General features: G+C 51.2%; 15 protein-coding genes and 2 pseudogenes across 16 annotated transcripts in view; 9 read left to right on the forward strand and 8 right to left on the reverse strand.

Moving 5' to 3' along the window:
* The window catches only part of LOC104364787 (olfactory receptor 52B2), a 2,629-nt gene extending 2,279 nt beyond the window's left edge, over positions 1–350 (reverse strand). Inside the window, exon 1 of the mRNA XM_009971474.3 lies at positions 248–350. The gene's annotated coding sequence lies outside the window, so the exon portion shown is untranslated. The remainder of the gene's footprint in view (positions 1–247) is intronic.
* Positions 351–5,367: 5,017 nt separating this feature from the next.
* Positions 5,368–6,258, reverse strand: LOC104363842 (annotated as a pseudogene).
* Positions 6,259–21,280: 15,022 nt separating this feature from the next.
* Positions 21,281–22,863, forward strand: LOC116963253 (hemoglobin subunit rho). The gene is made up of 3 exons (XM_032999373.2): positions 21,281–21,406; positions 21,525–21,747; positions 22,681–22,863. The coding sequence occupies exons 1-3, from the start codon at positions 21,315–21,317 to the stop codon at positions 22,807–22,809; spliced, it is 444 nt and encodes a 147-aa protein (XP_032855264.1). The 5' UTR covers positions 21,281–21,314; the 3' UTR covers positions 22,810–22,863.
* A 5,700-nt stretch (positions 22,864–28,563) lies between these two features.
* On the forward strand, positions 28,564–30,010 carry LOC116963252 (hemoglobin subunit beta-like). The gene is made up of 3 exons (XM_042793487.1): positions 28,564–28,706; positions 28,809–29,031; positions 29,780–30,010. The coding sequence occupies exons 1-3, from the start codon at positions 28,615–28,617 to the stop codon at positions 29,906–29,908; spliced, it is 444 nt and encodes a 147-aa protein (XP_042649421.1). The 5' UTR covers positions 28,564–28,614; the 3' UTR covers positions 29,909–30,010.
* Positions 30,011–31,911: 1,901 nt separating this feature from the next.
* LOC116963251 (hemoglobin subunit epsilon) lies at positions 31,912–38,229 on the forward strand. Of its 2 annotated transcripts, XM_042793488.1 has the most exons (4): positions 31,912–31,938; positions 36,083–36,171; positions 36,274–36,496; positions 38,086–38,229. In XM_042793488.1, exons 1-4 carry the CDS (start codon positions 31,936–31,938, stop codon positions 38,212–38,214), a joined length of 444 nt encoding a protein of 147 aa, XP_042649422.1. In that variant the 5' UTR covers positions 31,912–31,935; the 3' UTR covers positions 38,215–38,229. The 2 variants fall into 2 exon arrangements, with proteins under 2 accessions (XP_042649422.1, XP_042649423.1); XM_042793489.1 differs by lacking the exon at positions 31,912–31,938 and having other exon boundaries at positions 36,080–36,171.
* LOC104359698 (hemoglobin subunit beta) lies at positions 31,916–33,526 on the forward strand. Its single transcript, XM_032999371.2, has 3 exons — positions 31,916–32,027; positions 32,130–32,352; positions 33,281–33,526. Exons 1-3 carry the CDS (start codon positions 31,936–31,938, stop codon positions 33,407–33,409), a joined length of 444 nt encoding a protein of 147 aa, XP_032855262.1. The 5' UTR covers positions 31,916–31,935; the 3' UTR covers positions 33,410–33,526.
* An 8,203-nt stretch (positions 38,230–46,432) lies between the features above and the next one.
* LOC116963254 (olfactory receptor 51E2-like) lies at positions 46,433–96,271 on the forward strand. The gene is made up of 2 exons (XM_032999375.2): positions 46,433–47,019; positions 95,905–96,271. Exons 1-2 carry the CDS (start codon positions 46,433–46,435, stop codon positions 96,269–96,271), a joined length of 954 nt encoding a protein of 317 aa, XP_032855266.1.
* On the reverse strand, positions 50,373–51,262 carry LOC104359700 (olfactory receptor 51G2-like). Its single transcript, XM_032999383.2, has one exon. The coding sequence runs from the start codon at positions 51,231–51,233 to the stop codon at positions 50,373–50,375; it is 861 nt and encodes a 286-aa protein (XP_032855274.2). The 5' UTR covers positions 51,234–51,262.
* LOC104362592 (olfactory receptor 52R1) lies at positions 56,315–57,349 on the reverse strand. Its single transcript, XM_042792083.1, is given in 1 exon segment — positions 56,315–57,349. A coding segment is annotated over 1 exon segment (1,035 nt).
* On the reverse strand, positions 62,519–64,118 carry LOC104362593 (olfactory receptor 51E2). The gene has a single exon (XM_032999382.2). It carries the CDS (start codon positions 63,994–63,996, stop codon positions 63,040–63,042), a length of 957 nt encoding a protein of 318 aa, XP_032855273.2. The 5' UTR covers positions 63,997–64,118; the 3' UTR covers positions 62,519–63,039.
* On the reverse strand, positions 69,550–71,191 carry LOC104369435 (olfactory receptor 51G2). Its single transcript, XM_009976941.3, has one exon. It carries the CDS (start codon positions 71,178–71,180, stop codon positions 70,206–70,208), a length of 975 nt encoding a protein of 324 aa, XP_009975243.3. The 5' UTR covers positions 71,181–71,191; the 3' UTR covers positions 69,550–70,205.
* Positions 87,038–87,994, reverse strand: LOC104364251 (olfactory receptor 51E1-like). The gene has a single exon (XM_009970850.3). It carries the CDS (start codon positions 87,992–87,994, stop codon positions 87,038–87,040), a length of 957 nt encoding a protein of 318 aa, XP_009969152.2.
* Positions 96,272–99,235: 2,964 nt separating the features above from the next.
* LOC104361106 lies at positions 99,236–100,164 on the reverse strand (annotated as a pseudogene).
* Positions 100,165–103,823: 3,659 nt separating this feature from the next.
* On the forward strand, positions 103,824–108,119 carry LOC104361108 (olfactory receptor 52K2-like). Its single transcript, XM_032999384.1, has 2 exons — positions 103,824–103,853; positions 106,740–108,119. Exon 2 carries the CDS (start codon positions 106,757–106,759, stop codon positions 107,705–107,707), a length of 951 nt encoding a protein of 316 aa, XP_032855275.1. The 5' UTR covers positions 103,824–103,853; positions 106,740–106,756; the 3' UTR covers positions 107,708–108,119.
* A 5,666-nt stretch (positions 108,120–113,785) lies between these two features.
* On the forward strand, positions 113,786–114,799 carry LOC104361109 (olfactory receptor 52K2). Its single transcript, XM_009967176.2, has one exon. The coding sequence runs from the start codon at positions 113,786–113,788 to the stop codon at positions 114,797–114,799; it is 1,014 nt and encodes a 337-aa protein (XP_009965478.2).
* A 7,885-nt stretch (positions 114,800–122,684) lies between these two features.
* On the forward strand, positions 122,685–123,632 carry LOC104368672 (olfactory receptor 52I2-like). Its single transcript, XM_032999388.2, has one exon. The coding sequence runs from the start codon at positions 122,685–122,687 to the stop codon at positions 123,630–123,632; it is 948 nt and encodes a 315-aa protein (XP_032855279.2).
* A 6,360-nt stretch (positions 123,633–129,992) lies between these two features.
* LOC104356336 (olfactory receptor 52K2) lies at positions 129,993–130,988 on the forward strand. The gene has a single exon (XM_009976054.3). It carries the CDS (start codon positions 129,993–129,995, stop codon positions 130,986–130,988), a length of 996 nt encoding a protein of 331 aa, XP_009974356.2.
* The last annotated feature ends 7,008 nt before the right edge of the window (positions 130,989–137,996 follow it).

Below are 137,996 nucleotides of genomic sequence, written 5' to 3' on the forward strand. Positions count from 1 at the left end.
TGGTGATGACAGCAGAAGGCTTTGCTGATAGTCTTGCTGCTTTGAATGAACATCCCGGTCCCCTTATTGGGAATTATACATGAAAGGCAGCATGAGGCTACCAGCTTTTTAGAGCCTGGCTGTGATCTCATGCATGAAATGCTGATTCTGGGAAACTCCGCTTCAGCTAGCAGACTCTTCAGGTCAGAGAAGGACCCTGGAGCAGCATTTACACAACAAAACTTGCCTGGAAAATGGTGTTTCTCACCTCAGAGCCTAAAGCTGTAGCCTCGGAGAGGTCCGGGGGGTGTTCACCCAACTGTAGAATTCTACCTTCTAGTTCGAATCAGGCACCTCAGCCACAGAAACCTGCCGAATGACAGCTCGTGCAAACAACTCACCGTCTCCCGTGACAGCCAAGAGTGGGGATGGCTGCCCCTGGACCCGAGGGGACACCTGCAGAGCGGGGCAGGGAGGTGGTGGCATTTGTACACTCCCCCTGAGTGCCCATGGGGCTCACGTGCAGCGGGGAGCGGCAGAGCTCTGGTCTGTGCTGCTTGGACAAAAGTGACGGAAAGTATACAAAATGAGCGGGGCTTGGAGTGGGGATGCGAGCTGCCTGGCGAGAGGTTACGGCACAGGACAGAGCGCACGAAGCCAGCGGAGTCGCAGCGGGATGGGGGGGTGAGGTGGGATGGCTGAAGACACGCGGGTGGGCGATGCTGACCTCCTCCAGCCAACCCTACGGAGGGGACACGGGGTCTGGGGCGAGGGCTGCCTCTAGCCGGGCTCTGCCTGCCTCCACGGGCCGTCAGACGCTGCTGCTTCACACGCCGGGGCCATTCGTCCAGAAATCGTGTCTGCTCTCCGAGCAGCTCGCATCGCCGCTCCTGCTCTGCACGCTCAGCACCGGCTTGTACCCCGCGGGGACTCTCCTTGGGGGCACGAAAAGAAAAGCCAATATTAGCAAAGAGTGGGAGCGGGCAACAAGTGGGTGAGCAGAAGGAGGTTGGGGGGAAATGGAAACTAATAAAAGTATGAAGGAAGTCTAGCATGTACCTTAAATTAAGCACTAAATCGAGATGTAATTGCTGAAATAAAACCAGACAGATGTACTTTAGCCAGATATTTTCTTTTTCAGCCAGATATTTTCTTTTCCCTTTATTCTTCCTTTCTTTCTTTTTCCTTTTCTCAGGAAAATTGTGACCTGGCATCTTGGGAATCAGCATTTCAAGATCATATTTTCAAGCTCCCGCAATTGGGATATTTGCAAAAAGTCATTGTCACCAGCTGTCGGCACGTGCATGCCTTACGGCTGCCCAGCCCCAGCACTGGTACTGTTGCACATAACCCCTGGCTCAGCTTGACTCTAGTGTAAGAACTCATGGTTCTAATTAAATAAGATCCTCAAGCCTCAGTGACCCACTTGAGGTATCTGTGGCATAGGCAGTCTAATGCTTTCTAATGCCTGAAAATCAATCTTATATTGGTAAAGCTGGAGTTATCTTTGTCCCACACCTACTTTGGGTATCCTTCCCTGTGGGTGAGTCAGTGGCACATAGCTCTCACAGGGTTTCAGGGTGAGGAACCAGTATCACCTCATTCCTCTCTCTCACCCTGCACGCAGGGGCCAGGACCTGGAGCAGTCCCAAAGATGTCAGATTTTGTCACTGCCCAGCAGCTTTCAGGGGTTCCTCCCCCCTGTCCCATGCCGGTGGCGAGCTACCGCTCAGGTCAGAAAAGCAGGAGTGGGTATTGAGTTCCTTAGTTTTGGGGTTTTCAACGTAAAAGTCTCAAAATGAGAGCAGAGCCACCTTTTGAATGCAGCAGCCATATTCAGGGGGTGTGGTGTGCCGGTCTCTGGGCATGTGCATCCCTTCTCTGACAGAGGCTTAATCGAGTTTCCTCTGCAAAACGCCTTCAGTAAGGCACTCAGTGAGGACCCTCCCATGAAGCCTTTACTTCTGGACTGTCTCCCTGCTTCAGAAAAAGGAGGAAAATGAGAAAAGGGAGAAGAAAAGGAGACACAACCTTTCCGTGAAGGTCCTGACATGGGACACAGAACCTATGGGGTGCGTCTGGCATTGGGCAGCCCGTGGGACCCCATGGATTTGCTTTCTCATCTGTGGTCTCCAAAGTGGAGATATGGGCCCCCCTCCTTGTTTACATGAGGAGCACCCCACCCCCACCCCCCCACCCGTGGGCTGAGGCTGTCGGGATGTGGGGGCGGCAGGACCGGGAGCATCCCGCATTCCGCACCCTGCATCCCGCATCCCGCACCCCGCATCCTGCACCCCGCATCCCGCACCCCACATCCCGCACCCCGCATCCCGCACCCCTCACCCCGCATCTCGAAACCCGAACCCCTTATCTCGCACCCCTCACTCCGCATCGCGCCCCCCGCCCGGCCCCCAGCAGAGGGAAGCATCGAGCCGCGCTGCGCCCGCCCGCAGGCTCCGGGGGGGCTCGGCCCGAGCTGCGGCACGACCTTCCCGGCTGGCAGGACCCCCCCCCCCCCGGCTGGACCCCCCCCGGGTGGCAGGACCCCCCCGCCGGCCGGCAGGACCCCCCCGCCCCCGGCTGGCAGGACTCCCCCCGGCTGGCAGGACACCCCCCCCCCCGGCTGGCTGGACCCCCCCCAGCTGGCAGGACACCCCCCCCCCGGCTGGCTGGACCCCCCCCAGCTGGCAGGACCCCCCCCCCCCCGGCTGGCAGGACTCCCACCCCCACCCCCCACGGCTGGCAGGACCCCCCCCCCGGCTGGCAGGACACACACCCCCCCCGCCCCGGCTGGCAGGAGCCCCTCCCGGCTGGCTGGACCCCCCCCAGCTGGCAGGACCCCCCCCCCCCCGGCTGGCAGGAGCCCCTCCCGGCTGGCTGGACCCCCCCCAGCTGGCAGGACCCCCCCCCCCGTCTGGCAGGACCCCCCCCCCCCGGCTGGCAGGACCCCCCCCGGCTGGCAGGACTCCCACCCCCCCCGGCTGGCAGGACACCCCCCACCCCGGCTGGCGGGACTCCCCCCCGGCTGGCAGGACACCCCCCCACCCCGCGGCTGGCTGGACCCCCCGGGGAAGGGGAGTGGGGGGTTCGCGGGATCCTGGCGTCACGCCGCCCACGCCCCGGCTCCGGCCGCGCCGCCGCCTCCGCGCTCCCACTTCGCGCTGGGAATGGCTGGGGGCCGGCGGGGGTGTAAACCCGAGGCAAGCGTGCAGGGCTGCTGCTCAGCCGGGGCGGTGTTCTGCTGTCAGAGCACTGCTCTCCTCTCAAATTCCCTTGCTGCTTTCTGAGCTTGCAGAAACCTTGGCCATCCCCAGCGCGCTGCAGAGCTCTTCCCCCGGGGAGAGGGTCCGTGGGCAGCTCCGAGGCTGAGGACAGCGGGTGTCACCCCCGAGCAAGGCTCTGCCGAGCAGCTCTCGGGCAAAGGTGGGCTGATCTCTCACCAGAACAACCCAAAACTTTGATACTGGAAGAAGCAGAATTACTGGTCTCCAGAGTCTTTAGCTGGGACTTGTAATTTCAATATACATGAGAGGATACATATATGTGTCTTCATGGGTTATATAAATATATGCCAAGGGGTCTGAACCTGGAAAGGCCGGGGGAATGCACTGGTCCACTTAAAATATTTATATTTGCCAGTAACGGTGCTTGCACGGACACGCTGATCCTCCTTCTACAGTGCTGGGCGCACAGTCCACAACAAACACTGGCAGAAAACATGAAAACAGTTCTTAAATGTTTAAACCGTTTTCGAACATCCTCCCTTGGGTAAGCAGTTTGGACAGTGCCTGCACCTCTGGGCCAGCTGGACGAGAAGAGCTCCTTGTGAACCAGTACTACCCCATCGGCTCAAGTGGGAAGAAATCAATCTTCTAAGTCTAAATGAGCCAGTCTGAGGAGGCGTTGTGCTGCAGTGCCTTGTGGAAACTCCAGCATACTAATTAGTGCATGCTAATTCAGGAATGACAGTTATTTCAAGAAATCTGGTGCTGTATCCTAACCCAGGCAGAATGCTCCAGGTGAAACAAAGAAAAACCTAGGGAGGCAAGCACTTGTGTTCTAAAGAAACGACAATACTTTTGGTTGATGTCCGAGTCCAAAAGTCATTGCTTTACGTGGAGGGCTCCCCTTGCAGACCTGGGGGGCTGCTTCTCTTCCCAACCCCTGTTCGGGACGCCAGCCCAGCTGTGTCTGTGCAGAGTGAGCCTTGCCAGAGCTGTCATTCCCCCCTGCTCCTGCTCGTCCTCATCCTCCACCCCACGTACAATGGCCCGTGGCCGAACGGCCAGTGGCCAGCCTGGTTGCCCTGGGGCCACAGGCAGTCCCGGGTGGCCGAGAGGGTGGTCACAGAGCACAGTGCCTGCCCTGGCACCCACACGGACACCAGCAGTGCTCATGTAGCCATGACCAGCACGACCCAGTCCCCTTCCGCCTCGGTGGCTGGTCAGGACAGGACACGACCCTCGCCCCTGGGTTCGTGTCCGTGGGTCCCTCGAATCCTGGAGCAGCCCAGAATCCTGTCCAGATCCATGATCAGACCCTGCGCCCCGTTTGTCCACTCTCCAGCTCCAGCCTCGGGTCTTTCCAGGTTCTGGTCTCCTCCCATTCACCGGTTCGTCCAGCTTAATGTTTGTCACTAAATCCCACACATGTACCCCTGTACACGGACAATAAGGTCACTCAGGAAAGAGCCAGAAGGGAGTTTAATGAGCAGACGGGACAGGCTGCGATGATCAGGTGCGTGGCCCAGTGAGTGCATTGACCAACAACTTGTTAACACTCAATCAGTCCCCTTACCAGTCCCCCCTCCATTTTCCCATGCTGGTTCTTTCCTGATACACCTGGATCCCTCCTTTCCCTTGCCTTTGGTTCTTCTCTAAACATCCCATAATACATTTTGCACATTTCCACAAGCCCCTTAAATCATCCCATATAGTTTTACACAAGCCCCATCGAATATCCAGCTCTTTCCCAGGGGAACCATGTGAATTTTCTTTCCCCCTTCTCAGCAGTTCTCCTTGAACCTCTTTCCTCGTGGCTCCTCCAGCCACCCCTCAATCACTGACCTGAAGGCTGTGGTCTGTGTTATTGTCTCTGATATCTCCTGGCTTTTGGGGTTTGTGTATGTAGGTGGGGATTGTTATTTTTCCTGTCTTTCACCTCTGTTTGTATGCTGAAGAGCCATTAACCAGAAATCCTTCCAAACCATGGTTCTTACATTGCAGGTACCTATGTATCCTTTCCCTTCCATATATCTTTTACCTTCCTTGTATCCTTGCCACATATCCTTACACCAGCAGAAGTGTTTGGCACGTTCTGCTCTCCTGGCTGGTCTTCTTGGGGTCTGAACCTTGCATAAGGCAGTTGGCAGTGGCCATCATGTTGGCTTCACTGGCAAATGGCAACCCTGGACTTGCAGACCCCTCTTTGGCAGAGCACCCTCAGTATCCGTCTTCGGATACTTTTGGTTTTCATGCTGTAAATTATACGATTTAGGATGGGTGGGACGAGGAAGTGGAGGTTGGCTGTGAAGGCGTAGGCCTGGGGGGACATGTGTTTGCCAAAGTGGTGCATCATGGACAGGCAGATCATGGGGGATAAAGAAGAGCAGGACAGCACGGATGTGTGAGATGCAGGTGTTGAGGGCTTTGAGACGCTCCCTCCAAGTTGCAATGTTCAGGATGGTCCTCAGGATGAGAAGATAGGACAGGAGGACGAAGAGCAAGTCCAAACCTAGTGTGGAGAGTAGCACAAAAAGGCCGTAGGTGCTGTTAGCCCTTGTATCCGAGCCTGCATGGCTGATGACATCTGGGTGCAGACAGTAGGGATGGGAGAGCTCACTGCCCCTGGTGAAACACAGCTGGGTCAGCAGGATTGGGAGTGGGAGCTGGACAAGGGTGGCCCTCACAACGATTGCCACGCATAGCTTGGTGGTCACGGAGTTGGTGAGGATGGAGGGATATCGCAGGGGGTGGCAGATGGCCACATAGTGATCGAAGGCCATCGCCAGAATGACAGCAGACTCAATGGGAAGGTGTGAATGAAGAACATCTGGGCGAGGCAGGTGCCAAAGCTGATCTCCCTGGCCTTCAGCCACAGCATCCTCAGCATGGTTGGGAACGTGGACGTGGACAAGCCCAAGTCAGCCACAGCTAGCATAGCAAGGAGTAGGTACATGGGTGCGTGGAGGCTCCGCTCTGCCTTAATGATGGAAAGGACAGTCAAGTTCCCCAGCAGTGCCAGGAGGTACACAGAGCAGAGAGGAACAGCAGGCCACATCTGAGTGGTTTCCCATGCTGGAAAGCCACCCAAAGAGAATGATGGAGTCCTGGTCTGGCTGCTGTTGGTCCCGATTGGCATGAAACAAGGATGCGCCATCCCATCCCTGAATAGCTGCCCTGGAACGAAAGTCAGCAGGGTCACAAAGCACGCGTGGGCTGTAAGAAATAGGGGTAGATCGGGAGCCTTCCATCTGAGGCCTCGGACCAGAGTCATCATGGAGAGCAGCAAAGCCATGCTACAGCAGAGCATGGCAGGAGCTGTACTGAAACAGCCTGAGCTCGCCTGCCCCTGGGTGCACCCTGACACAACCCACACACAGACAGAAAACACGTCTATGTGTTGCATGCCCAGGGCAGGCAGGTCCTACTTCTGGCTGCTTGGTATAGCAGGGGAATGAGCAATTTAAAAAAAAAAAAAAAAAAAAAAAAAAAAAAAAAAAAAGTCCACGAGGGCTTGTGTAAATGCAAACTGAGAGAGAGAAGTGACGTTGCAATTAGGCTGTGGTGAGCTCTGATCCTGAATTTTGTGCTTTTGCTGGGAATATCCGGTGAAAGAAGAGGAGCTGGTAATGGATCAGATACTGGTCTTCTTGTGGCAGTACAGCAACTTTCTTGGGAACGGAGACCGGTAGATCCCGGCCCTTTTGCACCAACAAAACATAGGCCAGCTACAAACACACAGAGGGAAAAAGGTCTATTTGAGCTGAAGGAGAGCATTTACTCACAAAGCAACATGATGTTAAGCTGAAGGCTAGTGTTTACTCACAATTATACACAGGTAAATGTAAGCTGGAAATTACAAGGACGTTGTATAAAAGCAGGATGTCTCCGGACATCCCTCCCACTAGAAATACAGGGAGGTGAGATGGGACTGCTTTTACCGAAAGTTTCCTTTCTATAAGCTCATGCTGCCAGGAAGGATGGGGACAGGCCTCTAGGTCTGTCATCCCTAGAGTCCTCTCCCCACGCTATTTGGAGGCTTCTCTGCACACCTGATCGGTCCCCACGTCTGTCCCTGAAGGACCATCTACTGCAGGGGCTCCCCGGCTCCCCTGGGTGCTGGTTCGGGGGGAGCAAAGCCAGAGCACCCTCAGCACGTACCAGTGGGGGTCACTGAGGCTCCACAGCCCAGGCACAGTGAGCTCCACGTCAGCCTTCCAACCTCTTCTAGAGAAGTGTCCCCCCAAGCCTCTCCTGTAAGGACATCCCGTGGAAAGCAGTAGGGAGTGAAAGAGTGCACAAGAGGTTTTTTAAGAAGCTGCTCTGGAAATGACTGTTTTTGACATCTAAGTGAGATCTGTTGTGGAGGTTTATGTCACCTTATCTGGAATATCCACCTGTAAGTCTAGAAAAGTTTTTGAAACAACTTAAACAACTGTAGACCCATTACATTTAAGCACACCTAATCTATCTATCTGTTCAGAAAATTGCCATTCTTTCCTCCGGTTCACAAGGCTCCTAACACACAGCATGTCTCTTTGACCTTCCCAGGCTCAGCACGCAGGTTTCTGGCCCCACGCAGCACCCTTGGACAACTGCAAAGACAGAACAAGCCCCATAGATTGACCCGGGCTTGCACAAAGCTGCAGAATTTACTGCGTGGGAGTTTTCTTTAGTCCTCGGGAGAAGCGTATCAAAGATCATCCCCCACATTACATGGAGGGGAAGGAGGAGGAGTTACAGGAGAAAGTTATCATCAGACAAACATCTGACAGGCTCAGTTAAAGCAGCCATAATTCCCACCCTGAAGAGTACAGGAACTGTCAGAGGTCGGTTTTAATTGCCCTAAATTTCTGGTACGCCCCATCTCTTCCTCCAGAGCTCTGGCTGTGCTTTACACACCCTGTGCTAGATGGGTGCTGCATGAAGAATCGGGGGAACTCCCTTGTCTCATCCGCCTTTTACACAGCAAACCAGCAGCTCCCTGGTGCAACATTGCATGGGAGCAAGGGAGCATCTCTGGTTTAAGCAGGCAGAGCGTGAGCTGGGAGGGGGCTGGCAGAATGCAAGACCCTCCCGAATTTGAGATCGGGTCCCTGCTAAGCTCTCACATGCCACAGCCTGTCGGGAAGAGACCAAAAGGAGGGTGAATCCTGTCGGTTGCTTTTCTAGGTGATGACTCATTTTAACGGTTTGATGTGCTCCAGAAAATGACACTTTCCACAGCTGCATCTCAGGATTTCTCTGAGAACGGGCGTCCTCACGAAGCTGTGAGTGGAAAAGGGGCTGCACCCTGCTCTAGCGTGAAGGGTGGTTCTCTGAGCAGATGCCAGGCTGCATATTCCCCTTTGCAAGCAGGGAAATGTGAGAGCCGGGGGTCTCTGGGAGGTCTCCCATCCCCGTGCCAGCCCTCTGGAAAGGGGACAGAGCACAGCTCCCTGGAGCAGCACCCACCTCGGGTGGTTGAAACGAGCTGGCCCCTGGGAGGGTGACAGGGGTGTTTGCAGGGGCAAGTTTCACAGACCCCGTCCGCATCTGCGAGGAGTCGGGACCCAGCTGAGCCCCCGACAGCAGCACAGTGCAATCTGCCACGCAAAGAGCCCACTCACCTGCCCCACTCACGGCTTCCCCCGCTCCGCTGCGGGGGAGCAGCCCGTTCCCGACCCTCAGGGCTTGCAGCAGCAGAAGAGGATTTATAGAAGATCCCCAGTAATCCCCCCGGCGGGAGAGGGCTGGTATGGGAGCAGGAGGGCTCTTGGTTTCTCAGCTCAGAGCAGATGCATTAACCCCCCCCAGCACCAGGTCCACCCTGGCATGCAATGAAGTTCTGCAGCGACTGCAAGATGACGGCGGCAGGGGATGCACCCTGGAGACCCCTTCCAGAGATGTCTTCCTCCTCCTCTTCCTCCTTGCCTCCCTCTCCCCGCAGAGTCAGGCCTGGCATGGTTTGAGTAAAGGAGCTCCTGCTCTGTGTCAGGGTGATGGACAGATGAGTCCTAAAGGTTGTTCCCAGCCCCACTTCAGATCTGCGGATGTGGGAGGAAACCCTCAAACAGGTCCCTGGTCTCTGGTGCAGACCAGAGCTATGTGGCCTTGTGTCCTGTCCCCAAAAGTGGCCTTAGACAGATGCTAAGAGAAGAATGTAAGAACAGAGCAAGTGTGCTCAGTAATTCCTCAAGCACTTTCTCAGCCTCCAGCAGTTTCTGGTCTAGAGGATTCCTGAGACAGAATTGGTTCATATGTACATAATAGCCCAGGAGGGACTTTTTTCTTCCACTGTTCATTTGAATTTTAGTTTTGCTTACTGCAACACACAATGGCAAGAAGAGCCATCACTTCATGCTTGTTCTGAACACACTTCCTTGGAGGGTTTCTAATTCATGTACTGGAAGAGACGATGTACACTTGATTCCCGCCACCCATCTTAGAGCCATTCAAAGGTGGCTTGTGCTGATACAACCAAAATCAATGTCCATGATGTCACAGCTGCCTTCCTGACCAGTGCTGCATGCTATCTTCAACATCAGGTCATACATCAAGGCCAAGCTGGATGGGGCTTTGAGCAACCTGGTCCAGTGGAAGGTGTCCCTGCCTGTAGCATGGGGTTGGAACTAGATGGTCTTTAAGGTCCCTTCCAGCTCAAACCATTCGGTGATTCTGTGATCTTGGTTCTGCAAGATGTGCTGAGTTTGCCTTCCAGGAACACCTGTACCGAGCTCTTTAGTCCCTGTGGGACCCACATCTGCACGGTCCCACATCTGCATCTCTGCTCTCTTCCACCTTCAAGGTTTCTTCTTCTTCACCCACCTTTTCAGGACCACTGTCTGCCACCCTGTCCGTGTCCTGCTGGCCAGCCTGGAGCCCATAAGCCTTGCTGGGTATGTGGTGAAGACCAAAGTGATGTGGACATGAGTGTTTGGCTTCCTCTGTTAGAAGCAGCACAGCCTGGAGCCCAGCGCTGCTCTGGCACGTAAGGACAGATGAGCCTGGACTCAGCAGCTTCCAGCTGTCCCCAGAATGCCCCCCCCCCCGACCATCCCAGCTCCCTCCAGCTGCCCTGGGTCATTCCAAGCTCCTGCAATAACTCACCCAGCTTTTGCTTCTCCCGTGGGGGTGTTTTGGGGTGCGGAGCACTGTGAGCCCCTGAGTGGATTCGAGGGAGCCCTGTGAGGTGGGTGAGATGGTCCCCAGGGACGGGGCACGAGCACCCGCCTGGGTGACACGCTGAGTTCGGCCGCACCAGAAGAGCTGCTCCGGGACCCCCACCTCCATCCCCATCAGCTCTGCGTGGGTCTTCCCGGCGCAGACCTCTTGCTATGCCCTTTGTGTGTGCCAGCAGACAGTCTTGCAGTGTTGAAATTCTACTTCAGTTCGGAAAGTTGGCAGCACGTCTAGGTGTGATTTAAATCTCCTTTCAGCCCTCAGAAAAGTTCTTGTGAGAGGCAGAAGGTTCATGGGGGTCTTCCTAAATCTTGGATTTGATTTTACTGCAGCACTTGGTGCACTGATGGATGAAGTGTTTTGAAAACAACATAATAATAAAATAAATGCCATGGGAGGATTTCATCTGACTAGAGGAAATGATGAGAACAAAATGCTTTAATGGCCATTGTTTGTGCGAGGGGGAAATGGAATATTTAGTGCTGAACCTTGTAACTCAAGAGCCTCAGAGTGGATGAAGATGGTCAGGTTTCAGTATCTAAAGTTATATTTATTATTGTATTCTTTGGGGCCTGTCTTCCCCCACCGGTAAAATAGTAACGAAGAAATATGGTGCACAGGGATATGGTGAATGCATTTTTATTGCAGAGAGGAATTGCATTAGGGAAATGTTAACTTTAAAGACCTAACCCATTTGCGTTTGTGCAGTCATTTTGATGGAGGTTTGTTACGGCAGTCAGCGGCGGGGGACAAGCCAGGCGGGAGGCGGCAGCTCTGCTGTGGGGCACCAGCCCTGAGCTCCCCGAGCCCCCCACCACAGCGGGGCCCGCCTGGGACGTCGGCCCAGGAGTGCCCCAGGGGGCTTTAACTCCCAGAGTTTAACTGGGATAAGCAGCCCGTGTTCCCATTCTGGATCCCTGGGTTTAATTTCCACAGCTACACACAAAAACTGCAGCCTGCGTGGTCTGCCAGGAGGGGATTTTGCTCCCCGGAGCGCTGGCTTTTCATACCCCCCGGGGCACAGGTTACTCCAGGGAGCCAGGATTTCACCCCAGTGCCTGGAGCTTGCTCCCAGTTCCTCCAGTTGAGATTGCAGGGTTAGGTGCCTCTGCAGGTACCACCCCACCTGTGTCAGTGGATAAACTGGTCCCTGGGCTTTCCCAAAGCAGAGCGGAGCTGAGCCGGTGTTTGTAAACCTGGAGGTGACCTTAGAGCCTTCCCAGTCCAGACCAGCTTCAAAGGGCTTTGCTCTCTCTGTGCCCAAATATGCAAAGAGAAAGCCCCAGACTCTCCAATGCCTGTGCATGAGGCTAATTTCTATTAAAAAGGTGGATGTGAGAGTCCCTGAGTGCTGCTATAGGGTCAGAACAAAGGATGAAATGGGTACAGAGGAGGAAAAGGCAGAAACTAGGAGATTCACCCCCCAAGTCTGTCCTTGTGCATCTCCTCAGACCCAGAAGGTGTGGGAAGGGACCTGATCCCGGCCCAGAAAAGCCAGAAAATGCAGCAGCCGGATGCCTGGCGCTTGATGGAGACAAGGTGAGGCCTTCGTCCCGGGAGTCAGCTGCTGAGAAGGCGAAACTGGGTTTTGCTAAGAGCGATTTACCGAATTGGGGAGGGGGCTCGCCAGCGCAGCTTCGTGCTGTGCAGGCAACGGTGCAGAAAGGACATTTATCGGGGTGGGGAGACACTGTCCTCACCCTTTTGCTCAGCTGGTGGCCACGCACGCCTGCCTTGCTGTGCCCACGGTCCGTGTTTTTATCACCAAAGTCAGCTCAGGAGGTGGGTCCCCCCCCCAGCCGGACGCTCTGCTGTGTGCAGGGGCAGCAGCGAGCCCCTCGCCGGGGTCTCCGCTCCCATCCCGGCCTCCGCGGGGCATTTCTGACGATGCTTCGTCCCCACGAGAGGATGGACCCCACAGGCTGGAGTCTCGTAATGGGGGTGAGGGGCTTTCACACGCCTTGCTGGTGTGCAAATGAGCGTGCAAAGCACTGGGCAGCAGCCCTGCTGCCGCTCTGGCTTTGTGTTGGTAATACCTCTGGAAAAAAGCAGGGTAAATCAAGCCTTGGAGGAGCTGGGGTGCAGCTCGTCCCGTCCCCCCCCCCCCCCCCAGCCCTGCGCTGCGCTCCTCTGCCCCTCATCACACGGGAAACCAGACCTGGGCTGCGCTCCTGGGAGCGGCTCTGGATTAAGCCCCAGTTTAACAGAGGTCAGCACCAAACACAGCCTGGCTGGAAAATCGGCGCCCAAACTGGGGGAAGAGCTCCGGGCATCCAAATTCCAGCACCCTGGAAATCCCAGCCACAGATGGGAGCGTGGTCTGGAGGAAGCCCAGGTACCGCCGGGCTCCACCCTGCCCGGTGCTCACAGGATGGCAGCACAATGGGTGTGAGGCCGTGCCTCAGTTTCCCCTCTCGGCCCATGCTGCCCTGTTTGGCCTCGGCTCGCCGTGGGGTTTCGCCGACACTAGAGGGAGCAGGAACCCTCTCACGGCAGCGGGGTGTCCCCCGGGGCCCCGGGTTTGCCACCCTCTGAAATTGCACCTGCACAGGGCATGGGGTCTGCAGCTGTGGGGCCGGTGTGGGGCTGGGCTGGGCCCCCGCAGCCGCCGTGTGCTGGTCCCTGGGCAAAGCCACACACACGGCTGGCACAGTGGAGACAACCAGGGGGCAATGAGCTGCATCTGCCCCGGTGCCTCTTGCAGGGTGGCTTGGCCAGCCTTTGCTTTTCTGTCCCCCGCCCTTCCTTAAATCCATGTTTCCCTGCCTGAAAAAAAAAAAAAAAAAAAAAAAAAATTCAAGAAAATCTAAGTTTTCCTGCCTGGAAAAAGAGGGTTTGCTTCCATCTGCATCAGCCCAAAGGTCTGTTGGGCCTCTTCCCAGTGCTGCAGGCATGAACCGGCACAGGGGTTGCTACTGGGAGTGCTGCATTTCCAGCAGGAAGGAAAAGGCACTTCCCAGGGCAGCGATGGTGCCTCTCTAGCCCTGGCTGTGCCTTTTTGGAAGGGGCTCGTGCGAAACACCAGCTCCAGGGGTGACAGGAGATCCCAGGTGAATTTTGTGCTTTATGATACACGGGAGCTCAGCCTGGGCAGCTTCATGCTTCCGGGCGCAGACGTGCTGTGCTGTGGCTCACCCTAAACTGCATTCACCCAAAAACTCGCCGATCCCAGAGGAAGGGGCCAGTTGCACAGCACCCATGAGAGCTGCCCCGAGCACAGCGGGCCCCCTGCCCGCCCGGAGCCGTGCCCAGTGCGGCCCAGAGGGCATCACACAAACACCAAACTGGCCCCAGTTTCCAGCTGGAATGCTGACGAAAGCCTGGCTAAGGAGGATTCTATCCTCTGGTACCCCTGGGGAAAGAGGAGGGAATAGGACAGCAAACATCCCCCTTCCTCGACGGGGATCCTGCCCTGCCGTGAGCAGCCGCCCTGTTCGGTGCCTCAGTTTCCCCACGAGGAGCTCTGCCTGCCGGCCAGCGCATAAAGAAGCAGGGGAGCCCTCTGATCCCCTGAGAGCCTTCCTCTGGCAGCGGGGGGGCATGCTCCCCTCTGCTATGGAAATAGGGAAGGTTTCAAAAGCAGCCGGCACATTTCACCACCACCCCCCAGACTTGCGACAGGGCAGGGGGGAGAGGATGAAGAAGAGGGGATGGTTATCAGGACGTGTCCCACCATCCCTTTGGGAATATGAGTCACCTGAGCCTGCGATGGGCTCCGCCCCAGAGATGGAGGGCACTCATGAAAACCTCGCTGCCACACGGTGAGCAATCCAGGGCCACCCTCTCTTAGCAATAATAATTAAAAAAAAAAAAAAAAAAAAAAAAAAAAAAGCTAATTATTTTTCAGCTGGTTGCCACACTGCCTCAGCAGAAATATTTTCTGCAGCGTCAGAAGTCTGACACAGCATAAAGGGGAACGCTGCCCCTCGGCCAAGGGGTCCCTTATCTCTGCCCAGCCCAGCTCCTGTTTGTGCTGCCCCAGTTATCGCCCCGCCGCAGCCGGGCTGGGAGAGGCTGCCGTGACTCAGCACCCTGCCGCCGGTGCCCGGTGCCGGGGCAAACTCATCGCACTCGATTTACGATGGGAGAACCCGCCACAGAAATAGCTAAAACATCCCGCTGCAGAAAAGGGGCTCGAGTCCTGGGGGTGGGAGCGAGAGCCCCGTCTGGCCCTGCCAGGCGGGCGATGCCGGTGTCTGAGCTGCCTTTCTGCCTGGTGGGGGGCTGAAAAGGACCCTCAAAATAAAGTGTCCCTCTGGGCTGGCGTGAAACAGGGCCTGCGGGATGTTCCCTAAACCTCCTTCTCAGCTCAGATGCTGTTATTTGGGACTCCCTGGGAGAAAGGGGATCCGCCTGGGGCATGACGCTGGGACGACAGCTTGGCGTTGTGGAGGGCTGAGCAAAATTAGTAATGACCTCCGGGCCAGTCCCTGATTCACCCACGAGTCCTGAGACCACAGAGGTGCCGGGCTGAGCTGCTGAACGCCAGGGTCTCTGGCAGGGCAGCTGGAGAGAGGGGTTTGGGGCATCGCTCAGGGCAGGGGCTGCTCTGCCATGTGCAGGCACACGGTGCAGGCAGCCCTCAAACAGCTGCTCAGCGGCTGCGCGGGGCCGGCCCGGGGTGCCGGCACATCTTCAGAGCCGCTTCTGCCACGCGAATAAGCAGTGGGTGCCAGGTGGGAGTCAGGTCTCCCTTTCTGCCTTCCTAAACCCACATCCCAACACAGAAGGAGGCTTGGCTCTGTCCGTTGCCAGCATTAACTGCTTGAAAGGCATCAGGGGAGCGTAACCTGTACACAAAATGTGTTCCTGACCCAGCTGGTCCTAAGCCACAAACGGGAGGAGAAAAGCCCTTGTCTGAGCTCAGCAATGCGCTTCTTGGTCCCATAGGAGCCTGCCTTGCTCACAGGGACATCTTTCATTACCAAGTGCCCTGGGTCTGCAAGGTCTGGGACACAGCTCTCATGGTTCCCATCCAGTGCTGGGGGCTTTTCGGGGCGGGGGGGGGGCTCTGGTTAAGGAGCCTTCTGCAAAGCAATGGCAGGCAGAGCCAGCCAGCCCTGCAGCAGGGCTAGTGCTGGGAGGACTGGTTAGGTCCCTTGGAGCTAACCTGCTCCTTAGAAAAAAGGATGTCGGAGCCTTGTTCAGTGGAAAGAGAGGCCAATTGCCCTTCCTCTGAAGTCGCTGGGGTTTAAATGTGTGGAGGGTTACCTGCTCTCCACACTGTCCTTCTGCCCAGCACGAGTACAACCAAGCATCTTCCCGGAGCAGTGGGTTCCTCTGCTCTTGCTGCAGCAAGGCTCGGCTCAGTTTGCCCCAGTGCTGACCATTGCTGGGGGAAGATGCTGGGGGGGAGAGGAGAGCAGCCTTACCTTTGGGGTGTGAGAGTGGTCCCCAAGGCACGAGCCCCAGGGGCTGGGGGAAGGCGGCATCGGACGCCAAGCAGAGGAGGAGATTTGGAGCCACGTGCGCCCTGAGAGCACTGCAAAAGCCACAGGATTTGCAGAGGCAAGGGTTGCACACCTCTTGCCTAAGGTCCTGAGGATGGTCTCCAACCTGCCTGGCAGGGCTGGCCTCCCTCCTGCAGGGATTTCCCTCCCCAGCCTGTCACACAGCAGGTGAGCCCAGACCCTCTGTGCTCCGGGGGCTGATCCTGACCCCCTGTGCCAGCACCTCTTCGGCTCTGCAGCTCTCCCCTTCCTGGGCCTGTAAAGCACCCAGCGTCCAGCCCTGGGCGATGGGTCTTTCTGGCCACTTTCTGCTCTCCTGAATCAATGACTGTGAGTTTGAGCCCTGCATCAGCAGAGCTGCATTTGCAAAAATAAAGCTGAGTCCGGGGGAGTTCCCCGCTGGTTTGTCAAAGTGCAGAGATCCAGGAGGGCAAAGGCACTGGGAAAGCCCCCAGCTCCAGACAGAGTTTGTGCCTGCAGACCCTCAGGAACTCTGCAAACCCCCCGAGAGCGGGACTTTCGGATTAGCCACAGTTCAGCCGAACTGCCAGCCAGAGGGAGCGGAGCGGTGGCACTGCTGGATTTCCGTGTGTGAGCAGAGGGACGGGTGTCACCCGCAGGGCTGCCTCAATGCCCAAGGGCTTTTTGCATTGTAGTTTCCAAACCAGGGCACTATCGTTCATGGCACTGTGTTAGCCCCTGGTCTCATGGTCACTTAGTTCATCTGCATGCACAGGAGACCCCAGAAGGGACTTTTCTGTGGGTCTGATTCTCCATCCCTTTCTCTCTCCTCTGCTCACCGCCTGCTCTGGCAGTGCCCAGGAGCCCTGGGGAACACACATTTAGGGGTCCCGACATCGCTAGAGGAGCAGAGGGGAGGGTTCAGTGACCAAGAGGCAGCTCCCACCCTCCTGATCAGCTGCGTTGGTACACTTTGGGGTGAAGGCTGCCTTTGGGCACCAGGTAGTGATGGAGAGGATCCTGAAATCCTGTCTTGTAACACCTCTCACCTGCCCTAAGAGGAAAAATGACAGGAAAACTCAATTTACCCTGTAGATACCAGGGCTGCACACTGGTGTAACTAGCAGCAGCTGATGTGAGGATGGAGGTGTGAGAAATGCCTGTATGCCAGCAGGCAGCAGAGCCGGACCCCAGCCCTACAAAAGCTGCACCCCAATTTCTGCTAAAACCAGGGGCAGAAAACAGGCTGTCACATCTGGAGCATGGCCGGGTGCTGGCTTTTATCTCGGGTTGCAGCGAGGGTGGCGAGGAGCTATCTGGGTGTTGGCGGTGGTGGGCTGCCCGTGGGTGATAGTGGGGGGGGGAGCTGGGCACGACGAGGGCGGGGGGTCCCAGCCGGGCTGATAGCCTGGTCCCAGCATCGTGCTGCATCGCTGCGGCCGGGGATGCAAAGCAAAAAATTGGTGCTGCGGTGGTGGGGACTCATCACGCAGCTGGTCACAGCTGGAAAAAAAAAAAAAACCTCCCATCTCCTTCCCCCCCCCCCCCCGCTTTTCTCCTCTGCACCCCGGGAAGTGCTGCACCCCCCATGGCCCTCACCCGAGCTGTCCCCCCTGGGTGTCCCCCCCCAGCCTGGGCTCGTTTTGCAGCCCGGGGCAGAGGTGACAGGGGCCTGCGACCTTCTTGTGCCGAGCAGATGAAAACCCCAGCAAGGGTGAGGGCCGAGAGCAAACCGTCAGCTCGGTTATGGGCAGGAAAAACACTGCCTTGAAGGAGACCTCTTGGAGACAGCTCATCACAAATAAAAAAGCTGCTTTTGCTTATTTCTGGATTGCTTTTGACAAGGCTCTTGTGTTGAGGGATAACTCAGAAGCTGTTTAATTAAATCTTTAGCTTTTCCCTGAAGCTCTTCCTGGCTCTCATGCCTGACTTTGTGCTTCTCATCTCTTCACCTCACTCAGCTCTGAGCACCCCCCCCCCCCCCCAGCCTGGGCTGGCTTTAGGGCTGAGTATGTCCTGGTGAATCCCTTTACGGGGATATAGGGACAAGGATGTAGGAACATCTGCTGTGCCCTGGAGCTCCTCTGTGCCCTTCTGCTGCAGCCAGCCTCCAACCTCCAGGCAGTGTCACCTGAGACCCAAATTTCAGAACCAGGAGATTTCTTACAAAATTAAAGCAATACAGTAAAAGGCTCTAAGTCAATTAAAACAATTGCATGATAAGTCAGTCATTATGTGGCATGAAATTCAGGCCAGAGCAGTCAGAGCGAGGGGTGCTCTGCACCTCTTGGAGTTAGGCCTAAAGGGGACAAAGGGTTAAACCCGGATCCTGAAATTAGAGATCCCCGTTAGGGGCAGAGAGGCATTTGTTTAACCTGCAGTTATATTTTCCCTTAGTTTATTGCTATGGCAGAGAAAGGGTTTGAAATGTCTTTGTGTAGAAAGCAGAGTGCCTCGGGCAATGAGCCACAGCTAAATTAGATAACTCTCCTTGCGGTAATAACATCAGGCTCTGCCTGCTTGCTGTAAAACTCCAATCTGCTCCGTATCTCTCCGTACCTCTCCTGTTAGTGGTCTTTCCTATTTTCCCTTTCCATCCTAAGGAAAAAATGGCATTGTCAGAAATTCTTCTTGGCTGTCATGTTCCGGCTGGTAACCAGACAGTCCCAGTCAGGGCAAGCTGTTTAAGTTACGGTGATTCAGAGCAGCCTGCTGCTGCTCTGCACTTCCCTGAATTCGTCATGGACCAGATCCTGAGCGGGTTTACAGCAGCTGCTCTGCTGCTTTCCTTACGATCTGTGAGCGTTACCTAAGGCTTTGCTCTGGTCCTGAATTTGGGGCTCACCTGGACAGGAGCCTGAAGCCCCCTTTTGTCCCAAGCACCGTTTTCTGGAGCGACCGTTTACAGGGTACCTGCATCAGTGGGTGGTGGTGGGAAGTTAGCCCTGGCCTTCCAGTTAAATCAAGGCACCAGTGCTAGACTGGACACGGCTGGAAGGACCACGGGGTAGGAGTAGGCTGAAGCGCATGAATGTGCAGCCCAGAGTGGCCATAAAAAGTTCTTGCTATTATGGACTCTCCACATCCAGGGGCGTACAAGTCTCCGATATGACCCTAACCTGATTAGCTGGCTGATTCACCTGCTATTATTCCTTTTCTACACTGCCCATCCTATGGGATTTAAAGAGTTTAGAGAATTACTGTGGGTATACAAGAAGCCATTAAAAGGAATCAATACAGAAAAGCAGCACCAAATGAGCTGGAATGACTTCATCCTCGTTTCCTCCTCTCTTTCCTCTGCCTTCCCCCTTCTGCTTCCCCTTCCCCTCGGCTCTTTGTGACCATCGTTAACCAGCCTGTGAAGAACTGGTCCTGCTCCCACAACTGCACCAGCAAAACCAGACCCTGACTGGGTCAGAGTGTGGGACCAGGACCTGAGGTTTCTTACCACATGCCATGTCTCTGCCTGCTTTTCTGCAGAGTCTAGAAACCCAGCATTTATTAACCACATTTTTTTTTTTTTAATATTAATAGTGCAGTTAATACTCTCCTCCAAGCCTCTGTGTTTGATGTTTTCCTGCTTGTCCTGGCTTCACAGCCCTCCTGCTCTCTGCCACCCCTCCCTGAGCTTTTTTATGCTGCTGGTTCAAATGCAGAAGAAAAGCATCACTATCTTTTCTCTTTTTAAAGTTCAGTTTTGCAGAGCTGAAAATGAGACTCCTGTCACAGATGAGGCAAATGCATTGCTAATAATAGACCCAGATGTAGCTTGGATTTTTTTTTTTCAATGTGGGTCTGCTAGGAAATGCAGACTACAGGATGAGAGAAGTAATACATGAAGAGGCCATGCTAGGTCGTTTATTTTCATCCCCCAGCTGAGCATACAGCTGTCTTGGTCAGGTCTGGCTCAGTTGTATGGGCTGGCTGACTCACATGGTGGGAATGTCTGCCGGTGAATTTAGGATTGCACATATTAGATTTCACTCTTTGAGTCCTGCCTTACTGAAAATTGACAATTTCTAAAGTCTTCAGATCTCCTTAGGAGCCAAGGGCGTGTGACTGCCTGTCTGCTCTGTAGGTGAGGAACTAAAGCAGGCGCCGGCCAGCTGCACGATACATTTATCTGCACCGAGCAGCCTCCGCTCCACATTGTGTTATCAGACCGCTCTGGTCGCTTGCTTGCTGCTGTGGGCCTTGCCTAGGACTCAGAAATTAAAAAAAAAAAAAAAAAAATTGATAATGCCTCCTAGGACTGTGGCAAGGAGCTGAAATGTAACTACAGACGTGGCCCACGCCAACTGGATCATAGTGATGGGCTGGTGCCACTGCTCGGTGTGTCTCCGGTAAGACCAAAGGACCAGGATCGATTTGTAACTGGGATGGGCCAGTGGTCTGGATGAAACCTCCTACGGACAGACCCAAAGTCCACGGTCTTGTTAGGACACCCTATACCTCATGTGTCCCAGCTTTGCCTTTCTGAGCATGGGAGCACAGCTTCACCCGAAGGCTGAAAAACAGAAAAACACCTGTGGAGTTCAACAGGAAAATAACACCCAGAGTCAAACAAAAGCCTTCGGTCGGACCCCGAACTGGTGGGAATGGATTTGCTGGACTGGTTGTAACACGGTGGGTCCTGCTATCCTTGTGCAAGGCATTTGATGTCCTGGCAGGGAGAGGCCAGGGAAGTGCCTGCCTTCTGAGTACTGAACACACCTTAAGTGAGCAGAGCAGCCTGTCCCCTGTCACAGCCTGCCCCGCACCGCCGTCCCACGCAGGTACTCCTCGAAACCCGGGGCTCAAGGAGCTTGAGCCCTGTTTCATTAGTGCCAAGCACGGCTGCACAGCTGGGGGTCTCCAGCACACGGTTCAGGTGTGGAGAAACTGGGCTGACAGGCTGATGTTTTCCACGCTTTCGCCTGATGAAAGGTGCCTGTTAGGAAAATGGACAGGGGCTTCTCTGTGGGTCTGTGTGTCCAGAGCTGCAGAGCTGTGGCCAAGGGTAACAGCACTCAGCATCCCCAAGAGTGTGCTCCCGTGCAGAAGGGTCTGTGAAGTGCCTAAGTTCATAAATCAGGCCATCTATCCCATCAGAAAAATATCCCTCAAGTTTAGAGAGCCTCTGAATCCTTCAAAGGACTCAAAGGTTGGGTGCTGCTGGAATGAAGCTGTTGCAAAGCCCCTTGCACATGGGTCAGTGCCCGCCGCAGGCTGCGGGGCATGGGGTGGCCCATGCATGCCTGTGGTGAGTGGGCAGCCACGGTGGGAAGGAGAGGGAGATAAGGGGGGTATTGTGCCCTGAGCCTGCCTGTTAAGCAAGTCACAGGGCTTTTTTCCTCGAAGACCACACCTCGCTGCAAACTGACCACTCCATGGCCAGACCGACCCGCTGCTGGTGGGGACCCCCACGGCGGCCCCAGCCAATGACCCCACGGCGCAGGACGGGGAGGAGCTGCTGGCAGGAGGATAAAAGCCTCCGTGGGGGCTGCAGCTCAGCTACGGGGTCCGTGTCCTCCTGCGCCGCCGAGCAAAGCCGCCCGCCACCATGGTGCACTGGACAGCCGAAGAGAAGCAGCTCATCACCAGCGTCTGGGCCAAGGTCAACGTGGAGGAATGTGGTGCTGAGGCCCTGTCCAGGTAGGTCTGGCCCCGGGGCATCTGCTCGGCTGCACCCTGGACAGAGAAACCGTGGTGGTTGCATTTGGGAGCGTTAACGTTTCCGTGTATCTGCTTGCGTCCCTCTGTCCCTCCCCAGGCTGCTGATCGTCTACCCCTGGACCCAGAGGTTCTTTGATAACTTTGGGAACCTCTCCAGCCCCACCGCCATCATTGGCAACCCCAAGGTCCGTGCCCACGGCAAGAAGGTGCTCACCTCCTTCGGGGATGCCGTCAAGAACCTCGACAACCTCAAGGCGACCTACGCCAAGCTGTCCGAGCTGCACTGCGAGAAGCTGCACGTGGACCCCGAGAACTTCAGGGTGAGCTGCACTCGGGGCTTGACCCACTCTCCCTCCATCCTGCAGAGTATCTCAGTGCCTGGAGGGTTTCAAACAAACATAAAGAACATATATGTTAGTTACCAAACAGAAAGGGGCTGTCTTGGATGGAGATTGTGGGATAGGGGAAGGTTGGGCATTTGATAACGGCAGGGAAATGCCAGGCTTCAGGCTGTGTGGGGGGGTCTGGGGGCAAATACAGGGAGATGCTCTGAATGCCCAGAGGCTCGTGCAGGCATGGCTTGAGAGAAGTGGGAGAAGGATGCCAGGAGGCCGAGTGGGGCTGAGGGTGGAGAGCATGGAGGGAAGTCTCGCCGTGTCGGTGCCACGGGCAGCCTCTCCCTGGCACCTCCTGGCCCCAGGGCTGGGGACTACTTTGTCTCCCCTTTTCCCAAGGCTGGCAGACATGGGAGGACACTGATGGGAAGAGATGCAGACTGGGATTAGAGGACAGGTCTGAGCGTGGGGACAATGTGGGTGAAAGGAGGGAGTGGTTCGGGCTGGAAGTGACTGAGAGGGCTGGATGTGGCTGGTGGCCTCTGTTTCAGTCTCTGTTTAAGCCTGACTCTGGGGATGTAGCAGGTAGACCTCACACTGACCCTAGCCCTCTGCTCAAGTAGGCATGTGGTTTCACATCAGAAAAAGAAAAAAGACAGAAAATGTCTGGAAATAAAGTATAGAGGCTGGAAAAAGCAGCTGTGAGAAGAAGCAGAGACGGAGCAGGTGGATACTGGTGCATATGGTCAGCACAGGACTGTTTTCCTCCACAGAGAATTCAGCTAAAAGAGCATCCCTGGGTCGCAGCCTCCAGGACTCAGCGGAGATCTGGGTTCCTTCCCAGGTCCCTGGGTCCTGCACAGGGCGAGGGGGTGCTCAGCACCGTCCTGACCTGGTTTCCTTCCTTTTCTTTTCCAGCTCCTGGGAGACATCCTCATCATTGTGCTGGCCGCTCACTTCACCAAGGACTTCACCCCTGCCTGCCAGGCCACTTGGCAGAAGCTGATCAGCGTGGTGGCCCATGCTCTGGCCTACAAGTACCATTAAACCCCCTGGAGGAAGATGTGTCTGTAGCAGTCAATAAAAACCCCACATTTTCTGGACTTCTTGGTGTGCTCCTGTGTCTCTCTTGGTGTCTGTGGGGTGGGAGGGAGGGAACGGAAGGCGCAAAAGGGGGAAGAGGGGCTCTGGGCTGCTGGGAGCATCACGCTCCAGCAAGGCAGTTGGGCTGGCCAAAGGGGAGGCTGCTTTTCCCAGCTATTTGGGCTCTCTCCGAAAGGATCAGCCACTCACTGCTGCCCTTTCCTGCCTGCCCAGCGGGGCTGGTCCTGGACCTCCACGCACAAAGTGCTGCTGGGGTGCCCCTCGCTTACAGAACTCCAGTGGGACATCTGGGGATACCGGCCTCTAAACCAGCGATGGCACGTCCCAACCCACCCAGTACCTCTGAGCTGGTTGGAATTGCTGGGGGGGGGTGGGGGTGGAGGTTGATTTCTGACCTTTGCTGTGCGGAAGGCCGAGCTGCAGGGCAAGCAAGGGCTGCTCTGGCCTTAAACCTCTCAACCAGTGATGCATGCAAGCAGCTAAATCTGTAGAGGTTCACAGAAGCCAGCTTATATTAGGCAGAAATGTGGCCCTTCATATTTTACTACTGATGCATTTTTAAGAAGTTGTTCAAAACCATTTTCTGAAACAGCAATGAAAATACTCTTACCATTACTCTTGTGCATTTTGATCAGAATATGATATCTAAAAGACAATGTGTATGATCCCAAGAGGAGGGCATGAGGGCAGCTTTTAAACGGGACCAGTCAGAGCTTTTCTTTACTCAGCCTGGATAATGGAAGAATGTTTATTCACTGGAATGGAAGGATTCTGTATAAGCACATCAGTTTCAGCAATGCTCTTCCAGGAATAACTTAAAAGGCAGCAAGGACAGACATGTCGGTGTCTCAGGATGATGAAATCCTTGTTTTGCATGATTTAGGAATACATTTTCTGCTTTCCTCCTGCTAAAGCAAGGATTTGCACTTGTGACCCCTCTACCCTGCACAGACAGCGTGTCTCACAGGCAAAGGATCCAGCCCCGCTGGCAGTGCCAAGAACATCCTGGGCTGGGGGAAAAGAAAAAGGAAAAAAAAAAGCAGAAACCAGTCCAGCTTTCCTGCAGCACATCAGTCTCCTTTCAGTCAGCAAATGGGCATTTCAGCAGGATTTCAGGAGGTAAAACGTTCACAATGTCTTGTTCCAGTTAGCCCAAAAGTGCAGTTCAAAGCCTTGGAAGTTGCCACCAAACAGAAAAGATCTCCTGCTCTCGAGGCACGGGTGGACATAACATTAACACACTGGCTGTGGGTGCATCCAGCAGCACACACACCGTTCGCGTGTTTACACCTCTGGGTCCCAAACCAGCAAACACTTGCACAGTGGTTGTGGTCCTCAGCAAGATGTTTTCACCCCAGTGTCTGTGAATGCCTTAATCATTCTGTTCCTCCTTGCCCACCCCGTGCCATGGACACGTCCCAGGGGGGAATGTGGAGCATGTCCTGCTCCCCGACTGTGCGCTACAACCAGCACCTGGATGGTCCTGTCAGCCTTAATCTGCAATTAGAGGGCCAGGCGAGGGGCAGGGCGTGAAGCTGGGGGTGCAGGACCAGCGCGCCAGGCTTTCTGAGTGAGAGTTGCCCCTCTCTTGTGTGAAGCAAGAGCAAAGTTATGACCCCAACGGGGGGTTAGAGGCGAGCCCTGATGCAGGCTAGGTGACCACCGCGCAAGCCTGGTGTTGAAATGACACTGCCTAGTCCTAGCAGAGCTGCATCAGTAGCTCTGCCAGCTCTTTACAGAGGAAGAGGTGTCAGCAGTGCCTCCTCCCTTTGCAGCACGGGGAACGTGGCTCGACTGAGGCACCTCCAGCAGCTGGTGGGAAAGCAGGAATCAAACGTGCCTTTCCAGGCCACGCCACTCTCCTCTTTGGGGAGGAGAGCCCAGCCTCAGCAGCCCGGTGATGGGGTAAAAGCAGTGCTGGTGTTTTGCCATGAGGTAAAACGGCCACTGGGGCTTTTCTGCAGAGGCAGAATCAGAGGGTTCTGGGGCAGGGCTGGGAGCCACGAAGTGCCCAGGGGACAGCGAGCCACCAGCTTGGTCCTTAGCAGTTGGCTCGTGGTCTGGACCTGACTTCTTTGCCCTCTGTTACACCATCTCGGTGAGCCCCAGATGCTCCCCCCGTGTGCCCCGGGATCTCTGCTCGGTGCAAACAGCCCTTTGGAGCCCTGAGTCCCTTCAAAGTGGTTCCAGCCCTCCATGGCCTGACCGAGGCAGGGCTGGCTGACGCACATTCCCATTTCGCTGTCTGCTCCTTCCACTGCAGGGGGAAGGAGCGAGCTCCTGCCCTCAGCTGGGAGACCACGAAGTGGGATGAGCCCAGACAGGGCTGTTCAGCTGGGCAAGGAAGATCACAACAAACAAACTGGGAACAAAGACCCCCTTGAGACCTATTGGCTTAAGGCACAAGAAATGGCATGCTTTGGAGGAGAGAGAAGAGGCTGGCCTGGATCCAGAGCAGCACAGCCTGAGTACAGCTGACACTCCTGCTGATAAGGGCTCTGGTAAAGCTTGGCACAGGACACTGCCTGCTGCAATCAGAGTGACCAATAAATTCTGCTTGTTTCAGAAAGGCTGTCACTGCAGCTGCCTTTTGCCGCTGTCAGGATGGTTTATCTATAAAAAGGGAAGGTTCCCGTCCATGGAAGTGGGCATGGACCAGTGTGGGGCCAAGAGGTGAAGAATGACTTGGGGGATCTTCCACCCACACCAAAGGGAACAGACAGCTGGAAGGATGCTCGAGGGAAGAGTCCTGAGGACAATGAAAACCATCCCAGGCAGAGAGCAAAAGGGCCCCTGGGCTTCCTTCTGGGGATAAACATGCTGCAAGGTATTGCTGTGGGTGCACTAGGAGAAAGGAGATTTCCCTTTGACTCTGTGGACTGGAAAAAAAGCTACAGAAATTGCCTCTACTTGGCACGTTGTGATGAACGTTTCCCCCATGCCACCAAACAGCCCCCTCAACTGACAACCCCCGCGCTGGGAGCTCTGAGCATCCACAGGTTGCCACCCAGGCCTCTGCCCCCAAGCCATAAACAGGCGATTTTAAAATGTACTTAAAATGAACTCTTATTTTATAAAAAAGGATGAGATGGAGGGATCCCCTGGAGGGGCCCAAGCAGAGCAGAGGACCGGGACTGTCTGGGCTGTTGTGCCTTTTTTTTTTGCCAAGCGCGTCTCCGCTGCCTTGCAGCGTCTGGGGCTGCTCACAGCGAACGCTCGCGGTGTCCTGGCCGAGATCTCTCTCCCATCCTTGCAGGTGCCTTCGGGGCTGTAGCTGCTTGACTGTGAGCTGGGCCTCTGACGGTGTTATAGACCTCTGCCCGACGGTTGCAAACAGCCCCTGGGCCTGCCCAGCGTAGCAGGTTTCTTTAAAATGTCTTTGCAGCTGACTAATCTTAAAATTAAAAAGCCCTTGGAAACCTGTCACAGGGAATTTAATCTCATGCTTTTTCCTTCTGCCAGCTGATAACTGCCCTGTGGCACTAATGCAGTTGCTGGAGATGATGTGAAAAGCACTTTGAAGGACTCACCTGCCAGGACGGGACAATGTTCTCTGTCGGGGACACCGTGAGCTCGGGAGATGCTGCTGCCCACAGCAGTTGAGCAAGGAGGAGCCGCGTAGGCTGGGGAGGTTCGGGGCTGAGGGACAAGGACGGAAAGGTAAGGAGGAGCTCAGCCAGCCCCAGCAGTTCATCCTTTGCTCCTTCTCTTGGTTTAGCACCTCACTGCACGCCTGGGATGGGCATTTGAAACAGCCCCAGTGGGATGCTCTGGTGCCGAGGTCCCACAGAACTGGTGCCACCAGTTCACCAGTCCACTCTGCGAATGAAGAATCTCGGAGCTGCCTCCGCAGAGCAATTTGCCGATGTTACAGCCTCCTCGTTTCTCATGTCTATATTAACTGAGAACGAATATGCGTGAACCAATTTGCAGCCAGAGTAGAACTAGAGTTGCATTTACAGAATTTAGTTTAAGGTTAGGTCACCAGGCACAGCCAAAGACAGAACTCAGTACCTGACTGTATCACAGACTTCTTGCATGATTTTAAGTGCATCAGTCCATCCTGTAGTGCATCAGGACCCTGTTTGCAAAATTATACTAGTAAGAATACTTTTATTCTTTGACAGCCTCCCCTGTTAGTAGGAAACGCCATGGATTGAGACGCCATGCCAAGAAAAAGGGTGGAAAAAAGTCACAATTTTCAAAGATACAGTAACTGCAGGGAGTGATGGTATTGACCAGAGGTAAGGCTGGAAAAACTTATTGACAGTTTTATTTGGAGCAAGCAGATATGAGACAAGACAGTGCTCTCCAGATTTGTAAAGGCTGTTGCCAAGAAGAAGACAAGAGGACAGACTTCATCCTGCATGCAGTGAGACATCATCCCTGCCAGGCTGTTTCTTAAGGCTGAATTATTTTTTGTGGACAAGCAATCTGATCAAGACATCTCTACCACCAGTAGAAATGCTGCTTTGCCCAGACAGCTTATTTCTTTGGGGGTATGAGGTATGCTATATCAAAACAACTCTTTTTTTTCAGGTATAAGCAGTGTCTACAATCTAGAGTTTGTCAGTGCTAGTGCCTGATACAGCAAAACCATCAAACTTTTGCCAAGCAGACAAGGTTTTGTTGCATACTTCTGCTAGCAGTCTGAAAAAATAAGCATGGTTCCCTACTTGGTTCTGCCTTTTATTTGGTGTACAGCCCACTTCTGATTTGGTCAGGCTCAGAACTGTGCCCCAAAGCCACCCTGTTATTAGTCTAAGGGACAGTCATCAGCCCCATAGAGTAATGAGGCATTCAAAATCTAAAATAAAATGAATGCTGTGTTGTGCTCTGGAGGGCCAGCAGATAAAATTAATGTTGGCCTGGTTTTGCACAGTAGAGCCTGGTCCTAGGCTCCCGTTGGCATCAGGTGGGACTGACTGGTCCCACGGGTGACATGTCCGGCTTGTAATTCCTCATGGGACTAAGGCTGGAGTAACGCTGTGCTCTTTAGACCCCGTACCCAGAGTTGTGCCTTCGAGGTGGATCCACTTTCTCTGATGACAGGGAGCTGCACTAGAGATGGGAAATAGGAGAGCTTGGGCTCAGAACAGCGTGGACAACACCGACGGACGGTGATGATGGAGGACGACTCTGAAGCTCTTTGCTAGGACAGGCAAGAAAGGAGGCTTTTGCCTGGGGCCTAGATTTGGGAGTGATCGTTCAGTCCTTGTTTCCCAGGAAGCCTCTGGTCCTTTGAGCTGGGGCGGATGATGCCCAGAGCTGTTTGGGATGAACCCCAGGCGCTCAGGGCACCCATGCACCATTAAGAGTCTGAAAGCAGAGTCAAGGCGGGGACTGCAACATCTGTGAATGTCACTGCCTGTCTTCTTGGGTCTGCACAGCGTGTTCAGCCCCCCAGCCTCCAGCTGCCTCTGCAGTCCTGGAATCCCAGAGCTGGGGAGGAGCCGTGCAGGCAACTCCACCTGCGCTCGGGGCTGCACATACAAGTGCCTGAATGTGAGGTGATGCTTGTCCACTCAAAGGCAGAGGGGGGAAAGGGCCTCTTTTCCCCTTGGACAGCATCCAAAATTGCTATCTTTCCTTGTGCAGCCCAGCTCCCTCCCCAGCCCCAACCAATAGCTACGTGAACTGAGATTAGGACAAGCCGTTACTAGTGTATAAAAATCCCTGGGGCAGACTTTGACTCCACTTCCTCGTCATTGTTCAGGGAAGCCCCAGGCAAACCCTCCGCCCGCCACCATGGTGCACTGGACAGCCGAAGAGAAGCAGCTCATCACCAGCGTCTGGGCCAAGGTCAACGTGGCCGAGTGCGGCGCCGAGGCCCTGGCCAGGTAGGTCCAGCTCCGGGGCATCTGCTCGGCTGCACCCTGGACAGAGAAACCACTCCAATCACGGGAGCGCTAACGTGTCTGCGTCCCTCTGTCTCTCCCCAGGCTGCTGATTGTCTACCCCTGGACCCAGAGGTTCTTCGCTTCCTTCGGGAACCTCTCCAGCCCCACCGCCATCCTGGGCAACCCCATGGTCCGTGCCCACGGCAAGAAGGTGCTCACCTCCTTCGGGGATGCCGTCAAGAACCTGGACAACATCAAGAAATGTTTTGCTCAGCTCAGCAAACTCCACTGCGACAAGCTGCACGTGGACCCCGAGAACTTCAGGGTGAGCCATGCTCGGACTCCAGCCTCAGCTGGGCAGAGGTTTCTGTGCTCTGGAGGGGGATTTAGGGGTCTCTGGGGTGTCTGACAGTGAGACCTGGAGAGAAACCCTGAGGCTGCCTGAGCCTGGGAGCCTGCTGAGGGCAAGGGTGGTGGAGGGGAAGGGAAGAGGCATATTTGGGGAGAATAGAGAGGAGTTATGTGGCTGAGATCTGTGAAAGAAGGGACCCAGGTGGGTGAGGTGGATGGGGATGAAACACAGAGTCGAATATGTGCTGGTAGGAAGCAGCATTGGCTTGGAGCAGCCAGAGACCAGAAGGGAAGACACCGAGACAGGGTTTGAAGGGAAGAGCTGAGCTGGGCTGTGATGGAGTGGTTAAATCAGGAGAGCAAATAAACACAGGCACTTCAGCAGAAGGAGGGGATCTGAGCCAAGAGAAAACAAGGGTGGGTAGGGCTATGAAAGGAGAAGCTAAACCCAGTTGAAGGAGAGGGAGGACACTGCATAGCAGGCACGGGAAGGTGTCTGGGGAGGAGGATCCAGCACATCCAGGCATCCTGGTGAGTGCCAGAGAGGCAAGCTGGGCAAGGAGCCTGGTGCTCTGCGCGGGGGTGTGATAAATCCGTTCCTCGCTCTGCGATGAATTCCCCAATAACCGGCGTCCACACACAAACACCCGGGTGGAGCGATGGTGGGGAGGGAGGCGGGGGGGCAGCACCGGGCTGACGGCTTCTCCTCCCTCCATTGCCAGCTCCTGGGTGACATCCTCATCATCGTCCTGGCCGCCCACTTCAGCAAGGACTTCACCCCCGCCTGCCAGGCCGCCTGGCAGAAGATGGTCCGTGTGGTGGCCCACGCACTGGCCCACGAGTACCACTGAGCCTCCCGCCAGCGCTCGTGCCTGGAGATGCTCCCGGAGCAACATCCTCTGGTTCTGCTGGTCTCTAGCTGCCAAATAAACACCAACTGCTTCAGCCACGAAGAGGTGTCTGCCTCTGTGTGGGGACGGGGTGGGGGCTGCCCCGGGGTGATGGGGAACGGGGTGGGGGGTGCTCACACACGTGGGGCAACATGAGCCACGGTCTTGTCTATTAATTCATGCAAGTGAGACTCGTCTAAGCAGGAGAACCCAGGCGAACATTCAAGACAAAACCCAAATAAACACACTACAAAATACAAACAGAAATACTCCGGTGCTTTTTTGAGACATCAGGTAACATTGTTGGGTTTAATGTTTTAAGTCTTTCATAGATTAAGTGGAACAAAACTTTACACAAAACGTGCAGCGGGAGAAGTGGCAGTGAGATTAGGTCCATCATCTGTAACTTCCTTCATGGAAGGAGAAGTGCTTTTTTGGTTGTTTTCTGTCTGAATCATCATAATTCTCAGATGATTAAAGGCAAAATGTAATAGGCACAACTACCTACTATGGTAAAAAAATATGCCGAGAATGGTAATTTCATGTATAGGAAGGACAGAGCATCTGCTTTCTCTGGCCCCTACATCTAACTTTCCACAAGCAAAACAAAATTCCCCGAACAGTCCCCATGGCACGCAGAGGACCGTGGCCCTCACCAGCCTCCCGTCCTCCTTTCAGACTCGCAGCATCCCCACAGCACCGAGAGCAGCGCAGGGACATGCTCGGGGTTTCTGGGTGGTGAATTCCTCCCACCCCCTTATCAGGGAGGAGGCAGAGCGAATGGCTCCGGAGCAGATCCGCAGCAAACACCGCACGGTTCAGCGGGGGGTGGGGGGGGGGCTGGGGAACGGTGTCACCCCCAGGCCTGGCCCCAGCGCCCTTTGGCCAAGCCCTCTCCTGAAGCGAGCAGGCAGAGGAGAACCCGTGCAGCCATCAGAAACGGTGGCAGCCCGTAGCCCATGGCCAACGCAAACACGTCGCTCCATGGTCGCCCAGACCCCGCTGGACCAGCCGGCGTCATTCCTGTGCGCTGCCTGGGGATGGCCGCCACCAGCTCCATTCCCCAGCCCCCTCCTACATCCCACCCCACCGCCCCCAGCCCGCTCTGCTGGGAGCAGGAGTGGATGTGCAGCCCCAGGAGGCACAGCTGCCTCTCCCCCCACTCGGGAGGACCGCTGCACGGGCAGGAGCTGCCTGCTGCCGCGCATCCGCACAGGCGCCAGTGCACCCAGTCAGCCCCAGCTCCCGTGGGGCCCCTGCCAGCTAACACCCTGCAGGCAATTGGTGCGCCCCATGTTATAAAAATTCCCTTCCAGCCTCGCTTGACCTGTGCTAACAGGATCTTTGAGACAGGAGCTCACTCTGACTGCAAGCCCACGGTTTTCTTAGTGTTACCCTAAAGTCGGCAAAGCTGATAGGAAAGAACAAGGAGAACCCAAAGCCTGACGGGTCCTGCAAGAAGAGGACAAAGGGAAACCTCCTGCACACCGCTGGTGCATTCCAAGGGAGGACCCAACAGCCCCAAGCCTGAGTCTTCTGCCTCGCAGAGCCACGCAGCCCGCCGTGGTTTGCTCCATCCACGGGGCGCCAAGCCTTGCAGGCACCATCCCATGGGACTTGCGTGGTGCCACGCTCAGACTTTGCGCGGAGATAAACGTCGCCCGTCCTTAGGGAGGTGCAGAGCTGCAAATCAAAGACCAGCGGGAGGGCAGCCCGCCAGCCCGTCCCGGCGGTGGATCTGGGCATCTTGCCCTGGGGCCCCACCCTGATGCTGCGTCCCCACCCTTGGGGTGCCAGGGCTGTGGGCCCCCCCCCCCCCCCAGGGACCCAGCCAATGGAGGGGTGCACGGGAAAGAGGAGGAGCCCGGCGTAGTGTATAAAAGCGGGGAGAGGGAGACCCACTCGCCAGTGTGCGATCCCCTGGGGAGCAAGAGCCGAGACTTCCTCCGTACCTGCCGGCAGCCACCCGCCACCCTCCGCCCGCCACCATGGTGCACTGGACAGCCGAAGAGAAGCAGCTCATCACCAGCATCTGGAGCAAGGTCAATGTGGCCGAGTGCGGCGCCGAGGCCCTGGCCAGGTAGGTCCAGCTCCGGGGCATCTGCTCGGCTGCACCCTGGACAGAGAAACCACTCCAATCACGGGAGCGCTAACGTGTCTGCGTCCCTCTGTCTCTCCCCAGGCTGCTGATCGTCTACCCCTGGACCCAGAGGTTCTTCGCTTCCTTCGGGAACCTCTCCAGCCCCACCGCCATCCTTGGCAACCCCATGGTCCGTGCCCACGGCAAGAAGGTGCTCACCTCCTTTGGGGATGCCGTCAAGAACCTCGACAACATCAAGAACACCTTCGCCCAGCTGTCCGAGCTGCACTGCGACAAGCTGCACGTGGACCCCGAGAACTTCAGGGTGAGCTGTGTTCCTCCCACAGTGTCTCTGCGGGCAGTTTCTCCCCTAACCCCAAGCCTCACTGTGTGAGGGATTTACCCCAGACATGCCGGTGCTGGAGGAAGAGAGGCTGGTGGCTGGGGCAAGGGGGAGATGCAGAAGAGGGACAGGGAGGGGAGGGACCACCCTGCAGCTTGGTGAGAAAGCACTGAAGGGGCTGAGGGGTGATGGTTTCAGAGAGGCTGCTTGGAGGGTGCGAGCAAGGATGCCCAGGGAACGGGAAGGAGGCGAGGAGGTGATTTCAGTGTGGAAAGGGAGGGGGAGAGTAAAGAGAAAACAGTTGTTGGGCAGGAAGAGGTTTGAGCCAGGAAGAAACCAAAGGAGTAAGAGTGAAACTTGGCATGGAGGAGGAAGGAGAGATGAGCGAGGAGCAAGAGATGGCAGCTAGATGCCAAAAGCAAAAGAGGAATGAGACCTAGAGGGAGAGGAAACTTTGGCTCTCACATCCCTGCAGCTGAGAGTTCCCCAGTGGGGAAGAAACCCCGATGTTTGTCACCGTGGCTGGCAGAGATCCCCCCTGCATCAGCATGAGCTCCCTGCTCATGTCAGGGCGCTCCGCGGTGCTGAGTGCCGGCTCCCTGCCGCGCAGCAGATGCTCGGCTGTGTCTCCTGCTCGGGAGAAACTCCCAAACAAAGCCAGAAGGCAGAAAGAAAAATTTAATCAACAAAATTTCTGGATAATTTTCGTTTACTCTTCCTATAGCAGTAGCAGAACCTGAATCTTTAGAGTACGAGTAGAGAACACATAGGTACATCTTAAAAAAGACTCCAGAGAGATTTTTAAGCCTACAAAATGCCTGGAGGTTTCCCTGGGTCTAATGCAAGTGCTTATGTGGGGATCTGCAGGCTCCTGGGCGTTGCTAACCTGAGGGTGCTTTTGTCCCCTTAGCTCCTGGGTGACATCCTGATCATCGTCCTGGCTGCCCACTTCACCAAGGATTTCACTCCCGACTGCCAGGCTGCCTGGCAAAAGCTGGTCCGTGTGGTGGCCCACGCTCTGGCCCGCAAGTACCACTAAGGCGTCAGCAGAAAAGCCCCAGCAGCATCCTCCAGCTGCGTGTCGTGCCCTGGCTGACACGCTGCTCTGGAGCTGACAGCTTCTAACACCCAAATAAAGCTCATCTTGTGAAGTCTCCACTGAGTCTGTGTGTCCCTGAGAGGCTGGAGGGGTTGGGGGGGACAGGGACCTGGCGCACCCACGGACGGACTGGGGGTGTAAACTTGAGCAGGGTGGGCATTTGCCTCCCAGAAAATGCCACCTCCCCTTATTCTGTGGGGTTTTGGGGGGTTTGTGTGGGATTTGCCTCTGGAAATCATACTTACAGAGCATCGGGTAGATAGAGCCCTGCTCCCTCTGATCACACACTGGGAAGCTTGCGTTGAGGAACTAGTTGGTACTTTAGTGTGAAACCTGTGTGCTTTCTTGCAGGCAAGGGGAACTTGTAGGATTCATAGTTTTTAGGGAGGATAAACAAAGTGAAGACTTTAATCTGCCCGGGCTCATTCCTGGTATACAGCCTACAAGAAATTAGCTGACTCATACTGGCCAAGCAGCCAGCTGGGTGGGGACAGGTTTTAGATAAACATTTTGCTATCAAGACCTGTCCAGACTTTGTTTATGCACTTCTTCACCCTGTGCCGCCCATTCTGCAATTAAGGGGGGGGTCCCAATCCTGCTAATAGTGGTGACTAATTAATAATTTCCTGGATGTGAGTACCAGTCGGTGCTGTGTGCACGCAGAGCGTTTTGGGTGTTTAAGTGTCTGCAGAGCAAGACTCTCTAGCACAGAGTTTGCTCTTGGCCTGGGAAGCACCGTCTGCCCTGTCTGGTCTGAGCATGACACAGTAAAAGCAATGGTTAGCTGAAAAAACATGCTTTACTTTCTAAAGGAAAAAAAGAGACCATAGCTATATATCTCTGACACCCTGTTTTCACTGCATTCTACCCCTGTTTCATCCACATTTGTGGGGCATCCCACTCTGCCCCTGACTCACTGGAGTGTATTAAATGCCTTCTGTTACCCATAAAAGCCCCTTCTCACACACATTACTCAAAGGAAGAGGCATCTTGTTTCTGGTGTCAGGGGAGACATCGAGAAGGTGAGAAGATGATGAGTGGCAAATCCCAAAGAGGTTTCTTCCCTGCAGGGAGTCTGGGCAGGCACAGAGTTCAGTGTCTTGGTCAGGTGTCCAAAGTCACAAAAAACAAGTGATCTTTCACAGTTTTCATGACAGATATTCGTAGACTTTTGTATGAACATGATTGTTCATAGACTTCAGGCAGAAATGACTGAATTATTTGAACAAGGAGGTGTCCTCCTGCAAGCAAGGTGTCTGAGCGTAGCAATGGTCAGCTCTGTAGCTCTGCTGCAGCCTGGCAAACATCCCACCTCTTACCCAGTCACTGGTCCAACAAGACCCAGTGCCTCTTACCCAATCCAAATCCCATGGAAAACAACAGCAAGCCAGTGGATTGACCCAGGTGCCTTGGGATCAGGATCAGAGCCCCTGCACTTTCATCAGGGACAATGTTTCTTGGGGGTTTATGCAGAAAATAAAACAGGAGAGTCCCCGCTATGCAAGGGCTTTGCTCCTGGTGAGGGAGCATCAGCCCCAGTGTGCTCGGGGGTGTCCCAGGGGAGCAAATCACATGAAGCCCAAACATCTCCTCCTGCCAAAGGAGGCTGGGCACAGCCTGGCTGAATGTGGGGGGAAATGTGAAATATGGCAGCTTTGTCAGGGCCGGCTTGGAAGGGAAAGACCCTGGGCGGGGGGAGCCTGAGCTGAGCTTTTGCTGCTTTTTGAGCCCACAGCAGATCCTGCAGTGGCAAACCTTGCATTCAAAGCCCATTTCACCTGCCCTTTATGGATGTGGATGAAATCCACACCCATAAGCAGAAATGGGATGAAAAGGGTGTTCCTGTTTGATCCTTGCTCTCCGTCCAGCAGCACTGCATCTGGCTGGCCCTTTTACAGCTGAGGGGAGAACATCTGGGTGAACTTCCTGCTCCAAAAGGATCAAGTAAACCAAGCAGGTCGAGTCCTGTTACAGAAGGAGGACAGTAGGGTTAATGCAGATTTCAGCTGCAAAGCCTGAGCATCCTCTGAACAACTCCAGCATTGCCCACAGCTCCCAGTGGGGCACAGAGACTGGAGTCCTCCTGCAGCCTAGGTATCTGCAGGGTCTGCTGGTGGCAAACCCCTCGGGGTTGCTCTGCCACGAGCCACATTTTGGCAGGGGGGGATTCATCATTTTGCTGATAGAGGCTAAGGCAAGGCAGAGTACAGAATCTGGGAGAGACGATGTGCAAGGCTTCCACCCTGCTGAGTGTTAAACACCGCATTACACACGTCAAATCATGATGGAGCATTGCACAGCACTTGTGCAGCCCTTTCTCTGCAAAGGGGCCCACCTCCGGTAGGCGAAATGGAGAATTGCCTGCACAGAGGGGAAGGGATAAAGCTCTTGATGTCAGGATAACCAGAGGCCCCTTCTCAGCGTGCCACACCCTGGCCATTCCCTTCTGCTGCCCCCTTGGTGGGGACCCCCACGCCGGCCCCAGCCAATGACCCCGCGGCGCAGGACGGGGAGGAGCTGCTGGCAGGAGGATAAAAGCCTCCGTGGGGGCTGCAGCTCAGCTACGGGGTCCGTGTCCTCCTGCGCCGCCGAGCAAAGCCGCCTGCCACCATGGTGCACTGGACAGCCGAAGAGAAGCAGCTCATCACCAGCGTCTGGGCCAAGGTCAACGTGGAGGAATGCGGTGCCGAGGCCCTGGCCAGGTAGGTCCAGCTCCGGGGCATCTGCTCGGCTGCAACCTGGACAGAGAAACCACTCCAATCACGGGAGCGCTAACGTGTCTGCGTCCCTCTGTCTCTCCCCAGGCTGCTGATCGTCTACCCCTGGACCCAGAGGTTCTTCGCTTCCTTCGGGAACCTCTCCAGCCCCACCGCCATCCTGGGCAACCCCAAGGTCCGTGCCCACGGCAAGAAGGTGCTCACCTCCTTCGGGGAAGCCATCAAGAACCTCGACAACATTAAGTCAACCTACGCCAAGCTGTCCGAGCTGCACTGCGAGAAGCTGCACGTGGACCCCGAGAACTTCAGGGTGAGCTGTGTTTGCAGGCCCAGCCCCTTCCCTGTGCTGTGTGGGGAAAGTCACATTTTGCTTTGAAACTGAGGGTATTGCCTCCAACAACGCTGGCTAGGGGCACTTCCTTTGGCTGGTAGAGGCAGAGACTCTGGGTAGTACTCAGGCGAGATGATAGCTTGTGCAGGGTTGTTTGCAAGAGTATGGGTGACTTTCACACTAAAAAGTCTCATTTTTAGTACCAGCACAGCAATGGGGAGGTGGAGGTATTGGGAGATTGTCACTTGGAGGAGATGTAGTTGGGGACAAAAGAAACAAACGGGGGGGAAGGTGCAGCCTGGGCTGGAGGAGGCAGAGGCGCAGGGGAGCTAAGCGGAGCATTTAAGGAAATCGTAGGTCCTGTAGCAAGATAAGCAGCTAGTGTGCTCAAAAACCACAGGGCAGGTTTCTGCCTTGTCCAGCACAGGCTGCCTGCCTGGATGGGGCACTCCTGCCTTCTCCAGCACTTTAAATAAAAATGGATCAATTTCTTCATTTACTTCTAAACAGAAAAAGAAAAAAAAATAGGATTTTGCAAGGTGGGTCTCAGGCCAAATTGCTTTAGCATCTCAAATTTGGGGAGAAATAGTTTCAATATTCTCTCTTTCTTTCCTTCCTTCTTCCTTCCTTCCTTTCCTCCCTCCCTCCCTCCCTCCCTCCCTCCCTCCCTCCCTCCCTCCCTCCTTCCTTCCTTCCTTCCTTCCTTCCTTCCTTCCTTCCTTCCTTCCTTCCTTCCTTCCTTCCTTCCTTCCTTCCTTCCTTCCTTCCTTCCTTTCCTTCCTTTCCTTCCTTTCCTTCCTTTCCTTCCTTTCCTTCCTTTCCTTCCTTTCCTTCCTTTCCTTCCTTTCCTTCCTTTCCTTCCTTTCCTTCCTTTCCTTCCTTTCCTTCTTCCTTTCTCACCCTTTCCTTCTTCCTTTCACTCTTTCTTCTCTTTCTTTCTTTCTTTTCCTTTTCTTTCTTTCTTTCTTTCTTTCTCTCTTTCTTTCTCTCTTTCTTTCTTTCTCTCTCTTCTTTTTTTTTTTTTTTTTTTTTTTTTTTTTTTTTTATTTTAAAGAATTAAGTAAAACATTGTGTTCCTGAAACCCAGAGGTTTCTATGGAAAGACCAGGGAAAGGGGAATGAGCCAGTCCCCACTGTAACCAGCCCGAGGGCCACTCCGATGACACAGGGGGCTGAGGAGGAAGAGGAGGAGTGTGCAGCATGAAAGAGTCCTTTCAGGAGGGGAATTCAGGCTCAGGGACAAGTCAGGAGAAAGGAAATGCAGCCTGTGGGTTGTGTGGTGATGTCTGGGGGGGACAGGAGGGAGGGGGACGGGAAGGAAGTCTGCAGCAGGAAAAGCAGGGAGACGGAGAGCTTGCATAAAGGAAGAAGCTGTTTGGAGCTGAAGACATGCCAGGACAGGGTGAGGGTGGTGGAGTTGTGTGCAGCAAGAGCTCAGAGCTTTCTTCGGGAGGTTGTGAGTCCATCAGCTCAGCCTCAGCTCGGGGATGTCCAGTCCCTGCGCCGTGGTCTGTGCCACGACACGACGGTTCAAGCAGCACTTAACCCTGTCTGTTTTACTCCTCCAGCTCCTCGGAGACATCCTAATCATTGTCCTGGCTTCCCACTTTGCCAGGGATTTCACCCCCGCTTGCCAGTTTGCCTGGCAAAAGCTGGTCAGTGTCGTGGCTCACGCTCTGGCCCGCAAGTACCACTGAGCATCCCAGCCTGGCCGTGCGAGGAGGAGTCCCTGCTCCGCCACAAGCACCTCTGAGCACAGGGAGATGCTCTTTTGGTATTGACAGGCTGTAACTGCCGAATAAATGCCTCCCAGCACCATGTCTGCAGTGTCTGGCTGTCTCTGTGCTGGGGAAGGAGGGGGGCCAGGGGAGTTTGTGCTGCTGAATGCAATGCCCACCACGCGTGGGTGTATTTCTTGGTTGTAAGGGCTGCTGCAGCCAGAGTTTCCTCAACTCCCCAGTCCCATGTGCGCTCCCTGCCAGTGCATGCACAGGGGGCTGTGAGGAAAAGACCCGTGCAAAGGGCCCTGACACCTGGGAGTGTTTCAGAGCGGGTCACAGGAACAATAAGGGATTGAAAAGCACCCACATCTGCCCTCCCAGCCCTACACTGATGGGAAATAAGGCGAATCCATCACTATCCAGAGCACTGAGTTCCCAGCCAAGCCACTGCTGCACTCAGGGAGCTGGTACCTGCCCTGCCCTGCTCTAGGGCTCGGGGTGCACCACCTCCTTCCAGAGCAGCTGATACAGGAGAAAACCTTTGATCCCTGACTCTTGGGAGGTTCAGGAGATGTCCACTTCTTCCCAGCTGCCCTAAGAAGAGATACTGCTTCCCCAAGGGGGATTTATGCTGATAAATAGCACTCACAGTCCCAAAGACCCTCTCTCCCCACACTGAGGGAATTCAGTTCCTCAACCTGATCTGGCGAACAAAACCCACCATGCTAACTGGTATCTGACCTTTGCCTCCTTCTCCCATTCGAGGGCCTTCATGGTACATGGAGCGAGGCTGTGAGTCAGGTTTGGTTATTCATTCATCGGGACAAAGGTGACAAGTTCAGGATTATTTTAGCAATTTTATTATACAACACAGGAAAAAAAACATAGAAATGGTCAGGACTGTGTTCATTTTATGCTTAAATTTTGTTTTAAACCAAGACTGGAGACTCCTTGCACAAGGGGTCTGACAACCAGTGCAGTTTACAGCATCTGGTGCAGCAGAGTTTGGGCCGTGATAGAGAATTCTGGAGTTATGAGGGAGAACACAGCTGTTTTGGCTCATAATCTTTCAAAACATGCCTTCATCTCACCTGGGTTCAGCAGGCTTCTCCAATGCACCAAATCAACAGGTTTTTGTATAGAGAATAGAGCAGCTCCTGGAAAGGCTGTGTAGCCCATGTCCTGGCCCTGCCTTGAGCAGGGCATCAATCAAAGACCCCTGGAGTGCCCTTCCCACCCAAATTATCCCGTGGTTCTGCAGTCTCAGTTTGCAAGATGTTTGCTTACTCTTCTCACCTATGGCTTGTTTTGAAGGTATCCATAAAGAAATGAGCTGAAGGTGCCTTTATAAATCTTCTTTGTGTGGATGCTGTAAAAGGCAGGGCTCAAGAGGGGTGGGAGGAGGATGTAGATGGTGCCCATCACAGTGTGGAATATGGGGGTGTCTCTTTCCCAGATCCATGCAGGATGGGCTAGCCAAGTTCTGAGATGAAGACCGAGACCACACAACCTTCAGGCCCTTGTCCTTGGAGGCAATGCTGAGAGGTGTCACAAGGACCATGATGGAAGGCAACAAAATGGGGATCTGAATCCACGGTTGAAGGAAATGAGGACTGGGGCATAGATGCCGTTGACCATCATCGCTCTGGAGGGCAGGCAGGTCACTGTGGGATAGAGGCAAAGAGCATGGGACAAGGCGCTCCTCGGTCACCAGGCAGCCAGAGGAGATGGAAGATGGGGGTAAGGTCAGGACTAGGCTCCTCTGTGGGTGCACCAGCCCTATTTTGGCTGCCCTTTTGCCTGTTGGCATGGTCACAGAGCTCCATGGGGGGGCAGAGGGCCATCAGCCTGCCAAGGGGCATGGCAGAAAGCACCACTGACTCCAGGAAAGTGAGGGAGCAGATCAGAACGTGCTGAGACACACACAGGTACAGGGTAATCATCGTGAGCAAGGACTGCGGCATCCCTGGCACGGGGCAGAGACACAGCCCAAGGTCAGCGAGGACATGATACAGGGCTTGTGGAGGCTCTGGGCTGCTTTTCTAGCATACAGAATAATACAATTTCCAATGCTCGTAGTGACATGAGCAGAAAAAATTGAGGTGGAAATCTGGGGTAAGATGTCCTTCACGCTCGGGGAAGGTGGTTAGCAGAAAGTCTGTGGCCACGAGGCTGGTCCAGTGCTCATCCCCATGAGGTGCTCTTGGTGTCCTCTTACTTCTTAGGAATTGCAATCTGCACAGCCTGGGTTTGGCTCAGGTCTCGTTTATATATATGATAGAAAACTCCTGAATCCCTATGAATTGCATCATGTAGCCCAGAACTGATGGGAAGCTCACGCTAGCAGGTTGATGGATTTTCCTCCTCTTTCGCAGCAGTTTCTCTCAAACTCGAGACAGCACCACAAACCTTTGATGAATGAGCACACCATGTTGCTTTGGAAAGAAAGGAAGGGAATTTCCACGATAACAGCACAGACAAATGACTGAATAGATTTCATGAAAGGAGAATTGCTTCTTGTGAAACTTGGTAGGAAGAGGCATTAGGAAATGGTGTAAAATTGTATGAATCATAAAACAGTTTTGATCTGTGGTTGCCATACCTGCTCTTCCTCAGCCATTGGGAGACATCACTTTTCCTTCTGGAGCCTGCCCTCCAGCAGACCCTCTGTGAAAATGGAGCCCCCAGGTTTGCAAAAGGGGATGGAAGATAAAACTTCTTATTTATCTCATAGTAGACACTGTTTTCAGTTTTTACAGGTGTTAAGAAAAAGAATGAGTCAAATATCTGCACTAGGACAATTAATACAGTCTGTGCAATGGAAAGCGTGGTGGTACATTTTGTGCTTATGAGAGAAGCATTTGTGTTTCCTCGGCAGTAAAACCCTCCAGATAACTGCTGTGGCATATTGCCTGGAAATGGAACCTTAAAAACTCCTGCTTAAAAATATAATGAATTAATCAATCTCCAGAGCCTTTTAAGTAATTCTTATTCAAAGTTTAATGTCAGTCTAAGGAGCAGGCTAACTAGAGGACTATCAGGTAAAATTACTTTTATCTGTCCTGATCCTCACACTTACAAAAATAACAGGAGCAGAAAAAAAACCCCAGTTTTCTTCAATTCTTAGCATAAGCCAAAAATACTCTTTAACTGACTCTGTGCTGCCCCTCCTGGGGTTATATATAGTGTAAGGCATGATTTTATGCCTCTAGAGGGAATTCTCTGTTAGGAGCGTCAGCATAATAGGGCATTTCAGAAGACGGGTCTTATAGCTGGTGGGATTGGAATATAATCACAACAAAATTCAGCCATCCATGTGATATGTTTGTTGTGTTTTCCAACACTACTTGAAATGAGGATGAATGGTAATGTACTTGTTCTGATTTTGCAAAAGATTCTTTATTGCTTTTGAGAAGAAAATAAACATGTTGTTTTCTCCAAGAAACAGTATGGAATTCCCCAAGCTACCTAATGGCTCTGTGCTCCTTCAGCAACCATTTCTGGTAGTTTTTTACACTGCATGCTACGTTACAGAGATATTTGAACAGAAAATCTGTCTGCCTGTGAAACAAGGGGGATCCTTTTCAGTTTGCCAAGCCCGTAAGAGAGGGCTTGATGCACAGGCCCACAAGTAATCCTGTGGGTGAGACTGGAGGGATGGGGCCAGCTCTGCTGGCTGTTTTCCATGAGCCACGTTGTGCAAGGACGGGCTGGGATCAGGATCACAACTTTTTCCTGTGTCTCTAGCAAAATCTGATGTCATGGTAACTACAGTATTACTGTAAAAAAAAAAAAATCAAGAAATATAAATTTGATATTAAGAGATTTTTGATCCATCCCCCTTGGTAACTTTGGAGAAATGAAGGTTTGAAACCCCAGAGTGACTTATCATAGCTGATCTGCCTCATCTTCCCTTCTTTCCACCCCCTCACCTCCTCCCACCTCTCCCTTCCAGCCCAAATTCTCTTTAATAAAAGAAACAGACACTTGCTCATTTTCCATCCCAAACCAGAAGTGACAGGAATAACGTTTCTGAGATGATGATGATGAGTTTCTCTTTCATATCCCAAAAGTGCAGGAGTTCTCACTATCTGGCACAAAGTGAGCTCAGAAACCAAATTATCCTTTTTTTGTTTGTTTGTTTTTATTGGCATTCCTTTTATCATGCCTCCCTCAATCTTTCTTTGTCCAGACTAAATGACTGCTGCTGTGCACACAGGTCCCAATGTTCCACTCCACAGAAATTAAGAATCCTTGCACTAGAGACCCACATATACTACATAGTAGCAAACACCACGGTAGGTAATGTGATTTAGACAAATCCACACTATCAAACCGCAGTGGTTGACAGAGGGTGGGGAAGCACCACCTTCGTCCCTGTGGCAGAGATGTGCAAATGACAAGGAGGACACGCTGGCCCCCAGAAAGCAAAGCACCATCTCACCATGGGGCACATTCCCTCCTTTTACCTGACAGATCACAAATGAGAGAATCACCTTCTGGAGACTGCCCAGCCTCACCACAGGCTTGCAGAGCGATGCCTAAGCTTGCCCCAAGCCTGCCACGGTGCTCAGCCACGTGCCCCTGGGGCTCTGCAGCTCTGACCAGTATTTCCCAAACATTTCGGGTCCTCCTGTTTGCTCTTGCAGCATTTACCCTTGTGCTGCCTCCAGCAGCTCAAGGTACAAAGGGCAGTACCATCTCCTTCCCAGACCATGTAGCTGGTTTGCATTTCATGGCCTCGGCCCCCGCAGCAGGTCCCAGGTGACTGTCGTTGCTGCTGAGATCTCACACAGGCATTATAAAACCAGACAGATTCCTCTGCCTGTGAAACACTCGGGCAGGAGTGTGGTTCTCTGTCTGTCCCTCTGCATCTTCTGCCTAAGGACTTCAGCCCAAGAGAGGTAAGGGCATCTGAAGGGTCAATGCACTTCCCTGTCAGCCTTGTTTCATCACTCATATTTTAATTTTGGGTGGGTCGTTTTCCTTTTAGATTTTGTGATAAAGGGTAGCTGTGATTCACAGCTGGTTTGCTTATCCATCACCATGCATTCCTGCAGCTGTTTCACACCCTCCCTCCTTCCCTCCCTCCATCTCCCTCTGTTGTAGTTTAACCCCACAGATGCTCAGCGAACACCCCCCTTTTTTAATTCCCCCAGTTTTTGTTGCTGAGCATGATGTCAGATGGTACGAAATATGCCTTGGGTCAGTTGGGTGCCGGCTGTGCCCCTTCCCAAGTCGTTGTGCACCCCCAGCCCACTCACTGGTGGGGCAGGGTGAGAAATAGGAAAGACCTTGATGCTGTGTCAACTCTGTTCAGAAGTAAATAAAACATCAGTGTTTTCCCAACACTGGTTTTGTCACAAATCCACTACAGCACAGTATGAGCTACTACGAAGAAAATGAACTCTATCCCAGCCAAAATGAGCGCACCCTCCAAACCCCTCGCCTCACCACCCAGGCAGCTTTTGCCAGCACACCCTTGCCTGCCTGTTCCTCTGTCCGTCTATCCACGTGCATCTCCATCATCTATCCCTATTTCTTCCCCACCACACTGTGTCCTCTCAGTGTTTTCCACAGCCCGGGTGCCCCTTGTTGCAACACAGGCACCCTGCAGAGATGTAACTGCTGGTATTTGGAGGAGGGAGTGGACATTCCTATAGAGAGTAGCATCCAGTGTTACAACAGCATATTCCAGACAGGATTTAAAGCCCTGAAGTCAAGCTTTAAGAACAGTGTTTTCTCATGGAATCTTTCACAAAACACAGATTACGCCCCATCTGCTGATGGGATGATATTTTGCTCCTGCCTCTGCAGTGGCTGGTGCTGAGCACACTTGGAGGTGGTGAACCAGTTCCTCTTGTCCTTACTCGCTGAGTGCCTGACAGATGGTGTGATGAAGCATGACCGAGTAAGGATTACGCTCTGTCTACGGGCTCCGTGCTCATCCTTCTGGGCAGAAGCTGAGCATCCACTGGAGCCAGAGCGCCCACTCCTCCCCCACGGCACAGCACCCAGCTGGGCTGTGGAAATTCATCCTTTCCCTGTGTGCAGAGCCATTGCTGACATGTCTCAGCAAGGACGAAAATAAAAGGAGGATGGGAGGAGCAGGCGAGGAATATTCCTTCCTCAGCCTCACTGCGGAGCAATCAAGGTGAACAGCTTCATGGAGGGGCACTGCGGGGGGGGCAGGACACCCAGCCTCTGGGGCAGCCCCATGGGTGGAGGATGGGACTTTTCCCAGCTTAATGAATATTTACCCAGGACAGAATAGCCGATGGTGCACAGAGTGAACAAAGCAATCTTTTTATTTTTGTGGGACATCCAAAGCACATTTACAGATGAGGATAAGGTACTCGTTCATGTCTGTACACCCAGATTCAAATACTTAAATCTATATTTTCATGTTGAAGGTAATTAGAGCACCCTGGAAAGCTGTCTGATAATTTAACTTACCAAGCTAATTACTGAGCTGGAGAAGTAGGGAGTGGAGGCACAGATGTCTGGAGCTTTGTCTGAGAAGGGGGGCAGTTGGAAATACACTAGTCCCATTTTTCATGGCACTCTAATGAGTTTAGCCACATGCCCCCCAGTTAAACAATGCCATGTTCCCTGTTTACACAGACAGATGGAGCATGAATTCCTTGAGTGTTGAGGGCTGGAAAAGTTGAACTTCTTCCACATCAACCACTGCAGCCCCTGAAAAGAGCAGCAGGCAAGCTAGGAAAATAATTAGCAAAGGTTAGAGGAGCATTTTATAACTTTTTTCTTTTTTTTTACTTACAACCCCAAAAGGTACTATCCCTGTATTCAAAGCTTAAGCCCTTTAAGCACAGCTTTTCTTTTACGATTTGTATTCCACTTAGCACTGTATTTCCCTGAGGTATCTGTGGGCTGTAGATTGAAGCTCTTGGTTGACAGTTCCGTAGAAGAAATGAGAGCTGGGTTTGTGTACACATTGCTTAATTCTACCCATAACTGTTAGCTGTAATAACAACATTCCTGCTAAGAATTATAGTTGCTGTGTATATTACTAACACACGTATCAGCTGAAATACCTGTCGCTTTGAATAGCTTGATGGACTATCAGTAATAACTATAGTAATGGCAAAACCAGTGAGAATAGTAAATAATCTCTGACGTGAAGGGAAATGGTATTTGCCAAATTTAGACTTGCCAGGGTGACCGTGTTCCCTTGGGGGTCAGAGTGGGTGACATAAATTTTGGTAATTGCTGCCATTTCTGTAGCTGCCGGGGACCCCCGTCAGGAAGCACAGTCCCCCCCCTGCCAGGTGCTGCACAGACACAAATCGGGGAGAAAACTGAAGCCTTTTCCCCTTTCATTTCCACTGAAGGTGGCTTAAGCTGTAGCAAAGGACGTTGGTGGAGGATGGGAGGACAAGCAGGACCGTATCTGCTAAGAGCCAAGCCACGGTCCAAACTCAGCAGCTGGGCAAGGGGCAGTGGTTTGCAGAGTTCCAGACAAGGCATCCTGCACAGGGAGAAAGATGAAAATCTGAAAATCCAGGGAGCAAGCTGTGGGAGCTGGCTGGGCAGGCTGGTACCTGCAAGCAAGGACAGACAACAGGCTGGAGGAACTGCCTGGGAGGGGAACCAGGCGTTGTCTGCTGCAGCAGCCCATGGGCAAGGGGAAGGCTGCCCAGAGGAGTGAGGGGGGTGAGAGGGACTCCTGTCCTCCTGCAGCGTCCTTGCGTGGAAGTGCATGGGGTGAGGCTGTGTGCATCAGGGACTGAGAGTAGAGGGGTGGGAAAGGCTGAGGACCAGGGAGAAAGGCTGAAAATCTGATGCAAGGAGCTGGAGAGGGACCCACATGGAAACAGAGACCAGGGCCTGAGTGCCAGGGAAGGATGGAGCTGTTGCTTACAGTGACTGAGAGAAAAGGCTGTAGCAATGTTCTGGGAGGAATGTAGCCCTGGTGCAATAAATTATGTTATTATTGACTTTACAGGTGAAGGAGCCTGGGGAAAATAAAGCAGAAAAAAGGACTGAACGGGCACTACAAAACACTCATCTCTGCTCTGGCACATCTTTGAGAAGAAAAGAAATGAGATCTTCACACAGAGACACCAGACTGTTTGTTTTCATTGCCCTGGAAATCTAATCCTGCATTATCTTTGAATTGTTAATGAAAAAGGGACTTTTAACACAGGCAGCACATCAGCATGGAGCAAGCATGTCCCCAGGGAACAGCAGCCATGCCCTGGCTTTCCTGCTGACGGGCATTCCCAGGATGGCTTGGTTCCATCTTTGGTTTTTCTTCCCTTGCTGTCTGATGTATCTCATCACAATCCTGGGAAATGTCACCATCCTGCTCATCGTGAGAGCGAATCGAAGGCTCCACCAGCCCATGTACTACTTCCTTTCGATGCTGGCCACCACAGACCTGGGCCTGACTCTGTCCACCTTGCCCACGGTGCTGCGCGTCTTTTGGTTTGGTACCGGAGCGATCAGCTTCCCAGCCTGCCTCACCCAGATGTTCTGCATCCATGCCTTCTCCTTCACAGAGTCCTCAGTGCTCCTGGCCATGGCCTTTGATCGCTACGTGGCCATCTGCTGCCCACTGAGATACTCCTCCATCCTCACCAGTGCCAGGATTGCAAAGATTGGCCTGGGGATGGTCTGCCGCTCCCTGACTCTGCTCCCACTCATCTGCCTGCTCACACAGCTCCCATTCTGCAGGTCCCACGTGCTGTCCCACTCCTATTGTCTGCACCAGGACATGATACGGCTGGCGTGCACAGACACCACCCTGAACAGCCTGTATGGCCTAACCCTGGTGCTGTTCGTGATCCTAGACTCCATGCTCATCACCTTGTCCTACATCATGATCATTAAGGCCGTGGTGGGCATCACCTCCAGAGAGGAGCAAACCAAAGCCCTCAGTGCTTGTGTGTCTCACTTCTGCGCTGTCCTCATCTTCTATGTCCCCCTGGTCAGCCTCTCCATTGTACACCGGTACGGGAAGAATGCTCCACCCTTGATCCACACATTCATAGCCAGTGTCTACCTTTTTGTCCCGCCTGTGTTGAATCCCATCATCTACAGCATGAAAAACAAGCCCATTCGCAAAGTCCTCCTCAGGATCCTGTGTCAAAGACCGGCCTGGCCTGGCCGTGGCCAGCAGCCCAGGAGTCATTAGAAGTGGGAAGCATGCCTGCATGAAATGCCCATACAAACTGACAGGTCAAACAGAAGTTGGAGTTTAAGAGAGAGAAAAATTAATGGGAAGAGCACCTTGCAAAGGATGCTCCAACTACCAGCAGAACACTTTGAATGCATCAAAAGCAGGAATCCAGCTAGGAAACAGGTGGACCACTTGGTGACCAAGGGTGAGAAAGTGACTCGGGGTGATAAGGCCATAGCAGAGAAGCTCAGTGAATTCCATGCATTGGATTTCTACACTTCTACACTTTCACACAGTCTTCATAGCAAGTAGAGTAGAGGATCTTGATCAGACTGAAGTAAATATGGAGGAGGGGTTAGAGCAAAGAAACATCAGTTAAATAGCACTAAATCTCAGGACCAGATGTCATTCACCTGAGTCTGGAAGGAGCTCAGGTGTGAAGCTGAAGATGTTGGGCCAGGTGCATCACTATTGCAAAGGGCCATGGTGCTGCAGGGCAGATCATCCCTTCAACTCCAGCTGCAAAAGGGGCTTCATGGGGTTCCTGAGAGCTAGTGACCAGTGGGCTTGATTTCCATCTCTGGTGGGACAGTAAAGGCTGGGATAAAGAGTAAAGTCACTAAACATATGGGCAAACTCATAAGGGCAAATCTCTTGCAGAGTCAGCCAGGCTGTGCAAGGGGAAAACTGGAATTCTGCCGGACTTCTGAGAGAGTAGCTCCAGCCAGAGAGATCCCACAACCATAATACGCATGGATGCCCAAAAGCCTTTGGCTAAATGCTTTTAATGAAATAACTTTGTAGGGGGACTGGAGGAAACCCTCTTCTAGGGGTGGGGAGTTGGTTAAAATACGGATAGGTCGTTTTCAGTCCAGAGGAGAGTCAGCAGTGGCCTCCCAAGGGACCTCTGCTAGGACCCACTTTATTCTACATTGTTCTCAGTGACCAGGACGAGGGAGCGCGCCGTGAACTCTCAAAGCTTGAAGGTGACATTAGGTCAGCCACTGGACTGATAGCAACTGTCTTCTGTGTTTTTATAAGATTGTTAAAACTTTAATTGCAATAACAATAAATTCTTGGCTTCACATACAAAGTGTGCTTCCTTTTGCTGTAACAGGCTTTTGAGTGTACCACAGCTCCACCACACACACACAGAACCACCACGAGACTTGGCAACACCTGAATACGGTAAGATATTGTTTGGATCACAAGTCCCACAGAAGTGGGTCTCAAAGCAAGGAGATTGAAGAAACTCTTGCTGCATGGTGGCAGGCGTACGTAATACATCTGTTGACAGTTCTCCCGGGCTGCCTTGAGAGACAGGGAAAACCCAGGAATGTTTGTCAAACCCAGTGCTCAACCCTGAAACCCTAGGAAGGGCGCTCAGCCTGGCTAAGGCGGCTTCTGTTGTGTAGGTCACACCATCAAAATCTTATCAGGTAACCTGTAAAGCACTGCCAACCATTCAATTCTCAGTCTGACTTGGAAAACATATGGTATTTTTTGTTATTTTTCTGTAATTTCCCTTGGGTATTCATGTGCCCATTTAGGCTTCAGTAAAGGCCAGTGTTCCTTGTTTGTCCTCAGTAATGACAGCTTTATGTAAGGGAAAAAAAAGCAGGATTTATTGTGGCCCTTCTTAGCCCCTCCTGGGACAGTGGATGCTACAGACCTGGAAGGAAGGCACTGGCTGCAACCAGCACTGCTACCGATGATTTTATTTTGCTTTAAGTGCATAGGACTGCTTCGCCTCTCTGCTTTCTAATCTAACTCTTCAAATAAATGGAAATCAAAACAGGGGGAGGTATGGGGAGCAGGCAGAATATTCTGGAGTGAAACCCACCCCAACTATCTGCTTTAGGGTGATCTGAGCCACTCTTCTCCAGGATCTGTCTTGACTAGATCTCCTCCTGGGTGATAGGAGCTTAAACAGCCCGTGCATGTGGAGGCACCTCATTTCAGGCCTGAGTGGTGGGAGCTGGCTCTGCTGCTGCTGCGATACAGGACGGTGGAGCTGCCGTGGCTGAGCTGGACCCACTCACTGACCTGAACCCTTTTTGCACAGAATTCTGCTCCCATTGTGACCTGATGGTAACATGAGCCCGGTGCTGCTGCAGTGATACTGCCCAGGCTCCGTTTCTAGGGGGGGGGGGGGTTTGCTTTGAGCACATGAACCATCCCAGGTGCTGTGATTCTGCAGCACCCAGAGTGGGCTGGTTACGGTCCCTGGGAAGGGAAACGTACAGTGGCTTTCGGCTCCCGCAACACGAATCACAGCTTTTGGATTTGCCTTGTTCCAGCTGGAAATGTCCCCTGGCTGGAGCGAGAGGGCTTTGCCATACGCCCAGGTCCCTAGCCACTTCACAGTCTTAGCAAGTCTGGCTGCAGATGTAAAAAACTTGAATAAACGGCTATTGCACATCTGTAGAGCTATGCTCTAGTGCATGCTGACACACCAGCGGCTAGCTGGCTGAGCATATCTAGGAACTGTTATATTTTCCCTGCAGTGCTGGCCAGGAGGATCAACTCCCTCGTTCTGACAGGAGCTCTGGGTCCAGCCGACCGAGTGCCATGGTGAAGGTGGGAAACTCTTACCTCCACACGTCCATTGCTATGTCCTTCTTGTCTAAATAGAAGGGCCATTACCTTTGGACCCTAAAGCAGTAACAGCTGCAGCATTATTGACCAGGAATGTGTAGAAGACTGTAGATACTGCAACACTCCTTCATACAGCAAAGAAAATGCTGTGGGCTTAGAAACAGGGCATACATCATCAACTGCATAAGAAGAGTTTAAAGGTTCCAGATTCTCAGCAGTCAAATGGATGACAGGACACAGTAGAGAGAATCTAAACTATTTCACACCAGCTGTTCTACCATATGCAAAACTTCTTGGGTCTTCTGTGTCCTACATCAATACCTTCTTGGAGTGAGAAGTTTGTATAGCCCTCTGCGGATCTGTTTAGTTTTTACACTGTAAATAATGGGGTTTAGCACAGGGGCACAAGGAGGTAGATATTGGCCATGAGGACATGAATGAGAGGAGAGGCAGGTTTCCCAAACCTGTACACCATGGACAAGCCAATCATTGGGATATAATAAATCAGAACAGCACAGATATGAGAGACACAGGTGTTCAGAGCCTTGAGACGCTCTTCCTTAGATGTGATACTCAGCACAGTCTTAACAATCATGGCATAGGACAGGGTGATAAACAGCAGGTCTAGCCCAAAGGTGACCACAACGATAAATAAGCCATACATGCTATTCACCTTGATATCTGCACAGGGCAGCTGGAGTAAGTTGGGGTGCAAACAGAAGGCGTGAGCCAGCACGTGGGACCTGCAGAATGACAGCTTCTTCAGAAGTATCGGCAAGGGGAGCAAGAGGCTAACGCTCCTCGCCGTGAGCCCCAGCCCGATGACACCCATCCTGGGGTTGGTCAGGATGGATGTGTACTGCAAGGGGTTGTAGATGGCCACAAAGCGATCAAAGGCCATGGCCCACAGCACCCCAGAGTCCAGGATGGAGAAGCAGTGAATGAAGAACATCTGGGTGAGGCAGGCATCAATCCTGATCTCCCGTGAATCAAAGACCATCACGCTCAGCACTGTGGGGAGCGTAGACACCGACACACCAAGCTCTGCAACAGCCAGCATGCACAGGAGGAGGTACATGGGCTCGTGGAGGCTACGCTCTGCTTTGATGACAAAGAGGATTGCGCTATTTCCCAGGATGGAAATAATATACATGCAGCAGAAAGGGATGGCGATCCACACATTCCCACTTTCTACTCCTGGGATTCCTGTTAGAAGGAAGGTAGAAGGTCTAAGGAAGCTACTGTTGATCATTTTTCTAGTGCAGCATCTTCATCCTGTCGAAGATCAAGAAGCAGATCCCACTCACCCTACAAAAGAATTCACAGAAATCGTAGAAGAGTAATCATGACATAAAGCAAAGATTTCTTCACATCTCTCTTATTGTGGTGGTGGGGATCCAGATTTCTGAGTGTGCTGAAACAGCAAGAGGGCATTTTACCTTTGTGATCAGTTGTTGGCATGGGGAACTACAGCTCCCAAAAGTTTGTGAAGATGAACGGACACAGTACCTAGTTGATGGTTGAATTATGGGCTTCTCTATGCCAGGACACAGAGAGCTGTTTATTAGGTGTGATACCTCACTGACCTGCACCAGAGGGCAAAAAGACTTGAGAGGTGGTGTCCTGGATGAAGGGGGAAAGCAGACTTGGATCTCATAGAGCAAGGCCACCTCTGGACTTGGGAGTTCACTGGTCCTTGCTCCGGCTTTTCCTTACCCTCTAGAAGAGCAAGACCACGCAGACACCCAGGCACTGCCAGGCGACCCCCTCCCCTGGGTCTGTGAGTGCGGCTTCCAGGGATTTATGACTGAGATTCCCATATCCCTTCTGTGCAGGTGTGTCCTGGTTTGGGCTGGAATAGAGTTAATGTTCCTTTTTGGGAACTAGAAGAGTGTTGTGTTTTGGATTTAGCATTGGGTTTGGTATGAGAAGAATGCTGATAGCACACTGATGTTTTCACCTGCTACTGAGATTTCAAGGAGTCTCCAACTCCCCACGTCCTGCCCGTGTGCAAGTGCACAAGAAGCAGGGAAGGAGCACGGCCCCAGCACCAGACCCAAACTGGCCAATGAAATATTCCATATCATGGAACATCATGCTCACTATATAGAGGAGGGGAGGTCGGGAAGGGGGTCTCTCTCTCTCTTGCTTCTGGGACTGTGATTGCAGGATCTTGGTATTTCGGGATCACTAGCCAGGAACGCGCTGGGTATTGGTCAGCGGGTGGTGAGCAATTGCATTGTGCATTGCCCGTTTATATTTTCTATTACTGTCATTTATTTTCATTTTATTACCATTATTAAACTGTTTCTACCTCAACCTGCGAATCTCTCTTTACCCCTCCAATTCCTCCCCCATTCCCAAGTTGGGGGGGAAGGTGGGTGAGCAGCTGTATGGTGTTTGGCTGCCAACCAGGCTCAAACCAAGACAGGGTGTTGCAGAGCATGTCTTCTCTGCTGGCTATGAACATCATTCTCATTTGAGATATCTCTCTTTTTTTAAAAAAAAAAAAAAAAAAAATTCTTTGCACCTCTCTTTCTTTCTTTCTCTAAATGAATATCAAACTTGGTGATCTTTTCCTTCCCCCAAAATAACCTTGGCAGCAAAGACCTGATATAAGTGCCTTTGGACCAAGTGATTTCTTCATCTTTGAGAGCTGTGCACAGCTGAGAACCCAGATAGCACAGCAACATTTTGCAGGATCCAGCCAACAAGCATTCACCAGCATGCTGCCAAAAAGCAGCATTGTGAGCATCTGCTCGCACAAGAGCGAAAGATTTTGGACTTGGATATTCTCATATGTACAAATGCAAGTGCTGTTTTCCAGTTTAAATGAAGTAAACAATAACCAAACCTCCCTCTCATAGGGAGGAGAGCGCTGGCAGCTCCCCGTGGTGCACAGGAACCACTTCTGCCTGCTGCAAAGAGAAGATTTCAGTCCTACTTACCCATCTTGCCAAGCAGTACGACAGGCAAGGGTTGTCCTTCCTTAGAGGTCACAGTCCCCTCACCTGGGTGCCGGTGCCTGCTGTGCAGCATCTCATCTGGTTGTCTGGACCCTGCTGATCACACTGGGAGCAGGCACTGCCAGAGGGCAGATTGTCTCACCCTGATGTCTACCCAGGTTTGATAAACAGTGCAAACAGCCCTCACTGACAAGAAAAGGGTCTGAGGGTAACAAGCTCTTCATTACATGCACACCCTCCCTTTAATAATCACTTCAATACTACAGTAACACTGACAAAATAATCTGAAATAATCTAACAGCCGACATGTGAAAAGCAGCCCTGAAAAAGCAGGTCATTTTGCCTTAAATATGGAGCAAGACCCAAATATGAGCTGCCTGAGCATCTTGCCTCCAGGCTGCCAGTGAGCACATCATTATATAGCCACTCCACACAATCCCCCAGGACTCCCAGGCTCACCAGATACTTCTGCTTTTTTTTTTCTTTTTTTTCTATTGATCCACTGTCTCAAAAGACATGATGCAAACACACTATTAAGAGCGAATACCAGTGTCAAGTGGGAGGCTACTGTGGGATTGTCTTGGGCTAGCACCAGGAGCTAAATAGAATTAGAAGCTAGGTGCGAAGTCAAAGCAGGACTTGATTGTGGTGTTGGCTTCTCATTTCAACAAGGAGACACCAGACAGGAGGAAATTTTCCTGGGAGGTCTTCTGTAGGCTGTAGGGGTGGGAAGGACAGATGTGAACCTGCCAAGAGGAGAGAGTGATGGTGGCAAGATGTCCCCTTCCTGGCAGCTGTGGCCTCAGGCACCACTGTCAGGAGATGGAACGCCTCAAAACACTGGGCTAACCATCAAAACATTCAGGCTTGGCCTTTTTCAGGAATGGGACAATTTGTTGCCTTTGGATTTCAAAGCACCACCCCAAGGTTGTACACCCCACCCCGCGTGAAAGTGTGTTTGTGTCCCTGGTTTAGGGACAGACCTCCTCGGCTTTCCCACCACTTTCTCCGGGCAGCTCACATGCAGCTTTAGCGTTGAACTGGGGGGCACTGCTGACCCCCTCCCACCCCAGCAACCGCCCCAGCCACACTCTGCAGTGATCCAGATGTCACAGCCAGCTTTATTTATTTACACAGAAGGGAATCTAGGGTAGGAGCCTAAGCTCTTTGTGCTGAGTATCTGATATTCTGCAGCAGTGATGGCTTGTATGCACACATGCCATAGGTCGCCAGGAGCTATATGAGTCAGCCAGTCACCTTTGCACATATGTGACCAGCAATGATCCCCTGCTGTCATTTCTTACTTAAAAAAAGCATATCTTAGAAGACCTCTCCCATTGCCACTAGAGGAGACAGCGTGGTGGAATGGATGGACATTGGTCATGAGGGCAGCTCACATGTTCTTAATGAAAATGAAAACAACAACATTTTTTGTGGACCCTGCAGAAAAATGGGGGTTCAACCTCATCAGAACAGTCGCAGGTGAGCATCAGTCCACAAGAAGTGGTGCAGCCCTGCTTTATGAAGTGGGTGCTCTGAGACAGGCTCTTAGATGAACTGCAGTCATATCTCTCCTCCTTTGGCTTCCCCTGCCTCTCATCTGCGGTACATGAAAAGCTACTTCCATTCTATCTGAAGAAAAAGGATAACTGAGTCGCAATTTAAGTATTCTACTGAAATGCTGCCAAAAAAATTTCATTCCTCGTTTTGGCTGCAGCCTAATATCTGCTTCATTTCAGCAGAAGTGCATGTTCTCCTCCCGGGGGTCCCCCTCCTGCTTCCCCACTGGTATCCAGCTCACGGAGAGATATCAGAGCCCGAGGCTCCCCGTGGGTGGCCACCATAGTCCAGGTTGCTCGGGAAGATAGAGCTCCAAGAAACACCAGGCCAGGCCAGAGATCTTCTCTCCAGCCACTAGTGCTCTTCAGTTTGCACTAAAAATAGAGCAAAAAGTCCATAACGTGCTTGAGTTTCGTAACTGGAGTTTGGATTGTCTGATCTTCACCTCATTCTTCTGCCTACCTTTCTCAGATGTAGAGCAGTGATTTTGTAAAGTGTGTTTCCCTGGTTTTTGGGAGATATCGTGGTTTAATCCCAGCCAGCAGCTCAGCACCGCACAGCTGCTCGCTCACTCTTCCCTGCTCCCAGTGTGATGGAGAGGAGACTCATAAAAAAAAGTAAAACTCATGAGTTGAGATAAGAACAGTTTAATAAATAAGATAAAATACAATATAATAATAATAATAGTAATGAAAGGAATATAACAAAGAGGAATAAAACCCAAGAAAAGACAAGAAATGCACAATGCAATTGTTCACCACTTGCTGATTGATGTCCAAGCAGCGATTGGCCCCTCCCAACCAACTCCCCCCCGTTTATATACTGGGCATGACATCCTATGGTATGGAATAGCCCTTTGGCTAGTTGGGGTCATCTCTTCTGGCCGTGCCCTCTCCCAGCTCCTTGCGCACCTCCTTGCTGGCAGAGCATGGGAAACTGATAAATCCTTAACTTAAGTTAAGCATGACTAAACAACTGAACAACTAAAACATCCTTGTGTTATCAACATTATTCTCATACTAAATCCAAAACACAGCACTGTACCAGCTACTAGGAGGAAAATTAACTCTATTCCAGCTGGGATCCTCTATCCCAGCCGTCAATCCTGTTAACAACAATCTCCCTTTGGTAGGTCACTCCAAATAATAGCATCAGCAATGATTTATGATATTTTTGAAAGGATTTATATTTACCTAGGACTTCTTTTCATTACAAAAAAAAAAAATTAATGCTTAAAATTGGATTCTACCCATTTCCTTCTACAAGGACCATCACCATTCCCATTCAGCACCTTCCCACAGAATCATAGAATCATTTAGGTCGGAAAAGACCTTTAAGATCATCAAGTCCAACCATAAACCCAACACTGCCAAGTCCACCACTAGACCATGTCCCTAAGTGCCATGTCTACACATCTTTTAAATACCATCACGTAGTCCACACTCTTCATATAATGAGAGCTGCTGCAGGAAGACCTTTTGGAAATACCCAGCCTTACAGTGTAATTATTTTAATCATGAGAAGATATTTTTTTTTTAATATTGAAAGAATTTTAACAGTGAGGAGTTTAACTTCTGGGAGGGATGAACTCTCCATCTCCCCATGGTGTAGAAACCAGACTGAATATCTTTATGCCAAGTTTCATCACATAATAGATGAAAACTCCTGGACAGTGATAATAAAAGAGACTATCTAGTGATTTCTGCAAGAATGCATTGTTTAAACTCCAGGCATTGTGGAAAGGTTCCTTGCTGAACAAATAGTCACAGTGTTAACTGTTGTTAAATTTACCAGCATCAGCAGTAAATTATGAGCACAGTTTAAGGCACATGCATATGGGTCGGGTTCCCTTTTGCTGGAAAAGGAGGACCACCCTGTCCTGGAGTTTCTTGTTTCTCATCCCATAAACAATGGGGTTTAACATGGGGGGCACTAACAGGTAGAGATTTGCCACAATTATATGGACGTGGGGAGGAACGCTTTGCCCAAACCGGTGGGTGAGGAACGTGAAGAGGGCAGGGACATAGAAGGCAAGGATGATACAGACATGAGATGTACAAGTGCTGAAGGCTTTAAGTTGCGCCTGTCTGGATGACAGCCTCATTACCACCCGCAGGATCATGGTGTAGGACACAGAGATGAGGATCACATCAGAGCCTGTCACTATGAAAACCACGAGGAGGCCATAAATGACATTGACTCTGGTGTCCCCACATGCCAGCTTCACCACAGCCATGTGCTCACAGTAGGAGTGGGAGATGACGTGATGCTGGCAGAAGGGCATCCTGTGGAGGAGGAAGCATATGGGACTCACCAGGAGGACCCCACGCACCAGCACCAGGCCCCCGAGGGCCACCACCACGGGCACGGAGAGGATGCTGGAGTGCCGCAGCGGGCGGCAAATAGCGACGTAGCGATCCAAGGCCATGGCCATGAGCATGCCTGACTCCACCGACGAGAAGGTATGGATGAAGAACAACTGAGCAAGGCAGGAGAGAAACCCAATCTCCCCGGAGCCCAGCCAGAAGATGCCAAGCATTTTGGGTAGCATGGATGTTGATAGGACCAGGTCAGTGAACGCCAGCATGGCCAGGAAGAGGTACATGGGCTGGTGCAGGCTCGGCTCTGTCTTTATAATGAGGAGAAGGGTGATGTTCCCCAGCACAGCAATGGCATACATGATGCAGAAGGGGAAGGCAATCCAGAACTGCTCCTTCTCCAGCCCAGGGATACCAACGAGTAGGAAATACGGAGGGTGGAAGAAGGCAGTAGAGTTCAGAGACATGAAACCCTTCTTGTCTCTTGCCTACACTGAGGGCTCTTTTGTCCTGTAAAAAAGCATCAAATACCCTCAACCTGCTCTGGTCAGTGGCAGACAGACACTGGCATGAGGTATGGTCTAGAAGCTCAAGTTCCCCACACGGCCATGCCTGTAAGAGCGGCTTGTTCCAGTTCAGGAGAGCACTGCTGAAACAAGTGTCCTGCCGGTTTCCCCCACGAGTGCTCTGTCCCCCTTGGTGGAGCCGTCCTGGAGCATGCAGGCTGGGTTCCTCCTGGGTCAAACTGGACGGGAAATCTACCTGAGATGCACACCTGATACTCCCCAGTGTCCGAAGGGTGTCCAGCCCAGGAGACTGGGTGAAAGTTGGTCTGAAGTAAACCTTCTTGAAATGGGCACAGTGGGGATATGAAGTCATCAGCGCCAGCCGTAGAGCTCTGCAGAAATTTTTAACAGCACAGAACTGCTAGCCAGTGTGAAGAGAAGCAACAAGTGCTTGCCTCAGTCAAGAAACCTCCAATTTCAGGGCTAAAACCTGAGCCAGTGCCACAATATTTGACACCACACCCCCCCCCTACAAACAGTGCTCCAGTGATGTCCATTCTCCCCCCGCCAAACAGACTGCATCTCACTCAGCCCCTGCACATTGCTCAGCTCATGGGGTTTCTCTAATACCTGGGAAAAAGGATTCCTTGAAGAGCCCTGCAGCACAGATTAGGCCAATGTTCCTGACCTGATAAGACCCTTCAGAAATCTTCCTGGGGCTGACGGCAAGCTGCAGGAGGGAGCAGAGGGACAGAGTGGACAACAGCAGCTTCCCGAGGATCCAGTTCCAGCCAAGCTGGCTCCAGCAGCGGGCTCTGCTCCTGCCACATCCCGAGGGAGATTCCACACTGCAACCAGCGCAGCCCAGCCCAGCTTGGCCACCAGTCACCCTCTGGAGCTGGGCTGGCGGGGCTGTGCTTGAAACCTTACAGGTACTGTGGCTTGGGGTCACCTGCATTCTGGGAGACGCTTCCTGGGGTTTTTTACCATGTGGCTGTAAACATCTTAGGAATTGAAATTCCTGATATTTTTCTATCTTCATTCCACCTCCTTCCTGCCAGCTGCCTCTGGTGGTGCTGCCTTACCTAAAGTGTCATTCCTCCACGGAGAACAGTGGGACAGAGAATGCGACTGCCAGGCAAAGGCAATGTGAGAGACAGGAGCGTGCCTGCAAGCTCCACTGACTGGGGGCTGTTCGGCACTTGCTGCTGCTGCTCAGGAGCAGCCGTGGCAGAAAAGGCAACAAATTACTGCCCGAACCCCAAATACTCACCTGCCTCCTGCAGGTTTCCAAGCGGGGAGTCTGCACTGTAGAAAGCAGGAGATATTTATCTACTGGACAGATAAATCCCAGCAGGGAGCTTTGCATTTCCCCTGCTACTTAATGTGTAGTTAGAGAGAGAAAAAGAGACAGTTTTTAACCCTCTCGGTGCTGATGACCTCATAGACACAACTGCATTTTGCCCAGTTTTGTATCTGTTTTCTTGCAGTGTTTTTATTCACAGGACTGTGTTTGTAATTAAAATTGCATCAGCATGAATTATGAAGTACTTTCCAAACAACAGCAATCTACCCTTTCTCTACAACATTTCATCCATAGCTCTAGTACAGGCTTAGAGAGGGAAGTCAGTAACGTCATCCCCATTGCAGAGATGGAAAACGGGGAAATAACAAGGGGCAGATCTGAGAGCCCTCTACATGTTTGTTAAGTAACATCCCTGTGCTGTCTTTGTGCATTTCCCACAGTATCGCATCTCTGTGTCAAATCTTTGGCAATGCCAGTTTAAATTAAAAAGCAAGTTGCGCAAATAAAACCCCCTTCCATTACTGGGGAACCGTATCAAAGCCCGAGGCAGCCTGCTGAGAGAGTCTGGGACAGCAGAAATGGCAGAGTGTGGGAAGGGGAGTGGACAAGACAAGATAAGACAAAACTTGGAGATTCCCCAGGAGATCCTCCAGGAGATCTCCGACAACCCATGTGACTCCTTGTTGCCTCTGTTGCCACCTCCAGGCTCTTGCGACTGCCACTCCTCTCCCCATCGCTGTGCAAACCACACTCCCACCCTGACCTCCCCCAATCCTTCCCTCTCCTTGTCCCACCCCTTCCCTTTTCAATCCCTTTTGCAAGTGAACCCGGCTCTTTCCTCACTTTCCCAGCCAGGTCCGAGCTCAGTGGGTCCAACCCCACCTCTGGCTCTTGGCTCACCGAGGAGACGTGGGTTCAGACGCCCCGTGCTCTGGTTGGGGTTCTCCTTCTGTTGAAGGACAGAGGTGACCTGGGGCCTCAGCGATGGACGTTTTGGCTGGAGAGCAGTTGTTACAGTCATCGGCGAAGCACACGTTGAGAAAGAAGGCACGTTCCCTCTCTTCCCCAGCAAAGCAACGCTATGTGACTAAAGTTTGGAAAACAATATGGAGAGCGAGAATCCCACGCAGTTTTCATCAGTACCCAGGAGGAATTCATCATGCCTCCCTGCTCTGAGGCTCTATTAACTGTCTTTCTGAGAAATAGACGGCTGGGAAATATAAGAGAGCATTTTCAAGATGGTTCATTCATTTTTCTTTATTAATTTTTCTCTCAGCACAAAATAAAAAAAAAAAAAAAAGGAACATATGGAGAATGAGCAGGAATCATTTCTCAATGTCATGGCCCTCTGAAAAGAGTTTAGATCCATAGCGTGCCACTGAAAAATTCATTCATGCTTCCCAAATCACATTAGGCAGGTACAGATTGTTTTCATTTTTATGAAAATTTTTTACCCTTCTAAGCTCTAATAAAACAGAATATGACAAAAATGACAGGGGGCAAAATTGCCTTTAAGTCCCAGATGGCAACTACTCGTAACTCACTTAAATGAAAGTATTTATTTTGAAATAAAATGTGCTTTAATTTAGCAGAAATGGTTATAGGAAGATGTGTTTCATAGAGACCGAAACTATACAAGCACAGACTACAAAAAAGACACCCATTTCATTCTCAGTGTTAGTTGGTAATTGGAAGAAACTGCAACAAACTCTGCCAAATATTGCTGTCATTTGAAGACCCTGATGCAAGACAGCATGTCTTTGGTAAGATACATCTTTTAGCACAACTAGAAGTTCTGGACAAGATGCAAGAGCCCCTGAGTGCAGCACTTAGCCCTGTCTCCTATCCTCCTCGGTGGGACTCATTGTTCACTGCCTGCTTTCCACGTATTTCTGTTTTTCTCAAATAATTTATTTTTCAAAGCTAAACTTGCTTATATTATGCCAGCATGTACAGGAGCAACAGGAGCACATGCCAAGCAAAGGAAGGTTGCCCAGAGGGGTTGTGCTGCCTCCATCCTTGAAGGTTTTTAGTACCCAGCTGGATAAAACCCTGAGCAAACTGGCCTAACACTAAATGAAACTTCTCCCTACAAATCTTCCACCATCAAACATAGTGTGAATCAGTGTAGATTTACATGATCTATAATTTTTATTTTTCTCTTTCTTCCTTCTCTAGAAGTTCCTCCTGGTATTCATAGTTTTGAGCTCTGGGTTGACCTCTCTGGACAGTGATCTGCTAGGCCCCCAAAGTATTACCCCACAGTCTACTGGGCACTTGCTAATCCACACCTAGATCCCCTGTCTGCACTTGGGCCCCTGTACAAAAAAGACATCAACAAAGTGGAGAGAGCTCAGCTGAGGGCTCCCAGGGTGGCTGGGGTTGGAACAATACTCCATAAGGAGAGGCTTAGGAAAATAGGCTTATTCATCCTGGAAAATAAAAGGGTTTGGGAGGACTCACAGCTGATCAGCCTTCCTCTACCCTTAGCTAGAAGATAGAGCCAAGCTCCTCACAGTGTGGCATGGCAGGAGAATGAGAGAAAACAAACATAAGTCAAAACAAGAGATGTCCAAACTGAATAGAAGAAGAAGCTTTTTCACAGTAAGAACAATCAAGCACTGTAGCAGAGACCCAGAGAGGTTGTGCAGCACCCATCCCTGGAAGCTTTCAACACTGAACTGGATAAAGTCCTGAGCAACCTTGCCTGACCCCAGACCTGCCCTTGCTTTGAGCAGGAGGTTGGATTAGAGATGTCCTGAGGTCTCTTCCAACCTGAATTACCCTGTGATTCTGAGATACGGGTGGAGACATCAGTGTTCAGGAGCACCTGGGCCTCATGATGGAGTGGAGATCAGCCACCTTACTAGTACCTGGTGCTGCTCTAGTCGTCTGTGAAGGGTCCTGCCGTGCAAGGCTTTGTGCACCACTGCCTCGTGTAGTGAAAGCCAGTGTTCAGATTAGAGCTCACACACCCCTGGCACCTCTCACTGGAGGAATCCCAGGGGCTGTTGCGGTGGGAACAACCAACACGTCCCCGTGCATGCCAATGCAGCCACCTCAAGGATGAAGACCACAATTCATGATAACCAGCAACAAGGTAAGAGTTTAAACCAAGAGGAGAAAGAAGAGATTGCTTGTTTCTTTCTATTTATAAAGGAAACAGATTTATTTTTAAAAAGACAAAGAACATTTGGGAAAAAAAACTAGACCTGAACACTCTTTGAATCTGTACGTTTCTTTGTAAAATCCTGTTGTACAACATTCTTTCCCAGGATCTTTAACCTTTTTCCAAAATATGAAGTGGTGTCTCCATTCTTGGAGATATTCAAAAGCTGTCTGGACACCGTCCTGGGCAACCAGCTCTAGCTGGCCCTGCTTGAGCTGGTGGTTGGACAAGATGACCTTCAGAGGTGCCTCCAACCTCAACCATTCTGTGATTCTGTGATGGTGTGAAAACAAATGTAGTTTGCTTTCAGACCTTCTTCATTGGCCCAAAGGCTTGGTGGCTTTCATTGTATTAAAAGTTTTGTAGTAGTGTCCCACTGGTAGAAAAGTCGTAAGAATAAAGAGAAGAAAGGCTGTCAGGTACTCTGTTTCTTGGGGAATACCTATGAAATATAAAAAAAAGTTTGAAAGCTGAAGGTCTTGAAGTTAATTCATAACTTCTTAGGAATTCCAAGCATTTGTGAAGTCAAAGATATGAAACACCTTTGACTTAGAAATACTACCTCCTTTGGCTTGGAAGTATCACTAACATTTATAACCTGCTTATTTTTTCTCTTGAGAGGTTGTCAGTTTATTTAATATGATTATTAATTGAGATTATTTTTACAATTGCTACCAATAACTCTGGGTCTGAAATTTTTCCAGACCATCAGCTATAAGGAGGCTAAGCTGTCTTGACTGAACACCCAGTAGGTCATTGATATCTCTTGCTGCAATTATTTTACTTAGAGATCAATGTTACAGACAGTTTCTGGCAAAAATTTTGCTAAAATGTTTTTGGAAAGTGAATGTATCATAAGTGGAAACCATGAATTAACTAAATCATTCAAAAAACACTGTGGCATTCACTCAGCTCTGCCACTGTTATGGGTGAGACGGGAACAAAGAAGTGCAATGTCATAGTTTGCTGAGCCACTTTTCCTTCGCATTGTGTTACCTGCTGGATCAGAGCTGGATTTAGATCAGTGTATTAGATTCTTTTCAAGTTTGGTGAGGGTAAACACTCTTGGAAGGAGTTTACAATTGCTATTTACTTTTTGCCTTGTGGTAACACCTCAGTCTCCTACCAGGTACTAGGCGCCGTACAAATAGAGGACAGTCCTGCACCAAAGACTTTAAGTATAAAACAAGATGAGCTGGTGTGAGGATACGGGAGACAACGGCCGAGCACAAGTCACTGGGCAGTTCTGTTGTTGTATATATGAATTAAATTCAGGATCCTCCTCTGTATCTGTTTGGTCCTCACCCCGTAGATGATGGGGTTGAGCACAGCGGGCACCAGGATGTAGATGTTCCCCATGGTGATATGGACCAGTGGAGCCAGGTCCTTCCCAAACCTGTGCACCACGGACAGCCCAATCAGGGGCACGTAGAAGGCCAGGACCACGCAGATATGGGCAATGCAGGTGCTGAACACCTTGAGCCTCTCCTTCCACGACGCCAGCCGCAAGACAGCCTTGAGGATCAGGACGTAGGAGAGGCAGATGAGGACGGCGTCCAGCCCCATGACCAGCAGGATGGCGGTGAGGCCGTACACCACGCTGGGGGTGGTGTTGGCACAGGCCAGGTTCATCACATCCTGGTGCAGGCAGAAGGAGTGTGACAGCACCCGGGAGCTGCAGAAGGGAAGGGGCAGGAGGAGCAAAGGCAAAGGCAGGAAGAAGATGACTCCCCTGGCCATGGCTACCAGCCCTATTTTCACTGTCGCAGCGTTGGTGAGGATGGCAGGGTGTCTCAGTGGGTGGCAGATGGCCACGTACCGGTCCACAGCCATGGCCAGGAGGACAGTGGACTCGATGGCCGAGAGGGTGTGGATGAGGAACATCTGGACAAGACAAGCGCCGAAGCTGATCTCCCTGGTGTTGAACCAGTAGAAGGAGAGGGCGCGTGGCACCGTGGATGTGGACAAGGCCAGGTCGATGGCAGCCAGCATGCAGAGGAAGAAGTACATGGGAGCGTGCAGGCTGGGCTCCGTCTTCACGATGAACAGCACGGCGCAGTTGCCTGTGACCGCCAAGATGTACATGGAACACAGAAGGATCGCCATCCAGAAGTGGGCAGCCTCCAGCCCCGGGATGCTGGCCAAGATGAAGGAGGGTGGGCTGAGGTCAGAGCTGTTGGGGAAGGGCATGGCATGTGGGGTGGAAAGCAGTCATGCTATGCCACGGCACATCCTCTGCTGCAAGGGAAAGAGAAACAGCAGCTTTATAAATCCCTTCCCATGTGAATCCCGTGCGGCTGTGCCTGTGAAATGCAAGGGAATCTCAGAGTTGCCATACTGATACAGAGAGCTTCTCTCTATTTCTCTAGCCTGCTATGCCTATATGCAACAACACATGCAGCCACAAAATGGTGGCACTTGAATTTGAACAGAAATTTTCTGAATTCTTTTAAATGTCGAACACTGTAAAATCAACATTTTAAATTATAAACCCGACAGCTGAACTTGTTTTCTATTCTTGTCAAGGGGAAAAATAAATAAATAAATAAATAAATAAATAAATAAATAACGACCAAAAAACCAAACAAACAAAAAAAAACCAAACAAATTTTTAGTCTTCTTGTTAAACTTCAGTTCTGCTTGAGTTTTTCCACATGTGCTGCCCTGCCCCATCAGAAATGTCCTCTGTGAAACTGGCTGTGCTGCATCCCATGGTCCACCACATCCAAGTACTGCAGACACGCACAGAGAGACACGCACATTTATTTGTTTGAACACAAAGATTGGATTTTTATCCTTTCTGCCTGAAAACACATATGAAAATACCAGAATATCTGCAGAGAAAAAAATCTAATTGTTCACCTTATTCTGTAGCTGTAAAATTTCCAGGAGCGCTGTGATCCAAGGAGAACGGCCAGGAACTTGTGCAAAAGCCCTTGATTTAGGTGTCTCTCTATTCTCAGGGATCAGATTTTTAAAAATATCGGGGTTTAAGAACTGTTGGGATGGAGCGTCGCAGGCTGGTGCGAGGGCGGTGTTGGATCCCCTGCGCAGGCAGCCTTGGCAGGGGACAGGGGTGCAGACCCTGCCGGCTCGCAGCCCCCCGACCAAAGAGCAGGGAGGGATTTTCTCGAGGCCCCCCATTAACGCGGGATTTCACCTCTCCATCCCCGTGCAGAGAGTCAGCCGCCGGCCGTGCCTGCGCTGGGATGAGCCCAGCCCTGCCCCGTACAGACGGCACGAGGCCGAGCACGGAGCTGCCACCTGCAGTGCTACCGAGCTTCCTGATTATTTCCTCCATGCCCTATCTGTGTAAAACAAGGATGAAAAATGTTTTTATGGTGAGCTCTGCAGTCTGTTAATACAGATAATACATTTAACTGCACATCTGTGGTAAGGCCCTTATCCTAAAATAACAATCATGATTTATTTTCCTGATGTGCAGTTTTTCCATTTTGAATCTCTAAAAAAATAAGACTCGTACTGTAGCTTTTTATACACAATTTACGAACAACGTAGTTGGACTGGTACTGTGAAGCTGCCTAAAAGCTATTCTAGTGATGAAATTTTCAGCAAACCACTTACATTAAGATGCAAGCTGAATGAACAAAGCACTTCAGTAATTGCCAACAAGTATCTGAGCCAACTTACCTGCCAGCCACTGAGGTGTAATTACCATATGAGTCTCACTGTAAAATATCTGCCATCCTATTCATTTCTTTTGAGAGAATGTGGTTGTGAGAGACAGACACACAAAGTAAATGATCCCTGGATGCTTCAGTTCCTCTTTAGATGTTTGGCACTGATAAATGCACCAACATTTTCAGAAATGACTAATGATTTTGAATTGCTGGGGGAATGAAGACCAGGTACTGTAAGGACCTTGCTTTCTGTAGAGATGAAAACTGGATCTGTGTCTTTAAAAACACCATTAAAAGCAGATATATTTTCCTAGGGTGACCCTCCCACCAGCAAGCTCCAGTGACTGCATTTACCAAGAGATAAGCACATTCAGCCAGCAAAACCATCCAAGCCAGAGGACCACGAGCAGCAGCCACAGAAGCTGATCTCAGTAAACACTCGTAAACAACAACCAGACTTGTCCCATGGAGCCAAAACTGTCCTGAGACCAACTTCCCAGGTTGGAGCAGGCAATGGGACAGTCTTCACCATCTGAATCCAGATCTGCACTGCTCCCTCCTGCGATGTGGCAGTTAGAGGGGAGTATATATATCCTCCCTCAGAAACCCTCTGAGCCATTATAAGTGTGTAGCCATTTATCCATAACATCTCAGCAGAAAAAAAGTATACATCAAGACAAAATGCTACTTCAGAAGGAAAAGAGGAAAGAAAAACCAAAACCACAAGGCATCACTTAAACTCAAAACATTTTTGAATAAAAATTAAAATTAATCTTAACTGACAGTTTGATCAAATGCATTTTGTTTCTGTTTGGTTGGTTGTTTTTTTGTTTGGTTGGTTGGTTTTTTTTTTTTCCCTAGCTAATTGTCATCACTCTGCTATTTTATAAATATGCTCAGGTCCCATCTAAGTCAGTCACACTGGTCAGGCACTTGCTGCTTTTGGGGTTATACAAGCTATGCCTGTACTAAAGTGAGCAGGACCTGGCTGGAGCCTCATCCCACCTCCATCCACACCATTAACCCATTCCTCACCTCCGGAGACATCCCTGGCAGCTGCCAGCACCCAGGCAGCATCCAGGCAGGAATGAGGGAGTAGCACCAGTCAGGGAATAATGTCCACTGGCCTGTGGAGTAAAGCCATGCTGGGTAGGAAAGGAAGAAAGGATAGATGTGGATGTGGCCAAAAAGCACCAGGTGTCTCCAGGACAGAGAACTGTCTTTATCCTTCTTTTTAAAAAAAAGACACAAAAAAAATAGACAAAGCCACAGAGCACAGCAGGGACTGCAGCACAGCTCTGCATACATGAGGGTAACAGCAGTTTCTCAGGGCAGCGCCGGTGCACAGCGCCGGGCTCAGAAAGGGCTTGGGCTGGGAGGAGTTGGCAGTGGGATGGCAGGAATGGCCTTCCTTCTCTTCTCCTTTCTCCTTCTCCTTCTCCTTCTCCTTCTCCTTCTCCTTCTCCTTCTCCTTCTCCTTCTCCTTCTCCTTCTCCTTCTCCTTCTCCTTCTCCTTCTCCTTCTCCTTCTCCTTCTCCTTCTCCTTCTCCTTCTCCTTCTCCTTCTCCTTCTCCTTCTCCTTCTCCTTCTCCTCCTTCTCCTTCTCCTCCTTCTCCTTCTCCTCCTTCTCCTTCTCCTTCTCCTCCTTCTCCTTCTCCTTCTCCTCCTTCTCCTTCTCTTCTCCTTTCTCCTTCTCCTCCTTCTCCTTCTCCTTCTCCTTCTCCTTCTCCTTCTCCTTCTCCTTCTCCTTCTCCTCCTTCTCCTTCTCTTCTCCTTTCTCCTTCTCCTCCTTCTCCTTCTCCTTCTCCTTCTCCTTCTCCTTCTCCTTCTCCTTCTCCTTCTCCTTCTCCTTCTCCTTCTCCTTCTCCTTCTCCTTCTCCTTCTCCTTCTCCTTCTCCTTCTCCTTCTCCTTCTCCTTCTCCTTCTCCTTCTCCTTCTCCTTCTCCTTCTCCTTCTCCTTCTCCTTCTCCTTCTCCTTCTCCTTCTCCTTCTCCTTCTCCTTCTCCTTCTCCTTCTCCTCCTTCTCCTTCTCCTTCTCCTTCTCCTTCTCCTTCTCCTTCTCCTTCTCCTTCTCCTTCTCCTTCTCCTTCTCCTTCTCCTTCTCCTTCTCCTTCTCCTTCTCCTTCTCCTCCTTCACCTCGTCCTTCTCCTCCTCCTCCTTCTTCTCTTTCCCCTTCCCCCTCTCTCCATCTCCCATTCACCCCTTCCCTTCTCATCCTTCTCTCTTTCTCATCCTTCTCTACTCCTTCTCCTCTCCTCTCAAGAAATGCCTCTGTTAAGTCTCACACTGCTCTTCCCGTGCCTCATAGGAAATAAATCCGCTGGCAAGAACTGTAAGTGATCCCATGTTACAAAGCAGAGAGCTCAGGGCACCACAGAATAGGAATCAGCAGCTTTAAGCAGTACATCCATCTCTTGTTTCTCTCACACAGATGTTAAACCACAATGAAGTGTTCCATTCCCAGAGACAGCCACAAAGGTTTTTGAACATATGTTCCTAAAAGACAGTACCTTATACAGAGGTTCCCAAATCTCGAGTGTCTTCCTGGTACCCTCCAGCTACACATGCTGGGAAGCAAACGGGGCAGCACATGAAGCTCTGCTGAACTGGGTGATGGAGATGCACCAAATGCACTGCAAGCCTCACTCCACTCCAGTCTCCAGCTCTGCTTATAAATGCACTAATAAATCTCCCACACATTTCCTCCCTGGCTGTCTCCCCTGAATGTTTGATTGCTGTGGCAAAGGCTCCTTGGGCTTTGGCTGTTTCAGAGAATGGCTGGAGCCAGGAAGCACAGATGTCCAGGGACAAACTCTGGAAGTTTTCAGAATGGGAGCAGGGCTGTGTGAGGATGCTGCAAGATAAGCATCTCTCCAGCAAAGCACTTTTCTAGGTTTTTCTGCTGAAAGTTGTGTTTGTTCCCTTACGTTGATCTTTCCTCTGATAACAGCTGGCTACTAGCACCAGGTTAGACCTTAGATGTTTTGAACAAATATGCTCCCGTTGGGTGCTATCTCAGTGCAAAGTGGACCTCCACCCCAAGACCTGCTGTGACAGGGCTCAGGCAGAGATTCTGCGGGTGGTCTGCTGAACAGTATTTCACCCCATACAAGGGCCCACTGGGATCCTCACCAAAATAACTAACACAAAGCAAAACAAGCAGTGGCCTGGGAATCCTCCCCGCAGGACTCTTCCCTCCTCCCTTTCCAATTTTTTATGGAGTTATTCCCTCATTACTCTTCTCTCTCTATTCCAGGTACTGCTATGTGTAGAGTAGAATAGAAGATGCTACTCCTGGGTTAGTCTGAAGTGTGAAGTGCTTAGCAGCAGGCAGAAACAGGCCAGTTCTGGTGTGTAATCCTGTCCTGAAACCTTCTGCTGCTTCACCCTTCCAAGGTGAATATTTACCATTTCTTCTTATTCTCCACCATGGTCAAGATTGGCCAAAATATGGCTTAAGATCAACAAAAATACAGCTCCATAATTTGAAGGCATGAAAGATCTGGGGCCATTTTATTCTGCCTGTGGGAGGACGCAAGTTGGGAGGATCATGAAACCTTTTTGCATGCCTGGCTGAGACCCATCTTACAGCAGAAAAACAAGATGCTGGGAGACACTATCACCTCCCATCTGTGGACTGCCCTGGAGATGTCCTCCTGCCATCCCTCTGAGGGCTACGGTCAGTACCTGGCAGATCTCAGCTGGAAGATTGTAGTACACGGTCCTTAGCGTTAGGAAGTTTAGCCATTACTATTATATTTTTGAAATCCCTTTTTTTCAAAAAGAGAGTTAACCATACCAGACCTCCAGGCACCATCCTGATGCATATCTAAGTCATACAATTCAGTGCTCATCTACAGCAAATCCTGAAGATTTTAAACAACTCTAACCTAATATCTCTGCATCATAGAAACAGAGAAAAAAATGGCTTCATCGAGTCTTTTGACCTTTTGCAGCAAATAGATGTCTTTTATTGAAAATATTGCACACATACATTACACTCAATGCAAAGCAATGGCTGGAACATTAGACTTGGCAAGATGGTCAGACTCAATGACATCAAAAAGAGATGCAAAAGCAGCACTGTTTCCATTGCTGTAGATGTGTGTGGCACTTTAGAAACATATATGCAGATGAAGGCTGAGCCTTTTTTTAAAAAGGACTGAGAGTGCTGTGGGCCCACTTAACAGGACTTAATCTTCAGAAAATCCTCTGTGCTCAGCCTCTGGAGCTGAGCTCCATCTTGTGGGATGTTTCCAGTTGGACAACTAATGACTGGGATATACAGAGTGGCTTCAAACTCTTGGCCCAAGCCCTGTCCTGCTGAGCTTGCTGCCCAAGTTAGCTGTGCTGTAGCACGCGGTGAGGGAACGATGATCCCTTTCAAGGGAGTCTGAGTGAAGCTTACACGCTATTATCTGGCGACTAGAGTTTGCATAACATGAGTTGCACAGGTTCCTTGATCCACCCCATCACATGACTTGAAAAGAGAAAAGTCATGCTGCCCATTTTTCCTTAATCGTCTCCCTCTAACTGGGGCTTCCATCTGTATATATTGCTGGCATTAATGCTTGGGGAGTTTGCAGGCTGCTGGAAGGGATGAAAGCATCATGCTAGGATGAAACATGGAAGATCACAGCTCTGGGTTGAGGGACAGCTGAGTGGATCTGAAGTTCTTTCATCTGGCAGTGACCTGCGTGGATGGAGCACTAAGAAACCAGCCCACTAGCATGTTCTGGCAGAATGGGTGGAGAAAGCTACCAGTCAGATTCACAGTTCCTTCGCAGTGCCCTGAACAAAGCCTCACGGATTTGGCTGGATTTTATGCTGTAGATAATGGGGTTGAGAGCAGGAGGAATTATAAGGTAGGTGTAGGCCACCAAAGTGTTAACCAGAGGAGGAACATTCTTTCCAAAACGATGGATCATGGACAGTCCGATCATTGGGATGAAGAACACGAGAACAGCACAGATGTGGGAGACACATGTATTCAAAGCCTTGAGACACTCCTCCTTGTTTGCAAGGCTGATAACAGTTTTAATGATCAGGATGTAGGACAGCACAATGAAGATGAAGTCCATCCCCACCGTTGATAAGAGAATAATCATACCGTAGAAGACATTGACTTTTATATCTGCACATGCTAGCTTCATTATATCAGGATGGAAGCAAAAAGAATGAGAAAGCTCAGTCTTCCCGCAATAGGTTAGTCTCTTGAGCAAGAAGGGTATGGGAAGGAGGGAGACCATACCTCTCAATATAATTGCCAGACCTATTTTTATGACAGTCGTCTTGGTCAGTATGGATGAGTGTCTCAGTGGATGGGAGATGGCAATGAAGCGGTCAAATGCCATTGCCAGGAGCACAGAGGATTCAATGAAGGACAGTATGTGGATGAAATACATCTGAGTGAGGCAAGCATCAAAGCCAATCCTTCGCATATTAAACCAAAAAACGCCCAGAGTAGTGGGCAGTGTACATAGAACCAAGCCCAGGTCAGTGACTGCCAGCATGGAGAGGAAGTAGTACATTGGTTCATGAAGACTTTGGGTCTTCTTTATGATGAATAGGATCATGCAGTTTCCCAAGAGAGCAATAAGGTACAGTGCACAGAAAGGGATGGAGATCCAGTGGTGAAGGGCTTCCAGGCCTGGGATGCCCATCATGAGGAAAGCTGAAGGCTGATAGAAGGAGCCATTGAATTCCCACGTGGTATGTGAGTCATGCTCCATCCCAGCTCAGCTCTCACATGACCTATACCTAAAACAAATCAACAAGAGAAACTCCACGTAGTTGGACTCTCTACCGAATATAGAAGTGGGTAATGACAAGAGCCACATCCCTCCACCTCCCCGCCAACCTATGCAGATGTCCCCATGATGTTTAGGGCACTGTTCTAATTACGATAGTGTCACATGTGACTACACTCTTGTTCATCTATTAAACTATGAAATGAAGGAAAAAGGATAGACAGTTTTTCTTAAAAAAAAAGAAAAAAGGGTAAAAATATTTTTTTTTCTCAAAATGAAGGTGAAAACATTCCTGGTGAGTGCTACTGTTTCACGGTTCCCCCCAAATTCCAAGGGTTGAAATGCTCAATTGAGTGAGCAAATGCTTTTTGTGCAGTCAACCCAACCGAGACTGAGCTGCTAAGAAGCTGGCTTCTTTTTGGTGCTATCTGGAGATCAAAGGACATGAAAATGGTGAAAGCTTAACTCTGACTTCTTAGTTAAGAAATCAACATTGGAAACAAATGCAAAATATAACAGAGAATTGGACATGGAGATGCTACTGCTCTCAGCTCAGAATATGGCCACAAGGGTAAGGTGGATTTTCAGCAGCTCTCACATCCAAGCTGTTGTTCATTTCATAATCTACCTTACTATCAGGTGAAGGGAAATAAATGAGCAAAACCTCACTTGTGTGGTCCCCGTGACTTTATTAATAACAGACAAATGCAAGCCAAAGCACAAGACGTTTCAGGTTGAGAAGCACTGGGGAGGCACCCACGGGAAGTCTCTGGGTGCGAATCAGAGGGGAGGGGCACAGGGGATACAGTGGGGTTTTTACACAGGGATCAAGTGCATGAGGTGAGTGAGGCCTTTACAGAAACCTGGCCGATGTCTACTCTAGTGAGGTCAGCAGAACGCCACTGAGATGGATGGGAGCTGGAGAAATGCCCTGGGGTAAGAGAGCAAAGAAAGAGGCTTGTTCAGCCCGGAGAAGAGGCAGCTTTGCAGGGACCCAACAGCAGCCTGCCCCTACCTACAAGGAGGTTATCAAGAAGGCTGAGCCAGGCTCTCCACAGCAGTGCATGGCAGGAGGAAGAGAGATAACAGGTATAAGTTGAAACAAGGGAGGATTAGACTGGATATAATGAGCAATGTTTTCCCGTGAGGAGCACCAAGCATTGGAGCAGGTTGTCTGGAGAAGCTGTGCATCTCCAACCTTAGAAGTTTTCAAGACCCAACTGGATAAAGCCATGAGCGGCCTTGTCTGACCCCATAGCTGGCCCTGTTTTGAGCAGGATGTTGGACTAGAGATCTTCTGAGGTCTCTAACCATAGGTTAGAGGAGCAGATCTAACCATAGGTTTCAGTCCTCTTGGAGGATTCAGCCTCCTCAGCATAATCCAGGTTCCTACAGTGTCCATGACAATGCACCCTGGCAGAGATGCTGGAGGGGCTGATGGGGTCCCCGAGCCCCCTCTGTGCCTTCTGTGACAGAAAGACTGGAGTGGATGGAGGAAAGCAGTGAATGTGCAAAACAAGAGCTAATTAAAGGAAAAGAAATATTTGTGGTTTCAGTCTTAATGTACTTTCTGTAAGATACAAAACAAACAGGTCAAAGAGTGTCTGAATCGTGAGCACGAGGATTTACCATAACACGGGTTATTTCTGAATAAACACACCTATCTTCCATGATGTATTTATTAAGTTCCTAATATGATTTTGCTCCATTAGACTCTCAGCCTGCCTGAGAGTCTAATGTGGCAATAAATCCCAAAACTTAGCAAGGATAAACATCTTCCTGCTCCAGGGCAAAAGCAACATGTAACTGATGGGAGCTGGGAAAGACCCAAAGTAATTTTATTTCCTCCAGGCAGGACCACTTTATCTTCACTGAGAAGTCACACGTCGGTATCAGGAATCGCCTTGGCTGGTGTCAGTTGCTGAAGGGACAAGTCACAGCCCTTCTTTGGGAGACCTTTGTGGGGGAACGAGATGGCTCAGGCGTGGGTGGGCAGCCAGCGTCTTCCCTACTGCATCGACAGCGGTCAGCGTTGGCAAAAGCAAACTGTCCAGAGGTACCTCTGGTCCTAAGTAGAAGCTTGGAGCTCCCCAAGAGGTAAGAGAGGGCCCTTTCTGACAATCCAACATCTGAGCAGTGAGCATTAACCTGCAGACTCCTGCATTTCACTCGCACCTGGAGGCTGGGTTAAAAAAAATGAGAAAAACCCAAGTGCGTGCATGCCTGTTTGTCTGTCTAGCTGTGTCCCTAGACAAACAGCAGCATCTGGCAGATATCCAGAACTCTCAAAGATATTGAGATTCAAGAGGCTTCCAGGAACTTGGAGGTGGATAAAGAGGAGAGACTGCTGGAGCACAGTGGGCAAGAAAGGGTTGGTGAGGTCTCACTGGGGTCTGTAAGGGATGCTCCTCCTGCAAGGGAACCTCCATGCAGACCTGAATTTGTTGGACACCAGCAACTCCTATCACACTGCACAAAATTATTTAGAAATGGGCTTTACTAGCTCTGCTTCTCTCTGAACTACTCTGGTTCGTTATGTGCTCTTACACAGTACAGATACTGATCCCACTCCAAGCAGTTTTCTTCCCCTCCATGTTTTATGTGCAGGTGTGTGTGTATATATATGTGTATCTATAAACAGTATATTTAAAAATATATAAAATACATAGAATATATAAAATATATAAACAAGCATGCATGCTTATTTATGTTTATGTACATTTATATGTGTATATATAACATATAGCACACATATATAAGTTACACCTCCTAGCTGACTATCGTGGGACAGCAATTACACCTCATGGACGACATGGTGCTGTCCCTCCTTCTCCAGCCCTCAAAAGCCACCTCCTGGTTTCTTGCCAGTCTCTGACTTCGATTTTCACCAATAACTTAAGCAAACTACTGGTGCTTTAAGAGTTCTTTTCAGCGTAGGGCAAGAGCAGGGCCCTGGGAGCTGGGCCTGGGGAAGGATGAGACCAAGAGATCTGCTTTTTTCCCCAAGAGGAGAACTGGCCGTTTTCACAATTACATCGCTGCCAAATCAAGCATCCAGCGAGGGCTCAGCCGCTCCATGAGGGGAGGAGGATTAGCAAAGGGGACTCTGGGGACGCAGCACCCACAGAGGCGAATTTTTGTTGACTACCCAGGCGAGGACAGGAACGTGCCGTTCCCGCCAGCTGAGCCAGGCCACCAAATAGTGGCAGAACAGGCTGACTCTTGCACAAAGCCCACAGCACAGCAACAGTCAGCACCACGATGGCCGGACCTTCCCCGGCTGTACCACAGTGCCACCACCGCCTGAAATTACAGCCGCCCGCTTCATCCCGTACACCCAACCCAGCGGGTGCTGTGGCGCGGCGTGAACCTCCCAAGCCGTGCTTCGGGGGCGCACGGCCCCACCCGCGGGGGGGGTCCAGCCCCATAAACCACAGCCGCCGCTCTAGGAGAAGAGGAGTGCGATGACGGAGAGGCTGCCGGTCGCCCGGGCTACTTACCGAGCGCGGCGGCGGGGGCCCAGGGGCTTTACGACCTGCGCAGGCAGCACGACCCCGTTGCGAGGCAGAGGAAGAGCGTGCATCCGCGTCCCGGCGTCGGGAGGGCAGCGCTTATAAGGCGCCCCGAGGACTGACCCTGTCCAATCACCCGGGAGCCGCGGGGAGCCCAAGCTCCCCATGCGTAAACAGCATGAGGCGTACCAGTGAACACAGTGTGTGAAGTAAATGATCTTTACCGCTTATGATGCTCTCCCAGCAGGCATGATTTTCTCCTGATAGTTTATTGGGCGACATGTTTATAGCTCCCGGTGATTTATGGCTGGCAATGCTGCAGCATGCTGTCAATGCGCATGGTTTTTATTGTGAGAATGGATCTGTAATGCAAATAATAATAAATTTTGCAAGAAGAGTGTTTGCAGCATCTCTCTGAGGGAATAGCAGAGGTGAAGTTCTAGCTGTCCCCCAGTGACCAGCGAGACATGAAATGTTTAATTAAAACCATGATATATTGCACAATAAAAACAAACTAAATATTTCGAAGCCAAACACAGACACATTAGCGGATATCCTCTCAAATGGCCCAGAAGCCTGTTGTATCTAGATGTCTTTGTGGTAACGAGTTTGTCTTTGCCACCTCAGCTGTGACATGGAAATTGCTGTTAACCCCTATGTCTGTGGCTGCCCAGCCAAGAGACAGGAGAGCTGATGGGTTTGCCCATTCTTGTAGGAGGTGTCTGTAGTAAATGCAGCCGCTGGACCTACGAGATATTTCTGCAGCCATAAACCAGGCTGTGCTGGGGTGCTGCCCACAGTGGACACCAGTAAATCGTTATCACGGTCCCTGGCACGGTGCTGACTGGAGCCAAGAGGCGCTTCAGCAGCTCCCAGGCAGGGGTGCAGGGGTCTGCACGGTGTCGCTGCCTCGTTTTAGAGGTTAAAGGGTTTGTTGGCATGGCCCTGGTCTACCTGGTGCTGGCTGGCCCCAGTGCCAAAGAACAAGCCAATTTACAAGCATTAATTTTAGGTAAAACAGCTACCTGCTCCTACCTGCTTGTTAAACCTCACGGCCAGGCTCATGGCTGAATACACTGAGCCTTCATGATACTCGTCCCAACAGTCCTGGCAGAGGTTTGCTGTCTGTAGATGTGCCTGATGTGAAAAAAACAGAGGAAGAAGAACTATTGAAGCTAGCAAATGTCCTGGAGCAAGTGTGCTCAGAGGAATAGACTAGAATAGACTAGAATAGACTAGAATAGACTAGAATAGACTAGAATAGACTGGAATGGAATGGAATGGAATGGAATGGAATGGAATAGAATAGAATAGAATAGAATAGAATAGAATAGAATAGAATAGAATAGAATAGAATAGAATAGAATAGAATAGAATAGAATAGAATAGAATAGAATAGAATAGAATAGAATAGAATAGAATAGAATAGAATAGAATAGAATAGAATAGAATAGAATAGAATAGAATAGAATAGAATAGAATAGAATAGAATAGAATAGAATAGAATAGAATAGAATAGAATAGAATAGAAAGAATATTCAGTTGGAAGGCACCTAAAACAATTATCTAGTTTAACAGCCTGACTACTTCAGGGAAACTCCGGTAGAAGTGGAGATTATCAGAAAAGGACTCTTCAGCCTTGAGAAGAGGCAATAAAGCAATATGGGAGAGGACTATAAGATAATGAATGGGGAGGAGAGGATACATACGGAATGATTATTCACCTTTTCTTGCACAATACGAAATAGGAGGGGGAGGACACATCCTAAAAATATCAAGCAGAAGATTTAAAACAAATAAAAGAAGTATTTTTTAAAAGAGCTTATAATTAAATTATGATACTCATCGGTGCTGGATGTTGTGGGAACCCAAAGTACATATATAAGTTCAAAAAAGTATTAGAAAGATCCATAGGTGAGAGATTAATTGATTTCTATTAAACATGATGGCTGAGGTGCTGCCTCCTGTTCAGGAAGCCTCTAAATTAACTGATAGTTGCTTGGACATGTGCCAGGGGAAGGATAAACTGTGATTTACTTCTCTAGATGGCCATTAATAACCATTCTTCAAGGCAAGATGGAGGGACCTTTAGTTTGATCTAGTAGAATAGTTCTTAGGGTCTTCAGAGCAAACAAGCTTTTGCCAGAGAACAGTGTCTTCACATCGGAAGTGAAAGTTGCATCACAGTTGGCCATGGTGAGCACAAAACTCAACGGTGGTGTGATGGGTTTAGAGTGGCTGAGGTGCCACCGTGCAGAGGGCAAGCAGGAGATGACCTTGAAGGCAGCGGGGAGAGGAAAGTGTCCTGCAGCAAAGCAAAGAGATGCTGCAGAGATGGGAATAACCAGAGTGTGGGGCTAAGGCACAGTTACCTGTCCCTGTGTTCCCTATCATGCATGTGCTGAATGATAACCGGTTTCTAGCAGGAATGTTGTGCTCAAGGGTCCTCTCAAGACCAGCGTGCCGAGCAGCCTGGTTGTATGCCTGGCACAGAGAGAGGGGATGCAGAGGCTCTGCTGGGACAAGGGAATGGCTTGGAAATTAAAATATCTGCTCAGGGTTATCCAGAAGACTCGTGGCTGAATGCGAAAAAGGGCTCAGCCTTCCAACAGCCACAATAAAATGACCGACGCTGGTCTTGCTCGAATCACCCCCCATACCTACTGTATAGTGTAAGACAATTTCATCTTGTACCAGCCATGCTCGAAATCTTCTGATGACCTCTGATTTGTGTCTCAAGGCTCACCCACATGCACCGAGCTTCCTGCAGCGATGTTCCCACCAAGTCATTCTTGATGGTTTTCTGCTTAATCCCTTTTCCCAGAAGCATAGGTATTGCATCTGTATAGGGAAGAGTGTGAGTATCTATTAATCTATTTTCCCATCTTAAAAAAAAAAAAAAACAACACTTTCCCAGAACAGCTAAGGAGGAACACAGCCACCACTTGGAACACATCAGTCTGCTGGAAATGTTTATAATTTGAGCATAAGCCAATCCTAATCATATTTACTGTACAGGCCAGAGTTCAGTGTGTAAGTACTGATAAGAGTGTGAGAAGGGATGGTGAAGACAGAAGGAAAGGGCGGGGGGACTTGGTCCTCCCATGTAAAAACAGGGTCTTTACAAGACCCTGTTCAAAACGAGCATGCTCACAACATTTAGGAAGGTAATGCTCCTTGAAGATATGTAAATAAAAATAGGAGAGTTTAGGAAGATCCAGGAGAAGAGGAGCACCATCGCGACTTGAAATCATCACTTCGTCACCAATTCTGGTTTCCTTCTTTTCTCCTAATGAGGGATTCCACCATCTGTGTGTCCATGCACAGGTCTGAACTGAAAGGTGGAACTCAAAGGAGGCTGCTCTCGAGGTTTCACCTCCCACCAGCCCAGTCATGTCCCTCAGAGTTGCTTCAGACTTTGCAGATCTGGGGCAGGGGAGAAAGGCAGGCATGTCCCCCATCCTCCTCTGCTTCAAAAAGTTTCAGAAATGCAAAGGCTGTTTGATCACATGCAGTTTTCTTTTGGCTGCAGCGGCTGTGTTGAACTGGACAAAAATATCCCAGCTGCCTGGGAGAGATTGCAGCCCAGAAGGGATGTCTTCTCCTTGGCAGGCCATCCTTCCCACTTGCTACCAAAGGAGCAGCTGACTGCATTGGCACCAGCAACTCTGACGTCACCAGCAGTGACGCAACGGTTTTCCCAGTCAACCATCTACTGAGCCTTCAAAAATAGCACTGAGGAAAAGAGCTCAGCAGAACCTGGACATGGACCAGCTGCTCTGATGACAGATTTCCCAAAGGACCATGTAACACTGGAGCTGGGCAGCTCTCCTGCTTTGGGATCTCCCTTGGCCCTTAGCATTAAGGGGAATTCCTCTCCTGCTGAGCTCCAGGGATGAGCTTGTAGCACCAGCTGACGCCCCAGGGGAGGTGTGATGGGTTGGACACCTAAGATCCAGCAGCTCCTTGCATACAGAAGGCTTTACTGGTCCCTGGGGGGTGGGTGGGTGTTGAGAGCTGTCACTGAAGATGGTGGAACTGGTGGGGTTGGGACTACAGTCCTGGCCTGAAAAGTGTGTGTAGATGCTGGAAGAAGCATGACATGCGGCCAGGCTTTGATTGCGGCGAGAAGTCAGAGAAGCATAGAATGGTAGATTGATTTAGGTTGGAAAAGACCCTTAAGATCATTGAGTCCGGCCGTTAATGTAACACTGCCAAGTCCACCACTAAACCAAGTCCCTAAGTCCTGGGGATGGATGGAGAAGGGAGGCTGGAGAAGGGAGGTTTCAGTCAGGCTCCAGTTTGGGGTTGCAGTGAGTGCGTGAGAGACTTACATGGGGCAGGACTCAGGTCAGGGGCAGCTGTACATGTGCACAGAAAAGGAGAGGATAGGCAAGTCCCCTGGATCAGGGTTTGGGCCTGGAAACAGACCTGCTGCAGACACCTCTGCCACAGCCACCACTCCTACCCTGGAAGATTAAATAGGTCTGAAAGGGGACAGGAGGTCCCTCCTTCTGCCCATGCCCTTGCTGTTGTGCCTGGTGTCAACAGCAGGTCTCCTGCACCTCAAGTTTGAGGTATCCGATCCGGCTGCAAGACTCTTTGTAGTTTGACCTGTGAAAGTCAGGATCAAGAGGTGGTGAAGCCCACATGTGACCCCGTTCATGTATTCCTGTGCAGGGCGTCTGGGCAACTTCTAAAACTGCAGAAACCCTCCCTGGCTCTGGTCCTGTGCTGACTGCCCTGCCAGGAAAGCACCATTGCAGTAGTTGTGGGGTAAAACCCTCACAAACGCTCCCAGGTTCTGTTGTACAGCTGCATTTCTGTATTTAGTGTTCACCACACTGTTGCTCATACATTTTTTCAAGTGGTTGCTAATAGAAATCAGTCTTCTGCCAGAGCACCAGAGTCTACAGCTTTATTATCCATCCTAAAGCTGGTCCACTTTAACTTCACCACTTTACGAGTGACAGGGTGACCTCAACTCAGGGCTCAGAAGAAATTATAGAGGCAGATGCGGCTCCAGCATGGTCTGCTGCAGGGAGCAGAGCAGTTAAACCTGTACGGAGCACATTTAAGCCTGTACAACTGCAGCTGGTCCAGAGGCCAAGCCACCTGGGCTGTTTCAGCAGAAAAATAGTGTCTTTAATTGAAATCATCACAAAAACCCAAAGTAAAGTGAAGTGGTGTCAACCAATTTCCTGTGCTGCCATGAGTGACACACAGGAGATCCTCAGTCACCGGCGCTCCATCCCACAGAAGTGAATGAGCTCTTGTATGGGCAAACATTGACATATTTAATGCCTGACTTGGTACATCAGGTAAAAAATACAATGGGAGGATTCAGAAAATGCAGAGAGGACAGGGAGTCTTGTCGCAAAGGCAGCAGACTCTCTGCTTTTAGCATGCAGGGTGGAAAATCAAACAGTCCCAGAGAAATTTGCAAACATTGCAAAACCCTGTATTTCATTTTCCTGTATTAAGCAAAGCTGGTAGATAGAGGTGATCCAGAGGCAACTGAGAGGTGAAGGCAGGTCAACACAACCTGCATATAATTTGCTAAAATCTAAACCCAAAGCAGCATCACGTATGGCATGTCCCACCAGCAGGATAACATTGTCTGAAGGCTGTAAATACCAGCTGGGATGCGATAAAGTTCCCTGATGGGGAAGGAATGTTGAGACAAATCTGTGAAACTCGCTGCTGGTGTGTGATCCCAATGAGAGGGGTGCCTGATCCCCAGACTCAGCAGTGCATGCCGTGACTCTTGGACAAGCATCGCTCCTTAGGGACTTCTTTACAAGCGTGATTTCTACCTCCTCGTGCTCACCATCTGCATCACAGCTCCACCAGGAACAGCCAGCAGAAGGAGAGGGTACAGCTTTAGCTGTAGAGAGACCACTGTTTTGCCAAAAAAAAAAAAAAAAAAATGTGTGGAAAGCACACTTTGCTTTTAGGTGCAACCCCTAGTGCCTGAAATGGGGTCAAATGGATCCAGGTGCTTGCTGGGGGCAGGAACAGCCGTCACCTCCTCTGCAGGAGGATTTCCTTCTTAGAAGGAAAAAGAAGAATGGTGCCAATTAACTAATCCAAAGGGTTTCCAGGTTGCCTGGTCCCATCCAGATCAAGGTGGCTGGATTGTGGTGCACTCGTGCCGCAGGCATTTCACATTTGTTTTTAACCCATTTCACAAGGTTTAAAGAGGTCAAAATTCCAGAATATCATTTTCAAAAGGTTGAAAATACTTTGGGTTTTGATTTCATAAATATATTTTGTATTCTGTAGGTTGAAGTAGTTTCATTCTGATAAGGCCAAATGTGTCCATTCACCTATATCAGTCTGCTATAATGTCATAATATTAAGAAGATATCACAATGGGCATCTCAGTAACAGCGGTGAGGAAATGAGAGCAGAGCTGTGAGGAGAGACAGTAATAACATTATGTTGCTAATCTGCAGTGATTTCTTCAAAATAAATCACCGTGACATCATCGAACTGGTCAAAATTCAATCTGGCAATTGTGAAAATGTTATCAGATGACTTTGCTTTCAGAAGGGACCAGGGGAAGAATCAAAGGGATTTGATCATTGACATAGGAGTAACTGATGTTGAGTGAAGTCAGAATCCTGTTGCTGCTCATGCAGACAAAATTTTTTGACTGTTTGTTTCACAGACCAGTTGTATATCTGAAACAGTTTCTCAAGGAGGTGGGGTAGAAGCAGAGTGAACTTCCAAAGGAGAAATACCAGTGCAACCAGAGATGCAGTTCAAAAGAGAGCAGGTAAATTTTCCATTAGAATTTGCACTTATGCATCTCCCAGTTCCTTTGAGACTAACGTCCCCTTGGGAAGCAATTTTGTGACCAAAATTCTGCTTTTTGGACAGACTGGTTTAGGGATCCTGCAGAGCTGCCTGGTGTTCCTGGTGGAAGCCCTGGGCATGGGGATGTGTCCCCCCAGGCTGTGCCCAGCACGAGTCCCTGCGGGAGATGGGGAAGGGGGGAATCAGGGGAGGCTGATGGGAGAGGTGCCAACTTCGGGGCTCTGAGGCACTTGTCTTCTGATGTCCAGCATCATCACAGGGGTCAGAAGATGATACAAGGACTGTAGGGTGATGATGAGACAGGGTACCATGCTCAGGTCCTACAGGTTGTTGGCCTTTATGCCATCTTCTCTGCCCTCAGGTTTTAAAAAAGAGTATTTAACAAAACCAGAGCCTGAGAGGACGATGCAGGTATCTCTGGATAAAGCCACCACTCCTACTTCCTCCATTATCAAGGTTAAGAGAAATGAAATATTTCTCTGGGGTCATTAGTCTGATGAATTCACTGAAGATCATTGCAATAGGAACACACAACCAGCCTAGCCTCATTGAGGAAGAAGGTGTGGAGACTGCAGACACTGGAGGCAAGTTCCATGAAATTAGACCAAATCAGGCTCAGTGTGGCTGGACATATCAGAAAAGGTAGGACTGGATCTGTGAGGTCTTGGACAAAACACAAAATATATCTTGACGCATGGAAGCTTCTCCTTTGTAATACAGGTGTAGTTTCTAGTGAGCACGAGGAGATTAGAGCACAGAGGCTGGACAGAAATGTCACCGCCACCCGTCAGGATGGATGTCTGGTGATTAAAGATGTTGCTGTTGCTGGGCAACAGTTTCTGGACGTCACAGGCTGGAGTCAGTAATGCAGTACCCTACGAGAGAAGCAAGGATGAATACCTAACCAAGTGGCCAAAGGACCATCAACACCACGATGCTACAGTTTTGTGCTGTCCTTTCTGTGCTAATCCTAGAAATCATAGACAATTTGATCAAAAGGGGCATGAAGGGCTCATCTGGTCCATCCCTCACACTGAAGTGAGTTCACAGGTTTCTAAAAGAGGCTGGATAAACTCCACCTCTCTGCAAGAAGAGACACAACAGTAGGGTCAAGAGCCACAAGACTAACCACGCTTAGCCAAGGTGCCAAGAGGAAGAGGAGGAGGAGGAGGAGGACACCGGAGAGCCATCCACTGGTGACCGTGGGCAGCAGCTCCCGGGCATGGGCTGGCCAGATCCCTGCGTGATCCAACCAGGTCAGCCTCAGCAGCCACGATGCCTCGTTTTTCTCCCACAGCTGGAGACTAGGATTATTCTGCAAATCCTGAAACCCGCCCAGCATAACCCACCTGGAGCTTCTCAAAGGACCCTTGTGGGGCAAAAGCTGAGGGTTTATTATGCCTGATACAGAGCTATAAACAACTCCAATGGGTCACACCCACCGGCTGAAGTTTAAGATGAAGAGTTTGTTACCTAGAATGTGGTTTCAGGGGTAGGATTTAGTTTGAAGTTTCTTTGTTTGAATCTACAGAGCACCTCAGCTCGCCTCAAAGCAGATGTGCTCCACAGCTCCACGGACCGCACTGACTCACCACCGCTGACTGTCATGGGAGCTTGGACCCCAGGCCCATGTATAGTCCCAAATCTGGGACACGGAAGGTAGAGCTGAATCTAAGGAAAACCAGAAGCTGAATTTTTAGTTTTTCCTCAGCACTTTGAAAAGCTGTATGACCTTTTATGGTGTCCCACTTTGTGTACTCAGACATCCAATTAATTTTTTCCTCACCCGTGATCTACTTCATTCTCAAGGTTGAGATTAATGTATGAAATCTGTTTACATGGAGCTAAAAGCTGCTCCATCCGGCAACGTGCAAACATACGGATATGGAGGCATAAACAGAAGATTTTGTGGTCTTAAACTAGGTCAGAACATTAGTCCATGTCCAATTCAAAAGATAAATCCAACTTTTGCAATGAACGTGTAACCCTTCTCAGGATCGTCTCATTCATGTAGATTTACTACAAAGTTCCCTGGAACTTAACAAAATCCCATAATAGCACAATCCCAAAATGCATAAGCAGAGGAGTTGGATGGTTGCTACTAAAAATAATAAAAAAAAATAAATATCTCAGTGGTATGCATCAGAATATCCCAGATCTGACCCAGTTTCAGAGTTTGTCTACAGACTCCTTTAACTTCATAGCTAGGGCCCGGTTTTTATGTCTTGTGGAGCAGATGAAGTTTTACCAGTAAGAAATCTGTGCTGCTGTGGAGAGCCTTCCCCCTTCCTTGGAAGAAAAACCCTGTGAAATCTGTTAAGACAAAACCAGCTGAACCCGTTGCAAGGTCTGTGGATGGTTAGATATTTCAGTAGGAAAGCTGCACACACGACTGAAATGTGAGATTGGTACAAAACACAAATGTTGACCAGAATAAGAAGCAAGTGAGGCAGCGTTTGGACATGGTTTATTTTTACATCTCTGTGTACCGTCACCAGAGCTACTGTACTTACCAGGCTGTGAAGGTGCTGGTGTGAAGTAGAAGTTGACAACTTACACTGTTTGCTGGAAAAAGGGAATTTTGTGATGGCAAATGTATTATGTAGGGACAGGGCTGAGCAAATGCAGATAAGAGGAAGGGATCGACAGGTGGAAAGCACTTGTAGAAAAATTGGTATGTACATTATTGCTTCGGGCGCCGTCGGTGGAAAGTCAAACACAGAAAAGCGAACAGCAAACGTTTGGAAGACGCGCGGTCCTGTCAATTATTAAATGAAGCCGGCAGATCGCCGTGACTGGGAGGCAGCCGGAGGACAGCCGGGTTTAGGGGGAGCTGCAGGCACGGCGAGTGTGTGCAAGGCTCACGGCAGCACATTTCATATTGCAAACCTAAATCAACAGGCAGCAGGGTACCTGGTCACGTCACTCTGTAAAGTAGGGGAGCTGTTTTTAGGTTAAATACAAACTAAAATTACTACGAATTTCATCACCCCGGCATCACACAGACCCTTTAGGACTGCAGTGCATTAGCTGCGCTCTGTTCTTGAGCGAGGGGCCACCTCCAGGATGGCTGGGAAGCCCCATTAGCACCAGATGGACAAATTGTCGTGTCACATCTATCCCTGGAAGCAGATGCTTTTGGGGGTGGGTGACTCAGAGCCGCAGTGTCCATCGGCACTGCTTGGCTGAAATGAGTGGAGTGCTTGTAGTTTAACCCAGTTGTGGATTTTGCCTGTGAGGTTCACAACGGCCACCAGATTTGTCAGCAGGTGACACACATCAGCTGCATCAGCCTCCAAAGGAACTGCTCTGTACCTCAGGGACCTGCTCTCTACTGTCCACAAGCTGATTACAGAAGCACTTGCTCTTCCCTGTGGCTTTCCCAGTCTGACTCACTGGATTTAACAAAACACTCAAGCACAGGATAAATTTCTCCTTCCTGAGCTCACACAGCAATGTCCCTGCGGTTACTGCACAGCGTGACGCTGCTGGGTGCTCAGGTCCCCAGCCTCTGACCTCTTGTTGGCAGATCGAAGATGCCCAGCGATTTCAGCAGGCATTACGTGGACATACAGACTCCCTGTCTTCAGACATCTACTTTATGGACTCTTGGAAAAATACAGGGGAGGCTTCTGGCAGCTTCCCAGCCATGGGGCCAAGTCTGCGTGTTAAACACTTGCATTTGCCTTGCATCCGCCTTTATTTTTGCATGGCATACGTCTTACCTCCTGCAGACACCAGTCCTTTCCCAGCATCTGACTCACATGATGCTTTGCAGCATGCATAGCAGCACCCATGTGTCCTTGCTGGTTTGGCAGCTTGGCACCTCCCAGGTGACAGTACCCAAAAGACTCTGCAAGAGACAGAGCATTCCCTTCCCCTGACAAAAAAAGAAAAACCCAGGTACAATTTTCCCATAACTCCCTCATGCTTGCCAAAAAACAAGCACCTAACTCCCTTTCACAGCACTGATCCTTGCCATTTGGATTTTCCATAGCAGGGTTTAGGACAGCTAGGAGAAGTTCTCAGTACAATTCCCAAAGCAGCTTTTGCAGCTGTACAGGGTGGGTGGGAAACAAAAAGCTAAAGAGAAGGACCTTCTCTCTTCTCCCTACCAAAGCTCTCCAGCACATCCCTGCAATGCCCAGCTTCTCCCAGTTTGCTGGAACCTGCTGACAGATGGCCAGGGCATCCCAAGCTCCAATCTTGGCCTTGTAGCTCTTCTTCGTATGGCTGGACGCAGCCCCTGCCAAGTGCCTGCACTGAGATTGGTGGTTTTCTCTGCCTTCATCCCTCCCCAGCACGAGTGCCTCTCGCAGCACTCCTGCAGCACGCTCTCTCTCACGAGGTGGGGGCTGCTGCCCCTCACCTGCAAGGTCATGGTCTCTCTTTCTCCTCCTTTTCACCCTGCTCCATCCTTCTTGACCACTCAGCTACTGGGATGAGGCAAAGGCTGGGATGATAGCTCAGAGGAGGGGACCAGCCCAGGAGAGAGCCTGAAGGCACTGATCTGGGGGCAGAAAGGAGCAAATGGTTTGGTGTGACCCTGCAGACATGACAAAGTCACAGGGATTTGGCTTGCAGGGAGGATTATTTTACACTTGGGATGGGGTGGAAGCTCTGCTAATGACAGTCTGATGCTCTGAAAGGGGCAGCTCAGCCAGCCCAGGTGGGAAGCACGTCACTTATGCATCGTGTGCATCCCTAAGGAGAGGTGGCAACGCACAACCAGCACCACGTGTCGCAGGATGCGCTCGGATTGCACCGCCTGCCCACTGCGCCCTGTACCTCCGCGCCAGACCAGCCTACCCTCATTTAAATCATGACCTGGGAGGTGGGGAGAGATTTTTGTGATGTTCCCAGAAGAGACACAGGCAGAGTAGACGATATCATGAGACAGTAAAAAACATACAGCCCCTTGCAGACCCTGCAACGAGACTGGACCCGGTTTTCTGGGTTCGTGTCCTTGGGTTACAGCCCATAGGCCATTAGTTCCTGTCTCCGTAACTGTAAAGATGTGAGTCATGTTGTTTGCATAATAAAAGCTGAGGAGTCTCATATGATCACATACCTCTGGGAACTGCCATTTTCATATAATAGACCAATATAGGGATATCATAATTAAAAGCACAAGTCTGGCAACACTGTTTGTAGTTCTTCAGAGACCAAATTTGCTGTTAACAGTGAATTCCTTGATGAAAGTCTGCTCTCAGCAGTCTTCTCTCCCCCACCTGCAGGGAGAACAACTTCATGACATGGCTATACCAGCTCTGCCCTCTTGCAGACTTTCTGAGAAGTGGGGCATCCCAAAACGGGAAGTGGAATAATGTGAATTGCCGTAATCCATCCCTCCATGGAGAGGAAAAGAGCTGTACTGCAGAAGAGATGACAGGTTTCTCCTCGGAAGTGAAGGACCATGAGCGATTTTCTCCAGCAGATGATGAGCAACCAGCCTGGAGAGGAAAGGAAGGAGGAGACCAGCGTTGGGGAATTGCCACTCTGGGACTAGACCCGCTGCTGGGTCCCTCTCCGGCAGAGCAGGACGAGGATCCGCCTGCGGATCTGCTTTGTTTTCCAGCTATACACGAGTGGGTTGAGGACAGGAGGCACCAGGAGGTAGGCATCAGCCAGCAGCGTGTGAGTGGGGGGGGGCAGGCCCTTCCCAAACCTGTGGATGACGGACAAGCCAATGAGCGGGATGTAGAAGATCAGGACAGCACAGAGGTGGGAGATGCACGTGCTAAAGGCTTTGGCTCGTGCTTCCTGGGAGATGATGCTCAAGATGGCCCTGATGATCATCATGTAGGACAGGAGGATGGTCAGGGAGTCCAGTCCCTTGGTGAGTATCACCGCAGTCAGCCCATACAAGCTGTTGAGCCTGACATCCCCACAAACCAGCCTCAGCATGTCCTGGTGCAGGCAGAACGAGTGAGACAGGGCACGGGACCTGCAAAAAGGCATCTTCTTAATAAGGACAGCAACGGGTAGCACCACACAGACACCCCGCATGAAGATCATCCCCCCCGCCTTCATTATCAGGGAGCTCGTCAGGACAGAGCCGTAGCGCAAAGGGTAGCAAATAGCCACGAAGCGGTCAAAAGCCATGGCCACCAAGACCCCAGACTCAATGGCAGAGAAGGAGTGGATGAAGAACATCTGGACAATGCATGCCTCAAAACGGATGGAGGTGGACTCAAACCAGAAAATGGCCAGCATGGTGGGCAGGGTGGAAAGAGACAAGCCCAGGTCTGCCACGGACAGCATGGAGAGGAAATAGTACATCGGTGTATGGAGGCTGTGGTCTGTCTTTATCATCCAGAGTAAGGTGCAGTTCCCCAGGAGCATGAGGAGGTACAGGCAGCAGAGAGGCAATGCCATCCAGTAGCTGCTCAGTGGCAGACCGGGAATGCTGCTGAGGATGAAGGTCAGGGGACTGGACCCAGTCCCATTGGAAGATGACATCTCACGCACTGATGGTCCGAGAGTCTGGAAATAGTTGTGTCTTGGAATAAAAGCCCTGCTACGAGACACTCCTTGCACCCCAGCTGCAACAGTGTTGGGAGGACAGGTTCCCGAGAGCCAAAAAAACCCTGTGCAGCCACCCTCATGAATAACCATCACATCAACACAGTGGACCAGTCCCAGGATCGCTGTCTGGGCTGTGCACAGCAGCAGATAACAAGGAAAGAGCAGCACGGCATTTAATGTAATCTCCCCATGTTGTAGTCCCCAACCCTTAAATACCCAGAGTTTCAGGAGGGTTGGTGCTCAGCCCTGTGGGAGGTACCTGAAAGCTTCACAGCAGCACGGGCAGGATGACAGCCTGGGCCCAGGGGTGCTCCTGCCTGGGGAGGAGGAGAGGTGGGATGGGGACCAGGAGGTCAGGCTGGTCCCTGCAGCAGTAGGAGGAGCAGCCCTGGCCGTGCTGGTCCCTGCAAGGCTGAAGCACCCGGACGGGAGAGGGAAGGGGAGATGCAGGGGGAGAGAGACAAAGGCAGGGAAAGGTCAATGTTTGTGCTGAACCGAATGCAGTCAGACCACAAGAGATAACAGCTCACTCTGAGATGAGAAGTAGCCCCATTACATGTGACTCCGTATTGATTTCTTCCCTTTTTGTTTAAGTATGGCAAAATGTATAACGTTTTAGGGAGCTTTATCAGCTAAACCTGCAGGTCAATTAACCAAACCAGCCCTGATGGAAGGAAAATGGATTTGTGCTTTATAGCTGCCAAAAAGGTTAAATGGAAAGGAAGGAATTCAGAGGCTCAAGTAAGATTGAGAACCTGAAGTGGTGTTTCGTCTGCCTGAGACCATTAGAAAGCCCAACAGCAAACATCAGGTCTCCATTTAAGCGCTCTGGAAGCTGCCGGCTTTCCTGGGCAACTTCAGTGCCCTGGGAGCACCAGCCATCAGCTGCGATGCTCAGCAACAGGAGGCTGGGGGGGGATTTCCAGAGAAATATTCCAAACAGGCTTCTCTGTAAATGCAGTTAAATTTATAGCATCTTAAAAGCACAAACTGAGCAGCTGGTGGTCACAGCAGCACACCCTCAGTTCTTTGCATGGTGGAGCAGGGAGAACATGCAAGTCTGTTCAGCTGGAAATTAATATGTTTTTCATAACCGAGGAGCACAAACTGATTAAGATTTGTCCCAGAGTGTGTCTGCACACACATGCATGTGCTCTGAGAGCTCATTTTGCAGCAGAATAAAACAACAAGAAAATAAAAGAAGAAAGAAAAGAAGAGAAAAGAAGAGAAAAGAAGAGAAAAGGAGAGGAGAGAAGAGGAGAGAAGAGGAGAGAAGAGAAGAGGAGAGAAGAGAAGAGGAGAGAAGAGGAGAGAAGAGGAGAGAAGAGAAGAGAAGAGAAGAGAAGAGAAGAGAAGAGAAGAGAAGAGAAGAGAAGAGAAGAGAAGAGAAGAGAAGAGAAGAGAAGAGAAGAGAAGAGAAGAGAAGAGAAGAGAAGAGAAGAGAAGAGAAGAGAAGAGAAGAGAAGAGAAGAGAAGAGAAGAGAAGAGAAGAGAAGAGAAGAGAAGAGAAGAGAAGAGAAGAGAAGAGAAGAGAAGAGAAGAGAAGAGAAGAGAAGAGAAGAGAAGAGAAGAGAAAAGAAAAGAAAAGAAAAGAAAAGAAAAGAAAAGAAAAGAAAAGAAAAGAAAAGAAAAGAAAAGAAAAGAAAAGAAAAGAAAAGAAAAGAAAAGAAAAGAAAAGAAAAGAAAAGAAAAGAAAAGAAAAGAAAAGAAAAGAAAAGAAAGAAAAGAAAAGAAAAGAAAAGAAAAGAAAAGAAAAGAAAAGAAAAGAAAAGAAAAGAAAAGAAAAGAAAAGAAAAGAAAAGAAAAGAAAAGAAAAGAAAAGAAAAGAAAAGAAAAGAAAAGAAAAGAAAAGAAAAGAAAAGAAAAGAAAAGAAAAGAAAAGAAAAGAAAAGAAAAGAAAAGAAAAGAAAGAGCAAAACCAGACAAACAAACAAAAAGATTTCACATGGCCAAAGAGTCAGGATTGAAAGAAAGACAGCGGTGCCTGCAAGTAGCTCAGCTCGGCACGGTGCCGCTCTCCTCCAGCAGCCCTCGGCGCGGTGCCTCAAACACCCGCTGCCCGGTCACAGGAAAGAGGCACACAGGGACAAAAGTTAGAGCTGGCTGTCCCTGGGAGGAGAGAAAAAAGCACTGAAACCAAACCAGTGTGGGAGAGGGAGAACTGGGACAGCGAAAGAGGTAACTGAGGGGGTAAAGCACCTAAAGCTGAGGAGCTGAAGAGCCCCCTTTGCTCCTGTTGGGAGCAAAGTGATCATAGAAATAAACCTACATGACCTATTCATGTAGTACTTGAGAGAATGAGGAAAATTTTTAATTATTGATCAAGATCAATTTTTAGGGTGGCTTTTCATGCCAAGCCTATCTGCATATATCAGATCAAAATTAATATTTAGCAAAGCACTTCGCCATCTTAACATTCTCTAACGTGCTGGTTTGTTGTTCCTGCCAGAGACTTTTGAAAATCCTTGTTTTGATGCAAATCCCCCAGCACATTGTTCTCGTGGGGGCAGAACGCCGGTCACCTCCAGGCAGCCCACGCCGTACTTACCCCAGGTCGGAGCAGAGGCCAGGAGCTGGGGCCAGGCAGAGCCCTGGCTGCGCTGCGGGCAGGCGCTGGGCACCCGTATTTAACCCAGGCAGAGCAAACCCAGGGAGTCCCAGCTGATTCCTCTGCTCTCCAGGGGGTGGGAGCACCACAGGACTGCTTACAAGAAGGTTTTCATGTCTTCTCTGAGAAATAAAATGGCAGAGTGCAAAGATGGGAGTGAAGGCAGCTTTGGGGCACTGGCTATTAAAAAAAACAAACAAACAAACAAAAAACAACAAAACAAACAACAAAAAAAATTGCAAAAAGTGTGTATTCAGAAAATTCCACAGTTTTGCCCTGCTCTGTGAAACTTTTGCATTCTGAAAAGTGAAGAGACTCAGCCCCGGTGCCACCCACACCCCCCCCTCCCCGGGTGCTTCCATGCAGCTCCCCGATTATACATAGGTACACTGTATATATGTATATTTGTATATGTGTGTATATTGCATTTAAATAGATGGGTTAAATACAAGGAAACAAGGACAATAAGAAAAATCCCCAAAGGTTACCAAGAAAGAGCATAAACCAAAAAGAATCAGCCAACGGCTTCATGATCAGAAACTTTGAGAATTTTTTTGATTCTGTGATGAGTTTCTCATAGAGATGGTGGATGCTGGGGTACAGAGCGGGGTGGTGCTCCCTTTGTCCATGGCTGTGGGGAGCCTCCAGCTGCCTGTTCCCCACCACTGATGGGGTACAGACTGGGGCTCTAGGTGTCTCCTCACCCATCAGTCAACGTCCCTGGAGAATGCTGTGACACCCTTGGGCTGGTGCCGAGGAAGAAGAGGACAAGAGCATGGTCTGATTTTGTCCTTGTCCATGCTGTAGATGAGAGGAACAGAGGAACTCCTTGCTGAAGGCTGCTCTGGCTCCAAATTATTTACATGAGTTCAAAAGGAAATTTGTGAGAGTGTTGGAAGAGGGGTTGCTGAGGGCTGCGGAAAGCAGACCAGCCCCCTCCTGAGCTGAAAACAGCAGGATGCTGGAGCAGAATTAAGGGGCAAGATCAGCCACCCGCCCGGCAGTTTTGTATCTGCAGACTTGCTGAGAGTGTGCTCTGTCCCACCACCCGGGTCGTTAATGAAGTGGTTAAACAGTACTGGCCCGGGTGTTGCCTCACTAGTCACATCAGCCAGACCCTGTGCCACTCATCGTGACCCTTCGGGCCGGGCAGCTCAGCCTCTTTTCTCTCCTGGGACTCCAGGAGCCCATCCAGGAGGTGAATAGTTTACTGTGGTGGGGAGAAAACTGAGAATCATTTCACGGTGCAGAGCTGCGTGCACAGACAAAATCACCTGGAGCAGCTGAGTTCTTCCAGCGTGGTGCTGTGCCCCGGGGACAGATAAGGGTGTCCTGTAAAACAGGGCAGCCTGTGCCTCATCCCGTGTCGGTGGCACCCAGCCTGGCCGCGACACCGTTCTGCAATGAGAAGTGCAGGTATGGCTGTGCCTTGAGAAGCTGCTGAGTTTTGGTCTCCAGGACCTCCTCCAAGGTTGATGTGTGCCCCATGTGTGCTCCTGCAATCTGTTTTTATCTGAGACCCCTTCCACCAGCTGCAGCAACTGTGTTTTTTTGCGGTTGTCAGGATTTGTCCCTGACTTAGCCCACACCACCTGGGAACAGCAGGAGGCTGAGCTCAGGCACCGAGCTGCTGCAGCCGATCAAGCTGTGGGTGTCAGACGAGCACGGTCACCCCTCAGAGGCTGCCTTAGAAGCAGCGCAGCTCACACTGAGCAAAGCTGAAGCCAAGCAGAAGTTTCCAGCATTTTCTGGGAGTTAGAGCAGTCTCCCCAGCACTTTCTGCAGCAAAATACCCTGAGAAAGGCTCTGGCTGCTTTGCTTGTCAGGCAGGGTCTTTGTCGGGACTGTGTGAGGAAAAAAACTATTCCCAGATGGCATTTTGTGAATATATTTTTCAGGTTGTTGTTATTGCCATAACGTACCTTGTTGTGCCCTAGCTGAGGGCAGGGGGATGAGAGACATCTAAATTGACAAACTATACTATGAACATAAAAACTACAGAATTTAGACCAAGCAGAAACATGCTCACTTTGGACTTGGCAAGGCAGTTTTTTTACCCTTACCTTCAAAGGCCCCTGGAACTTAAATTTACAGTCTTTATCCTTTCCTGGGACTTCTGTTCTGTGTAAGATAACGTATATTCTTGCAATGGGACAAAGCATTTACCACCACGTCCTTCCTCCACAAACACCACGTGTCTGTGTCTGGGATAGACCCTATCAGGAAACCTTCAGGGCTGCAGATGTTTTCAGCTGTGGCAACTGCTCAGGGCTCAACACAATGGGGTATGGGTCTGCAAATGCTGCTGCAAGTGGTAATAGTGGAAGTTGCTCAAAGATTGAACTGAGTATTTGAAATAGAGCCCCTTTTCCTTTCCTTCTAGTGTCAGTGCAAATATTTCCACTGGCTTCACTGAGGCAGGGCTGAGCCTGAGCTAGGAATCCAAAGCAGGGTATACTGACTTTTCTTTGTGTTTCATCCTTGCCTCTAAATTCTCATTGCTGATTATAATAACATATTGGATAAATAGCGTTCTTTACTTCAAAGCTCAGGAGCTCAGGCAAATCTGCGTGGAGCTCATGTCAGCACTCAAGAACATCAGCCTCAGGGCTGCATTTTTCCCACCCCTGACAGGTTTCCCAGGCTTGCAGACTTCTCACCTCTGCTCTATCTGTTTCACTGTGAGCACTGGCAATGCCTCCCCATCTTTTATGCAATGAGAGGATTGAAGCCCACATACTATTTCTTGGCCATGCTGTCCATCGTTCTAACTGTTTGTCTTCAGGTCGTAGTGCGCTGGACACACTCTGGTTTAAATACAAGGAAATCAGCTGCAGTGCTTTTTTCCCTCAAACCTTCTTCACCCACTCACTGTTGCTCATGGAGATGTCTATGTTGCTGCTGATGACCCTCAGTAGCTTTGTGTCAAACCACAATCCCCTGCAGCACCAATCAATTTTAACCACTTGAAGGATGACCATGACCATGGTGGGACTGGTGTTCACGCCCTTGTTGTCTCAGGAGGGAAAGTGCCTGCACATCCTGGGCTGGATGCTTAAAAGACTGCAGAGAGGCAAAACTGCAAAAACTGGGAGGTAGATTTTTATTTTTTAAAATTATTGGCAATAGCTTCACCCCTTTACTGTGGTCTGTGCGTTGGTAAAGCACAGAGCACTTCTCTGGAGCTCTGTCCTTAGCCTGGGCCACTGGCCCAGCCTGGTGGGGACACCACGGAGGCTGATGTGGAAGATGCTCAGCATGGGGCAGGGCAGGGTGTCGGGGCACAAAAGGGCTTGGGGCTGAGAGGTAGGGAGGAGTGAGGGATGCCTGGGGGGGGTCGGCACCCACGAGAGGAGAAGCTGAGCCTGCTTCACTGTGAGCAGTACCATCTTCGGAGGGTTAGTGACGTTTGATCTTCGGTCAAAATCAGGACTGTTGAGGGCAGTCTAGATGAATCACCCCCTGACCATTGCATTGGGACAGAAAAGCATAAGGGCGAATTTTGCCAAGCACAGGAATTGCTCAGGTGGGTTACAGGAGCAGATCACCATTAGTAACGAGGTGATGTCTCAATAAGAACAATTATTTTCAAGCATGCTCAGGTCGGAATTTCTCCTGAAGCCCACATCACTGTCCCTGATGCCTCAACACACTGAGCAGACCCCGCTTTACCCTTCCAAGGGCCCTGAATGTCAGCACCTCCAGCCCTTTTGCAACCAAGCCAGTTCTGCAGCCCCAGTTGGTGCCTTTAACCCTCAGATCGCTCCTTTCCCCTCACAGCCGCACGGCTCAAAGCACAGTGATGGTGGCTCTTACTTTTCACCCTCGGGTTTCTCACTGATGTGCAGGCTCTTACTGCACACACCAGTTCCTGAGCAAGGCTCATCATTACTAACTTGCAGCAGTGACCTGAATGGGTTTAAATACATGTCGCTTAAATAAAGTTTTAAAACTGAAACCTTTTCCGTTTTCCCCAATGTTGTGTTGCATCTGTATTTCTATTCAGTAGACACCCAGAAAATACTTTTATTGAGAGATCGTACGCTTTATTCTCGAGCACTGCTACCATCCCTCTTTTGCTCTGAAATGTCATCAGGCAAGATCATGAGCTTGCTCCTTCCCAGCCTTGACCATAGTCACCACGCTGCGCCTGTGAGCTTGCAGGGTGCAGCAACACAGGGTGAACAGGGCAGGGGGTGGGTTCCCCGGCTCCCCCTCGCTCCCCTCACACTTCCCTCTGCCTTTTAACCCTATGAGGCCTCGAAATCAGGAGTGCACCCCTGCTCCATACTGTTGCGGTGGGGCTGGGCTCCAGAGCAGGGATGTTCCTCCAGGGCACAGCAGTGAGGACCCAGCTGGGTGCCCCAAACAGCAGTTGGGGGGAAAAGCAGAGGGGGTGACTAGTACATGGAGTAGTCCTGGTGACCAACTCATCCCAGTTGCTTCTAAGTTAGGTAATAAATAGCCCACAGAGCGATGTTAACCTGCTGGTGGTCCTATAGGCTGTATCAATACTGTACCAATAGTTACTAATGTCAATTATTGTCTTTTTTGAGTCTCAAGCCCCTTAAGGGAGGCATCGTCCCCATTGAAGGGGCATTTCCCTTGGCAAAGAGATTCTCTGTGCGAGTGTGTCTTCTTAAGGTGTATAAATACTCGATGGGATGCAGTGAAGACAAAGACACGTTCTTCTCAGTGTTATCCAGTGAAAGGACAAGAGGTAATGGGCACAAACTAGAAAAAAACAGGAAATTCCATTTAAACATGACAATTTTTTTTTTTTTTTTTTTTTTTATGATGCGGTTAATCAAACACTGGCACAGATTTCCCAGGGGGGCTGTACGGTCTCCATCCTTGGAGATGTACAAAACTGGGGTGTACACGGTCCTGGGGAACCTGCTCTGGGTGACCCTGCCTGATCAGGGAGGTTGGACAGGACAATCTCCAGAGGTGCCTGCCCACCTTGGTGACTCTGTGACTCCAGACAGCACGTTTCCCACTGTGACAGCACAGCTCTGGTGGCACTACGGTGCATATCTCATGCTAGTAACATGTTTTCAGTACAGAAAATAAACACACAACATTCTAAGACTGCCACAACACCACCTGGCTCCAGAGGAGGGGCAGACCCGAGTCCTGCTCTGCCCCTTCCCTTCTGCAGCTCCCGAGTGCTGTCACACTCCTTCTGCCTGCACCAGGATGTGATGAACCTGGCCTGTGCCAACACCACCCCCAGCGTGGTGTACGGCCTCACCGCCATCCTGCTGGTCATGGGGCTGGACGCCGTCCTCATCTGCCTCTCCTACGTCCTGATCCTCAAGGCTGTCTTGCGGCTGGCGTCGTGGAAGGAGAGGCTCAAGGTGTTCAGCACCTGCATTGCCCATATCTGCGTGGTCCTGGCCTTCTACGTGCCCCTGATTGGGCTGTCCGTGGTGCACAGGTTTGGGAAGGACCTGGCTCCACTGGTCCATATCACCATGGGGAACATCTACATCCTGGTGCCCGCTGTGCTCAACCCCATCATCTACGGGGTGAGGACCAAACAGATACAGAGGAGGATCCTGATTTCAGTCAAAATTTACAATGACAGAACTGCCCGTTGAACTGCACACAGCTCTGACTCTTCTTGACTTTTCTTAGCTTAGCTTTCAGGATGAGGAATGTGCTCTTCTTCTTTATGCAACAGGGTGCCTTAGCCCTTGGCAGGCGCTCAGTCACTATCACAACACAAATAACAATAATTTATGGCTGCAAATTGTCGAGCAAATATACTTTGTGCAGCAAGCACTAGTACTCTAATAAAAGCCTACACAAGCTCAGCAGGTTGATGGCTTTATGGATGTAGTCAGAGCCCTTCAGGAGTTAACATTTAGCTGGGACTTGTTCCTTTCCTTGTAGTGCATCCCAGTGCATCCCAGAAAGGCAGTGAGACAGAGACACAGTATAAACCACTTTCAGCTAATATTAACTTTTTCACTGTGACTTCTTTTCCTTGCATTTATTCACTGCCTATAATTTAGAAAATTATTTTTTTGAAAGAACAGATAAGTACTTCTGTGGAAGCAGAAATTCCTAGCAAAAATTTTATTAAGAGCTTAGTTTCCTGAATTAGGAACAAATTAACTCATTATCCACACCGCACAAAGCAAAACAATATCTGTAAGTAGCAGCTTAACATATTTTTGGGGAGATGTGCTGGGTGTAGCTGGCAAGGTTTTGGTATTGGAGCGGGCTGCAGGGGTGGCCAGGAGGAAGGACTGAGGTGCCCTGTGCCAGGCACAAATGGTTCCAGCAGTAACAGACCCATCACACACCAAAGCGGAGCCAGCCAGGGCAGTTTGTGGTGCCTCTGTGAAAACATAATTAGGAAAGGGCAGAAACTGTCAGGCAGAGAGGAGAAGTGAACAAAGAGGGAGGGCCAGCAAAGGGAACACCAAGGTCAGAGCAGTGGAAGGTGCTCCATGGTGGTAGGAACACTCCCACTGAAGGGACTGTGGGCCGTGGAGGACCCACGCCAAATCAGACAGACCCCGAAAGGACTGTGGCCCATGAAGGACCCACGCCAGAGTAGGAACACCCCTGAAGGGACTGCAGCCCATGAGCAAGCCCATGCCAGGGCAGATAGACCCCAAAAGGACTGCAGCCCGTGAAGGACCAACACCGGATCATGTACCTCAACATGCAGCCTGTGGATCAGCCCATGCTGGAGCACTGGAAATGAGTGAGAGGGAAGAAATGGTAGAAAGAAGCTGCTGTTTGCCAACCCTGAGCTGCACCAGTCATCGCCTTGCCAGGGGCTGAGTGAAACCTGGTGTGGTAACGAGGAGGCGAGACTGGAGTGAAGAAGTGGCTGGGTACCACTGGTGTTTTCAAGGAATCATCAGTCACAACTCCAAGGTGCCTGTTTCTGAGTGGGGATGGACAGCTCAGCACAACATTGTTTATGCAAAAACAGACCTGTGTTTTGCTAGAGCACCTCAGTTTTAATTAATTTATACTCAGTTTTACTGTCCAGCATACCACTTCACCATTCAGCTTTGCAAAGTTCTCCCATAAACCCTCATCTCTACTACTCTGGGTTTCGTTGTTTCATAAAAAGCTTTATAACATCCCAGTTCACATCCTTCCCTAGATCTCTGATCAGTAGAAGAACTGCTGGGGACAGCTTGGGGGACACAAACAGAGACCCCACAAGACTCTGTGACCCTCATGGTAGTGTGGGTGATGAGCTGCCACATACAACATGAGCTTCCTGGGTGTGGGGATTTCTTACCTGCTGGGCTGTGATTGCAAAAGCCAGGTGAGGGATGAAACAGCTACAGGTATATTAATAAAATAGGCCAGACTTTGTTCTTGTGCCACATAAATTCATTAAACACTGTAGAACAGGAATCTCCTTTTGTAATAGTCCAGCTTTATAAATACGGCAGCTGTGCAGCAAAACACATTTCGTATTCTAAGACTTGGAGAACGTAATGGAAGTAGATACATTAATTCAGTAGAAATATTATGGATTTCATAGTTTTTGTGCTGGATTTACAGCGTTGATCTATGAATCAGATCTACGGCAGCTTAGCACATGGATAAATAACTCGGGCAACAGAAATCACATCCAAGTTGTATGAGGATAATCAGAACTGAAAAGACAGCTAAAAAACCCCAGTGCCCGCAGGTGTTTGTGCTCTTCCCCGTGACCCGGGGACCTGGCTCCCCGAGCCCCCAGTGCGTACAGGGGTGGAGGAAGGGGACAGTGCCTGTGCTGTTGGGGGGGGGGGGGGATGAGGTGCGTGCAGCAGGTTTAACCTCACCCTGACTGAGACCGTCCTCAGAGCTCACGCTGGAAAATGCGAGCAACCCTCCTCCAGGCAGATGCGTCATCATCGGCCATGGCGTGTCTAGCCAAGAGGCTGGGAGCAGGCGTGGGGCTCCGGTTTGTGCCAGTGCCGCGCGCCTGAGGAGGGGGCATCACCCGGCGCCCACCCCCTCTCCCCAGCAGCGAGGGTCAGCACCTCGAACCTCACTCCTCTCCCAGCTGCCTGCCAACACAAGATGGCTCGGTCCCTCTTTCCCCCACCCTCTTTACATGGTCCAGCAGCATCAATAGCTCTTTGGAGGGGACCTGCCAGCCATCAGCTCATTTCCTCAGCACACAAAAAGAGAAGAAATGCAGCCTGTGGAGCTCAAACGAGAATGTTATTTACCTCCAGCTCACTATCAGCACAGTGACGTCAAAGCCAAATACTCCAAAAATTTTCCAGTTCTGCACAGGCTGACCTCTGGATTTAGTACCCTCCTCGGTCTGCCAAGCAGGCTTTGCTGCTTGCTGCGGGCAGTGGTGAGCTGAAATGCTACCATTTTCAGCAGATATGTACAATCCTCTCACAGTTCTTAAGTCTTAAACATAAAAGATTCAGGAGAAGAGATGGGAGTCATTTAAAGTGGATCATGTACCTGCTGCAGACTTGATATGTCTAGGGCTAGTTTTTGTAGCCCATCATGTGCTGCAATTTGCATGTGCAGTTGTATGGAAATACATACATGCTCCTGTGGATGGGATGTGCAAGAATTTAGATTCTCTTGAGAGAAAATGCAATGAGCACCTGGTCACACATCTTCTTGGTTTTGACACCATATGCAATGGGGTTCAATGTGGGGGGTGAAGGGAGGTAGAAACTGGCCATCGAGATGTGCTTATGAGAGGCAATTTGGCAACCAAACCTGTGGATTACTGATGAGAGAACCACAAGTGTGTAGAGACCAGGGATGACACAGATGTGAGAGAGGCAGATCTCAGACACCTTCAGTCTCTCCTCCTTGGATGCCAAGCTCAACACAGTCCCCAAGATTCTGAGGTAGGAGGGACCAATGGACAATAGATCCAACCCCACAATGAAGAAAACCATGATGATGGTATTGAGCCTGGTGTTGGCACGGGCCAGCTCTACCTCTGCCATGTGTTTGCAGTAGCAGTGGGACATGATGTGGGAGCAGCACTACGGCAGGCGATGAAGGAGAAGAGGCAGGGACAACATGAGCATGGCTGCCCTGGCTAAAACCACCAGCCCGTTCTTGACTGCCAGTGAGATGGTCAGGATGGAGCTCGTAGCTCTGGCAGTTGTAGTTGGCAACATGCTGAAAGCCATGGCCAGCAGCTCCACCGACTCCATAACTGAGAAAGTGTGAAGTAAAAACACCTGCACAAGGCAGGCACTGAAGGTGATCTCTTGGGCGTTGAACCAGAAGATGCTCAGCATTTTGGGCATGGTGGTCAGGGACAGCACCAAGTCAATGACAGCCAGCACGGAGAGGAAACAAAACATGGGCTTCTGGAGAGATGGCTTCATCTTCATCAGGTGCAAGAGGGTGCTGTTCCCATGGAGGGCTAGGGTGAACACTGTGCTGAATGGGATGGAATCCAGGGGTGCATATCTTCCAGCCCAGGGATGCCAGTCAAGAAAATTGGAATTGTGCTGTTGGAAGGGAGAGAGTTTGACATTGAGAGGCATCCTTTGCAAACTACACCTAAAAGTCTTTCTTTTCAATAAAACATAATAGAAAGAATCATTAAACTTTGCAAAACATACCCAGATTGTGCCACTTTCACTGCAACTCCCATGTAACGCGTGAACTGGATTTGTTATTCTGCTTGTTACTAAATCATGGCAAGGTCAGCTTGGGGAGTTTATCAAAAGAGTGTGAAGTGATATCAAGTAAAAAGGACGATCACCATTGTTCAGATATGAACTTATTCATTGCTTATTTGGATTCAAGACACCTCTCCTTCCCTGGAGTGGGTGGAGGAGCAGCAGATGGGTCCTCAGCACCATGAGGCTGGCACAGTCCTGATATCCTCCGCCAGGGACACCTTGGATTCTCCAGGACCCCCTGGCCCCCCCTGGGGTGGCTCTGCCAGCTGTGCTCAGGGGCACAAGCCACAGCTGGAGAGTGGGTCCCAGGTGAGGAAGACTTCTGGTTTGACCCAGCACAGGTGCCCTTGTGAGTTCCCAGGTGAAACTAAGAAAAAGTCACGCATCATCAGAATTCAAGCTGGGTGTTCATCCCACAACAGCTCGGGACCTACATCAGACCCTGGCTCAAGCTGTGAGTGAGCAACAGCTCCTCTTCTCCAAGGACCTCGGTCTCTCCAGCCTGCTGAGCAGAGTTCAGAAGCTGGGAAGTTTACAGCCAAGCTGTCTCCTGGGAGGTTTCACAACCCAGCTGGCAATCTTGTGTCATTCTCCCTCTTTCCAGCTGCAGAAGATTAGGATTAACTCTTGCCTCTCTGAGTTGGAGGAAACCCGTGCTGCAGAAGAAGGGAGGCAGGGACTTATTTACCTTCTCCCTAAGATGTTTCTCTTGACCAGAGTCCCAGTAGACTTTCCCTGTCTCTTTTTACAAAACCCAAGCAATTAATCACTGCCACCATCTCTGGGAGGCCCAGCCAGCCACCCCAAGTGCCCAGCGTTCCCTGAGATTTCTCCTCTAGCTCTATCAGAGTTCTCATCCTGGCTGGGGAGGCTTCCTCCACCTTTTGCCTCCCAGTCACAGCACCGCAGGCGAGGTGCAGAGTCCCAGGTGGGGTAAAGGACGTGGTAATCACGAAGCGGTGTTCAGCGGGAAGGCGCTGTGCTGGCCCACCTCTGCGTTATCAAGAACGAGCCTCCAGTCAGGTCTCCTTGCTCCTGTTTGCACTGTGATAATGACAAGAGGCCTCAGAGCAGAAGAGCCACCCCATCTCAGGCGCACAAATGCGACACCTTTACCTGCAAGGGGTGAGAACCCATCCACTGGGTCGTGCCGTGGGACTGCATGTGGAGCACCAGGCTGCCTAGCAGGTCCACGTCTGGCTTCCCTGCTGAGGGGCTCCTGGAGTGAGATGCAGCTGGAGGGGGCTTTCTGAAGAGGTCCTTCTGAACACGATGCTGGGTGCCCACCCCACGCGCTCTGGGCTCTCCCCACCTCTGCAGTGAGATGTTGCCGGTCCCTTGATGGCCAGGTCAGACTTTGGAGTGGGAGTGAAGTTACCTCTTGGCTGTGGGGGCCCTGAGACAGGACTCTGCGTGTGGTAGGGCAGGACTCAGTGGTGGCTTCCCACCACACCGATGTCTCCATGCCCTCTGATGCTGCTGAAATCACACCTCAAGGCAGCCCTGTGCACCACATTAGAAGCAGGCTGAAAGTAAGTTGGATGTCTGGAGCCACCAGTGAATTGTATGTTGAGAAACGTGAATGCAGGGAGAGCCCAGCTGATGGAAATACATGTCTGGAAGAAAAACATGTCTCCATGGGTGTGTGCCCAGGAACAGTACACAGAAGAAGAAGGGACAAAAAAACAGACCAAGGAAGCAAGGAGTTTCCATTGGGAGCAAAACGGTCTCGACCTGGGGATTTTTACTTAATTTATTTTACAACAAATTAACATGAGATTTTGATAATTAAATTCATGTATTGAGGAAAAAATAATTTTAAAAATAATATAAAACACATTTAGGGAAATACCATTCCTCCTCCTTCCCCTGACTTTTCATCACTGCAACATCTCTTCTCCCCTGTCCCAGTCTCAGCTCCCTGTGTCATCCCCACACATTGCACTCCTGCCCTCCCGGACACTTTGTGGGACAACGGTGGTGCTGGAGGTCTGGATCAGTGCGTGGTGGTTTCCTTCTGCTGCTCCTTGGTCCTTATTCATTCTCCTCTGCCTCAGTTTGGATCTCCCACGGCCCCTCAGGGCTGTCCCTGCCCTGGCGTGTGTCACCTCCTTCCAAGAGCATCACCAGCTGTGCTGTCTTTGTAGCCAAAATGCCAGCAGAAGCCCAGGTTCCTTAATCTCCTCGTCCTCTCCAGTCTCTGCAAATTTCTACTGGTTTTGGTAACTCTCTTTTGAAGGACCAGTAGCCCAAGGGGCCAGCAAACCCGTAAGTCATTGCTGTTTGTGTCATGTTTGTAGTTGCCAGACTGAAACAGCTAAAAAATTGCCATTGATCACAGCTGTGGGGATTATCTGAATGGTTTCCTGCCCTCCTTCCCCACTCACCTCTCCTGAAATACCGTGCTGATCGTCGCTGGTTCATACATGACCTCCAGCCTCAGAGACTGCAAAGACAGGGAATAACTAAATTAGGTCCAAAAGATCAGCACTCATTTATGAAGCATTCACTAAAGTTCATGGATGCTTCAAGATCCACAGAGGAAAGGTGACATTAAAATACAGCCCTAAGAATCCAGGCTGCTGTCCTGTGCCCCAGGAGCACAGAGCCACCGGGTCCAAACAGAAAAAAAATTTTACACCAACAGAATTAAGCCTGAAGGACACGTGCACAGTTGCGTGTGTACCAGGAGAACAGCTAATCATGCCCAGAGGAATATTTGCCCACCCAGAGATAAAATTCCTCCTTTGTGGACCAAAGAACTGTTTGGCACTGCTTAATGCTGAGACAGACATAACCCATGCAGTGGGAAAGGGGAGTAAATTTGTTTACAAAGTGTTGCTATTCCTGGTTATTCCCATGCAGCAGTTTCTCCTCTGTGATGTTTAGTGTCTCTGAGGTCCCAGCAGTGAGTGATTAGGGTGATTGGGTTCCTTAAGGCATATAAATATTTCCATGCATGTCCTTTTGACAGGTTGAGGGATTGCTTGGTTGTGTGAGAGAGAAAGAGTATTTGAAGGTGATGTAGGTACAGCCAGGGTCACATCCAAATCATTCAGGTGAGCTGGGTAGATGGGGTTTTTTTCATTTAATCGGGTATTATGTCAGTATTTTTAGGCATAGTGTCAAGATCTGATCCAATTTCAAATTTTAGCCAAACTGAGGTGGAATATAAAACAACCTATCCAGAGAAGCTGATATGCAGATACGGCAATACATCTAAGTGGTCTTTGTCTCTTATTGAATTAATGAGATTACTTCTAAATACCTCACATTACGTGAGTATTGTGGTAGAGAACTGCCAGTAATACACCTGCAACCTCAGTTTGCTTCCTTGCATAGGTTAATTACAGCTATGCTAATTATTTGGCTGCAAACTGTTGCTTGGTTAAATCAACTTTAAACAAGCTGTAGATGCGTAGGTGTAACATCTGCTAACCCGGTCATCTGTGAAGACCTGCAATTACCCCATCATAGCTCTAGTCCTGTCCTTTTTGCTTGTGCAAACCTGAAGAGGATGGCAAACACCACGAGGAAGGTAATAATTTGTTCTTCTCCCTTATGGAAAGGACAAAAGTCACGAGTTCCAGAGAGGTACAGGCTTGATACTAGAAAAGTGCTGTGAAATGAGCGATTTGGGGAAAGTATCGACTTTCTGAAAAGGGAGATCAGGTTGTGCATGTATCTATCAGAGATTACTTTTGATCTTCTCCTGGGGAAGGCATATGGACTGTGTGATTGCTCTAGGTTTCTTAAAACCCCAAATTCAAAGGATCTTTGTTTCATGACAGCCTGTGCGCTGATCGGGAGTGCTGGGTGGCTGTTAGCACGGTCAGATCAGCATGTGGGTGCAAAAGGAGTTGGCTATATGTTTTTCATAGGCTCAGACTGCATGGCTGGTAGATTTACAATGTCTGAAAATGGCACAAAATGTTAACTGTATAAAATCTTGTAAATTTAATTACTATTGCTTAGCAGCAGAGAGGCAGAGCTGACAAAAATGAGTGAGGAAAGAGTTAAAATCTCAACTTCAAGTACCAGGATCTATCCCCTCCTTACAAAGTCAGGGAAGCTTTTCCAGTATGCCAGCAATTAAATATTTCAACTCCTTTTGCACTCCGTTACTACTGAGCAACTCATTTTCTAAGGGCGTTTTAATCCGTTTCACTGTTTAAAGTACAATAAGTGTGCAACAAATCTACTGGGGTACAGCAAGCTAGGTCAAGGTTCCTGGTGATGTCCCCCATTTATAGAAAAATCTGGATTTTCCCTACTGCAGTGAACAAAACTTGTCGCTTCACAAGTTACTGAACTACTTAATAGCGCAAAATCAAACTCTAGCAGCTTTTTGTGCCAATGAAGCACAAAGAAAATGCTCAGAAGTGTGCCAACGGGCCTGAAAGCGCTGCGCCGCTTGAGCAGCGACGCGTCCGAGAGTGCTGCTGTTGCACGTACAACTCAAAAAATAGCCAAAATGGCAATTTTGCGTGTCCCTGGGGGCCGGTGGCAGAAGCGAGAGGCCTGTGCGAGGCTGGGTGGGGGTCGGGGAGGTGAAGGAAGAGCTGCTCCGGGTGCGATGCTCTGTGCGGGGCTGGGACGTGGCGCGAGGCGCCTGTTCCCGTGTGTGGGGTCAGGGTCCGGGGGTACCTTTGGCTGCCGGTACGCCAGCACCGTGGCAGCAGGGCACGCCAGGAGGACGAATGACGTGCGGAGGAGGGTCGGGTGTAACGTGGATGAAACAGAAGTGCCGCAGGGAACAGCGTCTTTGCATGACCCGAATGGGCTGGTCGGAGAGACTGAGCTAAAGGGCTGGTTTCCTCGGTATTTCATGTGTCTGTGCGTACCCAAGAAATCAGACCCTGCTGGCACAGCCCTCTGAGCATACATGAAAAGAAACCAGTAAAAACTGGGTCTGACGCTTGTTGCATAGCATTATTTAATAATCTGGATAGCTTTATTCTACAAGATGAAGTACAGGTAACACTGACCAGCACAGTACACAGGATTTGTAGATCAATTATCTTTGACAGAGAGGAGGGAGGGAGTATCTGCTTTTTTCCAAGCAGAGAATTACAGGATCTCAGATGTGTTTGCCTTTTCCAGATAAATAATTCTGGCACGAGACACATTTCCTGCAGCACTGGCTTGTGCCAGCTGTGGCTCTGCCTCCTTGAATTTATAGCCAAGGTAGCTGACTACACTGCAAACAGAGTCCTCTTTGCAATAAACTATTATAAATAACATTGTCTTGGCAGCATTTTTACAATATTGGCTTTGCAGTATTTGGCCTTACATTGCAAACAGCAGTGGCTAGAAGCAGGCTGAAATGCCTTTTCGTTTGTGTCACGCGAACGACTCAAAGCAATTTGGAGGAGAAATGAAACTATTTAGGGGTCAAGGAAGTCAAATATCTGGAAAGCCAAGGAGATGAAGTCTGGCCCTTTGGTATGTTGGGGAAAACAGAGGGTGCAAGTGCCTGAGAAACTTGCATCTAATTCCCATACTGACAGCAGGCAGGCTAATTTAACCCTTCCACGCCTCTGTTTTCCCTATAAAAGGGGGACGATTCACAGCACTTTTCTTTTGCCAAGGGCTGGGGGGTAAAGAGGTTCACCACTGTGGGAGGGTTAGTGCTGGAGGGGACCAGCACTGCAGGCTCTGGCCAGTTTTGGTCATGACACTGGTTTACTTTCCTCAGTCAGGAGACAGGGACCCCGTGGGTGGGTTGCCCATTCAGAGAGGGATCCTGGCAGGGTGGTTTGGATTTGGGCTCCAGCAGCTGGCTGTGCTGCCCTGAAGCAGGACATGCAGCTGGGGGATGAACGGGGTCAGTGGCTGCTCCCACGGGCATCAGCTCTGACAACAAAAATGCTCTGGGCAACAAACACTGATGTTGTAAATATACATCTGCTGCAGTTCCTCAAGATGGGGATCAGATGGGACACACCAGCCCAGAAGGAGATATGGTTTCCACCTGCAGAGGTGTGGGGGTGAGCAGAGTCCTGCTGAGCTACATCCTCAAAGTATTCTGGATATTCCCCCTTCTCCCATATTAGATATTTGTCCTGATGGCAACTATATATACTCGACTTCTAGTTTGTAACTCCCAAACTATGGAGGGGAGGGGTGGAGACAACAGCCAGAGGACAGCCCAGGGTTGGAGGAGAGGTAAAATAACTCCCAAATGTTCGGGCTAAGACCATGTGAGTTTGCATCTTGCCAATGATGGGACTGAGTGTACCTGGATAAGAGGCAGGAGGATACAAATCATATCGTAGAATATCTCGAGTTGGAAAGGATCCGTAAGGATCATCGAGTCCAGGTCTGTGTGCCTAAGACAAACAGGGGTATTTGCTTGTGGCTGGAGTCCGCAGCAGTCCTTGCTACAGCTCATTCCTCTCCCTGTCTGCATCTTCCCTTCCAGCTCTGCAACGGTGCCTCATGTCCTACCCAAATCACTCCAGTCCCTTGCCCTTCATCCTGGCAGGCATCCCTGGGCTGGAGGATGTTCAGTTCTGGATTGCCTTCCCATTCTGCGCCATGTACTTCATGGCAGTGCTGGGGAACATCACACTCCTCCTAGTGATTAGGATGGAGACAAGCCTACACCTGCCCATGTTTTACTTCGTCTCCATGCTGGCTGCCACTGACCTCGTGATCACCACTTCCACCATGCCCAAGCTCCTGAGCATCTTCTGGTTCCGATTCCACGAGATCGACTTTGAGGGCTGTGTGGCCCAGATGTTCTTCATCCACAGCTTCTCCATGGTGGAGTCAGGGGTCCTGCTCACCATGGCCTTCGACCGGTACCTGGCCATCTGCAAGCCCTTGCACTACTCTGCCATCCTGACTGGCCCCACCATCGCCAAGCTGGGCTTGGCTTCCGCGGTGCGTGGCATCACCATCGTCACCCCTGGGATTTGCATGCTGACTGCTCTGTCCTACTGCGGCCCCCGTGTCATTCACCACTCCTACTGCGAGCACATGTCGGTGGTGAAGCTGGCCTGTGGGGACACCCGGCCCAACAGCATCTACGGGCTCACGGCTGCCACCGCCGTGGTGGGCTCAGACTCCATCCTCATCGCCGTCTCCTACGTGCTGATCCTGAGGGAGGTCATAGGCCTCTCCTCCAGAGAGGCTCGGCTGAAGTCCTTCGGCACCTGTGGCTCCCACATCGGCGTCATCCTGCTCTTCTATGTGCCTGCGCTCTTCTCCTTCTACACTCAGCGCTGGGGCCAGAGCATCCCCGCACACATCCACATCCTGATGGCCGACCTCTACGTGCTGGTGCCTCCCACGCTCAACCCGCTCATCTACGGGATGAAGACGGAGTCGATCCGGGAGCGGGTGCTGAGCCTGCTCTGTCAGAAAGGGAGCCAGCCCAGGTCCTGACCCCAGCCCATCGCTAGTGCCAGGTGGCAAGGAATAGGGTTCGGACCGGGGAACAACAGCAGCGTGTTCGGGGAGCAAAGAAAAAGCTTAAAAAGCTGTCTACTGGAAAAACGGGATGATCCCTTCATCGTCTTGGCCAAGCCCTGAAAGCTGGAGGCACTGTGGAAAATTTGACTGGTGAAACATTATTTTTAGAAAATGAATTCTACATTCCTGTTTAGAATGGAAATGTAATCGTGTCAAACTGTATCTGTGTCTTTGTTCCTCCTCGGATCTGTATCACCTCATGACTCCCCTCTTCATCTCAGCTCTTGAAAAAAGACTTGTTACCACTTTGGAAATGAAAGTCTGTTCATGGATTCATCCTCCCCACATACCTTTTTCACCCAGTCTGTAACTCTCCATTTATTCACTTACTAGTTTATAGCAGCTGCCAATCTGGCTATGCGGTGAGAGTGTGTTTTGGGGGGGGGGGGGGGGGGGTGTATCCACATTTACACACACATTCATCCAGATGTTGGCCCAAAATGATCTTGTTTTCCCCCCAGCCCTGTCCTGAAACCTTACTGAAGCATTTTCAGCAATCACAAGAAACCAGAGAACAGGGTCTACAAGTCACACTCAAACCCTACAGTGTCACATAAGGTTCTGTTCCTTTCTTATTAGAAACACCAAGACAGCATCAGCCACAAAATGTTATTCTACAAAATTTTTCCCAATATTTTAATGAGACTCCCTAACTTTCTCTGTCATTGTGTCTCTTCCCTAAGCATATAAGCACCTGTAATGGAATTTTGTGAAGTTCCAATTTTTCATAAACCTTCACTTGCCTCTGAACTCCTGTGAGATCCTACTCAGGTGATTTTGGCACTTTAGTGGTGGCTCTCCTCTTTGGAGACCATGTAATTCTGCACGGGGGCAACACATCACTCCTTCCCCTGAATTAACACTCAGGTGCAGTGTTGTGTCAGGGGGAGCGGGAGCTGTTTGCAATGGAGTGCTTAGAGCAGCTGGAGAGTGCAATTGCACGAGTCTCCTTTGTTTATGCAAAGGATGGGAACATAAACTAAAAAAAAAAAAAAGCCTGCAGGGCTGTTGTAGGAGGGTCACAGCTGAGCACTGGAGCCAAGGAACAAGAGTGTGGATTAAAGTAGGAGAGCAGAGACCAGGGACTAAGGTCTTCTTGTTCTCCTCAGCAAACCTGTACCTGCTTTTATCTATGATGAAAACTCATCTCCTAACACCACATACTGATTTACCATCCCAGCTCTCCTTGTGCCCTCACCCCATGGAAATCAGGGCACAGGAATTCCCTGGGTCTGGTCTCTAAGGGAAGGCCAAGGTCCTGCATGTATCCCGCACTGAGCTAGAGGGGCAAGGGCAGAATTACAAAGAGCTGTGGTGACCACCAAACCCAAGCTGGTGGGTACAAACTCAATTCTTCCAGTGCCTCCTGACACTGCTGCCTTTGGGTGCCTTCTGGACTAGGCACAGTCGTATCCCCCCACCACCACCCCCTCAGCAACAGTACAATGTGCACAATGCCCAACAACTGAAACACAGCACAGATCCTCCCGCCTGTCTTGGAGACCAGACCCTTCCAACCCAAATCTTGTAGTCCTGGTCTAAGATGGGGCTGGAAGGTGTCCATGCTAGGTGCAGTGCCTGGAGCCTGCCAGGCAGCAGATTTATTCCCCAGTAACAGTGTGCCGTAGTTTGATCCCAAAGGGCAACTGAGCACCACGCAGCCGTTCACTCCCCACTTCCCTCACAGCGCTGGGAAGGAGAAAATAAAGCAATAAAGGCTCAGCAATTGTGATAAGGACAGGGAGGGGAGGCTCACCCAGTAGGGGTAAAAGACAGACTCATTAGCAAAGAAAAAAACCTATCACTTTAATTCAAATGCTAACAAAGACAACACTTAACAGACAAGGTGGGGACTGTGAGAAGCACCACCACATCCAAAAAACCTTCTCCCACCCCTCTGTTCTTCCCAGGCTCAGCGCTGCTCCCAGTCTCTTCCCCTCCTCCCCCAGCAGCGCAGGGGCAGGGGATGGGGGTTACAGCCAGCTCACTGCATCTTCCTTCTCGGGATGGGGGTGAATGCTGCCCATCCCTCCCCTGCTCCACAGGGCTCCCCTCTCACTGCAGACAGTCCTCCATGAACCTTCTCCGCAGTGAGTCCTCCCCACGGGCCGTAGCCGTTCCCGAGCTGCTCTGCCGTGGGTCCCCCTGTGTATTGCAGCCCTCCCAGCGCCGAACCACAGCAGCGGGGGCTGATTCTCCCCTCAGAGTCCCGGCCTCCCTTAAGTGCAGCTGCCTGTCCTGGTGTGGGCTCCTCCACAGGCTTCAGGTCGGCATCTGATCCACCGGTGACGTCCATGGGTGGCAGGGGGGGTGACCCTGACATGTCCCCACAGGATACAGGGAGGGTTTCTGCTTCCTTCCCCTCACCTCAGTGTTCACATAGGTGTCCTTCTTGTAATACTTCCTCACAAGTCCCAATCCTCTCTCGAGTTCCTCTTCTTAAATACATTTTGCAGAGGCACAGCCACTGTCACTAATTGCCTCAGCCCTGGCCGGAGGCGGGTCCAACTTGGAGCCAGGGGAGCTTCGAGAAGCTTCTCACAGGGGCCAACTCTCTAACCCTCTCCCCTGCTACCAAAACTCTGCCACACAAACCCAGCACAAGGTTCTGCCTCCACCGCCACTGACTGGTGCTTCCCAGGGAGGACGCACTGCTCCCGGTACCACCCAACCTTCCCCTTCCCTGGGGACACCCAGCCAGCCTTGGTGCAGCTCTTCTCACCCCCCTTCAGGGAAGCACATCACTGCTCTCAGCAGCCCTTTCGCCGCCCACTGTCAGCCCTCTTTGCTCAGGGTGGGTTTCAACGGCAAACCCCAGCTTTTCAGAAGAATGAGATTTAGACAAAATTAGTCTCAATTAAGTCAAAATGTCCAGAATTGGTCTGCCACATGGTTTATATCTAATTGTGCTCTTTCTGCTGTCGTCTTAGAGGATGCAAAACACAAGTGTGGGCCAGGCCATCCCTCCCCTGACATGCAGCCTCTGACAGGATGGAGACAGCCAGGAGCTCCATCTCATGGTCACACAGACCATGGAAGGAGACCCAGACCTCATCTGGAAAGATTCAGCATCCCAAAAAGAGGGAGCTGGAAATGACAAGGGACCTGTGTTTGGAAGGCTGCAGGGTCAAAGGATGGAGAAAAGTTCAACACACTGAAAGGGTTATAAGCACTACAGGGGATTGGCAACAATATTTTCTCAATTAAACAAACTGAATTAGGAGATGAGTCAGTAAATAAGTGAGTCAGCTGCACATGTGCATGTGTGTGGACTCATTTCTTGAGCCATGAGACAGACACACCAGGGATTCCTCTCAGCAAACTTGTAAGTGCTTCCACCACTAAAAGCTGCTGGGTCAGAGAAGCAGGAGACAGATGTGGTGGAAGCAGGGCTGGCTGCATCACTCCTGCAGCGACTGGGTGAGCTGGGTACAGCTGGGTGAGCTGGTTTATCCTGACAAATATGCAGCAGCAAGCCAGGTAGGTCATCCATCAGTTTAAGGATCTTAAATAGAAGTAGTACAAGAGGATTTGCTGCTGCAGTCTTTTCTTTATAAAATTAAAAAAATAGATCTATTTAAAACTAAATAGATAGGTAGGTAGGTAGATAGATAGATAGATAGATAGATAGATAGATAGATAGATAGATAGATAGATAGATAGATAGATAGATAGATAGATAGATAGATAGATAGATAGATAGATAGATAGATAGATAGATAGATAGATAGATAGATAGATAGATAGATAAAAATAGTCTGGAAAAAAACCATGAGCCTCTCCAGTCCCATACTTCTTGACTACATTCTCTACCTGCAGCCTGGATTCTGGAAAAAATTCTTAGTCAACCTTGCCTTCTTGCAACGGAAAAGTCTCAGACCACCTTGCACATTGTGATCGCGGGGAGCTGGCTTTACAACTACATAAATTTAAGGGTAAACTTTATCTGCAGGCGTGTAGCTTATATTCTCCTCCATTCTGTTTGCTTGCTCTCAGGAACGGGAACAGACGGGTGGGGGAGTGGGGAGGGGACATGCTTGTTTTGTTTCTGAAGGTGTTCCTGTGGTCACTCCATGGAGCTCCAGAAGTCTCACAGAACAGATGTGAACAAAACCTGATCTGACCTGGCACCCTTGCCAATACAAGGTGGCTGTACCAGGGTCATCCTTAACAGATTTTGTCCTTCTTGGTCTTCTGCAAAAACAGCATCAGACTCCATGGGCAATACAGTTCTATATTCATTAAGACCTTTTACATCACAGAAATGTTCTTTAAGCCTAGACTGAATTTCTCCTACTCTTTCTAGGTTCTAAACACTTGACATGTGCTTTCAGAAGATGTGTAGGACAGATTATTGCCTTCCACTTCACCGTAGCCTTTAAAGGCTTTTCTCAAGACCATTCCCCAGGTGAACCAGTCCCCTCAGCTCTCCAGCTTAGCTGCATCCTTATTTCTGAACTCCCTCTAGTTTGCTATTGTTTTCTCTAAAGTGCCCACCACAATGCACTTCAGTCTGCAGACCTCCAGCTCAGTCCTTTGCCCCTGCCCTTCACATTCATCCTACCTGTTGGTGTCCATTGAGCAAGCAATTCTGAGTGTGATTTGCTCAGACACTTTTATCTGCTAATGTGTTTTATAAATAAAAAGCAAGCAAGCAAGCAAGCAGATTTGCCAGGGGAGATCTACCCTTGATAATGTGTTGCTTTCTGGACATGTCACACTCTGCCTGCAAGGTACTGCTGGAAAAGAGTAATTATTTTGGCTGAAAGATGGGTTGCATCCCTGGAAGCAGAAAGCCCAATGCCTCTCTTTCCTGAGTAGGAGAGGTGAAAGTGATGTGGGCAAATGGACTTCAAAAGCGTGGGAGTATTGGAACCACACATGAAGTGGAGCTCTTCAAAGACTGTTCTTGGGCAAACTGTTGTGCATCATCCAAGACTCCTTCGCGAGACCTCGTCTGTGTGACTCCAACCAGGCATGGCCAAGAAAGGCACCTTAAGGGAAGGTGTAAATAGGAAAACTGCTTGTGCAACAGGGAGCAGAGCTCTGGTCTTGTGAAGGGGACAAAGGAGCAGAGACTCATCTGTTCAGCAAATGTCAGGCTGGGTTGAGTGGCTTTATAGACATGCTGGGGTGCAAATGCCAGGGAGGGAAAAGTGTAATCAGATTTAACTTCAGAGGTGATAGAAACTGGACAGGAACACACTGAGAGAGGAAAGTAGAGATAATTCCCAGCTGTTGGAGCAGGCTGGAGGGTTGGAGCTGTCTCCCAGCAGATGCATGAAAGCAAAATATCCTGGGATGGTGACTACCAGTTTCCCTGAGTAAGGTAAGCTGTTGCTTCTAAAGCAACAGATGACACTGTGATACCGAAGGTCCTTTTCAGCTCCATCTTTCTAGGTACAGAGCAAGACAAATGGGAGACGAAGATGGGAAATCAAATAGTCAGTCCTGACAGAGGAGTGAAAAAATTCTCCTGAAGGTCTGGAATAAAACTTCCATCATCTGAAGTTTACTTACTTCCACATCTCATGGTGGCATGTGGAGAAAGGACAGGGACTGGGCTAACTCTTCTCTGCTTGTTTTGATATAGGAACTATGGGACATCAAACCTTAACAAATGTCAGGCTCACAGGAAAAGGAAGGGGTTAGTTCACAAAAGGTCCACTATGTTGTGAAACTCCTTGCTAAAAGACAGTGTGGAGGCTAAAATTTTGCACAAAAGAGACTCGATGGGTTTCTGGCGTGGGGTTACTACAAATGGAGAAACTGCATCCAGCGCAAGGAGTCCCTGAGCTTCGCATGGTTGGAAGATGGGGCGGCACTTGGGAAAGGTGTTGTGGTATTTGTCCTTCCTCGTGCTCTTCCCTAAGGGTCTGCTTTTGATGCTGGATACAGGAGCTGAGGCTGGATGGACCTTTGGCGTGGCCCAGGCTATGGCTGTCCTTGGGTGCCTGGGCTCTCCTCACTCAGGCTCCTGCAGTGACCACCATGTCCCCCTCGCGTCCCACCAACACCTCGCTGTCGGAACTGCACCTGACAGGCATCCCGGGGCTGCAGCACCTGCACCACTGGATCTCCGTCCCCTTCTGCATCATGTACCTCGTCACGCTGGCTGGGAACAGCACCCTCCTGTGTGTGATAAAGGCTGATCCCAGCCTGCACATGCCCATGTTCCTTTTCCTGTCCATGCTGGCTGTCATTGACCTGGTGATGTCCACCTCTATCACCCCCAAAATGCTGGGCATCTTCTGGTTTCACTCCACTGCCATCAGCCTGGATGCTTGTCTCACCCAGATGTACTTTGTTCACGCTTTCTCTGTGATGGAGTCGGGGGTGCTGGTGGCGATGGCCTTTGATCGCTACGTGGCCATCTGCAATCCCCTGAGGTACTTGTCCATCCTGACCAGCCCTGTTGTGGCTGCCATCGGCTTGGCCACCTTGCTCAGGGCTGTGGTTTTCATGAGCCCCCTCACTTTCCAGATTCGCCGCCTGCCCCTCTGCAGCCTGGCAGCCGTGGACCACTCGTACTGCGAGCACATGGCCGTGCTCAAACTGGCCTGCGGCAACGCTGCCTTCAGCAACACCTACAGCCTCTCCTTCTCCACCTACGTGGGCAGCTTCGACTCGCTGCTCATCGCCCTCTCATACATGCTCATCCTCCGAGCTGTGCTCAACCTCTCCTCCCCACAAGCCCGCAAAAAAGCCTTCAGCACCTGCGGCTCGCACCTCTGCATCATAGCCCTCTTCTACATCCCTGGGCTGCTCTCCATGTACATGGAGAGGTACCAGCAGGAGCTCCCACCACACATCCAGGTCCTGTTGGCTGATCTCTACCTCCTCATCCCACCAGCATTCAACCCCCTGATCTACGGCATCAGGATGAAGCAGATTCGTGATGGAGCACGCAGGGTGATGTCCCGGAGGAGACCCATAGCAGGAGGGATTGGGCCTGGCCTTCAAGGCACAGGGCTGGGCCACACGAAGACCAGGTCCATCCCTTAGAATGGCCAAAACCTCTGATGGACCTTGGTGTGGCTCTCTGTACTTCCAGAGCTGCAGGAGTCCCAGGAAATGTTGGCACCCACTGAACTCGGGTCAGCACCAAAAGGCTTCAGCTGGTTGTTCTCCTGCCTGTCCCTAGCACAAGACAGTGACATTGGCACAGGATCTCTGGGTGGTCCAGTTCCCTCAGATGTCCCAACATAAATAAGGATTTCAGCCACCACCTGACCTTGTCCTGGCAAAATGACCTAACGCAGCTGAACCACAGAAACTAGCTGTTTCCTTAATATACCACTTTATGTGCAGCGAAGGCGTGCCAAGCGATGTGAGAGACGTGGGATCACAGGACCACAGGATAACTCAAGCTGCAAGGAACCTCAGCAGATCTCTTGCCCAACCACCTACGGGGTCAGACCAGGCTGCTGAGAACATCCCCTCCCTCCCAGTGAAGGTCTGTCGGCCCTGGGGAGCAAGGACCCACACCCAGCCCTGAATGCACAAACACAGCACCCACTTCATCTGTCTCTCACCAAAGCTAATCACCCGAGCACCTCTCTGACTCTCCCCTGCCTCTGTTCCCCACCCCTCCAGCGGGGCTACACCAGAGCATCAGTTCAGTAGCATCCAGTTGCCACCTCCTTGATGACTTCTTCATGCTTTACCAGGTAAAGTGGCCGCAGTGGAAGTGGCAGTCACTCACTCTGTGCAGGATAAGTGCCACAGCAGCCAGCGCAGGCAGCCGAGGTGCCCGTTGGGCTCAGGGAGATGCTGCTCCTCTCCCCTGAGCAGGGCTTGGCTCTGCCAGCCCTCTCCATGCACCGTGGAACTGGTTTTACCTGAGATTTTCTTCGGCGTAGCTTGTACAGGGCTATGCTCTGGACTTGTGATGGAAGCAGTGCTGATAACACAGGGATGTTTTGGCTCTTGCTGAGAAGAGCTTGCACAGCACCAAGGCCTTTTCTGCTGCTCACCCTGCCCCGCCAGCGGGAAGCCTTGGGGTGCACAAGGAGCTGGGAGGGGGCACAGCCTGGACAGCTGCCCTCGGCTGACCCAGGGGATGTCCCAGACCATTGGAGTCTTGCTCAGCAATAAAAATTGGGGGGGGTGGGGGGGCGGGGCTGGGGAGAAGCTTTCCAGGGCTGCCGTTTCTTGAGGACTGGCTGGAGGTGAGCAATTAGACTTTTTGCATCATTTGTTCTTTCTGGGTTTTGTTTTCCTTTGTTGTTGTTGGGTGGTTTGTTTTGGTTTTCCTTTTTTTATTAGTAAACTGTCTTTATCGCAATTCATGAGTTTTCACATTTTTACTCTTCTGATTCTCTCCCCCATCCCACTGTGGGGGGAGAGCAGGGGGTGTGAGCGAGCGGCTGTGTGGAGCTGAGCTGCCTCCTGGGGTTAAACCACAACAGCCTTGGACACCGTCCTCCCACAAGGATCTGCAGCAGGATCCTGTCCACTCCATGCTGAGGGTTGTGTGATTAAAGGTTCACCTTCATAAACACAAAGGAGCAGAGGAACGTGGCAGGCAGGCGAACCTCGACATCCCCCTCGGAGCCAGCAGAGCCCCCAGCCCCACTGCTCCCAGGAGGATGCTCAGCCCATGGCCAACTGGGAGACCTCCGAGTTGGTCAACAGCAACGGGTGTCCCTCCTGGCGAGCTGGCATGGGGTACTGCCTGCGAGGTGGAGGGATGATCAGTCTGGGATGCCAGGAGGAGAACTTGGGGACTGTGCAGCACTCACTATGGGATGTTTGGGGGAGGAACCAAAGGTTGGGAGTGGGAGGGATCAGGGTGGATTGGGGGCAAACAAGTGTGAGAAAACAGAGGGATACGGGGATGAAAGGGTCCAGTTACATGTAATCAGGCTGTTGGTCAACACACGTGGTGCCTGACCAATGCAGTCTGTCCTGACTTCTAATTAAACTCCATTTCTAACAACATCCCTGGGCAAGGGTCCCCTAATCCCTGTGCATGTGTGAGCACCGAGGGCTGAGCACCAGCTGCTGGAGTGGAGACCATGGACTACAGGGGCCCGGGGTGCCAGCACCTGGAGAGACTGGGGTGCACACGTCTGGGGTGGGTATGTACATCCGTGTGCAGTCACCAGCAAACATCAAGCAGGACCAGCCAGTACGTAAACTGGGACTTGGGAGCCAGGTATCAGCGAGGCTCTAAGTCTGGGCTGGATGCTGGAGAGACCAGAGGGCTTGAGTTGCTACAGGAGGGACCGGGGGGGTCTGAGCTCCACTGCTGCAGAGCCCAGGGGATCGGCTACTGGTGATGCCACAGGACTCAGCCAGCTACTGGAGAGAGCTGCTCGCCTGTATGTATGTGCATGAGGCAACAGGGGAGAACGGGGACTCAGGGCCAGCTGTGGGGTAGACTGATCATCTAAGCACAGCTACTAGAGGGATCCACATTGTATATATGCATATACAATTTCCTCTAAAGGCGTTCATCCTAATCTGCCAGAGAGGAGAACAGGATCCCACCATTGAGGCTGTTTGTGTGTGTGTGTGTGTGTGTGTGTGTGTGCTTTCAGTCCATGTTGACCTGTGTGGCTGACTGGTCTCCACTTGCAAACAGGCTGGGGCAGGGTCTGTGTTTGCACCCTGTGGCCCAGAACAGCAGCCAGGAACCGCCTGGGTGCAAAAGTAATAAACACACTGACATGTGTGACATGACGGGCCCCAGAAGTGTGTGAGAAGCATGGAGGACCTCCCTTGTGAAGAAAGTCTTGCTTTGGGTTTGCTGCAACTTCCTGATCTTCCATTGAGATATAACAACCAGATAAGTGAACTCCAAGCAAAACAGCCTAAATATAAGAGTTTTTCTTGAACACGTGCTCCCTACCTGCAATCTAACACTGTGTCCCTGCCCTGGCGCGTGACCTGACCACTGAAGGTATTCCCTCTGCTCGACGGGACACAGTGCCATTTTGTGTGGCTGGAAATTAGAAATTGCAGGGCATCACTGCCATCTGACACACAGAGATCCATGCAGGTTCCCTTCTGGCTGGCTGGGTTTGCTCAGGTGGAGAGAAGACAAGGGTCCCTGGAGGGAGGGAGAGGCCAAGAAACAAATGTGCATCAGACCATGGCAGTAGAGATAACACCGAGTCCACATGGAGCTGAGGGAGGGGTGGTAGAAGCACCCTGTCCTGAACAAGCTCCCAGCTGTAGCTCCCACGGGCTGCTTTGCAGTAGAAGCTGTGACAGACTGAAGCATCCCCAATGTCGGGGCTGATGCACCCACCCTATGTCAGGTCTGTGCCTCCCAGCCCGTGCCTGGGGTCAGGCAGAGCCGGACACGCTCCCAGACTCTCTAGGGCGGCCAGTGGGTTGGGGTAGAGTTCATGGGACAAGACAGCTCACGTGGGGACCCCTCAAGGAGACGGGGATGCTTTGGAGCCTGCATCTCCACCTCACACCCTGAGCGCACACGCACATTCCTCTGGGAGGGTGCTGAATTGGAGACAGGACACAGGGGCTGTGAAGAAGGTGCTCAGAGGGCAGGGAATGAGTCTGCAAAGCAAAATCCCCGCTTGAGGAAAACCTCCCCTTTCTGACAAAATCTCTAGGAATGACATTCTCCGCACATCATAGATGACTGTGTCTTCATCTCCTCCCCCATCTCACACATCCCTCGCTGCTGAGCCCCTGTGCTGAACAAATCCTGTGCTGCTCACCGAGATTTTAGGGGGGTGGGAAGCACTGAGAGTGGAGACAGAAGAACCAGGACAAGGCAGCAGGGAGTCTTGGTGGGGCAGAGCAGGGATGGAAGCTCTCCAGGGCAGTTCCACCTCTCCCCTCAGTGCCATGCTTGTCCCTGTCGTGGCCCAGTCGCTACTGTAAAATAAATGTACCTGCTTGCCTCATACCAGGTAGAGTAACTTTATATTGCAGGGAAATAAAGGACGAGCTCCACTTCAGAATGGTGGTCCTCTTGTACTGCACTTCTGCTCACACATCGGTTCTCGTCTGCACTTCCCCCTGGATCTTTTTTTGGAAAATAAGATGAAAAATTAGTGAAGATTAGGGATTTATTCCCTAATGAGCTGGCATACTGCTAATGATCCCTAAAGGCAGGCCTTACACTGTCTGGAGGCTTGCCATCCCGTGTGGGTTCCTTAGGCGTGAGCGGTAGGCATCGTTCCTCACCTGCGTACTGCATGACGCAGCCAATGCTCAGGACCTGCTGTGAGATTCCACCTCCCTGCCTGGATTTTTGCACAAACTCCTTTCAGGGGGGCATAAAAATTTGCTGTAACTGTTCTGAGTGGAGAGAAGAGTGGAAACCCAGAGTTTCCGAACCATCTTGCTCTCTCTGGCAGAACCAAAGGGATTTTTCTCCACTTCAGGTGGACTGAGTTTACATTTTGTGCATCAGTCTCATGGGCACCAGATAGGCTCTGGAGATCACCATGCCCCTGAGCCCCCAGCAGCACGACAGCACAAGGGAGAGCTGGTGAAAGAAGCTGAAGCAGTCTTGAAAATTTCCATCTCCTGGCAGGACAGACAACCTAATCTCTGCATGCTCCATCTGCTGTCCCTTAGGGGATTTCCAGAGGATGGATTAACACCCCAGCGCTGCTGCACTTAGAGACACGCTGAGATGTGCTGCAGCAGCCCTCGGGGTGAGACAGAGACCTGTGCTTATCCTTTTCAGTAGACTGGGATCAGAAGGTTTTGCTTAGGCTCATCGGTGCTATGTTTTTCCACCTCTGAGGGCAAGAATTCCTTGTGATGAGGGTCCTCCAGTCCTGCTGCAATACCTATAATAATATTGTGCTAGGCACTGGCTGTGGGAGAGAGCTTCTGGAAGCAAATATACTCTTGCCTTGGATGTAGGCACCTGGGGGTGCAGCTCTGAATCCAGACACACGTGAGCGCCTAGAGGTAGGTGTCCACACATGCTTGGTGTCCAAGCGCTGAGTACAGCCAGTGGAGATCCAGCCCCGGCGATCAGTGGATCCCGGAGAGCTCCTCAGCTCACCCTGGGGCAGACCCCTACGTTGAGGGAGTTGGTTACTCTGTAGGCTCCGTGCTCGAGCTCTTCTCTGACTGCAAGAGGGTCTCGGACCCTCGGGGTGTCATTGCACTGCCCCTCACTTGGATGTCTGCAGCCCCTCGAGATGCTCCCCTGGTGCCCAAGACATCCATGTGGGAGAGGCACACCACCACCCGGGGTTTGCAGGGGCCTGCAGGCAGCAGAGGGAAGTGGGGCACCCCGGGGGTCTCAGATAGCTCCAGGCACCCGTGTTCAAGCAGCTGAACCGTACCCCGAGTCTTTGCAGCGGGACCCACGTGTAGACGCTTCAATCCGGGTTGTGAAGCCGGGGCCTGCGTCACCCCCCCCGGGTGAGCAGCCCTGCTTTGCAGAGGGGGCTGGTCCGTGGCCGTGGCAGCACGTGGGTCTGCTCGGGAGGGCGGGTCGGTGGGAGCAGCCACGGGTTAACCTCGCTGCTCAAACCTGGGGTCACGCCTGGCTCCTGCCGCTGCTGGGCACCAGCACGCAGACGGTCAGTGCGGTGCAGCTGCGTGCAGTAATTAAAAAGGAATTTTGATCCTGTTTTGGCCTCTAAAACATCCTGATTCACAGACATTTTTGCCAGAAGGTAAGTGCTTTTGTCCTGACCAGTCTTTTCAGCCAGCAGCTCCTGCAGCAACCCCAAGCCTGAGGCTAAGCCATAGTTCAAATGGAGGGTTCGAAGCTTACAAAAATCTTCTATCTTAAAGCTTCAAGTGCTGTGTCTCCCAATATCTTCTTTATTTCTATTCTGAACTTATCTAGCTTCTGCTTCTCACTACTGTCACACTGGCCACATCTAACAATAAATTTTGGCTTAAATGATCCTGTAGCAGGGCCATACATTGGTGAACTTTGCTCCATGTTGTCACTAGCATGGGTATTGCCAGCCATGAGCCACCCTACAGCTTGCTGCTTGCTAAAAAGGCACTGGTGGATGATCATCCAGGCAATTTCTTTTAACAGGCAGGGATCTGGTGTGGTCATCGCCTGCCTGGTCTTTGCTACTGTGTGGGCAGAAGCAGCAGAAGCAGTAGAAAAGCTTTGGCACAAAGGAATGTGTAGATCCTGCCCACCTGTCCTGGGTTGAGTGAGTGGTGGAGTTTTTTGGTGGCAGGGGAGGGGGCTATCGGGGTGGCCCCCTGTGAGAAGCTTCTTGAAGCTCCCCCAGCTCCACGTCAGCTCCACTGCTGTTTGGGAGATTGAGCCCATCAGCTGCACCTCTGCGATAATGTATTTAAGAAGGGACATGGTGACAGGCAGTGGGACTGGTGAGGAGGAGTTGCTGCAGCTGCGTGAACACCAAGGTCAGTGGAGAAACAGAGGAAGAAAGGAGGGGGGAGGTGTGCCGGAGCAGAGACCCCCCTGTATCCTGTGGGGAGACGGCAGGGCGGCCCCCCCCTGCCACCCATGAAGATCTACGGTGGAGCAGGCATTGATTTATGGCCTGTTGCTCCTGCTCGGCATAATCAAGGTTCTGTACCCAAAGAAGGCCGGGGTCTCATGGGAAAAGGCAGCCCCGCTGCTGTAATTCAGTGCTGGGAGGATTGCAGCATGCGGGGGAGTCCCACACCGGAGCAGCTCGGGAAGGGCTGCAGCCGTGGGAGGGAATCCAGTCGGAGGAAGTTAGTGACCCATGATGGAGCAGTGTGGGGAACTCTGTGGCCCGTGGGAGGGACTCATGTTGGAGAAAGTTTGTGGAGGACTGTCTCCTGTGAGAGGGGGACCACGATGGAGCAGGGGAACAAGTTCCGGAAGCTCCCCCCATTGAAGATGGCAGAAGCAGCAGCACTGACTGCACCCCCCATTCCCTGCCCCTGCGCCACTGGGGGAGGAGGTAGAGATATCGGGAGCAGAGCTGATCCCGGGAAGAAGGGAGGGGTGGGGGGAAGGTGTTCTCAAGATGTGGCAATGCTTCTCACTGTCCTACTCTGTTATGTGTTGTTAATGTCTGTAATAAATGTATGTTGTATTTTTCTTCCCCTAACGAGTCTGCCTTTGGCTTGTGATCATAAAAGGGGGATTTTCCCCCATCCCAGTCCTATCTTAAACCCCAAGCCCAGCTCTCTGTCCCTTCTCATTGCCAGAGGGGAAGGGAAAGAGAGCTGCTGCATTGTGGTTGGCTGCCAACCAGGCCTAAACCACAACACCACCATACTCAGACTTGTCTTCTTGTCTTTCCAGGGTTGTTCTTGGGAGTTTCTGTATTACCTTCAAATTTGTCCCATCAGAATAAAACCTCAGAAATTAATCTTTTCATCCAACTACCACCTAGTTTTGCAGGCTTTTCTCAGGGGTGAATGACGGATGAAGACAGAGCAGCAAAAGGCATTTTCATGATCATGCTTAATGTCCCAGAGCACTTTCTGAGATCGCTTTTTGCCCTAAAAATTTGGAGGAACTTCCTATGTTGGGCCCACTGCAGGGAAGCCAGGGCTGCTCAGGCAAAAGCGCTGTGTGAGGGAAGCTGGATGCTGACCTTTTTCTCTCCTCTTGCAGCTCATTTCAAGATGCCAGCTGAGCAGTGGTGAGCAACCAGCAGACAAATAAGCCTTTCACAAGCAACGAACTGGAGAAGTCCCTTGGTTACCCCTGGTGGCACAACTTGAAACATGAACTTCCTCACCTTATAGGAACTTTCAAGCCATGACAGCCCCATTTATTCAGCATTTCTGACCCATTCTCCCTACCTGGCCATGTTATGCTGTAGCACTCCCATCTCACACATCACAGTAATGATGTGGATTCCTGATTTGACTCTTGCACTGATAGGTCGCCACCTTATCCCCCTTCGTTCTGGACATCTCAGGGCTCAAAACTGGGCTTCTTTTTTTAAGCATAAAAGCAAGTTTCCCCTGCATGGCTTCTGATCCCTTCACCCATCTCAACAGCACCTCCTCCTCTTTCATCCTAGTGGGTGTCCCCAGCCTGGAAGCTTTCCCCACCTGCCTGGGCATCCTTTTCTGCTCAGGCTATATCATCACCTTGGTAGGAAATAGTGTAGTTCTGCTGGTCATTGGGCTGGACAACTCCCTGCGTGACCCCATCCATTGCTTCCTGGGCATGTTGGCGGTCATCGACATGGTGATGGTGACGTCCATCGTCCCCAAGATGCTGAGCGTGTTCTGGTTGAACTCTACAGAGATTGGCTACACGGCCTGTTTTGTGCAGATGTTTCTTGTTCACTCCACAACATCAGAGGAATCAGGAGTGCTCCTGGCCATGGCTGTTGACCGCTACCTTGCAATTTGCCACCCTCTCAGGTACCAAGCCATCTTGAATCGCCAAACAATTGCCCAAATAGGCCTGGCCATTGTGGTGAGAGCTCTCCTTTTCATGGTCCCCTTGACCGGGATGGTGACAAACCTCCCTTATTGCCGTTCCCGTGTGGTTGCCCATTCGTACTGCGAGCACATGGCTGTGGCGAAGCTGGCGTGCGCAGACCCCAGACCCAGCGGGCTTTACAGCGTGGCTGGGTCCTCTCTTATCGTAGGGATGGACTTGGCTTTCATTGCTGTGTCCTATGGGATGATCCTTAAAACCGTCCTAGGGAAGAAATCGTGCTGGAAGGCCTTCAGCACCTGCGGGTGTCATATTTGCGTGATGCTGCTGTATTACATCCCCGGGATAGTCTCCATATACTCACAGCAGTTCGGCAGCGGCGTATCCGTGCATGCACAGGTTCTGCTGGCTGATCTCTACCTGACCCTCCCCGCCATGCTGAACCCCATCGTTTACAGCATGAGGACCAAGCAGATCCGTCAGGCAGTGCTCAAAATGCTGTTTTCCAGGAAGGTCTATGCCTGACACAGCAGCCAGTGGTTTTTCAAGTGTATTCATCTACACAAAGACAGCACCAATTTCATTCCCGTTGAGTGCACATAGTGAACAGAAGCAATGAGAGGAGAAGGGAGGACTCGCTGGCTTTAACAACCATGTGAGACCCTACTCTCTGACGAAAGTTATTTGGGACTGGGAGCATGAGCAAATACTAGGTGCTGTTTCCCTTCCTTCTTTCCAGGTGATACAGAGAAGTAAGCAACCACCTTTGAGTTTTGAGATGTTCCTGATGACAGGATCATCCCTGTGATAATTTAAAGCAACATTTCAGGGCTCCAGGTGTATTTGTGGCAATACACAGATTCTATTCCAAATGGGGAAATTTCTTCTATGTTTTATTTAGTCCCTGCTGGACTATCAGGGCTAGCAACAGGAGGTTGCCACACACTGCAGGTGCTCCAGCCACAGAGGTTCTCCTCTCTGGGTCTCTCTTGCACAAAAGGCCAACCCTCACTGAGCACAGACAAGCGTTTCTGGGGGTTTGGGTGATGATGGATACTGAACATCTTCAAAATTGTGTTCCTCAAAGCCTTCTGTCCACCTGACAGTTCACACCAGCTGGGTGAGGAAACTGAAGTGGGGAGATGCACAGTGGTGTTTATCACTGTATCTACAGCTTGTAGTGGTGGAAATAAACACTGAGTCTGCGCAGGGATACTCACCAGTCCCGTGTCTGCTTGTTATAATGACTACAAGCACCTGAACATCTAAATCTAGCATGTCTTAGAGGCCTGAAGGACAGCATGCCATAGGTCTGAACGTCCTGATCCCAGCTAACTCTTGCTGCTGGCAGACCAGCTGCACCCCAGACTTTTCCAAGCCCCCCCTGACCCAGACAGCTATGTCCAACCAGGATTCACAGGCTCTGTCTGGGGGTTGCAGCACCCAACCATTCTGAGACTTCCCTGGGTGCAAGATCCCTGGAAGCTGGGAGCCATCTGGGAGCCACCCAGACAGGTCAGGTCCCCTTGCAGTGACAGGTTCTGGCTGGAAGGTGCAGGCACAAGGAGCCGTCCTGAGGCTCTGCAGCTTTGCATCAGCAGATGGAAAGTCCTGCTCTGGCCTGGGATCAGGAGATTCTCTGCGGGTATTATTTTGAACTGGTACTGGAGGCTCCCTGCGAGAGGTGTGGTTTCGGTGCCTGTGATGATACAAGTCAACAGCAACTACCCAAAGCACCAGCAGCAACAACTCATAGCCACTTACGTTGCCTTTCCTCCTTGCCAGAAGGTTCAGAGGTTCAGCCACTGCAAGTGTTCCTGCTCCTCAGAAATGGAGGGTGCTTCGGTGACAGGGATGCTCTGCACCCACTCTGCAGGGTCTCTCCTCCCAGGGCCAGGCCAGAGTCCTCTGATACTCAGTAACACCAAAAGCACAAAGAGTTGATGTTTAGGGACAAAAGCATCAAGCCGGTGAGCATTTGCCCAGGGTGTTTTGCCAGGGTTATGTGACAGCTCCCATCAGGATGTTTAAGATATGGGAGTGATGAAATAATAAAGTTCAGTAGAGGTGAATGACCATGTCTCAGAGGTGCTCGTGGTCCTCTGCTTGGGGCGGGGGGGGGGGGAGTTTCATCCAGAGGGAGAAGCCACGACCCCACTTGGGTCTGAGGGTGGAGGAGGAGCAGAGGGATTACGCTGGGGGACAGTATCGTTAACACAAGGATTCAGAAGAAAAGCATCCAGAGATGGCACGTTTCCTCCAACAGCAAAGGGGTGAGACAACTCTCGTCCTTCTCAGCCACGTCCCGGGCAGGGGTCCACATGGTCACCACCATCTCCCTTTTAGTCACGTCAATGAAAGAGGAGGGTGAAGTGTAATTCCTCTGACCTATTTCAGGTATCAGTTTCAGATTGGGATGAATACTGCCCTGAAATCACTCTTTGTCTCCATGGATATGAAGGCAACTTGGAGGACTAGCTCCAGTCACAGACTCACACCACATCTATAACTGCCAACTGTGTTTATTCAGACGAATCCCACCCAAAATGTCATGTTTAGTCCTCACTTCTACATTAATTTAAAAATTAAACCCAGTGAGATGCATTCAGTTTCACAAGTGGTTTGAATGTGTCATTCCCCATATCAAAAATAATTTTTCCTGTCTTTGTGGTGTTTATCCAACTTCCTGATGCACTCTTCCCTGACATCTTGAAAAAAGAGTTGACAGAATGTTCTGCTATCCTGAATTTGCATTTTTTGCTATTTTGTGCTTGCACATTTCAGCCTTATGCCACCTGGGGCTCGGGGAGGGGGTCTGGTGGGGACAAGGACAGCTCATGCCATGGCATGGCCCTGGGTACGGAGAGCCAGGAGAGACTTTCAGCTACTGTTCAGCAGAGCCAGAAATGAAACTGCACTCCCATTGCTCTGGGCAGAATCACCAAGAAGGTCTTTTATTCTGCTGGAGACAACTTGTGCAGCCTGTTCCTGTCTGGCTTGGTCATCTCCTAGCACTGGCCATTTGTAAAGGAAATTAGATGAGGGAGAATTGACTTGGGGCTGAGGCTGTTACTATTCAGGTCCCTCGATGGGGCTATTACAGAAGATGCCTGGAGACGACTCCTGCTCTTGGGAATCTCCATCCAGGAGCCTCCCGGCGGCATTGCCCGGGGTGATTTATGCACAGCCCTGAGGCTCTGCCCTTGCCACAGGAGACGTCCCCGAGGGTGGCAGCGGTCTGCAAGCAGAGAGCAAGGTGGGTGGCTGTACAGGAGGACTGGCACCAGTCAGGGCACGGCGGCTGCTCCAGCTGCCTGAGCACAGGAGGCTCAGCGCCCGGCCTGCGTGCATCCGCAACGTGAGTCAGTCACGAAAAGAGGCAATTGTTGGAAAATTTATTTTAAAAGTAGTTTTTAAAAATTTTAAAGTTTCTTATTAAATGAAACTGCAGACCCAAGGCTGCAGAATTCTGATTTTGTAAGTGTTTTTTTAGGTAAAAATAGGAATTGAGTTTAAAAACATAAACAAATAAATACCGATCCTTTTAACCAAAGCCAGAAATTGTTTGCTGCAAAAGAATCAGCTTGTTTCTGTTTGTATAAATTAATCAGTAATTAGCTAAATAAACATTTTCTGTAAAACAAACTAGGTTTTCAGCCACGGTTGATGTCCTTGATCCTTTGCATACAGCTGCAGGTATCTGAACAGAAGGCTGCGGGCACGCAGCCGGGGGCTCTCGCCGACAGGCAGAATTCAGTGAAAACAGGCTGGATCGTGTCAGACGTGGCGCAGCTCGCTCGGGATCGGGTGGAGAGGTGGAGGAGGCAGGCAGCCCGCTGTTGCAGGATCCCACCCCAGCTGGGGGACAAAGCGTTATTTTGGGGAGGTGTCCAGTGCACGAGGTGCAATCTGCGGAGGGGGAGCAGACACCGGAGCGGTTACACACGCAGGGCACGGGCTGGAGCTGGAGCTTCGCCTTGGACGTGGGGACGTCCCCCCGACACAGTGCTAGCAGCCAGGCCAGGCAGCACTCGCCTTTGTGCCCCGTCCTGGAGTAACCTTGGGTTTTCTCCATGGGAAAGTGTGTTTGAGCATCCCCCGTGCTGCCGAGGGCAATGCCCCGCTGCCACTGAGGGGTCTGCGGGGAGAAGGAAAGGGGTGCAAGGGTTGAGGCCAGGAGGAGCTTAGTCTGGAAGATGTGACAAAGCAGACATAAAATGTCACACGAGAGGGCAGGGATCATTCTTCCAATCAAAGGATTCTGCGTCCAGCACTCATTAACTGTGAGGAGTAAAGGAATTAATCTACAGGAAAAAAAAAGTTGGTGGTGCCTAGGAACCGGTGGCAGTGATCTCAATGCATTTCAGCCTGCGGTACTGATTTTTCATTCAAGTTCCACTTTCTCAAAGCTGAGGGAACTTAAAAGCAAAGGGAACTTAGACAAGGAACCTGCAAAGCTGGGAGATGTTCAGCTAATGGCCAAACTTGCCAAAAAGGACAGCAGTGGCCAGGGAAGCAATCGGAGCACTGAGAGCTGCAGCTAAAGCAGCACGGGCAAAGTGAGATGGGGGAGCTGGTCAGGATCTGATGGGAGTTAGAAGCTGTTAAGTAGAAAAATCAGATAAAGGCAGATGAAAGCATCTGCCCCTCTGCATGGAAAAGAAAGGTCCATGCCTACCTGAGAGAAAGGCAATCAGAGAATTTTATTTTATAGTGTAATTTAATTGATCGGTAGCTGAGAAGGATGTTAAACAGCTTATGCAGGGAACAGAAAACAAACACAGCAGCAGGTCTGTGTAATTTTCATAAAGGAAAAAGCATCTTTGAGTTGGCCAAGGAAGTCTTTGACCTGTACTGCCAAACTTTTTTAAGTCCTGGCATGCTGTGGTGGCTGCAGACACTTCCTTGGGCCATTACTTTAGCGAGAAAGTACGATGATGTGATTAGCTGCAGACTGCTTATCCTGACGTCAATGCCCAGCAGAATGCTCAAGAAGTTAACAGGAGATTTGGTCAATAAAAAATTAAAGGATTGGACTTAAATTAAATTACGACAATCAACGTGGCTTTGCAGGAAACAGCTCTTGTCAAACAAACCTGATTTCATTTTCTGATGAGATAGCAAGTTTAGTTAATCAACGTGTGTGTGTGTTTGAGTACAGTACACAGAATTATCTAAAAGAAATGTACCTCCAACACGCTGCTTTCAGGTGAGGAGCTGACACAGTGCAACATCTGTGAAGCATCAGCAAAGTGGATGAAGGACTGGATGATTAAGGGACCTGAAAATGAAGCTGTCAGAACCATCATCACAAAAAGCTTTTGTTTCTGCAGGGACGCCACAGTGCCTGGCTCTAGACTAGAAGTTATTCTGTAGGACTTTCATCAGTTGTCCCAAAGTCAGCACAAATATGTCTCAAATAATGCTGGGGAAAGGCAAGTCATGCAGAGCAGTCTACAGAGACTTGGTCGTTCAGAGGAACTGCCAGCAATAAGCTAAATACCTGGGTAGAGAGAGTCGGGCAGGTTTTTGGAGTGGAGCACTGTATCTTGGAGAACAGAGGCTCTGGAGAGCAGCTGACAGCACACTGAGAGGGGAACACTGGGACCCAAATGGCTGCTGCAATTTTTGGATGCATGAGGGAAATGGAAGAGGCTCTATTTTTTAAAAAAAAAAAAAAAAAGGTGTTGAAATCTTGGAGATGTGCAAAAAAAAAAAAAAAAAAACTCTCAATAAGACAGATAGTGGAACAGGTTAGTGGAGATGAGAAATTTGCAGTGCTCTAGGTTTTTAGTTTATCGAGAATAACTTCTCGGTGATGGGAAGTACACATCTTCATGAAACAAAGGGCTCTGGCCAAGCATAGGAAGGTAGAGGAGGATGCTGTGGCTGGGAGGAATAGACCAGCTGTGTTCCAACAGGAGGAAAACACATGGTTATTACCATGAGGTTGCTTAGCACTTGAGACAAAAATCAAGGGATGGAGGTTCTCCATCTCTGGGTGCCCACAAGCCTGCACTAGTGCAGTTTTTCCATGAAATCCTATGTTATCTGGCTTCAAAAAAATAGGTGTAAGTCCACTGTTTCTGACAGGACAGCATTCTGCGTTAGTCTGGACTCCAGCCTCAAGGAGTGTGGAGCAGGGGTAGTACCATTTTATTTGTGCCCTCCTTGACTGGGGCTAGCAGCTAGAGGCTGTCAATGATGATTGTGTCCCCTTGGACACAGCTTGGAGCATCTTTTTTCTGGCTGCAGTTTCTCTCAGCCTAGTTTCACCGTGGACATATTGTCTAGGTGCTGCTTCTGCTTGACCCAAAGTAGCAACAGGATGGACCTTGTGTGACCTGGACCCACACAGCCAGTCCTCCGAGCAGGGCAGAAGGAGGGAGGACTTGCTTGCAAGGTCTTAAACCCTGCCATTGCCCTGCTCGTGAAGGCTGGGCAAGGACCAAAGAGCCTGGGGTCATTAGGCCCCACTTCTGCCCACTGACAGTGGCAGCAGTGGCTGGAAGCCACAATGGGTCAGGATACCACGGTGCCAGCCTTTAGACAAACACGTATATGGGAAAAGCTAGAGGTAAATCAGAGGGGCCAGGAGGAGAAGAAGAAGGGCAAGTGGCCCCATGCAAGCAATAGGACAGCCAGGACTCTCTAGAGATGTGTCCTCTGGAAAGCACTGACCACAGCATTGATTTAAAGCCTGACTGTAGATAAAAGGTTCTGAAAGTTTTTCCCCAAACAAATACAACAAAATTAGGTGATGCTTAAAAACTGCAGTGTGCACAGTTTTATGATCGAACAGATGGCAGCAAAATCCCAACCTTTCTGTCACTGTTGCAGGGAACTAAAGTCAGGAACCAAGATGTATCTTGGCCCACCTGTGCCATGTCAACTGCCAACCGATCCAACACCAACTCTTCGCCTTTTCTTCTGACAGGCATTCCTGGCCTGGAAGCTCTCCACGTGTGGCTTTCCATCCCATTCTGCTTTACATACATCATTAGCTTGCTGGGAAATAGCACGGTCCTTCTTGCTGTGAGGCTGGAAAAAAGCCTCCATGAACCTATGTACTATTTCATTTCCATGTTGGCTGTCATTGACCTCACCTTCTCAACGGCTGTAGTTCCCAAAATGCTGGGTATATTCTGGTTGGACTTAAAGGACATTGGTTTTGAGGCCTGCTTCGTCCAGATGTTCTTCATCCACACATTCACTGCGGTAGAGTCAGGGGTGCTCCTGGCAATGTCCTTTGACCGGTATATAGCCATCTGCAAACCCCTGAGGTACCCCACCATCCTAACAAACTCCAGGACCGTGCAGATAGGACTGCTGGCTCTGGCCAGGGGAGCCGGTGTCATGGCACCACTAATGCACCTCCTCACCAGCTTACCCTACTGCAAAACCAGAGTCATCCCTCATTCCTACTGCGAGCACATGGCCGTGGTGGAGCTGGCCTGCGCCGACCCGTCGGTCAGCAACCTCTACAGCCTCACCGTGGCAACACTACTGGTGGGGACAGACTCTGTCTTCATCACCTTCTCCTATGGTATGATTCTCAGGTCTGTGATGAGGCTGCCATCCCAAAAGGCTCGTCTTAAGGCCCTTAGGACCTGCGGGTCCCACATTTCCGTCATCCTGGTCTTTTATATAGGTGGCCTACTCTCCATGTACCTGCAAATGTTCTCGTTTGGCTTGGCACCCCACGTCCAAGTCCTGGTGGCTGATTTCTATCTGACGGTCCCTCCCATGCTCAACCCCCTCATTTATGGCATAAAGATGAAGCAGATCCAGGAAGGGATCTTCAAACTTCTGGGGCAGTTGGCAGGACTCACTGTCTCACAAGCTGATAAAGACAGGTCAGATGCTGAGAGAGGGAGGTAACACCAGAAAATAATTTATCCCATCCTAGAATAGGTGTGAAATTAAGTGCGATGAATTATTCCCCATCAGGGAGTAATACGCATCAGCTGGAAAATCTGCATATTAACCGTGGCTATGAATGTTTAGGTTAGACATGTTAAAAAAAAAAAAAAGTCTACCAGGAAGGTGTTTAGCACTTGAACAGGTTCCCTGGGAAGGAGGCACTCCACCACTGGCGAGTCTTAGACAAGCATCGTGCTGATCCTGCTGCTGGGCAGGAGACAGGGCCACCTCCCCAGGCTCCTGGGCACTGGGCACAGCCAGGGCTTGGACAACCCCCCTGGGAGTTAATGGTCAGGGTGGGACTGAGCCTGGGAGCATTTTGCTGCACGGAGAAGGACAGAGCACGGGGTGCTCCCAGCTGGTATGAAAAACCTTCCATATGCTTTCTTACAAACTGGTGATGTTCCTCATCACTTCCTTGGTCAGCAAGGCAAACGGGGGGTTGTCACCGCTCAGGACCAGCACCGCCGTCGGTGATGGTGTTGTACAACGTGCTCCTGCCATCGGGGCCTCAAGAGATGCTTCTGCCTTCGTTAAACTCTGCCAGAGATCCAGGCATGGCTTTGCTTAGGGGGACTCTGAGGGAGTAAAGGACTCAAAATTAAATGTGAACTTTTCTGTCTCTCCTTCCTGCTCTCTGCATCAAGAACATCTGCAGGATGATTTTTCCACAAATAAAAGTTACAAACCTCAAAACTTCAGTGCCAACAGAAACCACAGGTGAGCTCTCAGCCTGTCACGTCCCACACACAGAACTGCTCAAGCGGTGTGAGTGACAGCAAACTTTACCCCTGTGCCCAGCCATGCATCCTTGCCAGCACTCATCTAAGCCACCAAAATGTCTAAAAGGGGAAAAAAAAAATCACAAGATATTATGAACTTGACCCAGAGCCACTGGCTCAGGACACCACTGGAAAGAGCCTGGCTCCAGCCTCTCTGCACCCTCCCTTGGGGTATTTATGGACTTGAATAGGCTCCCCCTGAGCCACCTCCCCTCCCCATCTCTCAGGCTTTCCTCATAGCAGACATATTCCTGCCCCTGAGGCATCTTGCAGCCCCTGGTCACACTCTCTCCAGTATGCCCATGTCGTTCTCGGGGTACCCACCCCCCTGGGCTGGAAGTCAGGGCAGGGAGCAGAATGAAGCCCCCCGTAATCCAAGGGGAAATGGTTAGAGACCTGCTACAGCACCGAGACACGCACAGGTCTGGGGGATCCACCCAGGGGTGCTGGGGGAGCTGGGGCAAGTGCTCACCAAGCCCCGTCCCCATCATTTACCGGCAGCCCTGGCTCAGCGGGGAGGTCCCGGGTGACGGGAGGTCGGCAAATGTGACGCCCAGCTACGAGAAGGGCTGGAAGGGGGATCCGGGGAACCACGGGCCTGGCCGCCTGACCTCGGTGCCGGGGAAGGTGACGGAGCAGATCCTCTCGAGTGCCATCACACGGCACGTACGGGACAACCAGGCGATCCGGGCCGGTCAGCACGGGTTTGTGAAAGGCAGGTCCTGCCTGACTGACCTGATCTTCCGGGACAAGGCGACCCACTTGGTGGGTGAGGGAAAGGCTCGGGATGTTGCTTACCTGGACTTGTGTAAAGCCTTTCACATCGTTTCCCACAGCATTCCCCTGGAGTCACCGGCTGCTCGTGGCTTGGACGGGTGCGCTCTTTGCTGGGTAAAAACTGGCTGGATGGCCGTGCCCAAAGGGCGGCGGGGAACGGCGTTAAATCCAGTCGGCAGCCGGTCACGAGTGGTGTCCCCCGGGGCTCGGAACCGGGGCCGGTTCTGCTTAATATCTGCATCAACAGTCCGGATGAGGGGACCGAGGGCACCCTCGGCAAGCCTGCAGGTGACACGAAGTTGGGCGGGAGAGTTGATCTGTTCGAGGGCAGGGAGGCTCTGCAGAGGGACCTGGACGGGCTGGATCGATGGGCCGAGGCCGATTGTGTGAGGTTCAAGGCTCGGGGCCGGGTCCTGCACTTGGGGCACAACAACCCCACGCAGCGCTACGGGCTCGGGGCAGAGCGGCTGGAAAGCTGCCCAGGGGAAAAGGAGCTGGGGGTGTTGGTCAACAGTCGGCTGAATATGAGCCAGCAGTGTGCCCAGGTGGCCAAGGAGGCCAACAGCATCCTGGCTTGTGTCAGCAAGAGTGTGGCCAGCAGGACTAGGGAAGGGATCGTCCCCCTGTCCTCAGCACTGGGGAGGCTGCACCTCCAACACTGGGCTCAGTTTTGGGCCCCTCACTCCCAGAAAGACCTGGAGGTGCTGGAGCGTGTCCAGAGGAGGCAACGGAGCTGGGGAAGGGTCTGGAGCACAAGTGCTGTGAGGAGCAGCTGAGGGAACTGAGGGGGTTCAGCCTGGAGAAAAGGAGGCTGAGGGGAGACCTGATCGCTCTCTACAACGACCTGGAAGGAGGTTGGAATGAGGTGGGGGTCGGTCTCTTCTCCCAAGCACCAAGAGATAGGACGAGAGGAAACGGCCTCACATTGTGTCAGGGGAGTTTTAGATTGGCTATTAGGAAAAATTTCTTCCCCAGAAAGGTCATCAAGCATTGGAACAGACTGCCCAGGGAAGTGATTGAGTCACCATCCCTGGAGGGATTTAAAACATGTGTAGACATGGCACTTAGGGACATGATTTAGTGGTGGGCTTGGCAGTGCTGTTAGTGGTTGGACTTGATGATCTTAAAGATCTTTTCCAATCTAAAAGATTCTATGATTCTATGTCTCTCTCGTACATCATGGGACCCAGCACTCCAGGTATGGCCTCTCCAGTGCTGAGCAGAGGGGCCGTATCATGTCCCTTGACCTGCTGGCAACGATCCTCCTGATGCAGCCCAGGACACCACTGGCCACCTTTGCTCATGGTCAACTCGGTGTCCAGCAGTACCCCCAGGCCATTCTCTGCAAAGCCGTGTTCCAGCTGGGTGGCCCCAGCCTGTGCTGGTGCCTGGGGTGGTTCCACCATCCTGGCCAGGACTTTGCATTTCTCCTGGTTGAGCTTCATGAGGTTCCTGTTGGCCCATTTCTCCATCCCATCGAGGTCCCTCTGGACACCAGCACACCCATGGGCTGAACCAGCCACTCCTCCACGTACTTGATAAGTACAAGCCCAGCAAGGCTGGGCCTGGCTGAGCAGGCATCCTACCAGTGATGGTCAGGATGTGTCCCCAGTAAAAACTGCCACAGACTCATCTGTGAGCAGCACTGGGCTTCGTGGCGCGAGGGATCTGCTCTCTGCCCACGGCAGACATAAACCCAACGATAAAACAGCGCTGGGGGTACAAGTGCCGACAGGTTGGGGGGTCCTGGCTGTTGGCGAGTTTGGGGGACAGCAGTTGCCCCAGCACCACGCGAAGGTGGAGGAGAGCCCAGTTTGCTAACGAAGCAGATGCTTTGCTCTGCCCTCACATGGATGGCTCAGTCCAAGGGGTCCCCAAGGGACAGGCTGACCCCGACCCCGGCACCGGTGGCAAATGCCACCCCGCTGCACCCGGGGGCTGGGGGTGTCCCTGTCACCGAGGAGCCCCAAGGAAAGAGGCACCTTCCCTTGTTTACCTGTGGCAGCAGATAGATGCATCACGGCTCAGTAATTAGCCTCAGGACACTTCCAGCTATTAGCCATAGCTCACTTGCTAATTTTTAATCTCTCCTCTGGGTGCCGTGTCCAAAGCAAACAACAGTTTAACCCTCTGAGTGCTGGGCAAGGGTAGGCACCTGCCAGCCAGGCAGCGGCTGGGGGGGCCACACAGAAACCTGCGCTGGCCACGGGCCCCTGAAAGGGCTGGTGGGTTTGGGCAGCAATAGCCAACCCCAGGTGCCAGGCCAGCACCCCCAAACCACCACGGCACCTCGCGGTGGGGATGGTGGGTCAGCGGCAGCTCCCTGGGCCACGCTCGGGTGCGGTGGCCGTGCACAGACCGGGCTGCGGGACGGCCCTGGGGCGCTGGAGGAGCGTGCCCAAATTACAGGGGTTTGGCCCATACCGCCCCTGGCAAGTCCAGCACTTGTGGGGGGTGGGGGGGGCTGCCCGTGGCCCCGGCTCCGGCGCAGACCCCGGCTCCCACCCATCCTCCTGCCTGCACCAACACAGAACCTGCACCAGCCCTTCCCAGCAGAGCCCATGCCCCAGCCTCACGCCACTCTCAGAATTAATGCATATTTTAATCCCAGCTAAATTAACGCTCTTCAGCAGCATTTCCTTAAGTACAACCCTTCCTTAGGATCTGCAGCACAAAAGGCCCCTTTTGGGAACATCACCCAAATTGAACCCCCAGCAGCGGGTACTGGGGGGTGCCACTGGAACAGATTTTTCTCATTTTATCAGGGCATTTTCAGCCCTTAAAAATGTCCCAGCCCTGGGGTTGGGTTTGGAGGAGGGTGGCCTTGATTTTTACAGATCTCTGAAAAGTTGTTTGCACTTGACTGCTGTTCTTCGTACCAGGCAGCGGCTCCGCGGACCCCAGGGAGCTGCACACAGTCTGCGGTCGCCCCGAGCGTGGGGTGCTGGAACAAACACACACACACACACCCCCAGCACCAGGAGGGAGCCTGGGGGTCCCCACGGGACACCCCGGGAGAGTCCCAGAGCAGGCACCGGGGGACAGCGAGGCACAGCTCCCAAAACACGCCGAAGGGACAGAGGGGTCCCAGTGCCACCAGTGCCCCCGTGCGGGAGCGGGGGGGGGGGGATGTGGAAAGCAGCTAATTAAAGGGGCGGGGGGAGGTCTGGAAAGAAGGAGCAGGCTCCTGCAGCTGCGTCTGTCCCCGCAGTGTGGTGACCGAGGGGACGTGGGGACTGTCACCTCATCCCAGTGTCACCAGCCCCAGCTCCAGCCCAGGGACTGGTGCAGCATCATCAGGCACAGACCCGCCTGGCAGCCAAGGAGGGGTGGGGGGGGGGCCCTCCTGGGGCGGTGCGGTAATTACCAGCCAGCTCGTTAGCGCTAATTGGGCTGCTCCCAGGAAGGCAGCCTGATGGGAGAAAAAAAAAAAATAAAAATAAAATAAACAAAGTTCAATTGTTTTTAACTTTAACTTGTTTGAAAGTCCAGGGAAGAAAATAAGCCAGAGGGCCCGAGAGATGTGGGGGGGCACAGCTGGCTGTGTCACCTCCCGTGGCGTGGGGACACTGCACAGGACCCGCGGGCAGGATCCGGCCCGGGCCCTGGGGCTCCGGGGGCTTAGTCCCACCGGGACCCCTAACAAATATCACATCTGGCCCTGCTGCGGAGGGGCCAGGGGGGCCCGAGGCAGGGACAGGGCCAAGCCCAAGGCCACCAAATGCTGGGGGTGGCCCCACATCTGTCCCCAGGACTCCCATTTTTGGGGGTGCTCGTGCCCTAGAGCCGTGCCAGCGGTGCACAAACTGGGGAGGTGCTGGAGGGGGGAGGGATCCCCAGCCTGGGGTGGTGGCACTGGGACATGTGTGCCTGGGGTGTGAGGGGCCAGACATGGGGACAGCCATGGGGACAGCCGTGGGGACAGCCGTGGGGACAGCCATGGGGACAGCTGTGGGGACAGCTGTGGGGACAGTTGTGGGGACAGCCATGGGGACAGCTGTGGGGACAGCCGTGGGGACAGCCGTGGGGACAGTTGTGAGGACAGCCATGGGGACAGATGTGGGGACAGCCGTGGGGACAGTTGTGGGGACAGCCGTGGGGACAGCCGTGAGGACAGCCGTGGGGACAGTTGTGGGGACAGCTGTGGGGACAGCTGTGGGGACAGTTGTGGGGACAGCCATGGGGACAGCCGTGGGGACAGCCGTGGGGACAGCCGTGGGGACAGTTGTGAGGACAGCCATGGGGACAGATGTGGGGACAGCCGTGGGGACAGTTGTGGGGACAGCCGTGGGGACAGCCGTGAGGACAGCCGTGGGGACAGTTGTGGGGACAGCTGTGGGGACAGCTGTGGGGACAGCCGTGGGGACAGCCATGAGGACAGCCGTGGGGACAGCTGTGGGGACAGCTGTGGGGACAGCCGTGGGGGCTCTCCTGGCTGCACAGGACACGAGGTGGCCCCGAAAGCAGCTCCCCAGCAAATCCTCCAGCGTGTGCCCCTGAACCCCAAGTGCTGGCCCCACCAGGACAGCGCTGCCCCAGGGACCGCTCAGCACCCCTGCAATGCAGAAAGCACCCTGCACCCTTCATCCTGCACCCTGCTCCTTGCACCCTGCATCACTCATCCTGCACCACTCATCCTGCACCCTGCTCCTTGCACCCTGCACCACTCATCCTGCACCCCTCACCGTCATCCTACACCCTGCAACCCTACATTCTGAACCCCTCACCCTGCTCCCTGCACCCTGCACCCCTCACCCTGCTCCCTGCACCTTACACCCTGCACCCTTCACCCTGCACCCCTCACCCTGCACCCTTCACCCTGCACCCCTCACCCTGCTCCCTGCACCCTTCACCCCTCACCCCTCACCCAGCACCCTGCACCCTGCACCCCTCATCCTGCACCCTGCACCCTGCACCCCTCACCCAGCATCCTGCACCCCTCATCCTGCACCCTGCACCCCTCACCCTTCACCCCTCATCCCTCACCCTGCACCCCTCACCCAGCACCCTGCCCCCCCAGGATTCTGCTGCCTCGGTGTTCCTTCAGGAGCACAGTCAGAAGATGCCTGCCGCACTGGTCTGGACTGGGATGGGGATGTCCTGCACTCCCCTGCCCTGTCCCCAGCTGCCCTTCCACCAGCTCCAGCATCCCAGGGTCTCTGCCAGCTGGGCCAGGGTCAGGTCCCCGCAGGAACCAGGTCCAGGGTGGGCTTCCTCGGGCCGAGGGGGTGGCAGGGGCTGAGCACCTTGGTGACAGGTCCCTTGGCCACCTCTCCCTCCCGCTCCCAGCCCAGCCGCTGGACTGGGACAAGCCCACCAGGTAAGGGGTGGCCGAGGGGACCGGACTGGTGTGGCAGTGGCCAGGGGGAGAATCCGGACTGGAAAACAGGAAAACACCCTCATCCTG

The sequence above is a fragment of the Tyto alba genome, unplaced genomic scaffold (assembly GCF_018691265.1).
Source record: "Tyto alba isolate M040663 unplaced genomic scaffold, T.alba_DEE_v4.0 Super-Scaffold_2, whole genome shotgun sequence".
Lineage (NCBI taxonomy): Eukaryota > Metazoa > Chordata > Aves > Strigiformes > Tytonidae > Tyto > Tyto alba.

Bases quoted from the DNA above. Each gene is read 5' to 3' on its own strand.
- LOC116963253 (XM_032999373.2), top strand. From the start codon at position 21,315: ATGGTGCACTGGACAGCCGAAGAGAAGCAGCTCATCACCAGCGTCTGG. The intron at 21,407-21,524 runs GTAGGTCTGGCC...GTCCCTCCCCAG, and splicing joins GGTGCTGAGGCCCTGTCCAG to GCTGCTGATCGTCTACCCCT. The intron at 21,748-22,680 runs GTGAGCTGCACT...TTTCTTTTCCAG, and splicing joins TGGACCCCGAGAACTTCAGG to CTCCTGGGAGACATCCTCAT.
- LOC116963252 (XM_042793487.1), top strand. From the start codon at position 28,615: ATGGTGCACTGGACAGCCGAAGAGAAGCAGCTCATCACCAGCGTCTGG. The intron at 28,707-28,808 runs GTAGGTCCAGCT...GTCTCTCCCCAG, and splicing joins GGCGCCGAGGCCCTGGCCAG to GCTGCTGATTGTCTACCCCT. The intron at 29,032-29,779 runs GTGAGCCATGCT...CTCCATTGCCAG, and splicing joins TGGACCCCGAGAACTTCAGG to CTCCTGGGTGACATCCTCAT.
- LOC104359698 (XM_032999371.2), top strand. From the start codon at position 31,936: ATGGTGCACTGGACAGCCGAAGAGAAGCAGCTCATCACCAGCATCTGG. The intron at 32,028-32,129 runs GTAGGTCCAGCT...GTCTCTCCCCAG, and splicing joins GGCGCCGAGGCCCTGGCCAG to GCTGCTGATCGTCTACCCCT. The intron at 32,353-33,280 runs GTGAGCTGTGTT...TTGTCCCCTTAG, and splicing joins TGGACCCCGAGAACTTCAGG to CTCCTGGGTGACATCCTGAT.
- LOC116963251 (XM_042793488.1), top strand. The intron at 36,172-36,273 runs GTAGGTCCAGCT...GTCTCTCCCCAG, and splicing joins GGTGCCGAGGCCCTGGCCAG to GCTGCTGATCGTCTACCCCT. The intron at 36,497-38,085 runs GTGAGCTGTGTT...TTACTCCTCCAG, and splicing joins TGGACCCCGAGAACTTCAGG to CTCCTCGGAGACATCCTAAT.
- LOC116963254 (XM_032999375.2), top strand. From the start codon at position 46,433: ATGTCCCCAGGGAACAGCAGCCATGCCCTGGCTTTCCTGCTGACGGGC. The intron at 47,020-95,904 runs GTATGGCCTAAC...CACCACCCCCAG, and splicing joins GACACCACCCTGAACAGCCT to CGTGGTGTACGGCCTCACCG.
- LOC104359700 (XM_032999383.2), bottom strand. From the start codon at position 51,233: ATGATCAACAGTAGCTTCCTTAGACCTTCTACCTTCCTTCTAACAGGA.
- LOC104362593 (XM_032999382.2), bottom strand. From the start codon at position 63,996: ATGCCCTTCCCCAACAGCTCTGACCTCAGCCCACCCTCCTTCATCTTG.
- LOC104369435 (XM_009976941.3), bottom strand. From the start codon at position 71,180: ATGGAGCATGACTCACATACCACGTGGGAATTCAATGGCTCCTTCTAT.
- LOC104364251 (XM_009970850.3), bottom strand. From the start codon at position 87,994: ATGTCATCTTCCAATGGGACTGGGTCCAGTCCCCTGACCTTCATCCTC.
- LOC104361108 (XM_032999384.1), top strand. From the start codon at position 106,757: ATGTCCTACCCAAATCACTCCAGTCCCTTGCCCTTCATCCTGGCAGGC.
- LOC104361109 (XM_009967176.2), top strand. From the start codon at position 113,786: ATGTCCCCCTCGCGTCCCACCAACACCTCGCTGTCGGAACTGCACCTG.
- LOC104368672 (XM_032999388.2), top strand. From the start codon at position 122,685: ATGGCTTCTGATCCCTTCACCCATCTCAACAGCACCTCCTCCTCTTTC.
- LOC104356336 (XM_009976054.3), top strand. From the start codon at position 129,993: ATGTCAACTGCCAACCGATCCAACACCAACTCTTCGCCTTTTCTTCTG.